This window comes from Mya arenaria, chromosome 5, assembly GCF_026914265.1.
Source record: "Mya arenaria isolate MELC-2E11 chromosome 5, ASM2691426v1".
NCBI classification, from domain to species: Eukaryota; Metazoa; Mollusca; class Bivalvia; order Myida; family Myidae; genus Mya; species Mya arenaria.
The window spans coordinates 10161247-10305425 of record NC_069126.1 but is presented as its reverse complement, the minus strand read 5'-3'; the positions used below and the strand labels follow the sequence as shown (position 1 = coordinate 10305425).

Sequence of the window (144179 nt, the reverse complement as noted above, 5' to 3'; positions counted from 1 at the left end):
CCTGTAGTTCGTTTTACCATCTCGATCGTCTTTTTAACTTGAATATCTCAACATGCTCATTGTCGCTGTTGACATTAAGTTCATGACTTTACAAAGCCTTGCATTTATTGTATTAAAGAGCATATCTCTGCAATTTGAATATAAATGTGAATTACTGCATGTAAGGCATTTGTATTACTATGAACATTATCAGATTGGTCTACCAGGGAATAATAATTATTGCGACATTAATATTTCGGTAATAAGCATTAAGCTTGAAGAATCACCTTTGGGACTTCTATGATATATTTAAACTAAAGCCTTTAGACTAAAAGGAGAAAGTGAAGATATTATAACTTCAATATAAGTCATATAACACACACGAATACCTCTTCCACAGGAATGACAGTAAATGCTCTGCAAAATAACGATGTTTTATTGTGCTGCTGGGATCAGCCCTGTGCATTGAATTATTGGTTTAGTTTAAATTTTAATCCGTTTTTCCAACTAGACACTGAACCTTCAACTACCCTTTTTATTCAATTGATGTTTTAAATTACCAACAACTAATTGTTTGAAGTCATCAGTTACTTGGCCTTGGTGTTATAACTCTTAAAAAGTTGTTTTCCAGCGAGCCCGTTCCTGTAGGTTGACTTTCGAAACTTTTCAAATGTGTCTGCTCGTTCTAAGCTTCAGTAAATTTTCTGTAGAACATCAACATAAACTCTTACGTTAAGTTCAAACTTACATTCCATGCAATGAAATGTTTCTTGTCAGCCAAAAAACGCTTCATTTCACAATATTATCAGATTGAAGCAGAAACTATCAAATGACATAATGCGGATTAAGCAATTTATGTTTGGAGTTATTCACCATCGAACATTCTAAATCAACACTAATAAACGTTTCTAATACCAATAGATTAAAGAAAAAATCCCTCATAAAACACTCTTTTTTATAATGAAATGTTGTAAAAGCTTTCATTTTATCGTATAGTAATACAGATATATTAATACAATAATAACGATTGTGGAAGTATTTTCATGTTTAAACAAGTAAGTGCTTTGATATTATCATAAATCAATATATGAAATATTTTAATTTAAATAAGAAAGTGTCTGGACTGCAATGTTTTAGTTAATGTATTAATATTTACAAAAGAAATCGCCTCATTTATATGTTTCGGACTGCTATTTTGATACAACGGCGGGATTACTAAACAATTCAGCAATACCTTTAGTGCAGGATGTGTTGATAGGAAAATATATTAATAACGGGAACTATTACAAAACTCTTAACAGCTATAATACTGTAAACAAATAAATATTGCTAGATTGGTAGGCAAGCCTGATACGATATCTTCATGTGAATATGAAAGATAAAAAACAACATTCTGATGATCACATGTAAATTCAATACGATAAAAAATGTTGGCTTGATTCCAGGCAGCATTTTTCGTTATTAAAAACGCCAGAATTGTTTCGGTGAAGCGAGTGAAGCGACTAAATTAGAAAGGCTGCGTAAGTGAGTTGATGCCGTTAGCCTATTGCGGTGGACAATCTGATTGGTAAAAATGAAAATGGTTTATTGTCGACCTCTGCGCTATGACCATCGACAAACACATTGCTGGAACAGATAGCATCATCCTTGCTCGTTCCATTTGAGGTGTGTTTCTTTTGTGTTCGGGTAAAAGAATGATACGCTCAAGATATTTCTGGAGAAACAATGCGCTTTAAAGTTATTTTCGATAAATGTGGCTTTAATGGCTTACTTTTTTTATACTGAACGTTGACTTCACGTCATGATTGCAGATCACGTGATTATATGGACGCTCTATTAACCCGTAATTATCTAACCTGTATTTAATGAAAATGCTTTTCCAACCTCCATAAAAACATGTACTATTAAATAGACACAATCCTTATTGTGTTATTGCAATATTTATTTATCTTCTTGATTTTACTGAGATATGTTTTTGGCTTTTTTTTTCGTGGGGAAGGGGGGGGGGGGAGGTGATAGGTGGAAGGGCTGAAGGATAAGTTCTAATGGATTATAAAAACAAATTCTGCCATTTGTGCAAATCTTTATCCAGATGAAACAATTGCATAGTAAATATGTTGAGACCCACTTTACTTATTAAAAATTGTAAATAATATTTATCGATTCAGGAAGATTTTTAACCGTTACTTTCTTTATATTTGGAGGATATGTGTCGTATTATAATCCCGAAATAAAGATCGCTGTCCACGGTTATATAGAACTTTCCCTAAAATTTCTTTTTTTTCTGAAAATCTTCACCAATTGATTCCTCGGAGTTAATTTTTTGGCAAAGTTCAAATATATCACTAAATTTTGGTAATCCATAAATAATAGTTGCTAGTTGGGATTTCTTTATAAATGTTGGTAAATTAAGTCAATTTCAGTTTGAAAAAACAATGTCTGTAAAATCTGAGAACGAATCCTTTCAACAGCCTTTTGTGTAAAGCCAAATTCACCTTAATGGTCCAAGTCTAGACTTTAACATGTTGGGCAAGTGTAAGGGTAAGTTCTCAATTGTTATATAAACTCCCTGTTGAAGCGTGTTCCGCTGACATTCCAACATTTATTGATAAGCAAATTTTAAGCAACTGTGGACCTTTGGTATTGTTTGTGTCTATTGTACAGTGTATGAAAGGTTTAAACAGTTATTTTGTAAAATGTTTTGCTATTAGGCTTGACTCTGAAGTGCTTATTAAGGAACCAACTTATGGGCTTTTAGGATACATTTATGGAAAGTACTTTTATAATCAAAGGCCACTTCAAAGATCTTCTTAAGAATATATTATGGAAAGTACTTTTATTAGAGCCAATCCAAAGATCTTAAGTATATTTGATCCAATTTTATTTGCGCGAAATGCCAGATTAAAAAGAGAACATGAAGATCATATTCCTTCCAAATAAGTCATTTAACATTCACGAATATATCTTTCGGAGGGTATGATCAAATGCTTTGCAAAATAACGATGTTTTGTAGTGCTGCCGGGATAAGCTTTGCAGTTGGCATTGTAGTATTGGTTTCATTCAAATCATACTTTCTTCTCTAACTGGACTCTGAGCCTACTAGTACTCTTAATATTTACTTGATGATTTATTACAAACCACTAATTGCTTGTAGTAATTGGCTATTTGCTCTTGGTGTTATTACTCTAAAGAAGTTTTTCAAACGAGCCTGTTTGACTCTCGGGGATTTTTCAACTTTGTCTGCTCGTTCTGCGCTTCAGTTGATCTTTTGTAAAAAAAAAAAACTAAGACTCTTAAGGAAAGTTTAAACTTTAATTCCATGCAATGACATGTTTCTTAACAGCAAATAAAAGCTTTATTTGACAAAACATCAGAATGTACCAGAAACTAGCACTTGACATAACAAGGTGATTTTCATAAGGAATTGATTTTTGCAGTTACCCACCATCAAACGAAGTAAATTGTCATTATTTGACAATCATAAATCCAAACAATACGTTAAGGATAGAACTACGACGCACGCGAATTTGGAATCGACATTAACTGATTGAATTGTCTATATTCTTCGTTCATATGTTAATCTTCTTTCCCAATAAACACTCTGTACTGATCTGTTCGAAACGCATTCGAATTGTCTTATTATTCAGTTATATTAATACCGTTATACCGCATTTCATGGAAATGTCATATTCCAACTGGATATGAGTGCTCTGATTATCCTAAAACAATATCTGAAATATTCTTAATTTAATAAAAGGTGTCTGGCATGCTTAGTTTATGTTTTTTTAAGTACGAAAGAAATCACCATGTATTACCCACTTTATAGGTTATTTAAAAACAAAGACGTGACCACTTCAGCAGTGCACACATTATATCATGCAGGCTGTGTTGATAGAAAATATATAAACAACGGAGAGCATTACAATAACTCTTAACAGCAATACTGTTGTAAACAAATTAGTATTGATATAGTGGAAGCTAAACACCAAACGATATCTTGACGTGAATATTTTCTGATTATCGCATATAATTTACTTCGATAAAAACATTTGGCTTGATTCCTGACAGCAATCTTCTCTATTATAAATGTCAGACTAGTTTCGGTGAACAAACTAAGTTAGGATGCAAGGCTGCGTAAGTGATTTGATTCCGTTGGTCTGTTGTCTGATGTTAAAAGTAAAAATGGTGTATATTGTGGTTGGTATCGTTGTTGTCTGTGCGGGTTGAAAAAGCGGGGAGAAAGCAGAACTGCCAGATACTATATATATTGGAAATCTAGAGGGATGGCTTGCACTCACTAAACATATAATTATGTTTAAACTAATTGTTGGTTCTTGTCGGATAACTGCGAAAAATATATTTACGGTAACAAAAACATGGTTGATACCTCAGCATTTTTCAGTAATTGATATAGAACCCGTTCGTTATAAAAAAGCCGAATACTCCCTAATCATAAACTTTCACATAAACACACTAATCTCATATATTAATGGAAAAGTCCATAGATATGGCGACCAATGTTTTTAACGTACAGAAATCCTCGTCGTTAACATCAAAGCAACGGAACATAACGGTTGTTTTATAATGTGTGTGGGTTTTTCTTTGGTGTTTTCTTTTCAAATTGTAATAGCACATTCAAGCTATTCGATATTCATACTTCAATTTTGAAGATTAACATTAAAGCTTTCATAGATTTCAGGAGAAGTAAACTTTGTTTGAAATTTATTTATAACGAGAATCAAACTTACCATACAGACCTATTTCTATGCATACTCTTGGACTAGTGTATGAGCTTGAGATCTCGTTCCTAATGTGTATCTCCAGTAAACTCGCTTTGGCTCTAACCGTCCTTAGGTGGTAACCTCATTTGTTTGGTTAATGCCTACAAATAACTCAAATTACTTAACCAGCTTAGTGCTTAGGGTTATATTATGTCTTCTGACCCAGACCATGTTTAAGTCTACCGATTTACCTAATTATAGTTAATATCTGCTGACTGCTGACTTACCAATATTAGTGCATGGCAGATTTTTAAAGGGTACCGCTATTTCATTAGACAAATAAACGTTCAATTACTAAACAATATTATAAAATGTTTTGCACTGTGTTATTGATAAGGTAATTTCATTGATCTTCACTCCTGTTAAATTTCAAACCTTTGGAAATTCACCGGCCTTTCAAACACTTACAATTCATGGCATAAGATAAACGTGTTTGACTTTATGCAATCGGTCCACCCTCAAATGTACATCATGTACATTGGTTTGTTTGTGGAGCATAGCAGACATGATGCGTAATCATTCTGTCCGACTTCGTCGTCGTCCGCGGTTCTCAACTGTTACATAAGCATTTGTAACCCAATCCGTACCAAATTGCATGCCATACCTTTTTGGCAATGAATTTTGAACTCGACCATCAACCAGATCATGCTATTTAATTCAGAGTAAAGACCCTTGACTCTTTTTAATTGAACCGAATTTTCTTAGCCGTTCACTATCTTCAAGGTATGTTAACCACTTTTTCCAAAACTTGGTTACTCTTTGTATGGCAAACTTTCTCGGCGGGTTTCGTTAGCATTATTGTTTCGCCAGCGACGGCAGATGAGTATATTATCCGGCTTTGTCGGCGTTCAACTTTAACGTAAGCATTTGTTATCTATTCTTTACCAAACTAAGCTGCATTTGGGTATAATACCTCTATAAAAGTCGACTTACAACCAATACCACACTTCCTAATTTTATTCATTTTCAACAATGAAAATACAGCACACTGTATCGCTGAATGTGTAGGCTGTGTTGATATGAAATATATAAACAACGGGAAGCAATACCTTAACTCTTAACAGCAATACTATTGTACACACATTTGTATTGCTATATTGGTAGACAAACATGATACGATATCTTCATGTGAATTTGAAAGGAAAAAACAACATTCTGATGATCACATTTCAATTCAATGCGATAAAAAATGGTGGCTTGATTCCTGAGAGCAATTCTCTTTATTATAAACGCCAGACTTGTTTCGGTGAAACGACAAAGTTAGATTGCAAGGCTGCGTAGGTGATTTCATTCCGTTGGTCTATTGTCTGATTGTTAAATATGGAAATGATTCCTATTGTGATTGCTATCCTCGTTTTCTACGCAGGCTGAAACAGAGGGCAGATGAGCGGACGGAGAGTAATTGGGGTCTTTTAGGTACTCTTTATTGGTAATATATGGAAGTCGATGTAAAAGGATGGCTTGTGTTGACGGAACATATAATACGGTCCAAACTAACTGTTGGTTCGTTTCGGTAAACTATGTGAAAACATATATTGGCGGTGATATTCACTTTGTTAATACCTCAGTAATTTTCTGTTATTGATATATTACCCCATTTATGTAAACAATGAAATATTCCTTACCCTCAACTCGCAGATAAACAAATAAACTTATATTTATGAAAAAGTCCATACATATGGTGACCAATGCTTTTAATGTACATCTGAATATAGTTGTGCTCCTGGTGTTGGGCTGATTATTTTGATACTCTCAATGAAATTGGATATTTAGTGACTACTTTTCATAGAAATTTGATTTTTGGCAGAAAGTTTAATAAACACATCATTCAGAATTCATGGAATTATTGCATTTGTGATCTTGAAACAAGCAACATATAACAAAGGAATTTTTGGTGACTCCATCTCAGTGATCAGAATTGATTATCCAAATCACACGTTTACAGTTACAAAGTATAGTGTTGATCAGTTGGTGAGATTTCGGTCAGTGTCCAGACAATGGATCATACCTGATCAGGATGTATTGACTAGCCTAAAAAGTATTGGGATATTAAACTTTAGAAGAAAAAGATCAGGTCCCCTCAAAACCTAGAAAACGAAATGGAGTGAATCTAACTAAGCTCGTGTATCCAAAACGCTGCAACACCCTAGGCAGTATTAAAGAGAATGTTATCTGTTTGACTTTAAATTGCCAGTCCTTAGTAAGGAAAGATGTGCTTGTTGGACAATTGCTTCGTGAAGAAAATATTGACTTCGCAATATTAACGGAAACCTGGTTTTCGGACGTGAAACAACACCAATCTAAAAGTTCAGATCATAATCAAACTGGATACAAAATCAGCGTCTCAAATCGTAGAAACAGGGTGGGCGGTTGTGTTGCTCTGACATGCCGAAGTGGTTTTAACATACATTGAATGTCATATGTCAGCTTGTGTGACACATAGCTTTGAGTACGCAGTATGGCAACTTATTTTTTTTTAAAATATAACCATGCATTGTGTTGGCATTTATAGACAACCACCATTGGCAACATCTAACTAGATTGAGTTTTTTTTACTTTTTTTCAGTTTGTAGAGGATTTGGTTCCAAAGTATTCTTATCTCATGATAATGGGTGATTTTAACCTACATATTCATGATGACAGTAACGCAGTAGATTAGTAATAGCAGGATTCAACAATTCCCCACCCACGTCCACGGTCATAATCTTAACCTAGTGATCACCGAAGTCGTAAATGGTGTCGACATACTTTCATGCGAACCAGGTCCTTTCCTATTAGACCATTGTGCTGTTAAAACTATAACTAAAGTGAGAAAGGAAAATATTATCAACAAATACGTATTTTAAAAAGCATGGATGATTCTGATTCAGAAGACTATGAAATTTTCCAATCCACACTAAATTAATATCACTATGTTCTTAGATGTGAAAAATTCTAAGCCAGATGGTACTCGAGTCCAAGGGAGATTCTAAGAAACTCTACCAGTTTGTAAAAGACTTAATCGGAAGCAAGTCTGAGAATCCTATGCCAACTGTGGAGATGGATTATGGATGGAGATGAACTATTTACCAATATACGGATGTGCTGTTGTTTGATTGGTGAACACCCCTTATATATAAACATGTTGTACATCGTTTATACATTATGCATTGAACTATGTATATAATGTACTGTGTGCTAATATTTATGATTTTTTCATTGATAACTGGTTATTTAATGTTAAGAAAGTTTTAAAATAAAGATTCAATTCAATTGAATGTCTGTATTGCTGTATTTTTTATTATCTTCTAATTCATTATTGTACAACGCCATTGAATATGTATTTATATGTAGAAATAGGCGTTTAAGCAAATACACAAGTTTCAAGTATGTGTACATAAATCCTCGTCGATATCAATTATCTTCAAAGCAACGGCAACTGACAAGTTTGTTTTGTGCGGTTTATTATTATTTAAAATTCTTAAACTGTTATAGCACATTTAAGCTGACCGATTTCCAAACTTCAATTTTGAACATTCCCATAAAAGTTTTCATAGATTCCAGGAATAGTATACATTGTTTGTAAAATATTCGTAACGATCTTCATCAATACCATACACACCTGTTACTATGCTTCCTGGAGGACGAGTGAGTGAGGTTGAGATCTCGTTCCCTATTTTTAATCTCCAGTAAACTCGCTTTGGCTCTAACTGTTCTAAGGCGGTCACCTCAATTGTTTGGTAAATGCCTTTTTACAAGTCATTAACCAACTCGGTGTTTGGGATTATATTTTGTCTTCTGACCAAGACCATGTTAATCTACCAATTCAAATGATAAAAATCGACTGCTGACTTACCAAGCTAGTGTTTGGCAGATTTAAAAACAATACCCCTATCCCATTGAACAAATAAACGTTCAAACAATTAACACTATTACCAAAACATGCATTACTTTATTGTTAAGGTAATATCATTAATATTGACTGCTACAAAATTGCTCGCAAAACGCTGGTATTTTCACTGCCTTTTCCAACTCATACAATTTATAGAATAAGCAAAATGTATATGACTTTATGCAATCAGTCCACACATCATATACATTTGTTTTCGCCTGCGGAGCATGGCATTCATGATAGGTAATAGTTTAGTCCGGCTTCGTCGTCTTCGGAACTTGATAACATTCCTTTTTCATATGACATCTCTATTGCACAAACATATCGCATTATTTAATTCAGAGTTAAGACCCTTGACTTTTTTATTTTACCAAATTTACTTTGACCGTTTACTAACTTCAGGATCTATTATTTACGAACCTTGGTTACACTTTGTATGGCATACCATGTTCATCACATGCATGTTTATATCGCCAGCGTATCACAGCATCCATATAGAGAGATATGTAGTCCGGCTTTGTCGGCGTACAACTTGTTATTTCCTCTTTACTAAACTTGGCTGCGTATTTTTTAGTATACTATCTCGATTACATTCGACTAACAATCAAATGGCATTTCTAAATTATGTTAATTTATGGCTATTTTTATTCGACCAAATTTACTTTGATGAAAGTGATATTTATTAACTACCAATCTGTTGCATCTGCGACATTTAAATATTTTAAATGCCCCTTCACGTTACGTAATCTCAAATGTTTGACATGGAATATCACACCCGATCCGATGAACAACGCCTTTCACGATTTAAGCATTTCGCGATTTTACAAAGTTTTGTCTTTGCTGCATTAATGATTTGAAGAAGTCTTTGTCATATATATATATACACACATATCATATCGGTTCACAATAATTGGTATTGACGAGAATGATATTCGCTTTTATTATATCCCTATCAATATCGATTCAAATAAGAGCGCTATTGTTAACAGATATTAAAACATTCTACATAAAATGATCAAAAGCGACTCCAAAGCTTCATTATCAATTACGTTAGTAACGTTATTTAATGGAATGATTTAATGCTTCAAATCACAATATTATATTTAAGTAGCGCTCTTAATAAATGTTTGTTTATTAAGTCAGTTTTAACTAAGTTTGAAAAACGATTGTCTGTACAATCTGTAAACGAATCCTTTGAACAGCTTTCTGTGTAATGGCGAAAGTAACCTAGGCCAACCTTCATAAGTGGTGGGGCAAGTGTGAGGGTGAATTCTATTTTTCTGTCCCTGCAATGTTTCCACTCCCTCGATCGTGTTGTTGACATGAATATCTCAACATGGCTTATTGTCGCGGACGACGTCAATTTTGTGACTACAAAAACCTCCATGTATTATGATATAAAGCATATCTATGCCATATAAATGTTGAAATAAATGCTTGCATGTAAGGCATTTGTACGTCATATGAATGTTGAAGTAAATGACTGCATGTAAGGCATTTCTATGTCTATGAACATTATCAAACAAAATCTACCAGGAAATAATAATTGTGCCTTTAATAGTTAGGTATTAAGCATAAATCTTGAAGAATCACCTTTGGGGCTTCTATGATATATTTATGGAAAGTACTTAAAATATATTCAGTAATTTTGATACACCAATGCAATTGTATTTATGTGAAATGCCAGACTAAAAACAAAACATGAAGATAATATAACTTCCAAATAAGTCATATAAAACACACAAATATCTCTTCCTCAGGGATATGAGCATATGCTCCGCAAAATAATGTTTAATTGTGCTGGTGGGATCGGCCCTGTAGTCTGCATTGTATAATTGGTTCCGTTCAAATCATATTACCTTCTCCATATGAATTTTAATTCTTCCAATACCCTTTAATTGATGTTTTAAATTACAAACGACTAATTGCCCATTGCTTGTAGTAATTTGTCCTTGGTGTTATAATGCTAAAGCAGTGTTTTTTCAAGCGGGCCGGTTTGATTTTTGAAGACTTCTCCAAATTTGTATTCTCGATCTGCGCTTCAGTCGATTTTCTGTAGAACGCCAACATCAACTCCAACGTAAAGTTAGAACTTTAATTCCCAGGTAATGAGATGTTTCTTTTCAGTCACAAAACGCTTTATATCACATTATTATCAGAATGAAGCAGAAACTATCCCTTGACATAACAATCAGATTGAGCAATTGATGTCATTGATGCATTTATTTTGTCGTAAAGTGCAGACATATTATTACAATAATACCGACTTTTGTAGTATTTTATGTTTAAACAAGTAAGTGCTCTGAAATTATCATAAATCAATGTCTGAAATATTTTAATTTCCATACGAAGGTTTCTGGAGTGCAATGTTTTAATTTATGTATTATTATGTACGAAAGAAATCGTCTGATTTATATGTTTCAGACTGTTATTTGAATAAAACTACGTGATAATTGAACTATTTAATTCATTTAGTGCAGGCTGTGTTGTAGGAAAATATATTATCAACGGAGAGCATACCAATTTCTCTTAACGGGAATACTATAGTAAAAAAATCGTGTTGCTATATTGGTAGGCAAACATGATACGATATATTCAAGTGAATATGAAAGAAAGCTACATTCTGATTATCACATGTAAATTCACTTCGATAAGGGTGTTGGCTTAATTCCTGACAGCAATTTTCATTATTAACAACGCCAGACTTGTTTCGGTGAAGCGACTTAATCAGGATAGAGGCTGCGTAAGTGATTTGATGCCGCAAGCCCGTTGTGGTGGACAATCTGATTGTTAAAAATGAAAATGGTTCATTGTCGACTTCTGCGCGATGATTATCGACTAACTCTTTGCTGGAAGAGATAGCAGCCGTTCCTTGCTCGTTCCATTTGAGGTGTGTTTCTTTTGTGTTCAGGTAAAATAATGATACGCTCAAGATATTTTTGAAGAAAGGATTCGCTTTAAAGCTTTCGTCAATCATAATTGCCGCCCGGTACTTAAAGAGGGCGTAGAAAATAACTTTGAATATTGAACGTAGACTTCAGGTCATGTTGGCAGGTCACGTGATAATATTGACGCGAAGCTCTTATGAAATCGTAATAATCTAGTCTGAGTGCAAAGAAAATGCTCTTCCAGCCTCCATAAAAACTTGTTTTTTATATTAAATAGACACAATACTGTATTTTTCATTGTATTATCGAATTATCTTCTTTATTTCACTAAGATATTTTATTTTATTTTTTTTCCAAGGGGTGTGGGTGAAGGGCTTGAAGAAATGTATTACTTGTGAGAATGAATAAAAATTCTGATGAATTGGGAAAAAAATAAAGTTAATTAAAAAGGACACTTTCACGATTATTCGGTAGATATCGATTTTGCTTTTGTTTTTGATTGGTAAAATCTGTGAACGAGTCGTTTCAACCGTCTTCTGTGTAATGGTCAAATCAAATAACAGGTCCGAGTCTAGACTTAAAAGTGTTGGGCAAGTGTGAGGTTGAGGTCTCAAGAAATAATATAAACTCCCAGTGGACGCCTGCTCCGCTGACCGTTTCAACATTTATTAATAAAGATATATTAAAGTTTGCACGTTGTGTGTCTCTCATTCAGTTTTTGTTAGGTTAAAATAGGTATTTTTTTTAATGTTTTGCTATTGGGCTTGACCCTGTAATTTTTTCCAACACCTCGACCGTGTTGTTAAATGAATATCTCAACATGGCTCACTGTCGCGGACAACGTCGTATTTATGACTATACTTTATATTATCTTTTGAACATTTATGTGTGTATTTTGTCAGAATCACGTTTAATTACTTGTTCATTGGATTTATGTTCACTGTGTTTTGGGCCTGTGGCCTCTTATCACAAATAAAATTAGTTTGAGTTTGAACTTGCATGTTGAAGTGATTTGATATATGTAACGCAAAGACATGACGTTGTTTAAGAGTATTTACTCTCAGCTCAAATCATGTGTTAAGGTTACCGGGACCTCCTTAACGGGACTTACTGAATCCTTTGAATGCCAAATTGGGACTAAGCAGGGATGTGTGACTTCAACAATAATTTCAATCTTTATATTAACGACCTTGTCAAGTATTTAAATAGACAATGTCAAAATGGTATAATTGTATCGCAAGAATCGGGAGAATTATATTGTTTTTTGTTTGCGGACGACGTTTCGAGCTTTGCTGATACGGTAATTAAGCTACAGAGACAGATTAATGAAATCAGTAATTATTGCGCTGAAACTGGTATGAGGATTAACCTTGACAAATCTAAAATAATTGTATTCAGAAACGGTGGACCGTTAAGACATTATGAAAAGTGGACATACAATGGTAACGGCATCGAAGTGGTTAACTGTTATAAATACCTAGGAGCTTATTTTACTCCTAAACTATCATGGACAAAGACGAAAGACATATTATCATTACAAGCAACTAAAGCTGTTAATATGATTTACACGTACCAGAAGCAGCTTGGCTATTTTAGTCTTTCAGATGCATTCAAATTATTTGACGCCATGGTAAAACCCATTCTCGTGTATTCAGCTGAAATCTGGGGCTATGAAACATGTAATCAGATTGAAAAAGTGCACACGTTATTTTGTAAAAGGATATCGTGTTTAAATCGCAACGTAGCTGACTTTTTCGCCCTCAGTGAATGTGGACGTCTCCCTCTAAACGTCAGCTACATGACACGCTGTGTAAACTATTGGCTCAAACTAACAGTTATGTCGGAAGAACGTTTACCGAAGCAGTGTTACGCAATGCTTAGAAACTTGGATGAGCAGGGACGTACAACGTGGGCAACGCATGTAAAACGCCTGTTGTTTCGTTTTGGCTTTGGCTATGCATGGACCGCTAATGGTGTAGGCAACCCCGACGGTTTCCTAACATTGTTCAAAACTAGAGTTTTAGACTGTTCCAGACAGAAGATACTATCAGATATTAGCAGTTCATCGAAGGCATTGTGTTATAGCATTTATAAAACAACTGTGGCTCCCGAGTGTTACTTGTCATTAAATTTACCATATATGTGTAAACGTGCCCTTGCAAACTTTCGGTGCAGTAGTCACGATTTAAAAATAGAGACTGGAAGACATTCTAATATCGACCAAGAATTTAGATTCTGTACTTTTTGTCTCGAACGTAACGTATACGTGATTGAAAACGAAGTTCACTTTTTAATTGACTGTCCTAAGTATTGTGAACTAAGAGACAATTATTTGAATTTCGATGAAGTTAATACAGTTGTAAATAGCCGTGAAAGGTTTAGAACTATAATGGCGGACACAAGAAAAGAGAGCATCATTAATTTAGCAAAATTTATTAAACTGGGATTCCAATTAAGAAAAAATCTTAATTCTTAATTCATTGTTATGTGTATCTTGTTATAAATGCATAAGTTTTAATTTACTATCGCAATGTATACATGCATATACGTACGTGTCGAGCTAATGCTACCTAAATTGCGAGTGTAGTTTATATGTATTATGTTGCAACTGATGATCTGGATCTATATACGAATTATTGTTTGCACTTGTATTAATATTTTCATTATGTATTTTGTGAATAGCATTAAGTTATGTACCATGTTGTAACTGATCAACTATACAATAATTATTAATTTTGGATTTGTGTTATTATCCTTATTTTATGCATTATTCAACAATATATTTATCGTATAGCTTCACATTTATAGAAAAAGATTGTAGGTTATGTTACAACTGATCAACTATATAATAATAATTTTTATGTTTGCATTTGTATTAATATTCTCATTGTGTGTATATTATTGTTTAACATTTTGTATAGCATCACTCTTATAGAAAAAAATTGTTTGAATGTATTTTGGGCTGGAGGCCTTATATTACAAATAAATGAAAAAAAATAATATATATAGTTCTATAAAAGTTATCGAATGGGTCCACCAAGAAATAATCATTCTGACATAATTAGTTTGGTATTAAGGATTAATCTGAAAGGATCACCTTTGGGGCTTCTAGGATATATTTATGGAAAGTACTTTTATAATCAAAAGCCAATTTAAAGATCTTCTTAATTATTGTTGATCCATTTTTATTTACAGTAGATGTCAGACTAAAAAGAGAACATGAAGGTAATACTCCTTCCAAATAAGTCATATAACACACACGGATATATCTTTCAGGGGATTGTGATCAAATGCTCAGAAAAATAACAATGTTTTGTTGTGCTGCTTGGATCGTCCCTGTAGTCTGCATTGTTTTATCGATTTCTTACAAATCACCTTCTCCAACTGGACTCTGAGCCTTCCAGTACCCTTAATGTTTAATGGATGTTTTAAATTACAAAGAACTAATTGCTTGTAGTCATTGGCTACCTACCCTTCGTGTTTTTTACTCTTAATGAGTTTGTTTTTTTCCAGCAGAGTCTGTTCCTGTAGGTTTGACAAAGGAAGACAAATGGGTCTGCTCGCTCTGCGCTTTAGTCGATAGTCTATAGAAAACTAACATAAACTCTCGCGTAAAGTTAAAACTTTAATTCCATACAATGACATGTTTCTTAACAGCAAATAAACAAATATCAGAATGTTCCAGAAACTAACACTTGACATAACAAGCAGAGTTTCATAAGCAATGATGTTTGCATCAAATGATGTAAATAATAATTTATGAACATTTATAATATCAAACAATACCTTAAGGGTAGGACGACGACACACGCATATTTGGAGTCGACATTAGATGATTGTTTTGTCTATTTCGTTGATATTTTAATTTTCTTTCCCCGTCAAAAGTCTTTTTTTATTGTTTTCCTATTCTGTTCTGTTGGAATTGCATTCAAATTTGCTTATTATGCAGACATATAAATACAGCTGTACGGACTTTTATTGAGTTTTCTTGTTTGAACAGGAAATGTATGTACTGAAATTATCTTAAAACAATGTCTGAAATATTCTACTTTTATAAAAGGTGTCTACTTTTGTAAACAAATTAGTATTGTTTTCTATGTTTGTTCCCAGTTTTAGTACAATGATGCTTTTTATTACAAAACTCTATGATCACACAGTTTTGGCAGACTGTGTGGGATTTTTTTAGTTTCAAATAACTGCATCATATCTGAAAAAGTTTTGCATTTGGTAATCTAAATTGTATTCCTTCGTCTGCAGTTAGAATCGGGATCCCTCATCACAGAAGTGCTTGTGGCTTACCTATTAGTTTGTTATTATTTGTTTTATTATTAATTTTCCTCACGTTAATGCATACTTTAATAAGATTAACCATCTACGTCTTTACTTTATTCGGAATTGTTGGGTTAAGAGTAAGTTTGTGCACACAAACTAGTTTAAAACCCAAGTAAATTTATATTTTACTGACCGTTCCAAGGCGGTACCTAACAATCCTTGAAACACACCCTTAGTTTTGTATATATTATATATATATACTGTGTTGTTTGATGAGTTTTGTGGTGTTGTTCCATGTTTCTGGTTTGTGATTGTTGTTTTTGTTCTATATCTATGGCGATTACGCTAGGCCATTAAACGGGGGTTATGTTTAAACTTGCCACTTTTCTGCTTGTTTCAGTAGTTTTTCATATATATTGCTATATTGGTAGGCATACACAAAACGATAACTTCACGTGAATGTAATCTGATTATCGCATAACATTCATTTCGATAGCAAATGTTTGCTTGATTTCTGAAAGCAATTTTTATTATCATAACCGCCAGACTGGTTTTGGTGAATAGACGATAGTCTGATGGTTAAAAACTAAAATGGTTTCTTTTGCGCTTGCTATCGTTATTTTCTGCGCGGATTGAGAGAATAATTAGAACTGCATACATATGGCAGTCGATGTAGAAGGATGGCTTCCATTGACTAAAGATATCTTTAGGTTCAAACTAATTGTTGGTTTGTGTCGGTAAACTACGAAAGAATATATATGCGGTGCAATTAACATTGTTAATACCTCAGTTATTTTATGTAATTGATTTAACACTCGTTATATATAAACAATCCAATAATTCCTAACCCTGAACTTCCAGATAAACACACCTATTACATATTTTGATGAAAAAGTCCATAAATATGGTGAACAATGTTTTTAATTAACAGAATCATTCTTGTGCTTCCTGCCCTTGTGTTATAACTGTAATGGTGTTGTTGTTGTTTTCAAGCGGGCCTGTACCTGTACGTTTGCCTTTCAAAGACTTTTCAAATTTGCCTTGCGCGTTCTGCGCTTCAGTTGATTTTCTGTAGAACACCAACATCAGCTCTTACGTACAGACAAAACTGTAACTCCATGCAATGATATGTTTCTTTTCAGCAACAAAGCACTTTACTTGAAAACCAAAATCATCAGAATGAAGCAGAAACTAGAATAGACATATAACAAGCAGATTTTCATAAGTAATTAATGTTTGGAGGAATGTAACAACGATGCAAATCATAATTAATAAACATTTCTAGTACCGAACAATACATAAAAGGGTAGAACACAATCAAATTTGGAGTCGACATTAGATGATTAAATTGTCTAATTCGGTCATATGTTCAATTTATTTCCTCAAAAACATTATTTTTCTATACTGATATGTTAAACATGCATTCAAATTGTCGTTCAGTTAGGACATATAAATACAGTAATACCGACTTTTATGGCATTCTCATGTTTGAACAGGAGTAAGTGCTCTGAAATCATCATAAATTAATGACTGGAATAGTTTGATTTCCATAACAAGTTGTCTGGCTTGCAAAAAAACAAACATTCTGATTATCACTTGTAAATTCAATACGATAACAAATGTTGGTTTTGTATTTTGCATTTTGCAAATATTTTCGCATCAATATTGATTCCTGACAGAAATTTTCAGTATTAAAAACGACAGTCTTGTTCCGGAGAAGCGACTAAATTAAGATGGAAGGCTTCGTAAGTGAGTTGATGCCGTTAGCCTGTTACGGTGGACAATGATGAAAAATGAAAATAGTTTATGGTCGTCTTCTGCAATGATTATCGACAAACCCATTGCTTGAATAGATAGCAACCATTCATGCTCGTTCAATTTGAGGTGTTGATCTTCTGTGTTCGGATAAAACAATGATAAACTCAAAATATTTGTGAAGAAACGATACACTTTAAAGCCTTTATCAATCATAAATGCCGCCTGGTACTTAAAAGGGCGTAGAAATTACTTTGTGATATTGAACGTTGACTTCACGTTCTGATGGCAGGTAACGTAATGAACTTGAAGCCCTTATGCAACCGGAAAAATATCATCTGTATTCAATGAACATATCTGTTCTTTAAGAGGAAGGAAAAGTATATAATTCGAACATAACATTCTGAATCTTGCACTTTATACGGGTAAAGTAGAAAAAAACTGAAAGTATCATGATGACATAACAGTGACGTGCGTCAATCAAACAGGATAAAAATAAAACTGTTCCTATCAAAACGACCAGGACAGCGTTGTCACTTCGTTAGTTAAACGAAACCGCAAAAGAACACAAAGTTTCTCAATTTTTTTAACACAACGTTAGTACAACGTTAAAATAGCGTTGTCCCATCGCTAAAATTTCATTATTGTTTTAATAATTGCAAATTGTTTTCAGATACTTGCCTTCAAGTTTGTATTACATTGCATATAATTTTAATGATAATTAGTTGAAAATACTTACAGATAAATAGTCACAACGTTGTGACAACGTTTTATAAGGACCTTATCATAACACAACCTTCACTCAAAGTTTTAGTAACGTTATGTGTTTGCTTGAATATTACACACGTACAATAAGAGCAACTAAAACTACAGGGACAACCTAATAATGATCTTTAATTAAATTGTCTTCGGGAAGGGACGTTAAATTTGGGTCCCCTGTGACAGTGCTGTACGGGATGCACGTTTAAGAATCAGATAAGCTCTAACCTGGGATAAACTATGTCTGTCCACTATGCTCCAAAAACCTAAGCTGTGCCAAATAAATGACTGGTAATGGAATCATAGGCGAGCTGTGCCAGATGAATGACTGTGAATGGATTCATAAGCGAGCTGTGTCAGATGAACGAATGTGAATGAATTCAAAGGTGAGCTGTGTCAGTTGAATGACTGGTAATGGAATCATAGGCGAGCTGTGCTAGATGAATGGCTGGTAATTGAATCATAGGCGAACTGTGTCAGATGAATGACTTGTAATGGAATCATAGGCGAGCTGTGTCAGATGAATGACTGTGAATGAATTCATAGTCGAGCTGTGTCAGATGAATGACTGGTAGTGGAATCATAGGCGAGCTGTGTCAGATGAATAACAGGTAATGGAATCATAGGCGAGATGTGTCAGATGAATGACTGATAATGAAATCATAGGCGAGCTGTGTCAGATGAATGACTGATAATGGAATCATAGGCGAGCTGTGCCAGATGAATGACTGGTAATTGAATCATAGGCGAGCTGTGTCAGATGAATGACTGGAAATGGAATCATAATCGAGCTGTGTCAGATGAATGACTGGTAATGGAATCATAGGCGAGCTGTGCCAGATAAATGGCTGTGAAGGAATTAATAGGCGAGCTGTGTCAGATGAATGACTGTGAATGAATTCATAGGCGAGCTGTGTCAGATGAATGACTGTGAAAGAGTTTATAGGCGAGCTGTGTCAGATGAATGACTGTAAATAAAGCAATAGGCGAGCTGTGTCAGATGAATGACTGAGAAGGAGTTAATAGGCGAACTGTGTCAGATGAATGACTGTAAATAATCAATAGGCGAGCTGTGTCAGATGAATGACTGTGAATGAATTAAAAGGCGAGCTGTGCGAAATGAATGACTGTGGATACATTCATAAGCGACCCGTGTCAGATGAATGGCTGTGAAAGAGTTAATAGGCGAGCTGTGTCAGATGAATGACTGTGAATGAATTAATAGTAAGCTGTGTCAGATGAATGGCTGTGAATGAATTAATAGGCGAGCTGTGTCAGATGAATGGCTGTCAATGAATTAATAGGCGAGCTGTACTAAATGAATGGCTGTAAATGAATTAATAGGCGAGCTGTGTCAGATGAATGACTGTGAATCAATTGATAGGCGAGCTGTTTCAGATGAATCACTGTGAATGTATTAATAGGCCAGCTGTGTCAGATGAATGACTGGTAATGGAATCATAGGTGAGCTGTGTCAGATGAATGACTGTGAATTAATTAATAGGCGAGCTGTGTCAGATGAATGGCTGTAAATGAATTAATAGGCGAGCTAAGCGAAATGAATGACTGTGAATGAATCAATACTACTTTTGAACTTTTAAAATGTTATTTTCAGCCATGTAATGTTTGCTTTACTTAGAATTTCTCACAGTTCAAAGGCTCCATTTTTCTTCAACGAGCAAAAAGATAGGTCCACGGTGAAATGAGTCATCAACTACGCTATGGATTCTTTCCAATCCAAGAAACATATAAATACGTCGAAATTAACAAATACAACTGCATTTGATAACCCTGACATCAAAGAAGACCGAAGAAATGCGCTATTAAGAGTCATTGTCGTGTTATGGTTTTGTGATAAGGGCATATTTTTAATAGGCGGTTTAATCATAATTGCATTCTGTTTAAGTATTGATGTTATTCTGTTGTTGTGCTTTTTTTCACAGTTCAAAGTGATCGTTTAGTGTGTGTGTTTGAATGATTATTATGTGGCCAATTAAAATATTGAATGAATATTTGATCGCACTGAATAAATAGTTTTGTTTTACAATATTTTTTCACGGCATCGCATAAATAAATAAACAATGACAATATTTTTCAACAGTATAATATTGCATTGTTCGTCACGCCATACTGCTCTTGTAGCTGTTAATTATGATGAAACCTGTTACGCTATTTAGATCCATTGGGTATCTGTCGTACTAACAACTGGGTATATAACGGACGAACAATCGGGTATCTGTCGGACTTACAATTGGGTAACTCAAGTACTAACAACTGGGTATCTGTCGGACTTACAACTGGGTATCTGTTGTACTAACAACTGGGTACCTGTCGGACGAACAATCGGGTATCTGTCGGACTTACAATTGGGTAACTCTCGTACTAACAATCGGGAACCAGCCGGACTAACAATCTGTCGGAACAACACTAAAGTCACTAACGAATTTACAATTGGAATTGGGTAACTGTGATACTAACACTTGCGTAACTGTCTGACTTACAATTGGGTAACTGTGATACTAACACTTGCGTAACTGTCGGACTTACTATCCAGAAACTGACAGACTTACACTTGCGTAACTGTCGAAATGACAATTGCGTAAATGGGACACTGACACTTGCGTAACTGTCGGACTTACAATTGTATAACTGTCCGACTAACACTTGCGTAACTGTCGGACATACAATTGAGTAACTGTGACACTAACACTTGCGTAACTGTCTGACTTACAATTGGGTAACTGTGACACTAACACTTGCGTAACTGTCGGACTTACAATTGTGTAACTGTCAGACTAACACTTGCGTAACTGTCGGACTTACAATTGTGTAACCGTCAGACTAACACTTGCGGAACTGTCGGACTTACAATTGGGTAACTGTGAGATTAACACTTGCGGAACTGTCGGACTTACAATTGGGTAACCGTCAGACTAACACTTGCGGAACTGTCCGACTTACAATTGTGTAACCGTCAGACTAACACTTGGGTAACTGTCCGACTTACAATTGTGTAACCGTCAGACTAACACTTGCGGAACTGTCGGACTTACAATTGTGTAACCGTCAGGCTAACACTCGCAGAATTGTCCGACTTACAATTGTGTAACCGTCACACTAACACTCGCGTAACTGTCCGACTTACAATTGTGTAACCGTCACACTAACAGTTGCGTAACTGTCCGACTTACAATTGTGTAACCGTCACACTAACAGTTGCGTAACTGTCGGACTTACAATTGTGTAACTGTCACACTAACACTTGCGGAACTGTCGGACGTACAATTGTGTAACCGTCAGACTAACACTTGCGGAACTGTCCGACTTACAATTGTGTAACCGTCACACTAACAGTTGCGTAACTGTCGGACTTACAATTGGGTAACCGTCACACTAACACTTGCGTAACTGTCCGACTTACAATTGTGTAACCGTCACACTAACACTTGCGGAACTGTCCGACTTACAATTGTGTAACCGTCACACTAACAGTTGCGTAACTGTCGGACTTACAATTGTGTTACCGTCACACTAACACTTGCGGAACTGTCGGACGTACAATTGTGTAACCGTCAGACTAACACTTGCGGAACTGTCCGACTTACAATTGTGTAACCGTCACACTAACAGTTGCGTAACTGTCGGACTTACAATTGGGTAACCGTCACACTAACACTTGCGTAACTGTCGGACTTACAATTGGGTAACCGTCACACTAACACTTGCGTAACTGTCCGACTTACAATTGTGTAACTGTGACACTAACACTTGCGGAACTGTCCGACTTACAATTGTGTAACCGTCATACTAACAGTTGCGGAACTGTCGGACTTACAATTGTGTAACCGTCACACTAACACTTGCGGAACTGTCCGACTTACAATTGTGTAACCGTCACACTAACACTTGCGGAACTGTCCGACTTACAATTGTGTAACCGTCACACTAACACTTGCGTAACTGTCCGACTTACAATTGTGTAACTGTCAGACTAACACTTGCGGAACTGTCCGACTTACAATTGTGTAACCGTCAGACTAACACTTGCGTAACTGTCCGACTTACAATTGTGTAACCGTCAGACTAACACTTGCGGAACTGTCGGACTTACAATTGTGTAACCGTCACACTAACACTTGCGTAACTGTCGGACTTACAATTGTGTTACTGTCAGACTAACACTTGCGTAATTGTCCGACTTACAATTGTGTAACCGTCACACTAACAGTTGCGTAACTGTCGGACTTACAATTGGGTAACCGTCACACTAACAGTTGCGTAATTGTCGGACTTACAATTGTGTAACCGTCAGACTTACAGTTGCGGAACTGTCCGACTTACAATTGTGTAACCGTCACACTAACACTTGCGTAACTGTCCGACTTACAATTGTGTAACTGTCAGACTAACACTTGCGTAACTGTCCGACTTACAATTGTGTAACCGTCAGACTAACAGTTGCGGAACTGTCCGACTTACAATTGTGTAACCGTCACACTAACAGTTGCGGAACTGTCGGACTTACAATTGTGTAACCGTCACACTAACACTTGCGTAACTGTCGGACTTACAATTGTGTTACTGTCAGACTAACACTTGCGTAATTGTCCGACTTACAATTGTGTAACCGTCACACTAACACTTGCGTAACTGTCCGACTTACAATTGTGTAACCGTCACACTAACAGTTGCGTAACTGTCGGACTTACAATTGTGTAACCGTCAGACTTACAGTTGCGGAACTGTCGGACTGACAATTGTGTAACTGTGACACTAACACTTGCGGAACTGTCCAACTTACAATTGTGTAACCGTCACACTAACAGTTGCGGAACTGTCGGACTTACAATTGTGTAACCGTCACACTAACACTTGCGTAACTGTCGGACTTACAATTGTGTAACCGTCAGACTAACACTTGCGGAACTGTCCGACTTACAATTGTGTAACCGTCACACTAACAGTTGCGTAACTGTCGGACTTACAATTGTGTAACCGTCACACTAACACTTGCGTAACTGTCGGACTTACAATTGTGTTACTGTCAGACTAACACTTGCGGAACTGTCCGACTTATAATTGTGTTACCGTCACACTAACAGTTGCGCAACTGTCCGACTTACAATTGGGTAACCGTCACACTAACAGTTGCGTAACTGTCGGACTTACAATTGTGTAACCGTCAGACTAACAGCTGCGGAACTGTCGGACTTACAATTGTGTAACTGTGACACTAACACTTGCGGAACTGTCGGACTTACAATTGTGTAACCGTCACACTAACAGTTGCGGAACTGTCGGACTTACAATTGTGTAACCGTCACACTAACACTTGCGTAACTGTCGGACTTACAATTATGTTACCGTCAGACTAACACTTGCGGAACTGTCCGACTTACAATTGTGTAACCGTCACACTAACAGTTGCGTAACTGTCGGACTTACAATTGTGTAACCGTCACACTAACACTTGCGTAACTGTCGGACTTACAATTGTGTAACCGTCAGACTAACACTTGCGGAACTGTCCGACTTACAATTGTGTAACTGTGACACTAATACTTGCGGAACTGTCCGACTTACAATTGTGTAACTGTCACACTAACACTTGCGTAACTGTCCGACTTACAACTGTGTAACCGTCACACTAACCCTTGCGTAACTGTCGGACTTACAATTGTGTAACCGTCACATTAACAGTTGCGGAACTGTCGGACTTACAATTGTGTAACTGTCAGACTAACACTTGCGGAACTGTCGGACTTCCAATTGTGTAACCGTCATACTAACAGTTGCCGAACTGTCGGACTTACAACTGTGTAACCGTCACATTAACAGTTGCGGAACTGTCGGACTTCCAATTGTGTAACTGTCAGACTAACACTTGCGGAACTGTCGGACTTACAATTGTGTAACCGTCACACTAACAGTTGCGGAACTGTCGGACTTACAATTGTGTAACCGTCACATTAACAGTTGCGGAACTGTCGGACTTACAATTGTGTAACCGTCACATTAACAGTTGCGGAACTGTCGGACTTACAATTGTGTAACTGTCAGACTAACACTTGCGGAACTGTCGGACTTCCAATTGTGTAACCGTCAGACTAACACTTGCGGAACTGTCGGACTTCCAATTGTGTAACCGTCAGACTAACACTTGCGGAACTGTCCGACTTACAATTGGGTAACCGTCAGACTAACACTTGCGGAACTGTCCGACTTACAATTGTGTAACCGTCAGACTAACACTTGCGGAACTGTCCGACTTACAATTGTGTAACCGTCAGACTAACACTTGCGGAACTGTCCGACTTACAATTGTGTAACCGTCAGACTAACACTTGCGGAACTGTCCGACTTACAATCGGGTAACCGTCGCACTAACACTTGCGGAACTGTCCGACTTACAATTGTGTAACCGTCACACTAACAGTTGCGGAACTGTCGGACATACAATTGTGTAACCGTCAGACTAACACTTGTGGAACTGTCCGACTTACAATTGGGTAACCGTCACACTTACAGTTGCGTAACTGTCGGACTTACAATTGGGTTACTCTCAGACTTACACTTGCGTAACCGTCGGACTTACTATCGAGAACCTGCCAGCTAACACTTGCGTAACTGTCGAAATAACAATTGGATAAATCTGACACTGACACTTGCGTAACTGTCGGAATGACAATTGGGTACCGTAACAGTGACACTAACACTTGCGTAACTGTCGGACTTACAATTGTGTTACTGTAAAACTAACACTAGCGTACTTATCGGACTTACAATTGGGTAACTGTCAGACTAACACTTGCGTAACTGTCTGACTTACTTTTGGGTAACTGTGGCACTAACTCTTGCGTAACTGTCGGACTTACTATCGGGTAACTGTGGCACTAACACTTGCGTAACTGTCCGACTTACAATTGGGTAACTGTGAGATTAACATTTGCGTAACTGTCGGACTTCCTATTGTGTAACTGTGGCACTAACACTTGCGTAACTGTCGGACTTACTATCGGGTAACTGTGACACTAACACTTGCGTAACTGTCGGACTTACAATTGGGTAACTGTGACACTAACACTTGCGTAACTTTCCGACTTACAATTGGGTAACTGTGACACTAACACTTGCGTAACTGTCGGACTTACAATTGTGTAACCGTCACACTAACACTTGCGGAACTGTCGGACTTACAATTGGGTACCTGTGACACTAACACTTGCGTAACTGTCCTACTTACAATTGTGTAACCGTCACACTAACACTTGCGTAACTGTCGGACTTACAATTGGGTAACTGTGACACTAACACTTGCGTAACTGTCGGACTTACAATTGGGTAACTCTCAGACTTACACTTGCGTAACCGTCGGACTTACTATCGAGAACCTGTCAGACTAACACTTGCGTAACTGTCGATATAACAATTGGATAAATCTGACACTGACACTTGCGTAACTGTCGGAATGACAATTGCGTAAATGTGACACTAACACTTGCGTAACTGTCGGACTTACAATTGTGTAACTGTCAAACTAACACTTGCGTACTTGTCGGACTTACAATTGGGTTACTGTGAAACTAACACTTGCGTAACTGTCGGACTTACAATTGGGTAACTGTCAGACTAACACTTGCGTAACTGTCGGACTTACAATTGGGTAACTGTGAGATTAACAATGGGGTTTATGTCGGACTTACAATTGGATAAAATCGTTTTCTTATTTCAGCATGAAATAAGTCTTAAGGATTGTCAAGTTTAGATATTTAAAGTGGTAGGTGGAATCTTAGATGCGTCTTGATATGCGTTGTAACAAAATCTGCGAAAAATATAAATATAAATTCACTTCATGGTGTTTTGCACAACAATCCGCAGAAAATAAGAATTTGTAGATAAAAAGATAATAAAACAATGCTTGATATTACGCGTGTTGGCATCACTGACAAAAATATTAGGCCTTCGTTTTTTTATTCTATGTTTTACAAACACCGCCGCTCAAAAAAAAAACTCATTTTTGAAATAAAAATAAAATTGTGATTTCGGTTGTTTTTTTCCGCCGATGAAACTTTATCGCGGCAAATCATTGAAAGTAGAGGACATTGCAATAGCTGTAAAAATGTTGATGTAAACATCTCTGAAAAACGTTGAAGCCAATGAAAAACATTCATCGGATTTGCAGGCTGGTGCTAAAAACCCGGTATCTGGTACCTGGTATCCCCCGGTATCCGGTATCACTTTCCGATACCTGATTATGTTGATATCGGGGTTTTTATCAGATGATAAATTCAAGTATCCACGGTCCGTTATTAATTGCTTATTGATAACAAATGCATTCTTTAAATAACATGGTATCAACATAATCCGGTATCATATACTGTGATAACGGCTTTTCTCGATGTCGATACCTGGTACCGGGTTTTAGCTCCCCCGGATTTGCATCGTAATTTATAAAATGGCTGCCCCATTAGTTCCTGGTTCGCTAGTTCCTGGCGGATAGATATTCGCTGTAGAGAAGGGGACAAACAGATAAAAAGCTCTTTTGCTAACTGTAACAATGACATGATTGGTGAATTGGTATCGGACAATTTGCAGCCAAGACAACGCAGTGGAGTGATGGCCGATTCCTTAAATTCTTAATGGCAAATAAATTTACCGAAAATAATTGAATTTTTTATGTCACTTGTCTATTAACATGCATTTACAAAGTATAAAGAGTGATTAATGAAAATATGAAGTGAAATTGTCCGATAAAACAAAAACAAATGTGCACACACTTACATATTGACTTTACATTCAAATAGAAAATCATAAAGAACACATCATAGATTTTGCTTTTTTGTGTGTGTGTTTTTTTTCCCTACCAAAAAATAAAATTCCAGAAATGTAATTTTATTTTTATTTTTTTATTATTATTTCCTCCTCCTCTGACACTTTACAGCTCTGGCCGTTCGTAAAACATATCATTTAAAAAAAGGCCTAAGAGGTTTTAGATTTTTTTTTAAATGCCTTTTGTTTTGATAAAAAAGTGTAAAGGAAAAGTATGTTGAACTGAACATTTTGATATTTGAGCTCCTAGTTCTTACGCTTCAATTTTATACAAAAAATACTTAACATAAATAACGTGAACAAATACATAAATGTTTGTACATGATCGGGATATTCGCTTGTTTTCATGGTTGTCCCTGGAAACGTTGCGTTTTATTTGGATTTGTTTTATTTAAAAAGATGCCGATTTCCCATCGCATTGTTGATCTTGGATATCAGATATTAACAATAACCATGCAAAAGTGTTGACACTTAAAACATGAACATATTGTTAATCATGATATGTGCGGCTCAGCAGGGTTGAAAGGTTGGAAAGGATAAAATAAATAAGTCAAACTAACAACAACAACAGCATAATGTTTAAATGAAACACTGATTTAATATTATTAATAGAGATCAGTTAAAAATGAGAAGGATAAAATGAATAAGTCCAACCATTTACAACAACGGCAACAACAACAACAACAACAACAACATGTGTAAATGAAAATATAATATATTTTTTATTTGAAAGAGATCATTCGGATAAAATGTACACATATTATTGACTGATACAAGTGTTCTCACGGATAAGTTCACAGAACGTGTGCACATGTATTTTCATGTCAATCGATATAGAAAACAGCATAAGTTCCAAAGATCAAACATTTAGTCGAAACATAAACGTTTTGCTTTCTTCTTTTCTTCTCCTATTCTGCTCGCCTTTATAGAACCCTTTTCTGCTCCGCAATGGATATCTAACATGGCGAGTAATAACCTTCCCGGTGGGTCCTAAAAAACAAAACTAAAATATCTGTCTGTTTTCAGCTGTAGATTTTATTAATCTAAGATGATATTACAACAACAACAAAAACAAAAACAACATAAACAGCAGCAAAAACAACAATACAACAGCAGCAGCATCAATTATACTTAAAACAAGAACTACCACTACCACAACTGCCATTCCTGTTACTTCAACAAGTTTTATAATGACTGCTACAATTATTTCATCTGCTTCTGTTGATGCTGCTGCTGCTGATGATGATGATGATGATTATGATAGTGGTGGTGGCGTTGGTGGTGGTGGTTGCGGTGGGGGCGGCGTCGGCGTCGACGATGACGACGACGACGAGGATGATGACATGATGATGATGATGATGATGATGATGCCACTGCTCCCGCTGCTGATACATTAATTTGTTTTTTGAAATTTACCTTGGCAGCGTGTTCCCTGATATCCTTGACTGATACAGCAGCCATCCTATCAAAACCACTTGTGGAAGTTATAACTAGATATATAAACACAAAGCACAGGCAAATTTTATTCATTTTACAGGTGTATCTTTCTTGAACTGAATAATATCAGTATTACCACCGACTTCAATGTTGTTTATACAATAATCGCACACACCAGTATAAGTGCAATAACATGTTTGATTTTCAAGTACGTGATTGATGTTGGTGGGATATTCGTCGAAAACATAAAATTAAGTGCTTTGTGGTTAACCGAATTCATTGTTTATTTGCAAATGAATAAAACTGAAGGCAATTTACAATTACAACGAATAATTTGAAATAACAATTCTGACAAAGATAAAAATAACAAATGAATCATTCATTAAAATCAAAGTGCCAAAGGCACAGGTGGCTGGCACAATCAGAACCGTTCAGTTAGAGAATAGCTCCTTTTTCCGATCTTTCTGAACAATTCAATGAAGAGCGCTAGCTATCTTTTTTAATGTTTAATTTATATTTTAGCCAGATTGTAGTCAATCCAAGTTTTAAGTGTTGAAGGAAAAAGTAAAAACAAAAATTATATTCGGTGTTTTACGATAGTGAAAGTGGATGACAAGATGGAGACATTCCTGCTTATTCGCCTTCCTCCGTGCGACTGGCTCAGCTCTCAGTATTGCTACATTTATGGTGACCACATTAGCATCCAAAAGAAACTTGCCTACAACCGATGTTGCTACGATTATGACACATGGTCTGTGCGTATAAACCAATTAAATGTGAAATATCTCTTTCAATTTCAAAAATTAAAACAAACACTCCCTCGCAAAAGCAGCATATAGTAAAACAAAAATCCACGAATTTCTCTTCCATGTTCAAGTCAAGCCGAGAAACGACATGTCCTGTCTACAGGAGAATACGGCTGATATCTGACAACGAGAGCAATTGAACTATTTAGTTGAAAAACTGTCGTTACCAATTGTTAAATCCCCATGATTAAATTACACAGTGCCGAACTTTTTTGAACACATATATATATATATGTTCACGAGTACTCGTACTTCGCTACTCGTAAAAAGATATGTGTTAATATGACACTCGTTAAACAAAATACGATCTTACACTGAAATCAATAAATATCCTCTATATTTTTTGGAGTTTAGATATTTCAGATGATTTTCTTTCCAAAGTTTATTCTTTTGTTACCAATCTCTAGGTTTCTTAAGGCTGATTTCCTGGAAATGAATTCCAAAACAAGTTGTATGTACAAGCAGGTATGGTCTCGCTTAATTTTTCACTTTATTTTAAGAAAATGAGCATTGGTTTGTATTAGGTTAGGAAATGAGCATACACTAGATGATCAGTGTTTGATTAAAATGTTTTGATTTCAAAATGTCAATTTTGTTACATTCAATAAAGAAAGTCAGCATTACCTGTACCGCATTCCGTGATGAAGACAATTAAAGAAAATTGATTGATCAAAATGTTCATGTACATGAGTTATTTTAATACTAATTTATTCTATTCATTATAAAAATTGGAAACATAAATTTTGGCTTTATTTGATAACTGAATATTTAACCTTACACGAGCAGAGAGCTGTTGGGATTGATCTTTGTCTGATATATTGGTAACCATGAAGTCTCCGATATTCGAAACATGACTGTTTGCTTTCATCACAGCCAGGAATTATTTTTATTTAGCAATAAAGTAATGGCATTGTATTTATGTTTATGCATTTGTACCATGTTCAAGTACAAAAATATATTGTTTTACCAGATCGCTTGTCACTCGCTCCAATTAAGTAGGAAAATGGAAAAAAAGGTTTCGCCTTTTCAAAACAAAATACGATTACCTAGAAACCAATTTGTTGTGACCTTAATAGCAGTATCAAATAAACTGATAACTTTCTATATTCAAATCATTTTGTTTTTGGTGTGAATTTTTGTTCGCGACATATTCTACTAGTAGACATAGTGTTAGTTGTATTTGATGTGTGTTTTGCCAAATACACATGTGACCGGATATCTTTCATCATTTTCTGCAGTGCATATGATTTTCATATGTTATTTTAAAGCACGTATGCTCAATCAAGCAAAAAGATACAATTACAATACTGTACAAGGCATAGTGTATACGAATAAAAAACTTACATTGAAAGATATGCATACATATAGGTGAAATATTCACTCTTACGTATACCAAAATCTGCGATGTTTTTGTTTAATTTGTCATTATTTTATTGTTCTTATATTTTGCTTCTTTCTGCATGGAGTATTTTTATTCGTACAGTAACAAATGAATGCCAATATGTTTACTGTTAAACTTGGAAATAGACATACATAGTTTATAATCTTTTAAAATTCGCAAGGTTTCTTGACAACATTTTGGTTAATCATACTGCAAAAAATGAAATATGATATAGAGCACAAGTGTTAGTTTCAATATGTATGAACGTGTAAGAACGTATTTTATTACACAAGTGTCATATAAAAACATATTTTCACGAGTGGTGAAGCCACGAGTAAAAATGTAGTATTTTTATGATCACGAGTGAAATTAAATACGATCTTACACTGAAATAAACAAATTTTCTGTTTCTTTTATGCTTATAATCGGAGTTTTATTTGTTTTTTTTTTATTTATTTCTGAATTACCCCCTTTTTTGAAAAGGGTGGGCTTTACGCCGCTACCCGTGGGGCGCCCCTCATGCATAATTATAGCTGTCAACTTTTCTACTTTCGGTTTGCTGAGAAATAGTTCTCTGCTATTCATTCTTATAGCTTTATATTCGCTCGTTTTTTATTGCAAAGCTTTATGAACAGTAAACAATGAAGTATTATTAGTGCACATATTTTCCAAAAAATAATGAAAACACTTTTTATTTTAAGATGGGCATGAATACATATCCAAATTACTACGCCGCTATTTAAAGAATGAAAATTTGGAAGGTCAAATGTGTTAGCAATACAAACGTGGATACTCATTGGATTTTAACCATTCTTCTTAGTTAAAGCCTGCATGTACGCGTGTTTTTATAGTAAGTTAATATTCAGTCATCTTACTGTCAGAGACCAGTCTGTTTTGCTTTAAAATGTTTGTTTTTCAGATAAAGAGTAAATGCCACGCTAGTTTGTTGACACATTTTGAGTTGCGGGTGGGGTAAAAAATACCGGTTCTATCTGTAAATTGGTGTGTGAATTCTCCGGGAAGCTCATTTTACGTACTACAACGGCAAACTGTTCAAAATACATTTGAACGATGATATAAAATTTTATTTATGTTTGAACATTTGTTTTTGTCTGTAATTTGTTTGGTATGAAAGCAAATGTTCGAACATTCAGCTTCAAAGATCAGTAAAATGTTTGATAAACGGGATAACCGGTAATAAACGGTAAGTTGTTAATTTCCAATTTTATATTTATTTAAATTTATAAAATATTTCTTTATTTTTGTTTTTTAACATTTTTTTATATGATTTACTGAAGTCCAGTGTTCTGTTTTGATCAAGGCAAGTACATGTAACAACAAAGGAATTTAAAAGTAGTTCTGAAAGTTGATATTTTCACTCCTTATTTTGCAGTGAAAATATCAAATTGATATTTTCACTGTTGTTATTTCACTGTTAAAACCCCATATTTCATCGTTAAGCATGAAAGAAAGTTTTATATTTCACCGAATGAGCACCAAAAGCTATATATCATAAGCATATTTTCTTTTTATTTCATGCCTAAAAAGATATACAATGAAAGCTTTTTTTTTCCGAAAAGCGCACCAAATTGTATGCCGACATAGCGTCATTTCGGAAATGACGTCTTTTAAATTGCGTGAGAACGGTCTAAAACTACAAACTATCAAATTGTTTGAAACAGTGATTATCATTTTTTTTACTGAGAAATCTGTATAAGCCACCGGAAAGCACATAATAAAAGCAAATAATTATAAAAAAAAATGGCTAACTGTTTAAAAGTCTACAAGTACTCGGACAGGTAGTTTGACCAAAAAGAGACAAATTATTACAATATATAGCACACGCTTCCAACAAAATCTTCATAACAGTGTTGAACATTTTCATACAAACCATTGCCTCGTAACGGTAATAAAAAAGACATAACGACGCAAAAACGTCAATGGCAAAATAACAAACGTAATCTTTATGACAAATGACATAAAATGTGTGTCTTGTATAGCTATAATTATGCATTAAAGACCAGTGAAAAACAAAAAAATATGCAAAGATTCTCAATGGCGATCCGGTCATTGCCTGTGAAGAAGATTTTGTCATCAACTTGTAGTTCAAACTTGTTTGGCTTCTTACAATTAAAATTCTACTGATAAAAGACGTAGCAGATTCAGATTCAGATTCTTTTTTATTAAGTAACTCGAACACAAAGTGTTCCTCATTACATGATATATATAATACATTCAATTAAACATATATACAACGATAACATGATAGGTTTGAAATCTCAGACATGAAAAAAAATGAATATTAATATATTAACATAAATCTTTGCATTAGATACTTTTACGTTACACTAACATTTCACTTACACTCACAGGGAGGGTGGACAAACAACTTACTAGTAAATATTTATCATATTTGTCATGATGAAAGCTATATTTTTTTTAAATATATTATCGATATTATGGTATGCAAAAAAACTAAAATGTAACCTTTAATAAAGATCATGAAAAAATATTTACAGTGTTATAACGACGTTCAAATGCTTTAGAAATAAATTTGCACAAAATAAGCTGAACGGTATATTTATTATCGTGCAGAAGATCAATAAATTTCTTCATACTAGGCCTAACGATATATATTTTCTTCCCAAATATATTCTACTTAAGTCATCTTAATTATACATCACAAACACAAACAAAATGAAACTCATCTTTAATGTCACCATTATAACATACGGTGCAATAACGTTCATGATGATCAATTCTGTTATTTCCATAACGCCCAGTTTCAATACGTAACTGGTGAGACGAGAGTCTCAATTAAGTAAGAGGAATTCGAAACTTTGAAGAAAATTTATCCAGATACATAGAGCGTTCGAAGAAGTTTTAAAATGTTTGTAAGTACACAAGACTGGGCTGTTATGTATAGAGTTATACGAAGATTGTTTAAATTGATCAATATGGCGTTCTTTAAAAACTAAATAGAACGCATTCACATCGACACAGCTAGGATTTATCCAAACACTTGGAAAACCAGTTGTGTTAAGCAACATTTTTACATTACTAGCCCAATTGGTTTTCCCTTACGCACAATCTGATAAAAGATTATTATACAAAGTACTAACGATTATATTATCGCTATTAAGCGTTTTACACCAAAATTCTATAATTCGTGTATGTCTTGTTATATACATCGGATATCCTCCTAGTTCACCATAAATTGACAGTGTAGATGTGGACTGTTTAACATGTAATAATAATTTACAAGACATCAGATGAACCCTTTCAAATTCCTTATTTTTTCCAAATCCCCATATTTCACAACCGTAATTCAGAACTGATGAGACAAATGCATCAAACTGTACTTGGTTTTAAAGGCTTATTTTAACATTAGAAAGAAGGACATTAAGAGCCTTTAAACCTTTACCAGCAAGTGTCGATTGAATTAATATAAAGCTTCCAGTATAATTAAACACCGTTCCAAGATAGTTGAAATTATCAACAACTTCTAAGGTACAGCCATTGTATGTCCATTTTTCAAAAATTCTGACAGGACCTCATTTCCTAAACACAACTATTTTACTTTTATCTGGATTACTTTCTAATCCCCAACATTTACAATATGAATTCAACAACTGTTTTGCAAATCTTCTGGGGACTGCCCCATTATAACCATAGCATCTGCAAAAAAACATAAGTATAAAAGATATTTATTCTAAAGTAATACCTGAGTCAATTCTATCAAATAAATATAACTCGTTTTTCCACGAACACCTACATTATATAACTTAACCCAAAAACCATTTCTATACATACTGTCAAAGGCTTTCTTAAAATCTATAAATGCGCAGGCTAGGTGTTTATTTTCATTCAAAAATTTACTTAAAGCAGCATTCAGCGCAAAAATTGCATCAACTGTTGAGCGACCTTTTCTAAAACCAAATTGGGCATCATATAATAATAATATACTTATTTCCAGCCCAATGTGTAATACGTTTATTAAGTATTCCCGTGAAAATTTGACAAGCGTAATACCTCTACAGTTATTTACATCAAGGGGGGGTCATTTTTCTTAAACAAAGGCACTATAATATCTTCCATCCATCGGTCGGGAAAACACTCGGTATGAAGAATACCGTTAAAAATGTCTACTATAAATGAGACGATAAAACGTCAATAGTTGCAATAAAGTACTCATTTAACAATTTGTCACCAGCGAAAGGTTTATTTTTCCTTAATTTTTTTGTAATATTTCCAATTTCCTGCACAGTGGCTTTCTGGTCTTTAGGATAAAGTAATAAGAAAATATAAAAGTGAGTATATATAAATATGATAGTCTCATATCATGTCTGATTAAAGTCCGGAGGTCCTCGCGATGCTTTATTTAAAAGAAATGTATGGGAAATAGCAACTAAATCCCTAAATGTCAATAAGTTTCACCGACTTACTATATGCTAATGAGGTAGATAAGTGGGCGGAGCATAGCGCTTTGCACACAGTGCCCGAGCATTTGCCGGATTAGACTAGAGCAATAACTAGAGAAATGCATGTTCATATGAAATTTCACATAAGAAAAGTAAGCTCCTGTTTCTAAAATAAATGTAATGCAAGCAGTTTCGAATGAAAAGTATCGATGTTGTTCATCGCTCATTATTTTGTAAAATGTATTTTGTGTGAATGACGAAATAAAGTGTGGCAAATCATTAGGAGTGTAAATCTAAGATAGCAAAAGTGTGGCAAATCATGAGGAGTGTAAATCTAAGATAGCAAAAGTGTGGCAAATCATGAGGAGTGTAAATCTAAGATAGCAAAAGTGTGGCAAATCATGAGGAGTGTAAATCTAAGATAGCAAAAGTGTGGCAAATTATGAGGAGTGTAAATCTAAGATAGCAAAAGTGTGACAAATCATGAGGAGTGTAAATCTAAGATAGCAAAAGTGTGGCAAATCATGAGGAGTGTAAATCTAAGATAGCAAAAGTGTGGCAAATTATGAGGAGTGTAAATCTAAGATAGCAAAAGTGTGGCAAATCATGAGGAGTGTAAATCTAAGATAGCAAAAGTGTGGCAAATCATGAGGAGTGTAAATCTAAGATAGCAAAAGTGTGGCAAATCATGAGGAGTGTAAATCTAAGATAGCAAAAGTGTGGCAAATCATGAGGAGTGTAAATCTAAGATAGCAAAAGTGTGGCAAATCATGAGGAGTGTAAATCTAAGATAGCAAAAGTGTGGCAAATCATGAGGAGTGTAAATCTAAGATAGCAAAAGTGTGGCAAATCATGAGGAGTGTAAATCTAAGATAGCAAAAGTGTGGCAAATCATGAGGAGTGTAAATCTAAGATAGCAAAAGTGTGGCAAATCATGAGGAGTGTAAATCTAAGATAGCAAAAGTGTGGCAAATCATGAGGAGTGTAAATCTAAGATAGCAAAAGTGTGGCAAATCATGAGGAGTGTAAATCTAAGATAGCAAAAGTGTGGCAAATCATGAGGAGTGTAAATCTAAGATAGCAAAAGTGTGGCAAATCATTAGGAGTGTAAATCTAAGATAGCAAAAGTGTGGCAAATCATGAGGAGTGTAAATCTAAGATAGCAAAAGTGTGGCAAATCATGAAGAGTGTAAATCTAAGATAGCAAAAGTGTGGCAAATCATTAGGAGTGTAAATCTAAGATAGCAAAAGTGTGGCAAATCATTAGGAGTGTAAATCTAAGATAGCAAAAGTGTGGCAAATCATTAGGAGTGTAAATCTAAGATAGCAAAAGTGTGGCAAATCATTAGGAGTGTAAATCTAAGATAGCAAAAGTGTGGCAAATCATTAGGAGTGTAAATCTAAGATAGCAAAAGTTGGAACCATTCAAACATTTGATGTTTGCTCAAATATCGTCTTTGAAGACCCCAATTTTCATATGAGCGAAAATGATGCTTTTACTGTACAAGTCGTTTCAGCCGAGCTACATATAGACCATGTTATCTCTATATAAATACAACGGAATTTAAGTTAATGAACATAGATGCGATAATGACCTTTATTTCGAAAGCTTTCGTTGACTAAATTGGAATAATTCAATAAGGTACGTCATGTGTTTAAATTTTAGTAATTATAATCTATAATGTCCGTCCGGCCGTCCGGCCGTCTGTCTGAACGTCTGTCTGTATGTCTGTACGTCTATACATCTGTCTGTCCGTCAGTCTGTCTGCACAACTTTCCTTCTGTTTGTCTTTACATATTTCCGTCTGTCTGTCCGTCTGTTTGTCGGTACATTTGTACGTCTGTCTGCACGTATGTCTGTACGTCAATCTGTACGTCTGTCTGTACGTATTCTGTACATCTGTGTGTCCGTTTGTCTGTACGTCTGTTTGCACGCCTGTCTGTTTGAATGCTTGTTTGCACGTCTGTCTGTCCATCTTTCTGAATATCTGTATGTCTGAACTTGATATTGATTCTGAGACGGATTAAGTAATTATAATCTTTTATGTCCGTCCGGCCGTCTGTCTTTACGTATGTCTGTCTGTCTGTCTGTCTGTCTGTACGTAAGTACGTCTTTCTGTATGTCTGTACGTCTGTACATTTGTCTGTCCGTCTGTCTGTCTGTCTGCACGTATGTCCGTCTGTTTTTCTGTACGTATGTCCGTCTGTTTGTCAGTACGTTTGTACGCCTGTCTGTCTGTAGGTCTATATATTTATGTGCACGTCTGCCTGTACGTCGGTCTGTACGTCTGTCTGTACGTCTGTACATCAGTCTGTACGTATGTGTGTACGTCTGTACATCTATCTGCACGTATGCCTGTACGTCTGTCTGCTCGTCTGTACATCTGTCTGCACGTATGTCTGTATGTACGTATGTCTGTACGTCTGTCTGTCCGTCTGTTAGTCCGTCTGTTTGCACGTCTGTCTGTCCGTCTGTTTGCATGTCGGTCTGAGCGTCTATCTGTACGTCTGTTTGTACGTCCTCTGTGCACTTGTCTGTATGTCTGTCTGGCCGTATGTTTGCACGCCTGTCTCTCCGTCTGATTGCACGTTTATCTGTCTGTCTGTCTGTCTGTCCGTCCGCCCGTCTGTTTGCACACCTGTCTGTCCGTCTGCTCGCACGTTTATCTGTCCGTCTGTCTGCCCGTCTGTTTGCACGTCTGTCTGTCCATCTGTCTGTACATCTGTACGTCTGTACGTGATATTGTTTCTAAGGCAGATTTTGTTATTATTTATACCACTAAAAGTATATTCCAATATATATAAAACTACAGGGACGGGCCCAATAACATAACAACAAAGTGAGGTTGAAAGGCACACACATCAAGTACATATGCATACGTATAAATGCCAAATAGAACTTCTATACAATAATAATAATAATGTTCGTGTCTTACAGATCTTTTGTATTTTTTCTTAGTTAAGACATGCTGGCAAATATTTACCACTATCTTGATCTTTTATACTTACATGTATCACGTTCGTTGGCACGATACTATGCAAACGTGTGGTGTTAAGTGTTGTGGGAATATCGACGTTACAAATAAATAAAGACTGCCCCGTCTAGATGACCACAGACTAAACATAAAGCAAGTGCACTAACAGGATCCTCATCATTCTGGTCAATGAACGAAGGTCAAACAACAGAAACATTCTCCATCTGACAAAGACAAATCCTACCATCAATTGCAGGTGTGAGCGTTACGGTCGGCAGGATTTTGAACGTCCACTTGATTAAACCAAATATGATGATCTGTTGTAGATAAGTCTGAACTAGAAATGCAACGCATAAGCGTTATTGTCCTTGTTGGGTTAGTAACTGTTGGTGTCACGTTACCAGGGATACACGCGGACAGTGAACATGTAGGGCCATCAGGAAAAACCGGAAGTGCTCCAAATGCCAATAACGCCAACAATCCCGCAACGAATCCAGAACAGATATTAAGACAACAGTGTAAACGAATTTGTGCCAAGTGAGCATAACATTATATATAAAATTGTGTTTTAGATAATGCTGAGGAATGAGTATGTTAAATGTTAGTTTATATTTAAGGATGATAGTCAGCGTCACGTTTCGCTACTGCCGTTACACACAAATATCTCCAAACATTAAAACTGTTGTTCCAAAAAGCTGAAACACTTTGACATGAAGCACATTGTAAAATGTAAAGGCCATTTTTACTCGAACAAACGTTCTGGCAATGTGTTTTATATTGCTTTTAAGTTTGGATATTTAAGTTTGGATATTATTTTGTTCAGTTCCGCCTTGCGGTACCCATTGGTCGCTCCTGGTGAAAATGCAATTCTAACATTGTAGTTTCAAGTTATTTATGAATTGCAATTAAGAACGTAAACACGCTTTTTACTGCCTTACAATTGAGGTTAAGACTTACAGAAGATGGTAGTGTACGGTTGTCATAGTCTGCATGCTGTGTATTCTATACAGATAAATATATAGGACATTGGTGGCGAGATCATGTATAAACATGTTTAGCAATGAGATAGCATAAAGATGCCCTAAATGACCTTATCTACGTCATGTTTTAATCTGGCAGACATTGAGTTATTTGGAATCGTGAGAGATGTGAACAAACTGTTTGTAACAATTATACAACTTCATCAGAAACTGAAGTAAATGTTTTGTTTAAATGAGTATCTGCCAGTTGCTGTTTTGTGAGTGTCATTAAAAAAACTCATTGAATTAAAACGGTATTTGAAGACAAATATGTCGCCAACATTATATCTTGAAAAGAGGTCCGTTTAAGAGTGATTAAATGTCTTTAAACGAAAGATGTTAAAACTTACTCCCTCGCGGAAGAACATGAGACATGTGTGAATGCAGTTCAAAGCATTTTTCTCGGTTAACAGTTTGGTTATAAGTAAATAATAATCCTACAAGAACTAGTGTACTTGTTTGACAGAATGTCCGTGACGCTACGAATGCGATGCCATGTATAAAACACAGATTACAGGGCATTCTAATGCCTATGTCAAGATTAAACATGTAGACATTCTCAGTAGTAGATATTCCTAAGCAGACTTTCTCAGTAGACATTCTTACTGGACACATTCAATATACTTGCTAAGTAGACATTCTCAGTAGACATTCTTACTGGACACATTAAATATACTTGCTAAGTAGACATTCTCAGTAGACATTCTTACTGGACACATTCAATATACTTGCAAAGCAGACATTCTCAAGTAGACATTCTCAGTAGACATTCTCATTAGACATTCTCAAGTGGACATTCTCAGTAGACATTCTCCGTAGACATTCTAAGTAGACATACTCGTTAGACATTCTCAAGTAGACGTTCTCAGTAGACATTCTAAGTAGACATTCTCATTAGACATTCTCAAGTAGACGTTCTCAGTAGACATTCTCAGAAGACATTCTCATTAGAAACTCTCAGTAGATATTCTCAGTAGATATTCTCAGTAGACATTCTCATTAGACATTCTCAGGGAGACGTTCTCAGTAGACATTCTCAGTAGACATTCTCAAGTGGACATTCTCAGTAGACATTCTCCGTAGACATTCTAAGTAGACATTATCATTAGACGTTCTCAAGTAGACGTTCTCAGTAGACATTATCAGTAGACAGTCATTCTCATTAGACATTCTCAGTAGACAATCTCAGTAGATATTCTCATTAGACATTCTCAAGGAGACGTTCTCAGTAGACATTCTTAGTAGATATTCTCAAGTAGACATTCTCAGAAGACATTCTCAGTAGTCATTCTCAGGAGACATTTTCATGTAACGCGCAATGCATTATCAATAATGCAATAAGAATTCACCAGACATTCCCCATAGACATTCTCAGTAGACATACTCAATAGACTTTCACAATTGACATTCTCAGTGGCCTTTCTCAGTAGCCATTCTCAGCCGTCGCCATACTCAGTAGACATTCTCCGTAGACATTCTCAGTAAACATTCTCAGAATACATACTACGTAGACATTTTTAGTAGCCATTCTCAGGAGTAGACATTCTCAGTAGTAGACATTCTCAGAAGCCCCCCTTCTCAGTAGCCATTCTCAGTAATAGACATTCTCAGTAGTAGACATTCTCAGTTTTAGACATTCTCAGTAGTAGACATTCTCAGTATTAGCCATTCGCAGTAGTAGATATTCTATGAGCCATACTCAGTAGTAGACATTCTCAGTAGCCATTCTCAGCAGTAGCTATGCTCAGTAGCCCTTCTTAGAAGTAAACATTCCCAGTAGCCATTCTCAGTAGTAGCCATTCTCAGTGGCCATTCGCATGCAGTAGCCATTCTAAGTAGAAGTCATTCTCAGCAGTAATCATTCTCAGTAGTATTTCTCAGTAGAGATTCTCAGTAGACATTCTCAGTAGCCATTCTCAGTAGAGATTCAAAGTAGCCATTCTCAGTAGTAAACATTCTCAGTAGTCAACATTCTCAGTAGCCATTCTCAGTAGCCATTCTTAATAGTAAACATTCTCAGTAGCCATTTTAGGAGCCATTCCAAGCAGTAGCCATTCTCAGTAGCCATTCCCAGTAGTAGCCATTCTCAGTAACCATTCTTGATAGCCATTCAAAGTAGCCATTTTCAGTAGCCATTTTCAGAGGCCTTTCTCAGTAGCCATTCTGAGTAGCCATTCTCCGTACACATTCTCAGCAGACATTTTTAGTAGCCATTTCTAACAGTAGCCATTCTCAGTAGCCATTCCCAGTAGTAGCCATCCTCAGTAGCCATTCTCAGTAACCATTCTCAGTAGCCATTCTCAGCAGTAGCCATTCTCAGTAGCCATTTTCAGTAGACATTCTCAGTAGCCATTTTCAGTAGCCATTCTCAGTAGCCGTTCGTATGCAGTAGCAATTACTAGTAGAAGACATTCTTAGCAGAAAACATTCTCAGTAGAGATTCTAAGTAGAGATTCTCAGTAGCCATTCTCAGTAGAGATTCTCAGTAGACATTCTCAGTAGCCATTCTCAGTAGAGATTCTCAGTAAACATTCTCAGTAGCCCCCCTACTCAGTAGACATTCTCAGTAGTAAACATTCTCAGTAGTAGACATTCTCATTAGACATTCTCAGTAGCCATTCTCAATAGTAAACATTCTCAGTAGCCCCCCTTCTCAGTAGCCATTCTCAGTAGCCATTCTCAGTAGCCATTCGCATGCAGTAGCCATTCTTAGTAGGATACATTCTCAGCAATAAATATTTTCAGTGGTCATTCTCTGTAGAGATTCTCAGTAGACACTCTCAGTAGCCATTCTCGGTAGATATTCTCAGTAGTAAACATTCTCAGTAGCAAACATTCTCAGTAGTAAACATTCTCAGTAACCATTCTCAGTAGGCATTCTCAGTAGCCATTCTCAATAGTAAACATTCTCAGTAGCCCCCTTTCTCAGTAGCCATTCTCATTAGTAAACATTCTCAGTAGCCATTCTCAGTAGCCATTCTCAATAGTAAACATTCTCAGTAGCCCCCCTTCTCAGTAGCCATTCCCATTAGTAAACATTCTCAGTAGCCATTCTCAGTAGCCATTCTCAATAGTAAACATTCTCAGTAGCCCCCCTTCTCAGTAATCATTCTCATTAGTAAACATTCTCAGTAGCCATTCTCAGTAGCCATTCTCAATAGTAAACATTCTCAGTAGCCCCCCTTCTCAGTAGCCATTCTCAATAGTAAACATTCTCAGTAGCCATTCTCAGTAGCCATTCTCAATAGTAAACATTCTCAGTAGCCCCCCTTCTCAGTAGCCATTCTCAATAGTAAACATTCTCAGTAGCCATTCTCAGTAGCCATTCTCAATAGTAAACATTCTCAGTAGCCCCCCTCCTCAGTAATCATTCTCATTAGTAGACATTCTCAGTAGTAGACATTCTCAGTAGCCATTTTCAGTAGTCGATATTCTATGAGCCATACTCAGTAGTAGACATTCTCAGTAGACATTTTCAGTAGACATTCTCAGTAGCCATTCTCAGTAGTAGCCATTCTCAGTAACCATTCTCACTAGCCATTCTAAGTAGCCATTTTCAGTAGCCATTTTTAGAGGCCATTCTCAGTAGCCATTCTCAGTAGCCATTCTCCGTACACATTCTCAGTAGACATTTTTAGTAGCCATTCCTAGCAGTAGTCATTCTCAGTAGCCATTCAAAGTAGTAGCAATCCTCAGTAGCCATTCTCAGTAACCATTCCCAGTAGCCATTCTCAGCAGTAGCCATTCTCAGTAGCCATTTTCAGTAGCCATTCTTAATAGCCATGCTCAGTAGCCATTCTCAGTAGCCATTTTTAATAGCCATGCTCAGTAGCCATTCTCAATAGTAGATATTTTCAAGTAGACATTCACTGGATAGTGGTTACACATTGACAATGGTAAAACAAGAATAACCGAGACGTATTTAGAAGGCAAAACTCATTTGTGCTTAGTAAGGGTAAAGCAGAGTTAATCAATCAATAAGGACTATATTTCAAGTTGTTAATAATGCATGTTTAACAGTTTTGGTGTATTGGTTTAGAGTACAGTTTATTAAGTGCTCTATCATAACTTTTATATACAATTAAAAAATAAGTTTGAATCCCATCGATATTTATTTATAGTTTTCAATTTTATAGTTTTACCATACAATATTGTTTCCAGCCAAGGCCCGTGTCCACCAGAATGTGCGGAGGCCTTGATGGACCCCTGGGCTCAGGATTCGGTTGGCAGATAACATTGCGTTTCGATTATACTTATGCTTGTTGTGTGGTGTAAAGCTTTTGTCGATTAAAGTGTACTTCCAAAGCATATGTTTTGCTCATGCGTGTTACTCCCATAATGCGGCATCCATGGTCAAATCGATAGTTTACATCCGGCACATGCATACGTTAAATATGGCGGCTATACATGGTCGTCCATAATGCAGTTGTATATTTCTGAATGTTTCGGATCATTGAATATGTCTAAATGATTCTGGAAAATTGAATGTCGCTTAACCCAGGGTAAGGGGCGTTGACAAGCTTGCATTTATCATTTCTGTCAGTGAAATGTTTCAATCAGACGTCTTTTGGATGTATTTTGCGCTTCCGAAATATCTATTCCAGAACTAAGTTTAATTTCCCCTTTGCTAGGACAAATAGTTTGAATCGAATTTTGATCTTTGAACTAATTATGTTTTGCCCTCACAGTTTTCAATAAAAGAAAACAATTATAAAATGTGAATAGGTTTGAAAACTCAAAATTATTATAGCCAAATTTTAGATGAGATAATACAATTCATGCTCAAGTCATGATTTAAGTTTAAGTCATAAATATCAACAAATTTATCGCATTTGTCCACGCAATTATTATATTTTTCTCTAACGCCTGACCAACTGAGCTAAATTTATCGTTGAGAAAGATAACAGCAGAAGAACAGTGAATGGGGAGGAACATGACGACATTATCAACAGTCCGAGGTAAGATTATACGTTGTTTACAATTGATCAACTGACGTTTTATTTTGTACTTAAAACGCCGCAATTCACACGTTGCTGCAAATTTTAGCAAAATCTCATCATTCTAGTTGTAATATGAGAGAAGACATTTTACAACCAAGTGTTTAAAGATATATGAAACATAGATAGAAAATGTAGAGCATTTGTTTGTGTCACAGTAGATTAATACAAAAAGAGTTGCTTTTTATTTTAATGTCCAGTGGTGGTATTCCATACTGGTCTTAATTGGATCAAATAACGATATAGCTAATCGGATCGCTCAATATAAATAAAAGCCCTCTAAGTTAATGGAGGCAATGATGTATGACCAGAAGATTGACTTAAGTTGCATACTGAATACCCCCCCCCCCCCATATCTACAGAGAGTCATTTTATACCAGTTAACACCCCCGGTGAATTCATATTTTAGTGTTTCATTAGCCGTTCTCGGGCGGTTATCCCAACATTAATTAATAAAGATTTTTGACACGTGTGTGGTCTGTTGGTGGTGTTTGGACGTTTGATTGTGTCTTGTTTGGGCCTTACCTTGTTCTTCTTAACAGGTCTATACGTGAGTGTTTGACAACTGCGCTTGTCCCTGTAGTGTCATTGTATAAGTAACCATTTTCACATTTTTTTAATCTTAACGAAAGTCTAACTATCAATGTCTACCCAAATATAACAGAAGTGTTTTCATCGCAACACTTTTTGATAGCCGTGGTATGTCCTTCTTCAGAAGGAGCATGGTCGTCACATGGTCAGCATGGTGTATCCACCCATGTATTGTCATAGTGTTTCTTTGTTTGATGCCAGTACACGGATTCGTCGTCGGAACAACACCATCACAGGCTGCGTTCGGTCTCGCGAATGCTGAGGTCAACATGGCCCTCTATCAGAAATGCAAAGGAATATGTGTAAAGTATGAACATTCTTTTGAAATTGCACCGAACAAGTATTGTAGTTTTAATGTATACGGGATTGGTGATGTTTCAGGGGTCGGCCACGGCTTGGGGATAAATAAGACACGTTTTAGTGATTGGCCATGGTTTTAGGGCCAGTCATAAGACTATTTCTTTTGCCAATTATATACTATCACATATGTATGTGTCCCTTTGTTATGCTGACATTTAGTGTTTGTGTCAAAACAGCCCGTATCAATTCGTTTTCAGTGGTCTGCCCTGTCCACCAGAATGCATGAACGTATTGAACGTGTGGAGTTTACGACCCGGCCCAGTCGATGAAACAGTTGCAGCCCCTAAACCTGACACTTACACGCAAACACATAAACCTACTGGCACCAATTCTATGAAAAACTACACTCATGGCCATTATTCTGCGTCATTGGATATCGAGAAGGCCAATGACAACAGTTCGACTCCTATAACTCTGAAACCTGCTCAGGTAGTATCACATGGCGCACTAGAGACTGCACTACACACATCAAGCAGCCACCAGATAGGGTCAGCAACCGGAAGCCAAAGTCAGATAGCCCACAACATGTCGGTTATCCACGGGGAAGGCTTCCATAAGGGACAAGTTATTGGGAGAAGGTATTGTTGTCCAAATCATACTATAGTTGCTAGAAATCTTGTTTTATGCTGCGTGATATTCGTCCGTCATATCGAATCATCACATTCATTGATTTTAGAATATTATATATCAATTGATTTAAATCTCGAAGACTTTTTTCTGTAATGGTTTCGGAACAGCTAAGTATTGATACCTACACTTCTAATGGTCAAACATTCCATAGTTACTCAGCATTTCAACTGCGTAAATAAATCTGATTAAAATGGCAATTCTCTCATGATCCTCCTAAACATCTCAAGTCTGGTTATATTTCCAGTGGCGTTTAAAGCTGCACTCTCACAGATTTACCATTTTGACAACTGTTTTTATTTTTTGTCTTGGAACGAGCAATTTTTTTCCGAAAATCCATGGAAACCAGTTATATAAGACTGCTGACAAAAAATAAGATCGCAGATTTTTATATTTAAGTTCAAATATTTATGTTTTGTTAGTAACGGTTTAAGCCATAAAACATTAATTTTCTAACAGAAATATGAAAATCGGCGATTTGATCTTTTGTCAGCAATCTTATATCATTGGTTTGAAGATGTTTACGCAAAAATTTGCTCTTTCCAAGACAACAAATAAACAAGTTGTAAAAATGGTTTATCTGTGAGAGTGCAGCTTTAAAATGACTTCGCCCATAATGTATGTTATAAATTTTGAGTTTCAATCAAAATGCGTGAACGCTTATGCTCGAAGTACTTACTATAAGTGTAATAATAACTTTAATATACATGTATCAACACCGGCGCGTACACCAAACACTTGTCTTTGTGCAATAAACGTTATTTTCTATTTACAGGTCAAATATGAGATTCAGGGATTGAACATAATGAACATTTTTAAAATGAAATTGTTGCAATAAAGTTACAAAGAACAAACTTCGCGTTTATTTGATACTTTTTTCTCTTGGATGTTTGCTTTGCTTTTTGTTTATGAAATTATTGCTATGTAGTACCTATGTATACCAGACTCGTACAAAAGCTATATGTATACATGTATAAACAATTGTTGGTTAATGGTACAAAAATATACATATCCATTGATCGGTTAATTGTACAAAAAACATATATACATGTATAAACAAATGTCGGTTAACGGTACACTAAAACAAATAAACAGTGTGTGTATACCACGTGATAAATTACGTCATAAATGCTTCTTCGGGAGCACTGGCACCGGATTTTCAAACTCAATCATTTTTTTAAAAATCCAAAAAAATCTCAATGTGAAAAAATATTGAAAAAATATTTTTTTTATAAATATGCACTTTGTACTGTATATTATAATAATAGTTTTCAATATTTTCTCACATTTTCGGTATTATAATTTTTAGTTTAGAATTATGAGGATTTTTTTGACTTTTAAAAAAAATGATTGAGTTTGAAAATCCGGTGCCAGTGTTCGGGAGAAAACATTTTGCTTCAAATGAAGATTTTAAACGAAGATAACTTTACTATATATTCACCAAATTGAATGAAACATGGCGCAGTCTACGCCGCTTAAAATGTCCCGCATTCGGCATTTTACAAGAGTTTGATAAAGAGTTTAGTTTCTTAAAACACTTTTCACGAAACTGCCGCATAATGGAGCACTGTCAAAACATTATTTTGGAAACAGGCTTGTCGAAGTGTTTGATAATGGCTGTCTTCAAGTGTGGAGGAGTGATGCAGCTGAGGTAGGTTCATTATGTACGGAACACACGTGTCAATTAGGTGAGGGTTTTGCACTTGACACATCGCCTTAATTTATTTTAAAATCCCTCTGTGCAGGACAAAGGTACAACCCGTACACGACTAACTACACTGTGTATGCATATAAGCACCGTTCCATAATTATAAACCGATAATTTTAAAATCTCTCTCTGCGTGACAAAGTAACAACCCGGACACGACCAACTATACTGTATGCATATATAAGCAGCGTTTCATAAGGATAAACCTGCTGTCAGTATGACATCGACCTTAAATTTAAGGACGCGGGTCTCGGATGAGACTTGTTGTCCTTATGTTTCGAATACACGTGCCGTGTATTTTTTAAATTCCTCTCTGTAAGACAAAATTACCGCCCGGACACGACCAACATTACTGTACATGCATATATGCAGCATTACATACTGATTAAATTTCTAGCGTGACCTTGATCTTTGAAGTCGGGTCGTGGGTATGGCACTCAACACATTGTCTTTATGTACAGAACACATGTGCCAAGTCATCTACATGGCAATTGTACAGCCCGGACACGATCACCTATACAGTGTGTGCATATAGTCAGCAATCATTAATGATAAACCTGTAAGTATGACCTTGACCTCTGAGGTATGAACGTGTGTATTGCACGCGACACTTCGTCTTTATTTACCGAAAACATGTGACAAGCATTTTTAAAATCCCACAGTGCATGACAAAGTTACAGCCCAGACACGACCAACTATGGTGCCTTTCTTATACCCCCATCACACTAGGCAACGTTACCACAACGTCCTCAAAAATCTAGCAGTCAAAACTTGGTCAATGTAGAAGGAACGCAACAGAAACCGACAAGGACGTGGTATGGTCTTTATGGACATGAAGGACGTGAGTGAACTTTGAACATGTTAAAAAAAACGTAGTGAGGCCGTGGTCGAATCAAGCGTAGTAAGAGCTTAATAAGAAAGTATTAACGACGGCATGGACGTAGCGACGGCGTTACTAAAACCTAGCAGAATCTTGATTGAAGAAGTGCAAACGTGGTACCGGACGGAAAATATTGAATGGCATTTTAATCGCGTTGTCTCTAGGTTTTCATTGCGTTCTTGCTACATCAATGGAGTTCTCAACTTCTCACCACAACCTCTCCATGCTTTTACTACGACCTTGGTACGTTCATGCCACGTTGTAAATGAGCTTGTTCAGTTGTTAATACGCTCTTTTGGTGCTTAACACGTCTTAGACACGTTTGTATCAGGTTCTTACCACGTCCCGTCAGGGTCTGAACAGTAATCATGTATGAATACGGGATTCAACTACCCTTTAACTTCATAGTATACCAACACTAGATATAAACGAAAAAAGGCCAGTTGCAGATAGAACACGGTAATTCCATCTCTATCACATTTACAAATACATCCGAGTCATAAGAACGTAATGAGGACGTGATAGCGTGGTGCAATCTTCCTGGTCGTAGTTAGAACGTACAAAGAACGTTGGACGTGGTGCGCGCGTATTAAGAGCGCATTTGACGTGGTGCGCGCGTGAAGATGTTTTTCCCCAACCTGCCAGTCGAGTTGTGCACAATCCGGACACATTGCAGAAATGCCCTTGACAACCGTAGAATACTCAATGAAAACATGGATTTGTTAGTAAACAATAGGTAGGTTACATGCATATAATAGGCTAGGGCTTTTAAATTACAAATCAAAACTAGTATAACATTTATATATCACGCATTTGTCCCAAAAGTCGAATCTGACCTAATTCCATTTTGAACTATGGCCAACCATTTGGTCACATGAATTCCCCTCATTTAAAATACATGTATACAAATAAAATAACTTGTTTACCAGGTCAAGTTTCAACGAGAAGCTAAACAAAATAATGATATTATTTTTTTAACAAACATTGAGCCGAGTATTCAGAAATGTGGTGAAGTAAACAGCGTTGTTAACGTTATCTTTATTTACTTTATATTATTTACTGCCCTGGAAGTTTTATGGATACACTTGTGATCTGCAGTATTCCAACAAGATTTAAAACAACTGTTCCAGCTTTCCTCATGTTATCTTCATTATTTGAAAACACCATAACATATTTTTACATTTTAAAGTTAACAACGATGCCGTTAACAACTTTAACAAAGTTCTGAACAATCGGCCCGTTGTTCAGGTGGTTTGGTTTCTGCAACTATTAAAGGCGACCTTAGCACACATTTCATATAAAAAAGAAGAATATTTTCCTTTTCATTTTTTTCCATTAATTTTAATGTCAGTGTAATAGAACTCCCGAGAAAGTAGTTCCTCTTGGTAGCGGGCTATCAGCACCCGTGCACTGCCCGACCTGGAAGCGGTCCCCGAGTTTCCCGTTTATGATCACCGAATTCGAGGCTGAAGGCGAATCACCGGGAAACACCCCCTTGCTGTACATCAGAACGAGGTCACGTCCGTTTTTCTGGATATAGCACTGCAATTATAGTTTAGAGCCTTTCAACAACATGTTTGTCATAAAGACCTAACAAGACCATTGCTGATTCAAGGCATCAAAGATGCGGCTGAACAGGTTGTGCTGAAAATTGATGTACATATTTATTGATGTTCATATGAGGGTACTCACGAGTTGAGTAACTATAGGTAAAGCTGTTGTAAAGTTATTACATACCAACCATGACCTTTATATGAATAATGACTAATACACACATTAACGATACATTATTAGTATGGACAATATTTTTCACAACTTAATTTAGCGTAGTTACCCGACCATCTCAGGCATGCGTAATCAAGGAAACGAATATCTAGACTGGTACCTTGCATTATCGGAGAAAGCATGTAAGTTCGTGGTATACGGATGAGTGCGAACAAGCTAGGCGTGATTTAAAGTATGCAAATAAACAATACCGTAGACTTAGGACAACTGAATGCATTAATTTGGTTATTGGTAAGCGTCGTTTGTTTCGACAGGCAAAGCGTCGCGCTAAATTTAAATATAACCGAAGTCAACGTGAAACGCTACATAATACAGCAACGAATAATCCCAAGCAGTTCTGGGATCTTATTCGCAAATATAAAAATAAATATAAGAATAACAACAGCGATCTTTCTTCACAGGAATTTTATGAACATTTCAAAACTATATTTTCTGATTCTGAATCTTTCACTGATAATGATGTCGAAAACGTTATAAATAATTACACGTTTGGTGATCAAATAATAGATCAGCTTGACTGTGATTTTAATGTCGATGATGTTATTAAGGCTATCAATAGTCTAAAGAGAGGAAAAAGTCCCGGTTGTGATCTGTTAACCCCCGATATATTTATTGAGTCAAAACATATTTTAGCACCGATAATGTGTACACTTTTTAATCATATATACAATACGGGTTCTTTTCCTGAATCATGGACGAAAGGCATTTTGATACCTGTTCCGAAAAAAGGTGATAGAAATATAGTTGATAATTACAGAGGAATAATGCTTACTAGTATGTTCTCTAAAATATTTTCACTTATGTTAGATACTCGGCTAAGAAAATGGGCGGAAGATAACGATATACTAACACGATATCAATTTGGGTTTAGGCAAAATAAAAGTACAGTTGATTGCATTTTTGTTTTACAATCAGTTATTAACAAAGTTATACAACATGAACGACGAAAGCTTTATTGCGCATTCGTAGACTTTAAAAAGGCGTTTGATCTAGTTTACAGAAACGGCATATGGTTTAAGCTCCTCAAAAATAATGTGTCCTCAAAATTTGTTAAAATGTTACAATCTATGTATAAGTCTGTCAAAATATGTGTTCGTTCAAGTGGCAATTGCTCGGACTATTTTGAAAGTTATATGGGTGTTAAACAGGGGGAAACCTTGTCGCCACTTCTGTTCATTATGTTTATAAATGATATGTCTACCCATATATATGATGATGATGCTGATACTGTGTCACTTAACGAATTACAGATATTCCTTCTGTTGTTTGCAGATGGCACTGTTTTGTTTTCATACTCTGCTTTTGGCCTACAAATACTCTTAAACAAGCTTCATGATTATTGCAAAAAAAATGGAATATCACTCTTAACACCAAGAAAACTGTAGCAATGGTTTGCAAATTGGGAACTCGAGTTGAAAACATTGATATATTTTACAATAATAATAGGCTTACTTGTGTATCAAATTTACATATCTAGGAGTCACCCTATCTTCAAATGGCAAATTTTATCAGTCGCAAAAGGCTTTAGCCGACCAAGCATTAAAGGCTATTTATTCACTGAATTCACTTTTTGACGTTGTGTCATTGGGGATAAATGAAAAACTTAAACTATTTGACAGCATGATCATGCCTATATTTAATTATGGAGCAGAAATATGGGGTTCTCATAAAGCCCCTGACATGGAAAGAATATATTTAAAATTTCTTAAACAGGTATTAAAGGTGAGAATTCAAACCACAAACGCTTCTGTTTATGGTGAGCTTGGGATGTTTCCCTTAGATATTGCACGTAAAGAGCGAATTCTAAAATATTGGTACAAAATTTTAACTAAGCATCATGGTTCTTTGGTACACGAAGTGTATTGGGATCAAGTGAATAATAATATTCGTGGGTCATGGGCATTAGAGGTAAAGCAATTGCTTAATAGTTTGGGTTTTAGCTATTTATGGAACAATAATGACATTTCCGTTCTTCAATTAAACAGTGTCATACAAAGATTACATGATCAGTATTGCCACAACTGGTTTTCTCTATTAGACAAGTCATCCAAATTAAAAACTTATTGTAGTATAAAACGTAGGTTTGGTTACGAGAATTATCTTATTTGTATTAAAAACGACAAGCATCGTATTTCGCTAACAATATTAAGATGCTCAGCTCACAAACTTGCAATCGAAGAAGGCCGTTTTAGAAATATAGAACAATCTGAACGTAAATGTATATTTTGTCAAATGAATGTTGTTGAAGATGAGTTTCACTTTGTGCTTGTATGTCCTTTTTACAGAGACATACGGATGGAATGCTTACCTAGATATTTTTGTCATTGGCCCACAATGCAAAAAATTAAATTGTTAATGTCAGCTGAGCAGAATAGTACACAAATTAAACTAATAAATGTTCATAAACTAATAAATGTTTATTTTATTTTATTTCTTTTTTTCTTATATTGCTATTATTGCTTGCTTTGAAACAATGGTTTTTGTTGTTTGTTTTTTTGCTGTTGTTTTCATTCTTTATTCTTCTTAAGTCTGATCAGTGAACTAAAACAAATAATAATTATGCTCTGAACAGTGGCCTTACAACGAACACTTTTCATCACTAACATACCCGTTACTGTCAAAACATGCCTGACCGCATTAGCGAGGGTGGTCAATTTATAGATATTGTTCTGTAAAGGATTAAGTACGCCAATGTTCAAGCAATTTCACGTTAATGATTACTTTTTACGTGAATTATCAATATCCTAATAGTGTTATTAATCTGTGTATTATAATATTATGCTCTTAGCATGCATGTAAATAAATGTTACCGCCAGAAGTAAAGGTGATGAACTTGAATGTTTGTGCGAATAAACTATTGAATTGAATTGAATTGAATTATCACCGATAAAATTCAGAGGTGTCGGGTTATTATTTCGGTCAGGATAGGTATTAAATATTTGTCTTAATTGGATCTAAAAACGATGTAGCTAATCGGATAACTTGTTATTAATAAATGACAAATAGAGTGAGGGAAGCCAATCATGTATGACCATAGGATAAAAATTATATTGAATACCACCCCTGGTCCTTTTAGGCCTATCATGTTTGTTTTAAATCAGGTGAATTCAGATTTTAAATCAATGAAATGTAAATACAGTCAATTAAGTTCGTGTTGGCACTTATATTTGTTTGTTTTAAATCTTGTGAATTAAGCTTCGAACGTTAATTTTAAATCACTAAAACTTAAATTAGTCAAATAAGTTCGTACTTTTTATATTTTTCTATTAAATACATTTATACTATTATCCACAATTTGCCAATGTTTTCTGACATGTTTGTTTACTAGCACAACGTGTTAATGTATCTTTTTCATAGAAAGTGAATAAATCTACCATAACAAACTCGTATGACCGGCGACAAGCCAAACTAAAACACAGCGAATAACTTCTTTTATTTCTCGTTTTAACCATTAGACCAAATCATTTCATACGCCGTTTGGAACTTTTTAAACGCATTCATGACCATTATTTTGAGTAAAGTTGAATGAGAGTTGTTATAATTAAGAAATCAGTTCTCTTATGTAGTTTACTAATAAATGAAATTTATACATAGACACCTTCAAGATTGAAAAATGCAAACATGTATCCCTACAGTCGCGGTATTCAGGTCGCGTCTAATATACAATGATGTTTATTGCTGTGTGGTCATGACATGGCCTTTATGCATTTGGAAAAAAAACTATGAAAACTAAATGAGAACCTGACTTCCGTTAGTTTAAGGCTATTCATTGCATGTACAAGAAGACGATCATTGATTATTTAAATTAGGTAGCGACTACCAATTCTTAGTTTGAATGAATTTTGGTAGTCGCTATCAACACGCAGCATTATATAGGTGAACGGTCATTGTTTTCGCGACTTAAGATTTAAATAATTGGACTCGTCCGGGAGTTGAACCCGGGACCTCTTGCCCGCAAAGAGAGAGCTCTTGCACCCTAGACCTATGGAATGCCGTTAGGGCCATCGCCTATGAATGTGTTGATCTAAAACGCGATACTCGATAGTACGATGATGAAAACGCGAAATCACGAAACTACGATGGTGAAAACGCGACAGTACGATTATGAAAACGCGACAGTACGATAACGAAAACGCGATAATACGACAGTACGATGATAATAATGCGATAAACTATCGTGTTTTCACCAGCGTACTTTCGCGTTTTCATCATCGTAATATCGTGATTTCGCGTTTTCATCATCGTACTATCGTACGGTCGCGTTTTCATCATCGTACTATCGCGTTTTCATCCTCGTACTATCGTGTTTTCATCATTGAACTATCGCGTTTTCACCATCGTAGTTTCGTGTTTTCATCATCGTACTATCGCGTTTTCACCATCGTACTATCGCGTTTTCATCATCGTACTGTCGTGTTTTCATCATCGTACTATGTCGTGTTTTCATCATCGTACTATCGCATTTTCACCATCGTACTATCGCGTTTTCATCATCGTACTGTCGTGTTTTTCATCATCGCACTATCGCTACTGTCGTGTTTTCATCATCGTAGTATCGCGTTTTCATCATCGTACTGTCGTGTTTTCATCCTCGTACTATCGCTACTGTCGTGTTTTCATCATCGTGCTATCGCCTCCCGGTGCGCATGCGCATAGACAAAATGTCGGTTTCAGGGGTGCTTGTATTAAGTCATTGAATCATGTCATCAACTGAAGCTTTCATCACGCATTTTGAATTAATCATTACAAGTTTAAACAACGATTGACACAATAAAGATTAAATTATGAATTGTCTTTATACAATAAAACCAACCAGTCAAAACAGTATCTTCGAACAGTTTTCCAAATGCAATACCTCTGAGGTCACATCATCATCATCATCATCATCATCATCATCATCATCAAAACCACCACCACCACCACCACCACCACCACCACCACCACCACCACCATCATCATCATCATCATCATCATCATCATCATCATGTAAATGCACGATCATAATAACGACCAACTTAATGACAATTACAAAGGCGTTTAAGAAACGTCTCGTAAACTCTCAAGTCGTTTAAAAAAAACAACGATAGTGCAGCGTTCAAGAGAATGACACATCCTGAAGTGAAATGACGCCACGTCATATAAACCTGATAAGAGCACCTGTCTTTTTATGAATGATAATTCTACTACGACTACTACTGCTTCTGCTACTGCTAACTATCACAACAGCCACGACTACCACTACCACTACTACCATTCAACAGTACTACTACTACTACTACTGCTACTGCTGCTGCTGCTTCTGCTACTGCTACTGCGACTGCCACTAACTATCACAACAGCCACGACTTCCACTACCACTACTACCATTCAACAGTACTACTACTACTACTACTGCTACTGCTGCTGCTGCTGCTTCTGCTACTGCGACTGCCACTAACTATCACAACAGCCACGACTACCACTACCACTACTACCATTCAACAGTACTACTACTACTACTACTACTGCTACTGCTGCTGCTGCTGCTTCTGCTACTGCGACTGCCACTAACTATCACAACAGCCACGACTACCACTACCACTACTACCATTCAACAGTACTACTACTACTACTACTGCTCCTGCTGCTGCTGCTGCTACTGCTTCTGCTACTGCGACTGCCACTAACTATCACAACAGCCACGACTACCACTACCACAACTACCATTCAACAGTACTACTACTACTACTGCTACTGCTGCTACTGCTTCTGCTACTGCGACTGCCACTAACTATCACAACAGCCACGACTACCACTACCACTACTACCATTCAACAGTACTACTACTACTACTACTGCTACTGCTGCTGCTGCTGCTTCTGCCACTAAATATCACAACAGCCACGACTACCACTACCACTACTACCATTCAACAGTACTACTACTACTACTACTACTGCTACTGCTGCTGCTGCTGCTTCTGCTACTGCGACTGCCACTAACTATCACAACAGCCACGACTACCACTACCACTACTACCATTCAACAGTACTACTACTACTACTACTGCTACTACTACTACTACTGCTCCTGCTGCTGCTGCTACTGCTTCTGCTACTGCGACTGCCACTAACTATCACAACAGCCACGACTACCACTACCACTACTACCATTCAACAGTACTACTACTACTACTACTACTGCTACTGCTGCTGCTGCTGCTTCTGCTACTGCGACTGCCACTAACTATCACAACAGCCACGACTACCACTACCACTACTACCATTCAACAGTACTACTACTACTACTACTGCTCCTGCTGCTGCTACTGCTTCTGCTACTGCGACTGCCACTAACTATCACAACAGCCACGACTACCACTACCACTACTACCATTCAACAGTACTACTACTACTGCTACTGCTGCTGCTTCTGCTACTGCGACTGCCACTAACTATCACAACAGCCACGACTACCACTACCACTACTACCATTCAACAGTACTACTACTACTGCTGCTACTGCTGCTGCTGCTGCTGCTACTGCTACTGCGACTGCCACTAACTATCACAACAGCCACGACTACCACTACCACTACTACCATTCAACAGTACTAAAACTACTACTGCTTCTGCTGCTACTGCTTCTGCTACTGCGACTGCCACTAACTATCACAACAGCCACGACTACCACTACCACTACTACCATTCAACAGTACTACTACTACTACTACTGCTACTGCTACTGCTACTGCAACTGCTACTGCTGCTGCTGCTGCTGCTGCTGCTGCTGCTGCTGCTGCTGCTGCTACTACTACTACTACTACTCCTGCTGCTGCTGCTGCTGCTGCTGCTGCTGCTGCTGCTGCTTCTGCTACTGCGACTGCCACTAACTATCACAACAGCCACGACTACCACTACCACTACTACCATTCAACAGTACTACTACTACTACTACTGCTACTGCTGCTGCTGCTGCTTCTGCTACTGCGACTGCCACTAACTATCACAACAGCCACGACTACCACTACCACTACTACCATTCAACAGTACTACTACTACTACTGCTACTGCTGCTGCTACTGCAGCTACTGCTACTGCGACTGCCACTAACTATCACAACAGCCACGACTACCACTACCACAACTACCATTCAACAGTACTACTACTACTACTGCTACTGCTGCTACTGCTTCTGCTACTGCGACTGCCACTAACTATCACAACAGCCACGACTACCACTACCACTACTACCATTCAACAGTACTACTACTACTACTACTGCTACTGCTGCTGCTGCTGCTTCTGCCACTAAATATCACAACAGCCACGACTACCACTACCACTACTACCATTCAACAGTACTACTACTACTACTACTACTGCTACTGCTGCTGCTGCTGCTTCTGCTACTGCGACTGCCACTAACTATCACAACAGCCACGACTACCACTACCACTACTACCATTCAACAGTACTACTACTACTACTACTGCTACTACTACTACTACTGCTCCTGCTGCTGCTGCTACTGCTTCTGCTACTGCGACTGCCACTAACTATCACAACAGCCACGACTACCACTACCACTACTACCATTCAACAGTACTACTACTACTACTACTACTGCTACTGCTGCTGCTGCTGCTTCTGCTACTGCGACTGCCACTAACTATCACAACAGCCACGACTACCACTACCACTACTACCATTCAACAGTACTACTACTACTACTACTGCTCCTGCTGCTGCTACTGCTTCTGCTACTGCGACTGCCACTAACTATCACAACAGCCACGACTACCACTACCACTACTACCATTCAACAGTACTACTACTACTGCTACTGCTGCTGCTTCTGCTACTGCGACTGCCACTAACTATCACAACAGCCACGACTACCACTACCACTACTACCATTCAACAGTACTACTACTACTGCTGCTACTGCTGCTGCTGCTGCTGCTACTGCTACTGCGACTGCCACTAACTATCACAACAGCCACGACTACCACTACCACTACTACCATTCAACAGTACTAAAACTACTACTGCTTCTGCTGCTACTGCTTCTGCTACTGCGACTGCCACTAACTATCACAACAGCCACGACTACCACTACCACTACTACCATTCAACAGTACTACTACTACTACTACTGCTACTGCTACTGCTACTGCAACTGCTACTGCTACTGCTGCTGCTGCTGCTGCTGCTGCTGCTGCTGCTGCTGCTACTACTACTACTACTACTCCTGCTGCTGCTGCTGCTGCTGCTGCTGCTGCTGCTGCTGCTGCTGCTGCTTCTGCTACTGCGACTGCCACTAACTATCACAACAGCCACGACTACCACTACCACTACTACCATTCAACAGTACTACTACTACTACTACTGCTACTGCTGCTGCTGCTGCTTCTGCTAATGCGACTGCCACTAACTATCACAACAGCCACGACTACCACTACCACTACTACCATTCAACAGTACTACTACTACTACTACTGCTCCTGCTGCTGCTGCTGCTACTGCTTCTGCTACTGCGACTGCCACTAACTATCACAACAGCCACGACTACCACTACCACAACTACCATTCAACAGTACTACTACTACTACTGCTACTGCTGCTACTGCTTCTGCTACTGCGACTGCCACTAACTATCACAACAGCCACGACTACCACTACCACTACTACCATTCAACAGTACTACTACTACTACTACTGCTACTGCTGCTGCTGCTGCTTCTGCCACTAAATATCACAACAGCCACGACTACCACTACCACTACTACCATTCAACAGTACTACTACTACTACTACTACTGCTACTGCTGCTGCTGCTGCTTCTGCTACTGCGACTGCCACTAACTATCACAACAGCCACGACTACCACTACCACTACTACCATTCAACAGTACTACTACTACTACTACTGCTACTACTACTACTACTGCTCCTGCTGCTGCTGCTACTGCTTCTGCTACTGCGACTGCCACTAACTATCACAACAGCCACGACTACCACTACCACTACTACCATTCAACAGTACTACTACTACTACTACTACTACTGCTACTGCTGCTGCTGCTGCTTCTGCTACTGCGACTGCCACTAACTATCACAACAGCCACGACTACCACTACCACTACTACCATTCAACAGTACTACTACTACTACTACTGCTCCTGCTGCTGCTGCTACTGCTTCTGCTACTGCGACTGCCACTAACTATCACAACAGCCACGACTACCACTACCACTACTACCATTCAACAGTACTACTACTACTACTACTACTGCTGCTGCTGCTGCTGCTACTGCTTCTGCTACTGCGACTGCCACTAACTATCACAACAGCCACGACTACCACTACCACTACTACCATTCAACAGTATTACTACTGCTACTGCTGCTGCTGCTACTGCTGCTGCTACTGCGACTGCCACTAACTATCACAACACCCACGACTACCACTACCACTACTACCATTCAACAGTACTACTACTACTACTACTACTACTGCTCCTACTGCTGCTGCTACTGCTTCTGCTACTGCGACTGCCACTAACTATCACAACAGCCACGACTACCACTACCACTACTACCATTCAACAGTACTACTACTGCTACTGCTGCTGCTGCTACTGCTGCTGCTACTGCGACTGCCACTAACTATCACAACAGCCACGACTACCACTACCACTACTACCATTCAACAGTACTACTACTACTACTACTGCTCCTGCTGCTGCTGCTGCTACTGCTTCTGCTACTGCGACTGCCACTAACTATCACAACAGCCACGACTACCACTACCACTACTACCATTCAACAGTACTACTACTACTACTGCTACTGCTGCTGCTACTGCAGCTACTGCTACTGCGACTGCCACTAACTATCACAACAGCCACGACTACCACTACCACTACTACCATTCAACAGTACTACTACTACTACTGCTGCTACTGCTGCTACTGCTGCTTCTGCTACTGCGATTGCCACTAACTATCACAACAGCCACGACTACCACTACCACTACTACCATTCAACAGTACTACTACTACTACTACTGCTCCTGCTGCTACTGCTTCTGCTACTGCGACTGCCACTAACTATCACAACAGCCACGACTACCACTACCACTACTACCATTCAACAGTACTACTACTACTACCACTACTGCTCCTGCTGCTGCTGCTACTGCTTCTGCTACTGCGACTGCCACTAACTATCACAACAGCCACGACTACCACTACCACTACTACCATTCAACAGTACTACTACTACTACTGCTACTGCTGCTGCTGCTGCTGCTACTGCTACTGCGACTGCCACTAACTATCACAACAGCCACGACTACCACTACCACTACTACCATTCAACAGTTCTACTACTACTACTGCTAATGCTGCTACTGCTTCTGCTACTGCGACTGCCACTAACTATCACAACAGCCACGACTACCACTACCACTACTACCATTCAACAGTACTACTACTACTACTACTGCTACTGCTGCTGCTGCTGCTTCTGCTAGTGCGACTGCAACTAACTCTCACAACAGCCACGACTACCACTACCACTACTACCATTCAACAGTACTACTACTACTACTACTGCTACTACTACTACTACTGCTCCTGCTGCTGCTGCTTCTGCTACTGCTACTGCGACTGCCACTAACTATCACAACAGCAACGACTACCACTACCACTACTACCATTCAACAGTACTACTACTACTACTACTACTACTACTGCTCCTGCTGCTGCTGCTACTGCTTCTGCTACTGCGACTGCCACTAACTATCACAACAGCCACGACTACCACTACCACTACTACCATTCAACAGTACTACTACTACTACTACTGCTACTGCTGCTGCTGCTGCTGCTAATGCTACTACTTGTACTTCCACTACTGCTACTACTACTACTGCTACTGCTACTGTTACTGCTACTGCTGCTGCTGCTGCTGCTACTACTACTACTACTACTGCTACTGCTACTGCTGCTGCTGCTGCTGCTGCTGCTGCTGCTGCTACTTCTACTATTACTACTACTACTACTGCTTCTACTACTACTACTACTACTACTACTACTACTACTACTACTACTACTACTACTACTACTACTACTAAACACGACAGTACGATGGTGAAAACGCGATAATACGATGATGAAAACACGTAAGTACGATGAAGAAAACGCGATAGTACGATGGTGAAAACGCGATAGTACGATGATGAAAACACGACAGTACGATGATGAAAACGCGATAGTACGATAATGAAAACACGATAGTACGATGGTGAAAACGCGATAGTACGATGGTGAAAACACGATAGTACGATGATGAAAACACGATAGTACGATGATGAAATCACGACAGTACGAAAATGATAACGCGATAGTACGATGGTGATAACGCGATAGTACGATGGTGAAAACACGACATAGTACGATGATGAAAACGCGATAGTACGATGGTGAAAACGCGATAGTACGATGGTGAAAACGCGATAGTACGATGGTGAAAACGCGATAATACGATGATGAAAACACGTGAGTACGATGAAGAAAACGCGATAGTACGATGGTGAAAACGCGATAGTACGATGATGAAAACACGACAGTACGATGATGAAAACGCGATAGTACGATAATGAAAACACGATAGTACGATGGTGAAAACGCGATAGTACGATGGTGAAAACACGATAGTACGATGGTGAAAACACGACATAGTACGATGATGAAAACGCGATAGTACGATGGTGAAAACGCGATAGTACGATGATGAAAACGCGATAGTACGATGATGAAAACACAAGAGTACGATGATGAAAACGCGATAGTACGATAATGAAAACACGATAGTACGATGATGAAAACGCGATAGCACGATGGTGAAAACGCGATAGCACGATGGTGAAAACGCGATAGTACGATGATGAAAACGCGATAGCACGATGGTGAAAACGCGATAGCACGATAGTGAAAACGCGATAGTACGATGATGAAAACGCGATAGCACGATGGTGAAAACGTGATAGAACGATAATGAAAACACGATAGTACGAGGATGAAAACGCGATGATTAAAACACGACAGTACGATAGTACGACGATGAAAACGCAAAATCACAATATTACGATGGTTAAAACGCGAGAGTACGATGGTGAAAACACGATAGTTTATCGCATAATCAGCATCGTACTGTCGTATTATCGCGTTTTCGTTATCGTACTGTCGCGTTTTCATAATCGTACTGTCGCGTTTTCACCATCGTAGTTTCGTGATTTCGCGTTTTATCATCGTACTATCGAGTATCGCGTTTCAGATCAACACATTCAAAGGCGATGGCCCTAACGGCATTCCGTATAGACCAAAAAGACACTACTGTTGTAAAGTTAGACAAAGCTATCTTTTAGAAGAAGTTTTAATTAGTATCAATTTATACAACATATATACATAGTAATTGAATTGGTTCAATATGACCCATGATTCAAACATTCCAATACATACATTGCAGGTAATATATTGCAATATGGCCGGAAGTATAATAAACAATATTATTATATACAGTTTTATTATTATCAATGGTACAAATCAATCTAAATCATTATATATTTTACATAGTACCGTAATGTTATAATTCTCATCTTAAATATTTCAGCTAATATATGTCTATGATAAAATGCTAGAATAGTTAGGATTCCGTTTAAATTCATTTTTAGCTCATCAGAGCACGAAGTACTCAAGGTGATCTATTGTGATCGGTCTTTGTCCGTCGTCCGTCCGTCAGTCAGTCCGTCCGACCGCCCGTCGTCCGTCTGTCTGTCCGTCCGTCAATTATTGCTTAAAAAACATCTCCTCTGAAACGACCACTCCAAATTCAATGAAACTCTACAGAAAGCTTCCTTAGGTGACCCTCTACAAAAATACAACAAGGGGTCACGATTGATCAACAACAAAAACAACAGTAACAACAACAAAATGGCTGACTTCCTGTTTTGCTTTAAAAAAAATCTCCTCTAAAACTACCAGTACTTATTCAATTAAAATTTACAGGAAGCTTCCTTGGGTGACCCTCAATAAAAATACAAGGGGTCACGATTGATCAACAAAAACAACAACAACAACAACAGCAAAATTGCCGACTTCCTGTTTTGCTTTATAAAACATCTCCTCTGAAACTACCAGTCCAAATTCAATGAAACTCTACAGAAAGCTTCCTTAGGTGACCCATTACAAAAATACTACAAGGGGTCACGATTGATCAACAACATCAACGAAATGGCCAGCTTCCTGTTTTGCTTTAAAAAACATATCCTCTAAAACTACCACTTCAAATTCAATTAAACTTTACAGGAAGCTTCCTTGGGTGACTCTCTACAAAAATACAACAATGGGTAACGTTTAATCAACAACAACAACAACAACAAAATGGCCAACTTCCTGTATTGCTTTTAAAAAAAGAGGAAACTACCTGTCCAAATTCAATGAAACTTTACAGGAAGCTTTCTTGGGTGACCCTCTACAAAAATACAACAAGGGGTCACGATTGATCAACAACAACAACAACAGTAACAACAACAAAATGGCTGACTTCCTGTTTTGCTTTAAAAAACATCTCCTCTGAAACTACCACTCCAAATTCAATGAAATTTTACAGGAAGCTTCCTTGGGTGACTCTCAACAATATTACAATAATGGGTAACGTTTAATCAACAACAACAACAAAATGGCTGACTTCCTGTATTGCTTCAAAAAAACATCTCCTCTAAAAGTACCAGTCCAAATTAAAAAAAAAACTTTACAGGAAGCTTCCTTTGGTAGCCTTCTACAAAAATACAACAAGGGGTCGCGATTGATCAACAACAACAACAATCTGGCCAGCTTCCTGTTTTGCTTTAAAAAAAACATCTCCTCTAAAACTACCAGTTCAAATTCAATTAAACTTTACAGAAAGCATATATGAAGCGCTAGCTTGGGACTGATTTTGAGGGGGGTGTTCAAGGTCAAGGATACTGTTACTAAAATAGAAAAATGGCGGAAATATTTGTTTCTGTCCAATAACTTAAGCTAGAATTGATGGATAGTAATGAAAGTATTTGAGGGGTAGGGATCAAGGTTTAGGTCACTGTAACTAAAAATAGACAACTGTTTTTCGCCCAATTACTTTAGGCTGCTGTTTTCCCTCATACTATAAATTAATTTGCCATATATCAAAAACCTGGTTCCGTCGGATTGTGGCGTTCCTAGTGTTATCTTTCATATGTCACCAGATGTTACTCATAAAATGATCAACGTAACGGCTTATTTGGATATAATATAAAACGGCTCGTTGGTCTAGGGGTATGATTCTCGCTTCGGGAGCGAGAGGTCCCGGGTTCAAATCCCGGACGAGCCCATTATTTTAACACAAAGTGACATCTATTGAGAACTTAAATCATTCACAATTGATCACAAATAAAAGATGGTACTGGTCGGATTGTCATATAAATTGTAGTGTGAAGGAGAGTATTTTTTAAATAAAAAAAAACAAATCGGAAGAGTAAAATTAACACTAAATAAACACTTAATAAAACCTAGTACTTGTACGATGAACTGCCCATACAATATTAAACGCGGATTTAAGAATTGAAGTAAGAGGGGGCGTAGTTGAGGGCCAAACCTTTTGACATGCTCCCCTCTCTCAGAACCGAAATTTGAAAACTTGTAGTCCGACATGGTGGATTTTTAGCGTACTTTTATAATATTGCCTTTTATTCTCCGATATTGTCACAATAGTAAACGCTTGTGAAAATCAATTGTAAAAATCAACTGAATGTAGCGTTTGGCAAATTGACGGCAACATCTGACACCTTTACACACGTATCTATGTGTATTAAACAACCATACCGTTTGACTTTATCGTGAATGGTGTTTAATGAATAATATTCTGACCTAAACTTAATCAAAAAATAAAGTGTTACCCTGATGAAATCATTGCCCGTGTCTGTCTTCTGCACAGAGGCAGTAAACAAGTACTCGCCTTCCACTGGAACCGTAAACACGCCGGATACAGTGTCGTATCCGTTACCTGCAAATTGAAAAAGGTACATATAATTATGCATCTGTATACATATATTAAATGCAATACAGTGTACATTTGAAGAGAATGTATGGACAAATTTAAAACAGCCTTTTTTAGTTGTCTGCTTGGTAGGTAGGGTATGTAGAAAAAATATTCGTTGATTGCCTTCATCATTTAATATAAAATATAGACATATACACATGTTACCAAAATAAGATTTCTAAGCTGACACATTGCAAATGTAGTTCATACGTGATACAAAAAGAATGTGTATTTACCCGTGTTGACATGAAGATTGCTGAATACCATAAACCTCAAACCCTGACCGGACGATAATTGTCCACCGGAAGCAGAAAACACTACACTCTTAGAATCTGCAATGATGTATCCGGTCGGGGTATCAATTCAACGGTCCCAATAAGACGTTGTGCATCTAGTAGTTATTTAGTCCATTATGGGCCGACTGCTCAGAATTGTGTTACGCTGATTTATTGTTCATGCAGTGTATGATCTATGTTATGATACTGAATAAATACTGTTTAAACTAAAGTTAACAACATGATTAACGACATCTTTGTTACTTTTTAAACGTGAAATATTTGATGGTGTGCTCTCATATTTCAATGTTAACAATCTTCAAGAGCAGTAACAATTCTAAAGTTAACAACTATTAAGTTAACAACGTTGTTAACTTTCACAAAGTTCTGAACAATCGGCCAACGATTATATAATAAATAAAAATGGTCCCATTTTCGACCAAGACCTAATTGCATGTTACCAGCTAGAAATTGCGCTGAATATGAAATCAAGTAGTGTGGTTTCTAGAGATTTATCAAATGCGTAAAATTATTACCATTAAGGCCATTTCTATTGGACGTATGAAATTTTAAAGGTTATCAAAGAATGAACGAAAAAGAAAACAAGAAATACCTGACTGGGAGGATGAAGAGAGGTTTTGCAGGCGCTCAGATATTAGTTTGTTGGCGTCTGACAATGAATTGTTCACCATGGACGTCAAGTATTGTGTCGTCGAGGCAACAGATGACTCCAATACGTCTATCCTAGGTTGAAATTAGTAAACGAGGCAGCAAAAATAATGTACTGATGTTTTAAAATCATACTAAATGTACAAGAATGCATATTATGCGAAGTTTTGCGTTTGCAAGCTAATGAAATTCCATTGTATCTCTTTTTACCATATACCTACAATTGCACGTAGAACTAACAAAGCAGACACATAGTCTACATTGAAACATTTAGTTTGTGTTTTATGTGTACATATTGTTACCTATTATTTGTCGTCGTATTAACCCCGTATGCCATATTCATAGCATTGCTTGTTTGAATTTTACAATAGTCCATCGTTGTCCGTTTTGTTTGTTCAACAAAGGCAAATATAGAACTGTTGAGTTGAACGGCGTTTGACAGGATTGTGACCAATGTGTTGTTGATCAAGCCGACGTCTTTGTAGAACAGATCAGTCAAAGAACGTAAGTCAGAACGTGTCTTCGACGTTGAGGCTAAAAAAAACAAGTCGTAATTTAAATCTAGTTATGTGCTCGGCAGCAAAATGGGATATTTTGTCGGCGTTGTATAGAAAATGTGTTTAGAAATTTTGGTAGCCTAGTCCCTATCATACAAGAATCCGGTTGATGACCTTGTGCCACCTTTGGTCTTTTTAGTTTTATTTAGTTAACCAAATCGACAATTTACTTTAAGTTGTGTTTTTATGCTTTGAAACATGTACACAAATACACTTCTGTGATTTCTTAATGAAAACAAATAAATTCGAATGAAATCCTAATTAAATTCATACCATATTTTAGCAACTCTGGAGTCCAAAATGGCCGCCAAAACGAACAAAAAATGACAAATTAGTTAGGTTTTATTGCAAATACCGTATTATTTTTAATCGATAGTTAGATCTTTTTAACCTAACCTTTATCAGGTACAAAAACTATTACCTTAACATAATACCGATAATGTTTAAACCAACGTGGCGTCCAAGAAGGCCGCTAAAGTATACTAAAATCATCTTAAAGTAAATAAAACGTGCACTATCAATCTTGATTTTAAGTTACGGTCTATTATGTGGTATGTTTTGGGAGCTTTATAGCAAATTCTTCAGACATTTTAGCATGGTTAAAATTGCTATTTGGCTGTATGGCTAATGTCCATTGAATACAAAATGTTTAAAAAAATAACATATCCATTGGTGTTGATGACTGACAGAAAATAGCTAAATGATATTACATCGAATAAGAAAATTGCGTGTAAAAACTGAAACAGAATTTTGAACAAAATCACGTTCAAAATGGCGTCCAAGATGATGTCCAAGACCAAAATATCCCATGATGGTAGATTTCTTTAAAATTTGTATAATTATATCCTCTGCTATTTTGTCGGTAATCAATTTATTACCATTTTGTTTGTTTTTAACAAATATTATTTTATAAAGCTTAAGAGTATTTCGGACAACACGAAGATCAACATTGCGTCAAAGGTAAAGGTGTTTGATGCGAAGCTATATTTACCAACCCGGTTTTTCATATGTAATTATTCATACTGTATTGTGACAAATAATCAGGAACAATTTACTACTGTATAACAGTTATAGTAGCTTGTTTCCCTTGTTTTTCTCTTTAGTTGAACCATTCGGAGCTCCTCGGCCATTTTTATCGAAAACAACCTCGGATGTATGCCGGTACATAAGTAGATGTAGTTCGTATAAAAATGAATAATATCATTAATTAAAATTAAATGTAGTATCTTAGCTTGTATTTATTGATCTAACTTTAAATTGATTACCAGTGAAGTGTATTATTGTAAACATATCTAAGATTCTCAAATGTTAAGTCATTAAGTTCAACTGCTTAATTAAATTACTACGCGATCTACTTGCAGCGGACTTAAAGTGAACCGATTTCTGACTTTGTAAACCGTCCATATACATCCGATGATGTTTTCGATAAAAATGGCCGAGGAGTTCCGAATGCATTTGAACAAAAGGAATCGTGTTACACTTACAACTAATGAGTTTAGGCGCAATCTTAATTAAACTCAAATCACCAAATGTGTTCACTCATTTTGTTTTGACATTTTTTTTTATTGTATACATAATGTGTTTATTATTTAAAAATATGCAAAAAAAACATTCTCTGGAATGAGGGATGATGAAATTTAACACTAATGAGCCTCGGGCGACAATAAACTTAATGATTACTCCAGGGTGGACGTGTTCTAATGGTATAGGAGTGCTCCTCTCACACAAAAGGTCGTAGGTTCGATCCCTGCCAGTGGAACGTTCTCTCAAAACGACATAGTACTGGTTTCGGCATAGAAAACGAGATTGGTCCATATCAGCGTTCAGCTGATTTTACAATCGAACAAGAATAAGTTATATAAATCAAAGCAGAATTTTAAAAAAATATATAAAAAATAAGGACTAAATATGAATTGGAATAAGTGGTTAATGCCTTTATTGTGCTGTTAGAACCCATCCAAAGAAGTGAAGCATAAGTTTCGATATAAAAAATCATCGGATTAGAAATGATCATCGGGAGAAATATCCCGATCGCCACCCCCGGGAAGATCTATACGTAAACCTTACCCCTGTCCTCCGCATACGTCGACTGCAGTGCTCGAAGGTCTTGGGAAGTTTTCGTTGTGACGGCACTGACGTTGTTCAACGTCTGTTTTGTCGACTGCATGCTACTGTTCAACGCCTTCACGTCGTTGATTAGGAACTGTGTCAGATCGTTCTTTGATTGAAGCTCCAGATCCAAAGACTCACGTTTTTTAATTTCGACATTCAGCTTATTTTCCAAATCTATTACCCTCGCGGTGAGGCTTTGAACTTGTGCCTCCAATGACGTGCCAGGCGAAGGGGTTGTTGCAGACGACAGAATAAACGAGGTTAAGAGTATAACTATCTGCAGCAAGAACATAATTCCAACTCTAGTATTTTATCAAATTACATGAAAATTATGATTTCCGAATTAAATTATTTCAGGACTTGCAATGTAATAGTAATTTTATCATGCGTAAGTGTACTTACTTTTATTTCGTGCAACATTCCTTCTCTACCCAGTTTCCAAATTACTGACCTTTCGTTGTGCATGAGCAAGGAGATAGGGCAATGAGAATACAGTTGAATAATTTTGTGGCTCTGCTATTGTTAGTTTGTGCTATTTTTAAGTTTACTTGAATTATTTCGTTGCTAAATTACCACCCTCGCGAGAGAAAATTGCAGTGTGTAAGATATTGCTGATTAATCGATTACAAATTTAAGTCTTGGAAGCCGGTTTATCATTATCAATAACTGTAATCAAATTCTTCAAAATCTAACTTCCGGCATTTTTTATGTGTTTGTAAACAAGTTATATTTTTCAGGATTTTCATCATGTCTCGCGGAACTAGTCCGGCCAGAGACAAACGAATCATCCACTTAGCGGCAGAAGTTGCTGAGACCAAGGACAGACGAGTGCCATCACTCTTACTACGGTTAAAGCGTATGTTGACATGTCTGGTCTTGAAGTAGTTTAAAATAATACTAATAGACGTTCAAAACGGGATTGTTCTAATCCCTTAACGTTTTAACGCATTATTGCATAAAATGTGTGTCTTCGGTTCGTTACCGTGGTGTGTTAAAATCCAAAAACCCAGGCATTATCGGTAGAAAATGTGCATTATTCAGTAAATTCATGTGCCGTTAATAACCGCCTGTTTGTTTTATATTAGCGCATCATAGCAATGGCCACTGAGTGACCTGGTTTCTGACTGAAAGTGGGTCACTGATGCAAACCTTTGCACTCACACAAATTTCAGCATATATAGCTGTTTACAAATATTGAAAAAAAATTGAAATATCGTAAATGAGTGGTTATAAGACGATAGTGGTTATAAGACGCAGGCAAACAAATTTGTTAAAACTCCAGCAAAAAAACTTTTCATCTATGTTATAGGTTACAGGATGCATTGAAATAATTTTAAAATTGTCTGCCACCATTGGCCACCATATTTTGTTGACTGTAGGCCATCATGAGACCGACTCACCGAAATTAGCCCCGACCCAATCTTTTTTATCGCTATCGCTGCCGTCATTTTTTTTTTTTTTTTGTCCCATTTTCTTTCTTTGGGCCAATTTCGCATTTGGTCCTTTAATGCTCTACAGACCAACCGTGTTGTACTGCCAATCTGCAAACCCTGCAAGGACTGGGAGACCCATTATTAAAAGACTTTCTAGAAAGAATTAAAGTGTATCCATGTATCTGAAAAATAATAAAATGGTTCTGTGGTTGAATTCTCAGTGCTGTTATCTAAAATATGCATGCCCCTTACATTAGACTGAGGGTCATATAGATTTGCCTTTGTCGTCTGTAAAAAATAAAAAATAAAAATCCCTACCTACCTACCCACCCCAAAAATTGTGGGTAGGAGCACCGCAAACCAACATTTTTTTAATGATGGCCCAGTGACAATTTTTTTTTTCGTGAAAATGGCAATAGTAATTTTAAACCATGCAATACTAATACAAAGCAAAATAATCTTTCTGACAGTGTATAGTGCAATAACCTGTCGAGAATGAAAAATTTTGTAAAGCAAAATCCTTATATTGTATGTGTTATTGTGTTTGTTCTCAAAATGTCAACACCTACAGGAAAGTTTAAAGAACGTGGCAAAGTGCAAATTTATCGGCCATGATTTTAAGGTTTTCAGATGACGATTATTGATTATTATTTTTCCGATCTCTTATGGTATGTTCTCACCAGCCTTCACGCAATCTTGGGAATAAAATGCGATTATACTGGGGAGGGGGGGGACTTGCTCATTCGGCGAGTGCTACATTTAAGCTTGTTTATACTTGCACTCGGGCCTTGCCCATTCGGGGAGTGCTCCATTTAAGCTTATTTATACTCCCACTCTGGCCTTGCCCATTCAGCGAGTGCTCCATTTAGATTGTAAGTCATTTTAGGTTTTTTGGAGCATAGTGCACAGACAGAATGTAACCTTGGTTAGAGCTACCCTGGTTCTCTAATGGGGACCCCCATTTAAATTCCTTCCCGGAAGACAATTAGTAATTTTTAGTCATGCGACGGGGAATCGAACTTCTGACCCCTGAATTGATAGTCAATTGTGTTACCACTAGACCACGGATCCGCGATCATACGGTAAAGACTGACCCATTTAACCATAGTAGAGTTGACTTTAATATAAACTATTTGACTAATTTTAAATTATTTCTTTTCATACAGCAATTCTAGACACATGTCCCCCTGCTTCTGGTGATGGTACACGAATACGGCGCGAAATTTGGGAGTTTCAGCTGCTTGATGTTCTCATCTTAATCCTGAAGCAAGACTACAGTGTCATTGAGGGACAATGGCACACTGCCTCAAGACTTACTGCCATTTTTAGGTAATGAGAAATTGTATAAAAAAATTCTAAAGTAACTTATATTTTAAATACTGTAAAGCTTTAGATTGAGCTGTATTTTGAGCAGTTCTAAATGATCGTGTATCTACTTTTTGTTGTAATTTTGTTGTCCCTTGTATCTGAAAAGGTCACCTATGTCTAAATACTACAATTTTTATAATTTATTAACTTCTTTTTTTCTTTATCTTCCCAGCCAAGTAGTGACTGGCCTTGACCTGAGTAAAGATGAAATGCGACAGGTTGAGAAGGAAAAACTGCCAGATGCTGTTGACAACATGTTTCTGGTGGCCAGGCGCATCCAGGCTCGATACCTTGTAGTGCCAAAAGTTCCAGTATGTGCAAACAGTTGCATGAAAATTATAAGATAGATTGATGTTTTCCTTAATTTGTTTGCTTCTTTGCAGTCTAAAACTAATAAAAAATATATGAAATATGTGAATTATCTTCAACTTAAATGCACATAAAATGGTTGAAATGAAAAAAATATTTTAGAATATTATTATAAAACATTCACTATAAGTTAATGTACATTGTATTGAAAATGTTCATCCTTTGTTACCAGGAATGTGAAAGCTCATTTTGTCAAATAAAAAAAATGGTCATTTTTTTCTGTTAGAGCAAAGAAAAAGAGAGGATGTTTCTGCTGGGATGTTTCAAGACTGTTATAGAAGCCCTGGTTGTGATAGCAGCTGCGTATCTCTCCATCACAGCAAAAGGTTGGTATCTTGCATCATAGATGGCATTATAATGGCGTTATCATTCAAGGGTGGACATTTTTTTTATCAACCATAAATTTTAATTGTGAGCATTCATGTCCGGGTGTAATTACTGTTGTCTGTGAATAAAAATATTGCTCTCCAGTTAAAAATAGCAAAAGTTAATCAATAGAAAAAAAGTTGGAAAGTTGAAGCCTTGCCAAAAGGTTTAAAAAAAATCTGAATCAGAACAGCTCTTTCAGCATGGCAGCGGAATTCTAGCCACAGGGACACTTGTGGTCAAGATGGCACTTTATTCTGACATACCGTTGTGTAGGATTGGTTGTAGGGCACTCAATAGTAAAACAGATAGAGCAACACATCCCTGTCATCACTCACTCATAAGCATTTATTGACAATACTTGCATGGTACATGTTAAGCGTAGTCTGCTCATCAATTATGCAACTTTAATTTTTACTGTTAAAATTCTCAGGCTCCATTCAAACTCTTTTATGTTACATTGTTTCAGTGATGTCATCGCCATGGTTACTCCAGCTGACGATCATGGACAATGGTGAATCTGTTATTATGGTGATGGATATGGTTGTAAAGGTCGTCAGAGCAAACTGGTACGTGTGGGAATGTTGAGGATATAATTATTTATCAATTAAACAACCACTTTCTACTAAGTTTTGGCAATATTTAGTTTAAACTAATTTATATAACTCCATTGCAAAAACAGCGGTCAGATTATATGCATCATACACTCTTAAGATGCATTTCTTGGTTAGAAACGAGTACTCATGTCTATTTAGAAAGGCCATGAAAACATGCTGCTAGTGAGGTTGAACCTACGTCCTCTTGATTGAAACACAGACCTCTACACTAAACCATTCTCATCTTCTCAGTATTTGTAAAATTGTAATTGGAAATTAGATATCTAAAAGTCCAGAAAGTGTGATGTATTTAACATATTGTTTGTGATATGGAAAGTTGAAATGGATAAGAAATGTAAAATATTCTAGTTGTTATTACATGTATGTATTGATCATCTGCTCTTGTTTAAAGTGAGAGTGTTCTAAAGTGTTCAACATAACTGTTCCCAGATAGCACAAATAATTTGACATCATCATTAACAAGCTCATTAAAATCCTCATGAATAATTTACTTATAATTACAATATTTGTAATATGACTGTAATTTGAATGCATAATATATTTCCCACTGTGGTTTGTTCGAAAGAAAAGCTCCCACAATTTCTATACAGCTCATTTACAATCTTGCCCATGTAGGGATTCTGAAATTTTTCATGAGTCAGTTGTCCCCCCTGTTACAGGCTAGCACTGAAAGAAGTCCCACACAAGACGCTATTCAGCATCATGGATGAGCTGGTTTACAAACTGTCCGCCGAGACTGACCCTGGACTTGGGGCGTAAGTCTTAAAGACATTTCTTTTACTGATTTTACATTGAAAGATGATCATGTTTTAGAAATCTCAATAAATGACACATTGCTTTCAAAGAACCACCATACATTTTGCAGTTGTGGTAAAAGTAATCTGTTAACCTCATGTTTTGAAATTTATAACTGGTAGTGCATTTCCTTGTATTACAGTGTGTTCGGGTATGTAGAGAGATTTCAATGTTCTTTTGAGTTATTACATGAAAGGTTACCATTGTTTTTCATTGAAAGTAGACTCTTGTATCAATAAGTCGACTATTCTCAAACTATTGCTTGGTAACTTGATCTGTAACAAGCCCTGATATTCTAAATTCATATTTTAAAGTTTAACCACTGTCATTCTATTTTTTTTTCATTCTTTACTTACAGACTGTTATGTTTATGTTTAACTGTTGGTGTTCGATAATAGGACAAATTTCTTAAATAAATAGAAATGGACAACCATAAAGGATGAAAGAAATAAATCATACGGTAAATGATTGAAAATATTGTATAATAAAGTGCATATCTTACAGGTTGAGACTGTGTTGATTCGAGAGAGTAATGTTTAAACAGCCTTATCATTTCACAACACAATAGATCATTAAAAAAGCAATTTTTCAAATCACAAATGTTTTGGGAAAATGCTTTCATAGGTACTTTCAACAATTCATTACCATATGTGTGCATTCCTTTGAACTTAACTGACAAATCATATGTACTGTACGTGACGTCATCATTGATGTCATACACTGCATCAAAGCAAGCCATTTTATAAAATTGTTTGGTATGTACCATATATGTTTGAATTTCACTTAAAAGTATACCATATAATAATTATAATTACTGAGAACAAAGTTAGAGGTCAATATTGCTTTTTGTTTTCAGCGAAACTATCTATACACCTTAACAACATTCAGATACTGAACAAATACCATAAATACACTAGCCTAGATGACAAACAGAATAAGTTTATTTGTACACAAATTAAAAAAAATACATAACATAAACAAAATAATCTTCATAACTTACTGTCTATGTGTCACTGCCAATAAATAAAAGGGGTTGTTGTGACAACTCTTCTTCTTTTTCTTTCTACCGCTTTGTTCCTTCTTCGTTATTTCAGAAATTTATAAGAGAATAACAATGTCCTGAATTTACTATTCAAAATTAATATCTAGTTAAGTCATATGCATTAAATGATGGAGTAAAGTATTTATGATTAATATGATGATAATAATAATAATAAAATAGCATTAAAGTACAGTTAATTTAATGTAAACGCTTTGGCACAATGCCTTGATCAGTACATATAATAAAGAATATAAACAGGTACTATAGTTACCTCAACGTCATTATTAACAATTTAATGATGGCATGTTTTTTGGCGACAAAACAAATGACATCGATGAAGATTAAGACATATGATATGGTATTGTTATAATTAATTTAATTCAATGCCACATTTCCCAATATGCAGTATTTTCCTAAATCTCTGCTATATTTCACAGAGGAGCAGCAAAGTGTGTGCTGTGTATCTGCGAGTACCACAAGCCCATGGTTGCTTCCCTTTGTGCCCGGTACCGCGGACTACGTCCCCTGCTTGCGCGATGGGAGGGTCAAGGGTTCAGTCGTGATCTCAAGCACCTTCACAAGATGCTGGAAGCTGGGAATGCACAGAGAGCAGAAATGGAGGTGGTGATATAACTCAGTTTTGATAATGCATGACATCTAGTATAGGTGATATTAAAATATCCATCGAAATAATGCACATGATTATTCTTATGTCAATAAAGCGGTTTACTTTATAGTGATATTTACTTGATTACTGGACACAAAAAAGGATTCTTGTGTTTGAACTGAAGTACATATTATAGTCCACTTTGATATGACCGGCTATTTTGATAATTATGCCCTACTGTAAAATATGGAAGGTATTAAGGGAAGTGTTCATGATAGTGGGGGTGTAAGAAATTGCTACAATCTATTGGTATAACATCTACAGCAAGTTTAATAATCATCTAGATGGTTAAAGATAATCCTGACACCACTGGTATTGACCCATTTCACTTTTTATTTTTTATATGCTTTTGAGGTGTTATTTAGCATTGTAGTTGGATTATTTTGCAAATGATGAGTAAAACAAACATATTTTTTTATTTGTGTATGAAAACATGTTGCTAGTGCCCGGAGAAGTCTGCAAGTGTTCCAGACTCTACAAATTATGCAACCGCCTAATGCTTTCATACTTGCATTAACAAACACCTATACAAATCATTCAAGTCTTGGTAATACCAAAAAGCTGATTTATTTCAAACATTTTCAGAGAAATTCCGACTCGGCAGTGTTGATCCAGGCCAACTGGAAGGGGTTCATCACCAGGAAGAAACTGGCCAAGGCAAACAAAGCCTTCGCTAAACTTCATAAAGCCTTCAGGTAGTACATTTAGAATTGAGTCAGACTATCTTTTAGATTTGGAAAGAAGACAGCGATCATACTTTTCATAGTAAATTTTTACATTTAGTCTATAGTACAGGGAAAACTTGACATTCCTATATTTTAAGCTGGAAGGGTTTATGAGGTCATTATTTATCTCAATATTGTGCTGTGATAGATTAGTGCGTCATTATTTAAGCATTGTGTATACAAAGTTACAAATATAACCAGGTATACAATATGTATATAGCAGCACTTAAACTGTCTCGTTATAAAGCTAACTTTTATAGCAACGCGGTAGAGTGTCCGCCTACAGAGCGAGAGGTTGTGGCTTCGAACCCAGACAGGTGCACATAGCAATTTGTGCAGTATGTTTCACAAGTACAGCCTGTTCGTTTATTACAACGTAATATATAGTTAAACTGAACAATAGGTACTCAGATGCTGAAGTGTATACTTACTGGTACTTTTAAGTGAGAACACTTATTATTTAAAATGTAAATAAAAGAAAAGATCAGTTGTTTGTGTGATAATGTTGTTTGAGGGCATTCAAGCAAATGCATGCTTGCAAATAATGAGAGAAGTGTTAACGAGTTTCATGGAGATTTTGCACTCTCCCTCCTGTGTTCACCCACAATGGACAAATGTGGAATGGGGCCAATCCTTAAATCATGCTTGTAGGTTGAACATGATGAGATTTTTTAACATCAAGGACACATATAGTTATTGACAAATCTTGCAAATATAAGTATTGAAAGAGGCAACAAACATTGTCAATAAAAATAGATTTCCTAATATTTAATCTCCACTGTACAGTGTGAGTTGTATTGGGTTGCTACTTAATTTGAGGGTACTGTACATATATGATATTTTGTCTTTGTAACTTTCAAGGAACCGCCAAAGGGTTCGGGAAGAGACCCTTGTCCGAACAAAACACCAGTCTGAGATGGAGTATCGGGGTTTGCTCAATCGGCAGAAAATTATGCGGGAATTCAGGGAAAAACAACTTCATTGCATAGAAATATTGCCTGCATGTAAGTGCATGAGTACAATGAGGAATGTTGTGTTGTTGATAGTTTTCTCTTAAAAGGGGAATTGTGTGTAGTGGATAGTTTTTAAAGAAAGGGGAATTGTGTGTAGTAGATAGTTTTTAAAGAAAGGGGAATTGTGTGTAGTAGATAGTTTTTAAAGAAAGGGGAATTGTGTGTAGTGGATAGTTTTTAAAGAAAGGGGAATTGTTTGTAGTAGATAGTTTTTAAAGAAAGGGGAATTGTGTGTAGTAGATAGTTTTTAAAGAAAGGGGAATTGTGTGTAGTGGATAGTTTTTAAAGAAAGGGGAATTGTGTGTAGTGGATAGTTTTTAAAGAAAGGGGAATTGTGTGTAGTGGATAGTTTTTAAAGAAAGGGGAATTGTGTGTAGTGGATAGTTTTTAAAGAAAGGGGAATTGTGTGTAGTGGATAGTTTTTAAAGAAAAGGGAATTGTTTGTAGTGGATAGTTTCCTTTTAAAAGGGGATGCTCATAGTGGATAGTTTCCTTTTAAGAGGAGAATTGTAAGTAGGGGATAGTTTCCTTTTAAAGGGGGAATTGTGTGTTGTGGATAGTTTCCTTTTAAGAGGAGAACTGTTTGTAGGCTATAGTTTCCTTTTAAAGGGGGAATTGTGTGTTGTGGATAGTTTCCTTTTAAGAGGAGAATTGTTCGTAGGCGATTGTTTCCTTTTAAAGGGGGAATTGTGTGTTGTGGATAGTTTCCTTTTAAGAGGAAAACTGTTCGTAGGCGATTGTTTCCTTTTAAAAGGGGAATTGTGTGTTGTGGATAGTTTTCTTTTAAGAGGAGAATTATTCATAGGCAATAGTTTCCTTTTAAAGGGGGAATTGTGTGTTGTGGATAGTTTCCTTTTAATAGGAGAATTTTAAGTAGGGGATAGTTTCCTTTTAAAGGAAAAATTGTGTTTTCGTGGATAGTTTCCTTTTAAGAGGAGAATTGTTCATAGAGGATAGTTTCCTTTTAAAGGGGAAATTGTGTGTTGTTGAGAGTTTCCTTTTTAAAGGGAAATTGTGTGTTGTGGATAGGTTCTTTTAATAAGAGGAATTGTTCGTAGGGGGTAGAACTATTATCTGATCAGTCAAAATCAGTGTTTCTTCTTTTCTTTTTGGATTCATTTCAAATGGCATGTTATTAATAAAATCATATCTACACTGCATCATGAAAGTTTTGATTATCTCAATAACAAATCTAAGTTCATTTAAGATAATAAACATTTAGACAGTCTATAATCAAGTATCAAAATATTGTTTTTCTTTTTTGTGCATGTGTATAACGAATGAACTTGATTGATGAAAACAAAATTAAAGGCCTAGTTTAAGCATTCTATAAATGACAGCCCCCACCCCCATTCCGTATATAGTACACAACTTCTGTGTATTGATCTTAATCTTTATTACCATCTGCTGTCTATCAGATCTCAGATTTGAGTGTCCTGCTGTGCAATACTGAAGGTGTTATTATAAAAATGAAGAAAACATCTTGTCTAATAGCTTTTTGTTTACTTTTTCAAATAATAATAACATTATTATTATTACAATGGTAAGAAAATCAGTAGAAATAATTTTACAAAACAATATTTGACAGGTCATTAACATGTGAAATACACAATATGTCACCTTTTTATTGTCGTGATTGACTGTTTCAGCTAAAGTTGACAAGTATCTCCAAAATGAAGAGTTTGATGCCGCCACCAAGATTCAGAAACTTTGGAGAGGATTCAGCGAGAGGGAAAAGCTTACTGGGCGACGGGATAACATAAAACGTATCCGTGCGGCCGTGAAAATTCAGCGCACATTCCGCACCTGGCTTGAGAGGATTGAGAGGAAGAAAGGAGACATTCCGATTCACCTTCGACCACCAGGGCTCACTGACAATAGGAGGGTGGAACTGCAGAAGTGTATCAGCAACCACAGAGAGGAGAATCCAGTATGTCAGAATGTCTAGGGTGTTGTTGTTGTTGTTGTTGTTGTTGTGTTTATAAAATAATTGTAGTATTATCCCCCCTGGCACAAAGAGATAAAATGGTGGGTGTTGGCTTGTGCTTTATTGTTCTCTTTATTGAATGATATGAAAACAACCATATCCCTTAGACCCAAATTTCTTTTTTTCTACGAGTACTTGAATGATAATTTTTAGGTTGTCTGCTTTTCAAAGAAAGAGAATCCTAGCCTTGGTGTTGTCTAAAGCATTGAGTCATGCCTTTTGATGAACCTAAAAATATGAACCAACATTGGTGCTATAACATTATATCATAACATGAGAAAGCCTTGTCTTTTTACGGGTAAATTTGAATGACATTCAAGCTTGACTTGATTATTATGGGATTATGTGTTCAGCAAATTAACCTTGCTGTAGTGTTGAAACTAGTTTTAAGGTTGTCTGGGGGGTTTTTTTTATAGAAGAAAACATCAAGATATTGACATAGCCTTACTGTTGTTGTTGTTGTCATGGTAGCAGGAACTAAATCAGCTGGGCCATAACTCATTGAAGTTTTTGACATGAAACTTTGTCTCCATGTTACCAGTTACAATATCCATGTGTAGGAAGTCCTACTCCCTCTGGCTAAAATGATTGTAAAGTTATGCTGGCTGGCCTTGTTTCATTGATCTCAATAACTGTATTCAATGTTTTAGACGCATGTTATGACACGTGAGGAGTTGGAAGTTCTTCAAAAGAAGGCAATGGGAATGCTTGGACAGTACTATGGCGGGATTCGACAGAGCCGGAAGGATGAACACAAGCGAGAAATGCTCATCACCCGTCTAGATATCGACTCTGAACTGTGCTCATGTAATGGGTTTTTTACTTCTACAATACAAATGTTATTACTGTACTGTGTTAAAAGTTATTGTTTTAAGAAGAACGTTTTTTTCCTCAGGTTTCGAAAGACATTAGGCCGATTGCTCAGAACTTCGTTATAAAGTTAACAGTGTTTTTTAAGGCTTTGTTATTAACTTAAAAAGGTTAAATATTTTATGATGTGTGCATATACTTGCATAAAAGAAGAACATCTGAGACCGTTGTCTCAAATCTTGTTGAATGATCATTTAAGATTCAAGTGCAGTAACAATGGCATTAACAACAGGATTAAATTTAACAGTTCTGAACAATTGGCACACAGTGTGACATTGAACAAGCACCTTTCAAATTTGTAAAATAATACATGGCATATAAAGACTTGTTGTTATTTTTCAACCTCCTATATTTAAGTTGACAATCATCAAAAATGTGTAACTAATATTTTCTCTTAATTCTTAATTTTCTCTGTACGCTCCAGTGGCGCCACCACTAGACAAAGTCACACAGAAGGATGTTGAGATGTACTCAACCCGCTCCGTTCCCGTGGCAACTAAGGCACGTGTGAACCACATGGAAACACTCCGGAACCTTCAGTTGCCATGGTGGAAAAAACTGGGAGATGAGTTCCAGGAAGCGGAAATACCAGAGGAGGAAGTGCTGCTGTTCTAAAAGCTGATTGGCTGGTTGAGTTTCTGATTGGTCAGGTTTTCTTACATCTGATTGGCTGGGTATTTTGAGTTGTGATTGGTGAAGTTTACTGTGATCTGATTGATCAGAGAAAAAACATGTATGTGTAGGCAGTTGGCTGATAACACTTCCATGTGTTTAAATGTAGTTAACCGTTTAAGAACATAGTTTTCTGCTGTGTTACTTTAAAAAGGGCATTTAGGTCTAAATTCCTCAATTTGATGTCTAACGTAAGAGACATTCAGTATATTCATGGAAGCAACAGCCAGGACCTAGAGCAGTAGTATATACATTCCTCACATGCATGTTCATTGTAGTTAGAACAAGCTGTAATTTCATTTCCTGTTCTTGAGATGGTAAAGTTAAAACTGTACTCTCTCATACGGTAGTCTCAGCCAGGCACCAGATTTACATGTGTACATGCAGCATCCGTCCGTAATGCTACAATGATCGTTAAGATATAGATCTGTGATATTTTTATATTATTTATTTGTCTTATTGAAGTACATGTAGACTTTATAGTTTTACATATTTGAACTTTTTTTAATAAATGATTTAAAACCTTGTTCAGATCATTTTAAAGGCCACAAGTATAAACAGTCAAACCCTGTTGGCTCAAAATCGCTTGGTTCGATTTCCTCGTAGTTCAAACTGTATGTATAGGACCGGTCTTAAATATATGATTTTTATTATAAGAACGTATAAAAGAAAAGTGTTCATAAAGGTTAATGTATAAAACATTCATGTTAGATTATTCAACATATTGCTGATTCTGTTGAACTACGGACGTTGGTTGTTTTAGAGACATGCTGCTGTGTTCATATTTATTGTGCGAATTAACTTGTACAGTAAATGATCACGTCAGATAGTTTATTTGTCATAGGTGATGTTACCAGAGTGTAAAAGTTAAATGCCCAACTGTCTTAGCATTGCATTGGTCTAATGGTCGGATCATGGCAGGCTGCTTTAGCAAACTCACATCTGAAATCAGACAGAAATATTCAAATTTATTCGTTTAATAACTTCAGTATGATCTTGGAGTATGTTTATTTTTGGTCCCAGGTATTGTTTTGTCTTCCGAGAGATATTAAAAATATAACGATTATTAATATAACGATTATTATATTCTTTCCAGTGATTTATATTGTGGTTCTCACACGAGTGTTTCAAATGTAACGTGCGGCGTTAACAAGGCCAACAGATCCCTTCAGAGAAAAGCATGCTCGACCCTGAAGGGGTCCGCTGGTCTTTATATACAGTAAATTCTCAATCTACACAGAACCCGTGCTTTGCTTATTTGCATATTTCCAACCAAGTTAGCAAACGTACTATGAACGTACTTCCGTCTATAACGGAATGTTATACTATGAACGCACATCCGCCGCCTACAGCGTTACACAAACAATTGGCACGCTTTTCTGAAACACTACAGTTAAATGCCATTTTATATCATTTTTAGACATACATTAATAATTGTTTGTGTCAGTGTAAGATTTCAAAATATTTCACCCCGCGAACACCAAAAGTAAATAGTTCGCTCTTGAAATAACTTTAGGTGCTCACTCGGTACACCGTGGCAGGGTGCGATGTTTGACACACCACGCCCCCGCCCCTTTTTGTCATTTATTTAGCATGTACGAGCTATTTGTAGGGGGGGGGGGGGGGGCGTGGTGTGTCAACTCTGTGCTGAAGCACGCAATTATCCTCTATAAATTTATGACAGGTATTTAGTTAGTATGAGCTCTTAGCTCACATACTTTATTTCCAAAGATGCTTTATATATCACTTGTTGACCTACATGTTCGTGAAATATTTCCCTCTGGTGGAGCAGATAAGAAAAGAAGTGAATCCACAGGAGGCTGCGTCACTTCCGGAACAGTTACGTGGGAGGGATGTTGCCGTTGTCTTGATAACGGATGCATGAATTGCTGCCGGGACTTGTGTGGGTGTAGTTGAAATGCCTGAAGAGAATGGACGATTTTTTAAATCATTGTCCTGTATGTTCTTCTGGACGGTACGTAATGTCACAAAATATGGACCGTTATGTTCCAAAATATGGTCTGTTATGTCTTGTCCGTAATGCCCATGGGCCGTAATGTCCTGCTACTTCGTTGTGTAGCGTGGAAGATTTTCCTATGAAATACTTAATGATGTAGTTTAGCAACAAACCTACTAGCAGATCTGGACCCTCCCCCCCCCCCCCCCCACACACACACACCTAATATCGTTCAAGTTTACTTTTTAGTTCATTAAAGGTGAAAACAATTATAAATACGCCCTCAATGGACCTATTCGGTACAGATATTGGTAAAAAAATCATCAACCACTCCCCCACCCCCTGATAAAACTTTAAACGAAATAAATTTCGGTTCTGTGGGAGCGGCGCATGTCAAAAGATGACGCCCCTAAGTAACGCCCCTTCTAACGTCAAATCCTGGATCCGCCCTTGGTACCAGATGCTTTCCCGTTTAAAAATATTCTGGCGAAAACCGGGTCCTTTTCAGAACTGTAAAATGTGTCAGCATTCAAGGCCACTCGCCCATTGAGGTCAACGAATCTTCATTGTTAATGAAGAGTATTTAATTGTAACATGCTAATTCATTTGAAGAATAGTTGTCTGCTCTTCATATTTATTAAAACGAGATTCTTGTTATAAGTCAATTGTCCCACGGTATTTATGAAGTATAACGTACCGTGGTTACCGACTATGCAATTTTGACAAATCAATAATTGATTCGGAGATAATAATAATAATAATTATAATAATAATAATAATAATAATAATAATAACAACTTTATTTAACGAAGGTTACGTACTAAGTGTACAATCATTACAGACATACTAATTATTTCCAGCATGGCCTTCACACAAAAAGTATAACAAAAACACATATACTAACTTACATTTTAAGCATCATACAAAACATACAATCACACTATCACTTTTATACTTTTCTCATGTAATTCAACATAATTTTACATATATTCAACATTTCTTCGACAAACACAACTCAGTTTAGTATGATGATTATAAATTACAATAATTTCATCCTGTAAATAATGTAGATATATTCAGTAAAACCACATTCAATCAATATATTTTCAACATTTACACATTTGTATCCATTACAAGTTGTTGCAAGACTGTCATATACGAACATTTACACAATTCATGTTAACAATGAACTATTTATTATAATGTGAATTAAATACAGTGTCAAGATCTTTTTCATATAAGTGATAATATTATTCTGCCAATAAGTATTCTATTAATGAACACTATAATTCAATTATTGAGGGCATTATTTCGACCAAATTGGAAACAATACAATATAATATAATGATTTCATGATATTTCAAATTGAATAAGACAGCTCATCAATTGATTTTGTTATACATTATACAGACGTAGAAAGCACGTTATTCATGCATCTGTTAGTAAAACAGTAAACTACCTGAACAAAGTTCTGTAACGATATCCCAAGGCATATTATGACACATGCCAGTGGGCCATGGGCTACAGCATTGCTGCACCAGGAGGTCGTATCCTTGCCAACAGCTGCCGGGGCATCCATCTGCGAAAGGTGCGTAATTATAAATCCAACAAAAACAGCTTGAGACTTAATAAAAACAAGAAATCTTGATTTCGTCTGTTACAAAAAACAACAGAAGTTAAAAAAAATTCAAATGTTTGCATTGTTGTGTAATAAGGCAGGGGCGTAGCTAGGGCCAATTTGGGATAACGCAGATCGATGCCTTGGTATATCTTCACCCCATCACCCCTACCCCCACACCCTCTGTTTTTATTTCAAATTCGGGGGTTTTGCTATGACACAAATTTCAACCTGTCAAAATTTCATTACGCAACTGCGTATTTGCTTACAGCCAGCTAAGCGACTGTAGAGAGTTATCAATCCTTAGGGATATATTGTATATTGTAGTGCATTTTACCTTATCTTAGATCAAACCCCGTATACAAAATAAATCATGTTAAAGCGCGCCAAACTACAATGTAATGGATATAATTAAACATTCCTTATTTGCATCACGTAACGGTGTCATAGTGCAACTTTTGTACATACAATATTCTGAATTTCATCAATTTAGAATATTTTCGGCAAAGCGCCACGGCCTGAGGCCATTATAGCCAACAATCTCAAGGCCGAGTCTAGAGTCAGGCCACGACCTGAGGCCATTATAGCCAACAATCTCAAGACCGAGTCTAGAGTCAGGCCACGACCTGAGGCCATTATAGCCAACAATCTCAAGACCGAGTCTAGAGTCAGGCCACGACCTGAGGCCATTATAGCCAACAATCTCAAGACCGAGTCTACACGACCTGAGGCCATTATAGCCAACAATCTCAAGACCGAGTCTACACGACCTGAGGCCATTATAGCCAACAATCTCAAGACCGAGTCTACACGACCTGAGGCCATTATAGCCAACAATCTCAAGACCGAGTCTACACGACTTGAGGCCATTATAGCCAACAATCTCAAGACCGAGTCTAGAGTCACACTCAGAAAAGCACTTTTATTAAATTACAAAAAAACTCCTTTATTTCATTCGTTTTACAATAATCCACGTTGATAGAGGGCTAGCTACGCCCCTGGTAGTTTAACACGTGTTCCATCCACTGATTAAAATATAATACACAGGAGTATTTAACCTGGTTCTGGTTTTTGACAGACAATAGATTGTAACAAAACTGAAACTATCCCTGTCAAATAAAACTCGGTTATGAGGGAGTGGCGCAAGATACGCCAACCCTAACTTTAACACCCGGATCCGCCCCTGTATTACAAGTAATACTCTTCGTATACTGCATTGGCATATTCCCTATTCATATTGTTAGACAAATATGGAGTAATGTATAACAGAACATGAATATCAAATACTGATAATATACTAAATGAGTACTCATTTGGAAAATATAAGAAACATATCTCACCTAATATAATACGATCATTGCGAACAGGCGTCGAAAGGGTTACGGCGATCTGTAATACTAAAACGTAATAGCTGTTTTGGTAAGGTGTATAAGGTGTAGGTCTTCCCAGCATAATAGGGACATACATGTTCTCAAAAAATTCGCCTGCTAAAAATGCCAAACCATCATTTACTTGATCGTATATGTTCCTTCGTTGCATCTCATTTACCCCAAAGTCATCAGAGTTTGCCAAATTATGTTTCTGGTTCGGGGACACTCCTTGGACATTTGTTTAAGAATCTCTCGCGACCAATCATATTAACTAACAAAGATCGCTATATATGCACGGTCTTTTCATAAAACGATACAAAGACATAATAAATATTAAAAAAAAACACTTACAGAGTTATCTGTACAAGTATTTAAAGATAGTGTATTGTATTATTTCCACTTGCAAATACATGCCGTATTAACTGTCTTTAATTTTAATGTTCTATAATTTTAACTTACGATATAAAAGAAGCATGTCTTTCTCCCTCTTGGTGGAATTGTTACTCTCAGTAGCGGCAAAGATATGACCTGATATGATTTCGTTTTGTTTTGAACATTTTTGGTCATTTCAATGAGTGCAATATATTAGCACATTTCATCACCAAGGATTTTTCCCACTAAGTTCGTACGTGAATTTTTTGTCTTTGACCCTTAGAAAAACATAAACACTGATAACGCCGCTATTTACATGTCATCCGCTTATCAATGCCGCCAAAATTTTGCGAATTAAACGTCGACAATTTTGACAATATTGCCTTTTTTACCATTTCGTGTTGAAAACTGTCAACTGTTTTGAAATCGACTTTATCAATGTTGCCACATCTCCGTATGCGAAATCGACTTTGTCAAGGTTGCGACATCAACGTATGCGAAATCGCCCTTGTCAATGTTGCGACATCAACGGATGCGAAATCGACTTCTAAATGTTGCGACATCAACGGATGCGAAATCGACTTTGTCAATGTTGCCAATTCTACTGTTGCGAAATCGACAGTGTCAATGTTGTGGAATCGATAGATGCGAAATCGACTGTGTCAATGTTGTGGAATCGCATTCGGAACTCCTCGGCCGTTTTTTTTTTTCGAAAACAACCTCGGATGTATGCCGGTATATCAGTAGAAGTAGTTCGTATATTTTTTAATTATATCATTTATTAAATGTAGTTGTATTTATTGATCTAAGTTTAAATTGACTGCCAGTAAAGTGTATTATTGCAAACATAATTAAGGTTCCCAAGAGTTAAGTCATAACATTTAAATGCTAAATGAAATTACTACGCGATCTGCTTTTTGAGTATGTAAACCGTCCAAATATATCCGAAGTTGTTTTCAATAAAAATGGCCGAGGAGGTCCGAATGGTGGAATCGATGGTTGCAAAATCGACCTTATCAATGTTGTGAAATCGATTCTGTCAATATTGTTGAATCGATGATTGCGAAATCGACCTGATTAATGTTGCGAAATCGTCATTTTCAATGATGCTACATCTACGTTGTCAATATTGCACAATCTTAATGACCCTGAATCTAGCTAGGTTATCTTTATTATTATTATGTGTCGAAATCTAGATTTTTAGAAATTAACGTCTTCACTTAATGAAGTGTAAGTGCAAAATCGACCAAGTCAATACTGATAAGATGTGATATCTCCGTGGAGATGTTTCATTTCAGAAATAAAAGTTAAAACATGAATTTACAAAATACAGCAACAATAACCAATACACAGACACATATTCCATCTGGTCGCCATCGGAAGCGGAACGCTTCGATCTTTATCTAATCATCCTGAGCAGGGTTTTTGTCTCAGAGTTTGATCATGACAGGCTGCTTTGGCAAGCATACATCTGAAACCAGAACATAACCTTCAAATTACATGTATGACAAAATCATTGATTTCCCCAGTATTGTTTCATGCGATTAGCAATTTAGTCAATCCGTCTAGAACATTCCGGGCTAGCTAGTATGTACGAAAGATCTGCTCTGAACTGTACCAAGTACTAAAATGCTTCTAAACTTATAAACCTACAAGTTTGCGAAAACCTTCCCGCTGGTGGTGCAGACGATATTGAAGGTGAACCCACACGAGACCCCGTCACTTACGGAGCAGTCACGTTGGGGCGGTGTCGTCTGTTGTGGCGTTGTCGTGGTAACGGTGGATGTCGACGTTAGTGAGGTTATAGTTTGTATTGCTGGCGTCGATGTTGATGGTAAAGGCGTTGATGAAGACAGTGCCAGTGACGACGACGGTAATACAGACGATGTTTGTGGTCTTAAGGAAGAAGAAGATGACGACGATGGCGGTGATGATAATGATGTATATGTTAATGGCGACAATGGCGCTGCATTAGATGAGACCGAAATCAACGATGCTGAGGTAGCTGTCATAACTGTCGAAGGATTTGCCGTCGATGCCGCCGACGACACGGGTGTGTCACGTGTTGAGGAAGGAGATGTGCGGGACAGTGAATATGTAGTGGCATTGGCTGGAAAATAATGATGGTTAATATACCCATTTGTAACATCCCCGTTAGGCTTAAAGTCGGTATGTCCAACTAACAAGTATGGTCATTGACGAGCACAGTGCCGCGAACTCATGATTATCTGGTTTGCCCTTTGTGTTGTATTTACGTAAAAAATATGTGAGCCATAATGTGAGGCGATTTAGTTTTGGTCCTAAAATCAGATATGGGTGCTATATTCAGAAAGCACATTTTCCCGGTACCTGTACAAGTAGTTAGCATCGGTTTAACGATGTTCCATGGAACGGTGAGACAGACGCGATTGTCGCCGGAGCTACAGCATTCGTCCACTATGACGTCATATCCGGTGTTGCAGGTTCTTGAGCACGCGGCTTCTTGTTCCCATGACACCCATTTCCCTGTGCCATCTGTTTATGACAGACGGTTTATATGTTGATAAGAATCTTTGTTTAATTAACGGAATATGTTATCCCAAAATTCAGGCGGATATTGCATTTATATAATTCTCGCCAGGATATTTTAATTCATTTATAAAAAAAGATAATGGTTATTTCCAATTTTGGGTCATTTGACGTATACATGACATGTGAATCACAAAATACATAACGCAGAAAATAAATATAATCACAGAAACATAGGTTTTTAATTCAATTTAATTAATTGAGCTCAATTATGATTGTTCAAACACAAATAGCATATGATAAGTGGCTGGTTGGTCATAAAACATGTTTCCCATTCTTATCTGAGTGAAACTGGAATGTAATTAAATATATATATTCATTTTATCCATCTGACTTAACATATTTTTATAATAAAAAGTTAATTTCTTTGTTCATAGCATTCTTAACTTCAAAAACGTTATACAAACCACATCTCACCTAATATAAAGCGATCCTGGCGAACAGGTGTCGATAGGGTCATGGCAACCTGTAATACTAAAATAACCTCCCCAATTCAATTCAATCAATTCCTATAAAAGATGAACAAATAGCCGGTTTAATTCCAAAACTGTCATACTGTCTCGTGCATCCCATTTATTGTGACAAAAATGTAAAGACATCTACTGTGTTTTCAAAATGATTACAGCGTCATGAACATACAAGTATGTTGTCAAAACCCGTAAGCTCGTTTTAGATGGTATGCAATATAAATGGTACAATATGTAGAATAGTGGCACTTACGATATAAAAGAAACATGTCTGTGTCTACCGCATGATGGTATACGAACGTAAAGATAAGTATGAGTACTGGTTTAATTACATGTATGTCCAGTGACAATTTAGGTCAGTGGGTCTTTTGGTTTTATAAATGGCGGGAACCAGTTCACGTGGGGACCAGCTTGATTGTTCAATTTAAGGATCAGCTGATCAATTTCGTATCAATGGCGCTGAATTTGTCCAAAGGGTTTGGACCAATTGAATTATTTGGGCTCAGTTAGCCAATTTCTGACCAGTGGAGATGGATTTACCAAAATAATAGGTACAACTAGCCAATTTGGGGATAAGTTGACCAGTTTCGGCCCAAATGTTTAAACCAACTGCTATGTTGGTGATCAGTTGACCAATTTCGTACCAATGGCGATGAATTAACCAAAAATGTTGAGACCAATTGGCCCATTATTAGGAATCAGTTGACCAATGTCGGACCAACGGCGCGAATGAATTAACCATAACGATTTTGAGCATCTGACCAATTTGGGGATCCGTTTGACTTTGGGGCAAATTAAATACTTCATATATTTATAACATGCTATTTCTTTCACCACAAAAGCCAAAAGTCGCCGTTTGACAAAAATAACGGATACATTAAATGCAATACTAACTTATTTATATACTTGGACTAATAATCCTACCCCTATAGTAGCTTTACATCACTCCATATGGCGCTCCAAAACTTTAAGTAGCCATATTCATGGTTAATAAAAAAGCCCTTTGTCTAATTTTGGAATTGATGACTATAAATAATATTTCAATGTTAATATTACAGAATTAATGTTTTTTGATAATTACCTTTTCCTAAGACTAGAATCCACATTTTCCCGTTTCCAAACAGTATTTGGACGTTTAGACTAGAAAGTCATTGACCCGGAAGTTAGATTCAATGACGTAAAAACCAAAATAAAAACATTTGTCAACATTGTACCAACATTGTTATTGTCATGATTATTGCGCGTTAAGACATTTATTTTCGAAGATTCTTGTTGTCGTTGGTAGGTTACAATCTGATGTTTAACTTTGCAACTCATTTAATATCCAGTTCTATATGAACATTGAATCTTATTAAAGTGTTGACCGTTTTTTGTGTCGCCATTTTCTGAAATTATTTATCAGTTGTTTTAATAGTTGCTATAAATAGTACCATTTCATCTTATTAAACCAGTTGTTAATTCATTTGCAAAGCACTTTTTGTACGAATGTTTTATCTTAATTCCAGTTGATAAGGTCGGTGATTAAAAAAACTAATGTAAAGAAAAACTTAAAATAAAAGTCATTTCAGATGTGGCATCTACATTTTGGCCTTATTGTCCAAGACCATGCAATAGTCATATTGGGTGTCCATGGCCGGCATGCTTATAAAAACTACTGTCAATTGTAATAAGTAGCGAGCCTGATCCTTAATTGAAAATGTAAATTTTCTGAACTTCATAATTAAAGTTGAATATAAGACCAAGATAGTTTTCGTTGCTCAATTATATATTAAAAGTTGATCAAACAGATCACCAATGATGACTATGAATCTTGATTTTGTCAAAATAATAATTGACAATTAAAGATATATCCTTAAGGGCCATTTAAGACCAAAATGATACCATCAGTTATTTGCAAGGTATTAATTATTGTCAAAAAAAGGAACTCCGCATGATTTTAAACAATTTTCAAATTGGACATCACCCAGAAATGTCTTACCTGTGGCATTCATAAACCTAGAAAAAGGTGTAAAAACCAATTAAAGATTTAAATTTGGCTTTCGTTTATATCTATGTTTGTATAGATGCTTAATAGTTTATATGCAGAATATTTCTCTTGTCTTTAGAATCATGAGTGAAGTAGCACAGACAAAAGATGATATAGTCATAGATGAGGTGATCACAATTGATGGAACAGAACTCAAGGTATATTGATACTTTATATTTATCATTGGTACACGCATATTTTTTTTTATTAAATATCAGAATCGATACATTTTTTTCCTACAGTCTTTCGTGAAGCTGTGACGAAATATTTGTTGGTTAAAAGTGTTACACATATTTTGCAAATTTGTGAATATAGTTTCATAAAATGTAGGTTTGAAGCATGTGTCCATATTTATAATAAGCCTATCTTTTAATTTTATTTTCCAGAATGAGAGGTCAGAATTTGCCACTGTTGTATTTCACAATATAGCAGAGACATACCCGGAGGATGCCCACGTAGAATGTAACTACACAGTGACCTCCGACCTTGTCCCGACCTCTCGTGACTGGGTTGCACTGTACAAGGTCGGCTGGATGTCACCCAAGGACTACATTTACTATGAGTGGGCTCCTCTTCCCAAAGACTACACGGTTGGGCAGGACGCTGATGCCAGTGTTCTCTTTCCAGGTTGGAAGTTTCTTCAGTTTCGAGTCTCTTTCTTACTTGAAAACTACCTTTCAAACAGTGAAATGGGCATTTTGAATGAATATGAATAGCTTTTTAATGCTGTATTTGCCAAAGGGCCGTTATACTATTATCCTGTTATACTATGTTATCTATGACAGCACAAGATACTGTCTCTTATCCCTGATGTTAGTTTTTCTTTACATTGATCTTTAGGGCAATTGTTTTTACTTTATAAAAGGTCAAATTGGTTGCCATGTTTACACAATTCTTTATTCACTTTACAGCACACAAACTGCCTAATGATGATGGAGAGTTTTACCAGTTCTGCTATGTGTCAAGCTCCAAGCAGATCCGGGGGGCCAGCACACCCTTCCAGTTCAGAAGACCAGGGGCAGATGACTATATCGAGGTGGGTTATAAAAATGTATTCATGTGGTTTTCAAGTAAATGTATGGTTGATTATTACTTAGGATAGATACTGATATGATTTTCAATTGCTACTTATAAAAAATATAGAAGCTTAAGAAAAGAAAACCTTTTCCATTCCAGCTATTAAAACACAGTCATCTGTAGAATGCTTTTGTGGTGCTACTAAAACCTTTAATGTCAACAGAAAATAAAATTCAGATCCAACATCTTTTAAGAAAGAAATAAAACAAGATTTTTCTCTAAATTTCGTGATACATCTTATAATAGGCAACTCTATTTCTCCCTGTTCTCAAATAATAGTCTACACATTTTGCTTCTGAAATACACGAAGATTGAGGATGAGGAGGCCAATATGTTGGTGATCCGCTCCAAGACCATCTTCCTGGAAGAGAATCTACAGAAGGCCGAGTTGCAGAAACAGCGACTGCAGGAGGTAAGTGCGAGCATTAAAATCAAATCCCTGACCTAAATTCAAATTTCTTTGAGTCTGTCTAAATTCTACTTAATAATGTTATCTCTCAATTAGTTTCCTTCCTGACTGTGGGGTTGGCTGATTTTACAGCATATCTGTGGAATGTTGCTACATTTTTCATAAAAAAAATTGCGAAACTAGCTTTGCCTGTTTGATTATTGATTCCACCTTACACATTTTCCATAAGAACATGGTACATACACATTATGAAATAATTTTGGCGCAATTTTAGTGACAATTTATTTGCTATCAGACACAAAATGGAAACTTTATTTATCATCGTGACAGTACAACCAGTAAGGTTACTGGGCCTAAGCATCTTAGTAGTTACTCTAAGAGTATAATATCTGTAGAAATATTACAAATAATATCATGTTAATTTTTTTTTTTATCTCAAGTTTTGTGTTTATTTTTTACCCTGGCTAAAGTTTAATTCACACACATACGTTGCATCATGTCAATTTATGATTCATATCGACTAAGATGTTTATTGTCAAGGGCCCTAGGATCGGAAATATTCTTGTGATCTGAGAGAAAGATTCTTTCTAGGCCCAGGAAGCTCTACAGAAGGAGAGAGACAACATCATCACCAAGTACCAGGAAGCGAAGAACCGGCTGGTCGCCATAGAGACCCATAATGCCTCCCTGGTAGCGGAGGTTGCTAGGCAACGGGAGGAAGTTGGTCAGCTGAAGGCAGAGATGAAGGATATGCTCTCCTTGAAAGAGGAACTAGAGCTCAAGATCAACAATGTGGAAATGGTGATGATTATGTTTGTAAAAAAGTTAAAGGTCAACATTAACCATTTCAATATTTGTGCATTTTTGTGTATTAAAAAGTATTACAGACAGATATTAGCACGTATGTTTGTGTTCTATGAATGCAGAAAAGGAGATTTTGATACTGGTGTTACGATTCTTAAATAGTAAAGCAGCAGCCATACACATATTTTTCTGTAAAATGTGGCACAGTCTTATGTCCTTAAAGACTTTTGCTGTAGGATATGGTCCATTTTATCATCATGTTGATTAAGCCTTCCGTAAGTAATAACTATCACCTTCAGTATCTTGCTTTACTATTAAAGGAGAGGACTCTGGCAGAACTGATGTCAGCTCAGGTAAAGATAAGGAGTGCTCTTGTCTCAATGATAAATATATTTTGTATTTACTTCTGATCTTACTGGTAGGCCAATGCAGCTGTGTTGAGGGAGAGATCTGAGCTGAAGGTGGACCTGGCAAAGGCCAAGAGTGAGATGCAAGCCCTACAGAGGGAGAAAGATGAGCTGGCGGGGAATAATGCTGTTCTTCAGGAGCAGGCTGACATGTACAAGGTGCTTGATTCTTGTCTATTCTTATATTTGCACTTTGTGGTTGTAAATGTTAAAAAAATTGTTTGTCTATTTTATTTTGCCCCTCTTCAAAGAAGAGGGGTATATTGCTTTGCACAGGCATGTCGGTCGGTCGGTCGGTCCGTCGGTAGACCAAAGCTTGTCCGAGTGATAACTCAACAATCCCTGGACGTATGGTCATCAAACTTCACATGAAGGTTGGGCCTGACCAGTAGATGACCCCTATTGATTTTGGGGGTCATCGGGTCAAAGGTCAAGGTCACAGTGACCTTTAATGGTAAAATAATTTTAAAGCTTGTCCGAGTGATAACTCAACAATGCCTGCACCCATGGCCCTCAAACTTGATTTTGAGATTGAGCCTGGCCAGAAGATTGTCCCTATTAATTTTAGGGGTCATCAGGCCAAAGGTCAAGGTCACAGTAACCTTGAATGGTAAAAGGTTGTCCGAGTTATAACGTGACAATGCCTGCACCCATGGCCCTCAAACTTGACTTGGAGGTTGGGCCTGACCAGTAGCTGACCCCTATTGTTTTTTGGGCTCAATGGGTCAAAGGTCAAGGTCACAGTGACCTTTAATGGTAAAAGGTTGTTCATGTGATAGCTCAACAATGCCTGCACCCATGGCCCTCAAACTTGACTTGGAGGTTGGGCCTGACCAGTAGATGACCCCTATTGTTTTTGGGGGTCATTGGGCCAAAGGTCAAGGTCACAGTGACCTTAAATGGTAAAAGGTTGTCCGATTGATAACTCAACAATGCCTGCACCCATGGCCCTCAAACTTGACTTGGAGAATTAGCCTGACCAGGAGATGACCCCTATGGTTTTTGGGGGTCATCTGGCCAAAGGTCAAGGTCACAGTGACCTGGAATGGTAAAAGGTTGTCCGAGTGATAACTCGACAATGCCTGCACCCATGGCCCTCAAACTTGATTTGGAGATTGAGCCTGGCCAGAAGATTGTCCCTATTAATTTTAGGGGTCATTGGGCCAAAGGTCAAGGTCACAGTGACCTTGAATGATAAAAGGTTGTCCAAGTGATAACTCAACAATGCCTGCACCCATGGCCCTCAAACTTTACATGGAGGTTGGGCCTGACCAGTAGATGACCCCTATTGATTTTAGGGGTCAAAGGTCAAGGTCACAGTGACCTTGAAAGCAAACTCGACAATTCCTGGACCTATGGTTATCAAACTTGACATGAAGGTTGGGCCTGCCCAGTAGATGACCCCTATCGACTTTGGGGGTCATCAGGCCAAGGTCAATGTCACAGTAACCTTTAACGCAAAAAAAGTTAACAAATCTTCCCCCACTGATTTCTCAACAATGCCTGAACCTATGATCATTAAACTTGACATGGATGTTAAGCCTGACCAGTAGATCACCCTTATTGATTTTAGGATTCATAGAGCCAAAGGTCAAGGTCACAGTGATTTTGAATGGTAAAAGGTTGTCCGAGTGATAACTCAACAATGCCTGAACCCATGGCCTTCAAACTTGACTTGGAGTTGCATCTGACTTGTAGATGACCCCTTATGATTTAAGGGGTCATCAGGTCAAAGGTCAAGGTCACAGTGACCTTGAACGAAAAAAACTTGTCTTGTGATAACTTGACAATGCCTGCACCCATGGCCATCAAACTTGACATTTAGGTTTCTGGTGACCAGCTGATGACTCTGGATTTTGAGTTCATAGAGTCAAAGGTCATGACGGTCATAACACACTTTATCCTCACACTTTAATGGTCATAATCTTAAAATAGCAACAAATCAGCTGTCATTTCGGTCCATGCATATTTCATTCAATTGTCCATATAATCCTGACAACATGGCGCTCAGGGGGGGGGGGGCATAATGTTTGACAAACATCTCTTGTTAAACATAGCATGTCAGAAGAATTTCACTGATGTTATCATTTTTATCAAATATTTTTTGAAATTAACAATTTAAGGATGATAAAAATAAGCTCACTGTTAGCTGTGAGTACAGGTAGGTATGTAAAGCATTTCCCACCTAAATACACTGTGACTTTATTTCATTGTCTTCAGAAGTTAAAAATATGTTACCTTAGATTATAGTGGGCTGTATTCATAAAAGCATTTAAGTATTAAATATTTTTCAACATAGTTTTGACAACAATTATTTTAGATACCCTGAACTTTTATTTATTCATATGCATATATTGTTTAGACTACTTTCATGCTTATTACTTGGTGTGGACTATATTATACCGGTAGTAATCACCTTGTCCCATCGGTCCGTCCATCCATGCTGGAACATTGGGACAAGTCTACTTTTCTTCATTACTCCATATGTGTTTGATGTACTGACTTCAAACTTCAGATACAAATATATCTCATGGAGTAGTGCTTTGCACAGGAACCATAATGCTTGCAGTTTATTATTAATTTTCATGGTTATTTTTTTAACCGGAGCATCACTTGAAGAGTCTATGAGGTATTTACTTCAAACTTCATAAACAGATAGATCTCTTACGTATTGTTTGTCCACAGCATAGCTTAAAAAGTCTTCAAGGTATTTACTTAACTTTATTTGCAGTGCACATGAATATATTTAAATATATTTTTGACTTATTGACTATCTGTACAGAAGAAACTTTATTTTGTGTTTGGTCAACTCCATTAAAAACTGTGCTATGCTGAGAAACTGAGAACAAAAAGTTAATTGTAAATAAACATTAATTTCCCAGATGTTGTCCTTGTTTTATACCATTTACACAATTGATGCCCTCTCACAGACATTAGGCATTTAATGAGCATAAATCACTCCCATTGATACTTCTTACAAGAAGCTGGTGTAGTGGGGATATTGTTCACATCTAGTCATAGCTGTAGTTTTCATATTCCCAGTGTACAAACATTGCTATTTCTTAAAATTCAACTTAGAACAATGGCATTTTTCAACTAAGTTTAGATTTATCACTTTAATAATGAATGTGGCCCCAGAAGCACTACGTGACTTTCTGTACAAACCTAGAGCTATACAGCAAGCAATCAGATGAACTGCAGTCACATCTAGTCTTTTTTGTATGCTGATTATTTAAGTTGTAATCTTTCTCTTACTGCAGGGCCACTCATTTTTACCTTTATTGTATTTATACAGAATCATTATACCACATCCTCAACCAACCTAGAGCAATACAGCAAGCAATCAGAAGAGCTTCAGATCCGTCTTGCCCAGCAGGAGTCACTGATTGACCATCTGAAACACACAACTGAGAAACTGAATGCTGAGCTCGAGGACAACAGGCAGAACCTGGACAAACAGACCGGCATCAACATTATGGACAAGGTGGGTTATACCGAATTTTGTTTTAAGTTTTATTTGATTCTCAGATGTTAAGGAAAATCAAAGACAGAATCAAGGCTAACATTTTTTAAAAGACGTCAGTAGTCCATACGGCATAATTTTGAAATGTTCACAAATGGGTGGTCACATTTTAAAGATGGTCCTTTGTGTGGTCTTGCTAATGCAGAACGTGTTTTTGTACCTGTTTTTTTTAAATATTTGTGATGGTTATATATATATGCACTTAATGCTAGAAATAAAAAGTGGAATACCTTTTAATATCTTTTTTATTTTTGTTGTTTATGGATGTATGTATGGGGATACAGCAATACAGAAATATTGGAGTTCAGCTTAAATTCTTGTAATATAATATGACAGAGAAATACTTCATGTAAAGTATGTCTGATCTATCTCAGAGTTTATAACAGTGAATCATTATCTTATCCCATTTCAGGATAGGATCAGTGAGTTACAAGAACAGCTGAAGAACGTTGAAGACAAGCTCTCTGCGGCAGAACAGAGGAAGCAGATCCTACAGGAGGAGATGTTGACATACAAGGAAACGCAGGACCAACTCTCACGACAGATTGAAGTACTGTGTACCATTTATTGTCAGTTTTAATTCATAATGTCATTTACCTGACTTTAAGCGATTATCAAAAGTCGAACACCTTTAAGGGAATTTTATGGGGGTTTTCCATAATGCTGTCTCAGCTGGAGTTGAAAGCGTGAAGCAGAAAATGGGCACGGTCTAATCCAAAGTAAAGCTCATATATCCATGTTTTATTGCCTACAGAAATCTAAGCTTGAGTGTGACAGTGTGAAACAAAAGCTTTGTAGCCTGGAGGAGGACTTCACACAGAAGACTCTCATACAGAAAGCCGAGATAGAACAACTTTCTGGGGACCTGGCTGACACAATCAAGGTGAATTACTATTTTATGGTTCATATGGGCTACTACATGTATCAGGGATGTAAATCTTCCACAGCTTTATGTAAAAATGCTATCTTAGGGACTTTAAATGCTTCAAACCCAGGAACCTTCAGTAGGCTTTTTACCTAATGAACCCCATCAAGTTGCTCGAATTCGGGACTTTTGCTAGTACCGGTAGTCATTCTCAATCTGGATATGTGTTTTTACTCTTTCCTTCTTTATGCCACCATACTACAGACTTTGCCACACATTTGCTGTATACCATTCTGTTAAGTGGCCGCCCTTCTCCCAAAGTGTACTGGTTGTTTCCCTTATTACTCTGTTGTTATATCTTGCTGGTAAATTTCAGTAACTTGTTCATGTTTGCACATTCTTACGTTCGGGAGAAAGACAAAACTTAGGGCTGAAAAAAGCACATGTCCGAGCATGAGATGAGTTCTGAGGTAAAGATGGGGTCAATTGATCATTCAACAGTCCTTTACCTTTTTTTTTCACCAAAGGGGCACCTACAAAGATTGCTTTATGCCATTGTTTGTCCATGCACAAAGGGAGTTCCAAGGTGTAGGTCAATGTTGATCATGCGGCGGACACATGCTTATATTTTGTTTTGTTTCACAGCATAAGGAGCAACTGCAGGGAGAAAATGTCATGTTACACCAGCGCTTGTCTGCTCATGAGGAGAACTGTGAGGTGAAGGTTGGTTCAATGTCCATCATGCAGCAGTCACTTTCCCAGATCAAATCCCGCCTGGAGAAGAAGGAGAAGACTTGCAGGGGACTGGAGCGGTCAATTAGGGGACGTGAGGTGAGAATCAATGAATATCGATCCATGACTTGGAGAGAAAAAAACCCATACTGCTTTTAAAAATGTGCATTCATCTAGATTGTAAACTTGTTATGTTAAAAGTACTTGACATTTGAAAGCTAAGTTGACACATTTGAAAGGTATGTTGACAAGATTTCTTTTGTATGCTCAAGTTTCCTCCAATAAAATAAAGCACACTGTACATGTACCTAGATAATTGCTGCTATATAATAATATTCAAGGTTTGAAACACAGGCAATATAAGTGAAATGGATGAAATCTTTGCATTTATTCACCCATCTGTAACCCAAAAATTTAGAATGTGGCATTCACATCATATCTACGTCAGACATGAGCATTTCAGATCAACAAGCCCAAAATAAAGTTGAAGGAACAAATAGCTAAATGTGAAAATGCACTGGCTTGTTTGTTAGAACTGCAAAGTGATTATTTAACATGTCTTTGAATTTCCAGCAAGAGTTTATTGAGTGTGAGCGCAGGATGCTATGTGATTATTAAACATGTCTTTGAATTTCCAGCAAGAGTTTATTGAGTGTGAGCGCAGGATGCGATGTGATTATTTAACATGTCTTTGAATTTCCAGCAAGAGTTTATTGAGTGTGAGCGCGAGATGCAACATGATTATTTAACATGTTTTTGAATTTCCAGCAAGAGTTTATTGAGTGTAAGCGCGAGATGCGACGTGATTTTTAACATGTCTTTGCATTTCCAGCAAGAGTTTATTGGGGGTAGGCGCGAGATGCAACGTGATTATTTAACATATCTTTGAATTTCCAGCAAGAGTTTATTGAGCGTGAGCGCGAGATGCGACGTGAGATTGAAGATCTGAAAGAGAAGATTTACATGTGCTCCGACGAATATAAGACCCTCTACATCGAGAAGAGCAAGCTGCAGAGGAAACTTGAGAAATTGGCTGCAAAACGTTAGTTTAAGATTTTTATTTGTTTGATATATTAAATGTACATGTGCCTTGAGAAATCTGTATGGTGCTCTAGATGAGAATAGCAGGCTTCAGAAAAAGAATTCCAGAAACATGAAGGAAGATGTGAGAAATTATATACATGTGTACCAGGGCTTTTAAAAATCAACAATTTGCTGGTCTGGACCAATTTTGACCACACAGGACCGATTTCAGTAACAGAAAATGATTTAAAAAATCTGTTTGAAATTTGTTAATTTTTTTATATTTTGGCCCAAAACAGCTGCGTTAGGAAAATCTCTGATACTCAAACCTGGCTCATACATCCCCAAAATACCCCAATAAAAGTGACATGATAACCATCAGTTAAACGCAATTATTTGTGTACATTAAAGTTGGGTCAACATTTACTGACGTATCAGTCAGAGATTGAGACTCAAACCTGCATATCGTGATTTCTATTTGAAGAGCATTAATAGTAAATATTGCTGCGTATGTTTAAATTTCTATTGAATAATTATTCACACACCTTTTGCCAAAAATAATTATACAAAAAATTTATGAATAGTTACATTTTCAAATATGCTTTTCCGAGTCTGAGACTCAGGCTCAGAAAGGCCAATTTTAAAATGATACTATCATTAAAGTGAAATACCGGTAAGTGTATATGGACAAGGAACTGAACCATTTTCCATGGGAAACTGGATGGTCTCCATCTGAACATTTTCAATATGAATGCTCTTCACAAAACCTAACATTGAATCAACATGTTACATTGACAAATAAAACAAATTCTTTTGATAAATAGTAATTAGAGGTTTTACATATACTGCCCAATTATGTTATGTTATTGTTGATAATCAATATATACTATGGTTGCCTAAACATGGACTCTGGATGTCACTCATTATGAACTAAGGTTGCTTTTCTTGTCTTTCCCAGGTAAATCTAAATCTGAGAGGGCTACCAGTACTCCAGACGTGATGGTTGAGTCGGAAATGTCCCTAAAGTCGGCTCCTGGTATGGAAACATTGTGTTCATAGCAAGATTGTTTGGTCAAGCTTTTCCTTTATTGATTCAGGATAGAGCAGCTTAAGTCAGTTATTTTGAAGAGGACCCAAGTAATGATTACAGGTGATATTTATCTTTATGTTTATCGAGATTAGGAAATTTGCTACCTGGGATATTATTTTGATAATTTTGTAACATTGATTCAATGGTGTGAATAGATCCATTCCATTGTTACCAGTTGCCACCATTGTTGAGCAATAGCCTGAACTATATGACTGAACACGCCAATAGCTACTCTTTGTTGCTTGGTTACAGGTGAGGGGTCCGAGGTGAGCTCTGCTGTTGCCCTTGAGAGACAGGTTGAGGAGCTGGAGGAGGAACTCAACAAGTAAGGGTCAACGGAAACTATTGAATATTGAGGAAGGGTTAATAGAAACTATTGACTATTTAGCAAGGGTCAATGGAAACTATTGAGCATTTAGTAAGGGTCAATGGAAACTATTGAGCATTTAGTAAGGGTCAATGGAAACTATTGAGCATTTAGTAAGGGTCAATGGAAACTATTGAGCATTTAGTAAGGGTCAATGGAAACTATTGAGCATTTAGTAAGGGTCAATGGAAACTATTGAGCATTAGTAAGGGTCAATGGAAACTATTGTACATTTATTAAGGGTCAATGGAAACTATTGAGCATTTATTAAGGGTCAATGGAAACTATTGTACATTTATTAAGGGTCAGTGGAAACTATTGAGCATTTAGTAAGGGTCAATGGAAACTATTTAGCATTTATTAAGGGTCAATGGAAACTATTGTACATTTATTAAGGGTCAATGGAAACTATTGAGCATTTAGTAAGGGTTAATAGAAACTATTGACTATTTAGCAAGGGTCAATGGAAACTATTGAGCATTTAGTAAGGGTCAATAGAAACTATTCAACATTTTGTAAGGGTTATTAAAAAAAATGAACATTAAGTGAGGGTCAATGGAAACTACTGAACATTTTGTAAACGTCATTGGAAACTATTGAACATTTAGTGAAGCTCTATGGAAACCTTTTTAAAAAAGGGTCAGTTGAAACATTTTGAAAACGAGGTAGTTGTAAAGCTACATTTTGTTTTGCTGTTTCCCAAGGTCTGTGAAACTAAGAATTGAGAAGTTTGGGTTTTGTTGTTGTGTTCAGTTATCTTTTGGTGTTATTCTGGACAAAAAATATCCATATATTTTTAAATGTTATGATACCAGTATAAGTAGTAAGAAATTTTACTTATTTTTTTCACAATTTTTTCTTTGTGTATCATCTATCCTGGTGTACTACAGTAAAATTTGGTATATAAAAATTAACCTGATATAATATAACTGTTCATGTATCTTAAAATTGCTCTGATAACATAATTGTCTCTGACCTGTACCAATGTTGACCAACAGGAAGTTGAACAAGAAGCAGGAGTACAAGCAGCTGTACAAGGAGGAGCGGTCCCGGGGCGAGAGGCTTCAAGGAGAGGTTAACCAGCGTGAGGGGGAGATTGAGGGACTCAAGAAACGTGCGGCAGAGTTACCCGCTGAAATTGAGCTGAAGATTTGGACACTAGAGGTAATATGATCCATTTCCTAACTAAAAATATTATATATTATATATTTGCGGTGATAGCTATTTAAAATGCACATTTGTATGTTGGTCAAGTTTATTGTTATATTCACAGACATTTGTTTCACATAAAATACTGCTAATGAAGGGCCAACATGTTTTCTCATCAGTGTTGGTGTGTGTTGTATTTTTATAAAAATGGAGTCAAAGTTCCACTTAAATTCGCAATTAAATTAACAATCTTAAAAAGCATTTTTTTTTTCCATAAAAATAGCCTCAAAATGCACAATCTTAGGGGGGAAAATAATACATTTTAATTTGTATTGCTTAGCAAGTAGTACAGATATGCTTAAATGAAATCCTAGGATCTTAAAATGCTTCAAACCCAGTGGCTTTTACAGGGCTTTGCTTGCTGTAACTCACCAAGGCGCTGGGTAAAATCACTATATTAGGCTTTTTTTGCTGTTTTTAGCTCTACTGGCCAAAGGCCAGAAGAGCTTATGTGATGGTAATGTGTACGTAGTATGTGCATCCTTGGTTCGTGCATCTGTAAACAATTGCTTGTGAACACGATACAGTCTTGATTGTATCTCGATGAAACTTGTACAGTATCTAGATATCCATTAGAGCTGGGTTCCTTTCGAAAACCAGCCAGATCCGCCCATGCATGCCTAGATTATGGCCCTTGATAGTATAAAAAAATGCTATTGTGTATACAATTGGTTGTGAACATGAGACAGTCTTCAGTTTTGATTGTATCTCGATGAAACTTGTACAGTATCTAGATATCCATTAGAGCTGGGTTCCTTTCGAAAACCAGCAAGATCCGCCCATGAATGCCTAGATTATGGGCCATGAAAGTTTTAAAGAAATGCTTTCTATTTTTAGCCAGCTCTGCATGAGCGAATTCTATTTTTAGCCAAGTTTACATGTACATGTAAATTCAAGTCTAGAGTTAAGGGAGACAATTTGCAAGTCTAGGATTTTGAGAGACAATTTGCTTTTTGCTTCTGCAGGTGATTTTTTTTAATTACTCTGCCTTGTTCTTGTTGAAAGCCCAAAAAGGCCATTTTTTAGCTTTAAGTTCTGAAGTTTGCGCATTCATCTTAACAAAATTGGTTGTGAATGTTTAAGTTATGCACCTGGTGTCATTACTGGCACACCCAGGGTTCACAGGTTTGGTAAACATAAATCGAACACAGGTTCATGCATCCATCTCAGCACAATTGATTGTGAATGTTTGTTCAAATTGATCAATGTTGTCCTAGAATGCCCTTGACTTTGACTTTTTGACCAACTTTTTTAACTTTTAAAACTACAGAAATTTTTACTATGAGTACAGTTTTGAAAGCATTTTTTTTTTTTGTCAGATGACTTTTACTTGGCACATATTAAAATAGTTCATGCAACTAATCTGCTTACAATACTTTCTGAGCTCAGATATTGAACGTGCTACGTTTTCAGGTAACCCAAACACGAAACATAAACTATATATCTGTTGCCTTTTACCCATACATACATGCTGTAGATTGATATGACCACAAAAGCCATGCCAGTAGAGCATAGGCCCTTTTGGGCCTCTTGTTATGATTCTATGGGCCTTTGACCTGTTTACAAAAAGTTTAAAAAACCTGCTCTCTTTTTGCAGAAATGTGTTAATGACAAAGAGGTGCTTATCAAGCAGCTGAATGAGAAAGTTCGCATGTTGACCCAGGCCAGAAACGTGAGTACTGCTAATGCATATATGTCCGGAAAATTGGATACAATGAATGTAAAGTAGTTTAATTTTTCAATAAAATTCAAGCTACAATAATAAAGGGCTATCTTGGCTCAAGTGGGTAACAATTACTCTTGCTGAGTACACAGTTCTGATGAGCAAGTGAACAACCTGAACAGATGTTAGACTTTTTATAAAGATCATTCAAATGAAAGGTTATATACTTTTCTTGATATTATTGTTTTTTCTGTAACAGGATGAGAGTGGGGCCAGTATGTCCCCACGTACCCCTGCAGGGCCTCCAAGTGGCGGGACCAGCTACATTCCCTGTGCAGGGCCTCAGCAATATCCCTACCCTTACCCCATGCAGTACCCCCAGGCCCAAGGACCCTACTGTGCGGCCCCTATGGTTTACCCTGAGGCCCCAACCTACCCTCAGATGGCCCCCGTTGTGTATCCTTCCCAGGGCCTCCCTGGACCAGCGACACAGGCCCCACCTATACCACCAAGGGACAGGAAACCTACAATGAGGTAACAGTTATGCCATCTTTTCTTACAAAAGTATGAAAACAACAATTTTAGAGAAATGCATGTTACAAATGAAACAAGCACAGTGATTGAAATTTATCAACAACATGCCATAGTGGAAACGTATATTAAAAAGATCAAGTAGTATGATTAAACATGCCCATTTAAGAAAAGTTACACACATTCTATCATTTCAGTGCATCGAGCAGTGAGGCCTCCTCGGACCAACCCTATGACCAGATAGAGGATGAGACTGACGATGCATCGGTTCTTGCACAGATCCTTACCCCCCTGCCCGCACCCCTGGAGCCAGAGAAACTACCGTCAGCTAAGATTGCTGCTGTAAAGTCAGCTGCTAGTTTTGATGGTAGGGAGAATTAAGAATCACATTCTTTAGCAGAAGGTTCAACAGATCGTTCTAAGTTTCTTTGTCTTTACCCCCAGCCACCTGGGCAGATGCCGAGAAGGCTATGAAAAAATTAACTCTCACACTAAAGTACATACATCTGGGTTAAAATATTGATTTGTATTCACTAAAAAGTAGGGATTATTTTTATTTATTGAAATCTTTTTGGTAGTTTTAAAATTGATCAGTGTAATATAACTTAACAATTGAACATATCAATATAAGACTGTTCTGTCATTTTGTGTCACTCTTAGTTTAGCTAATTTAACCAATTCTTACTTATCATCAATTTTCATTTCCCAAAAATAGGAATTGGCGTATTTTGCTACTTTTAATGTTACTTTCAGTCCTCACCCCTTGTATTAGTATTTACTCAGAAATAAATAATAGTCCCCCAGTTTATGCCTCAAAGGCCTAGTTTAAGGAATGTCTGGCCTTGAATCCCCTGTTGACCAGCACCTGTTTTATGGCTCTGATGCCACAGCAGGGTGAAAGATTTCCAGTGTATTGTTATTTTGATGATTTCCGAGATCTGATTGAAGATAACTGACACCCGAGAACAATAAAGATTTAGCCCAAAAAACTACTCTGTGTAATAGCCGTTTTTTTGTGATGGGTGAGGGTAGGGGTGACTTTAAGAAGTGTTAAACTAGGCCTTTAGGAATCAATGTTAAAGTAACAAAGTCAGAGTTTCACAATTAACATTTCATGTTCAATTCAGTTCTATTTGATGTAAGGGAGAAACAAGCAAATCTGCTTTGACCTAATTAACAGAGTTGACTTTCTTTGTCTTTTTAAAATATAATTGCTATGTGGTCATCTGTGACCATTACAACTCAATTGACATGTATTACATGTAATTGTCAACTATGATGTTAATATCACTTGTGTTTCAGAAGCCCATATGTCAGAGACAGTTCCAAAACATGACATCAATTACGAAGACAAGTAAGTGCATTGATATGTTCCAGATTGGCAATTAACGTGGTGCTAATTGGTGCTTTACTCCTCCTTGTCACTTGTCATTGGCCCAGGGCTTTTTCTGCCCATTTTGGGGAAAAGACCCGAGACATTTTGGGAAAACTTGTGTCGCGAAATTGGGGAAATTTTACAGTTAAAAGAACAAGTTTTCAGTCTCCTGTGAATGAGGAAATTATTAAATATTTGTTTTTTTTCCCTTTCAAAAGACCTGAAAAGACTGAAATATCAATTGCAATAAATCATGACAGATAATATTTCATACTGATCTCTGATTGTGATGTAAATCAATGGTTTCTTAATTCAATTTCCCCCAAAACTTTACATCATGTATCATGAAGTTGAACGAACCAGTACTGGTAAAAAGTAATTCATAAAACAAAACCAAAAAAAAAAAAATATATATATTACATAAAAAATAAATTCAATTTTTATTGGGAATTTTTCTGAAGACTTGGAAAAATATATTTTGCTTTGGGAATGGGTCAAATAGTCGGACTCGTGGGCACTACAGAAAAAGCCCTGTAGGTCTTCCAAATTACTAATTGGATTATGCTATCACATGCTATAATTGATGAAATGTAATACCTTTATAGATCAATTTCCCATTATTTATTTAGTTATTTTTGTTCTGTAGATTCTTCGATGCGGAGGGAAGTTCCATGAAGTTGTGTCCTGAGTGTGGCCAGTCATTCCCTGCAGATGTTAGCGAGGAGGTTTTCCTGGAACACACGGTATGAACAGCAGAAAGTCTTAATCAAATGCTATCAGCTGCATTGAATTCCACAGTTTTGCTCACAAAAGAAGCTTTAAGGTATTCTCATGACCTTTTTGCCGAACAAATTGTCTTTAGCATTGAACAAAAGATTCAGCCGTTCATTAATGCTCAGAAAATTTGGGGCTGAAATGGACTAGAGAATTTTTTTAAAACTAATACTAAAGATACAAGGATGAAGGCATTTTATTCCATTGAATTCTGTGGTAAAAAAATAGCGTCCTTTACACAGTATAATACTGTAAACCTGAAATATTTCCTGAATTTTTACCCCTTGACCAACTGAAAAATACACATTATTGGTGTTATCAGCTTGTAGGTGCATTTAAATTTGATTGTTGCATTTTATTTACTGGCTGCCAAATGGATCAATGACTGCTACTGTTCTGGAATTGCATTGTAATTTTACTCATGCTGATAAAATCATACAAGCACTGTTACGGTAACATTCAAACTGCACACTTAACTTTTTTCTTTTTCCTTCACAGTTCTCGCACTTCGCTACTTTGTGTCCACAGTGTAAGATGAGCAAGCCAGAGAACATGACGGACGTCGACTTCACTCGCCATGTCAACTCACACTTCGATAAGCAAGAGGAGGGGAAGGGGGCAGACTATGAGTTTGTGTAATAATTCATGGCAAACATTGTTTTCGGAATGGAAGTGTAGTTTCTTTGTTCTGTTTCTTTGTCAAGGAATTTCTTGACTTTACTTCAGATTTTATGAAAATAATAATGATTATCGTTTACTTTTGAAGTTGTGAAAATGGTGTCATAGACAAAATCTGTATATCCCGGTACATTTTGGACGAGAGATTGTTGGTTTTCATTTTTGTTAATTAATGTACTAGTGTCCAGAAATAGTGAAATGTCTTTGTTACTAATCCGTGGAATGGATTGTCATTGGCTGTTTAATTATTGATAATGACTTAATGATCATATATATATGTTGCTATTGTATGGTACCGTCATGTTTGTTTTCAGATTAGTATGTTAATTTTATATTCCACAATTGTTCTCTATGGTGAGGTGGCAGTATTAAACAGCAATAATGTTTTTTTTTTCTATTTATGAGTGATTTGCCTATATCATGTGTATGAAGATATATCAAAAGAATTCATCTCTGTCTGATACTGCTACTGATGGAGTACATGCTTTCTCATCGAAACATTTTGTGTCATTAAAAGATAATTTTGTATTTCTTAATGAGGCTGTAAATCCCTGACCCCATGCAACCCCCTTTGCACCCACCTTTGCACTCACCCCTTGCATACACCCTTACACACCTCTGACATATCATACACATTTTCTACCCAAATCATGTTTGGCAAATAATAATAAATGAGTGTGGGTGCATTCTAAATAACGCTTGAGTTTCTACTGGCGAGTACCATCCTCATGAGTCCCAAGTATGCCATTAAAAGAAATATCACGTACCAAACAGGGGTGGTACCCTCCTGAGTTGCATGTTTTGGGCACACACTTGTATTGATGTGAGCTAATACATTGACTTTCATTTCGAAAAAAATCATGAATCATATATACCTTGCTTTGAATTAAAGCCAATATTCAAGATGTAGTGTATCATCTGTTTTGTTTTTCTCCAGATATCTGGAAATTTTGTTGAGTTATGATATTTTGTTCCACTAATGCCAGAACGCGCTAACCAGCATTTTGATAAATAGTGGTTTATTACTTTCTGGTGTTTGACTCGTGATTTATGGTTTTATTGTTGTTGAACCGTTGTTGTTTTGTTTTGCTTTTTAAATCTCACTGAATTATTTTAACATTTTGCTAAATTTTATACATATGTGCTTTTTCAAAGTTGTATCAATTACATTGTTAGCTGTCATTTATCTGCCTTGCTTTGATTTGAGTTGAAGATTTGATTTTACCATATATTTTCTCATATTTTGTTGGATATTTCTCACTGCACCAGAATGGTAAATAATTACTGCACAGTGTTGTTTTGCACATGTATTAGAAATTAATATAACTGATTAACTGGACAGATTCTTGTGAACCTTGTAAATACGCTATATATACCATGGTAAAATACTTATATGATCTTGAAATGTTATACTTAACATTTGGATTACTTAAATTCAAATATTTTCTTCTATAGAAAAAAAAAGATATAAAAAAATACATATGTACATATTTATACTTGGCCTGAGATGAAAAGTTTGAAAGCTTACAAACGACAATTATAAGAAATTCTTAGTTTTAGAAGATGTTGGTTATTGAAATATTGAGCCTATTTTCTGAATGTTTTTTATAATTTGAAAATTCCTCATAAAGCCATACAGGTGGTGAAAATGAAGACTTTGTGTTTCTGTATACCTGCTTGGCTTTTACCCCTTGTTTGTGAATGATGAAATCATTTGTCTAGTAATTAAAACTCTTATATTTGATATACATTCAAACACCCTTTATCTGAAGTCGCCTGAACCCAGATAAGAAGTTCAGATAAACGATATTTCGGATTAACAATAGAATGACAGCTTTCGTGAATAATTGTTTTTATTTGAATTTGTTTTCAAATAATATTCAAATTGTGTAAACCAGCCATTATATACAAACTACACCACCCAAAATAGATTGTTTATTATCTGACATAAAAGTTTGATCATACACATGATCAATGTCATTCTTTAACTCATGCTAATTGTGCTTTATTAACAAATCAAGCTGATGCCCGCATGCTATTGCAGTTTCATGTGAAAACTATGAGATGACCAAGTTAGAAACAAGGATTGATATAAAGGTGTGAAATCCAAATCAGGACCGTAATTTTGACTTTGAAATAGCGACAATTTCGAAATAGCGATTTCGGTTTATTGAAAATTTTTTCAAATAAACAAAGAAAAAATAAAAACGGGACCAAAAAGTCAAATAGAAAATAAGGATAATTTCGGATTAAGGGTCTTCGGACTAATGGTGTTTAAATGGATATTTGTTTCAGTCATGGTCATATTTTGTACATTTTGATATAGCTTGACCAACATGCAGCTATGTTTAGTTGCTGAATATTAAGATAGTTGGTAGAGGAAGGAAACTTTGCAGAGTTCTTGGATAATACTTTGAACAAAAATAAAAGCCTGCAGGTTTGCTATTCATAGCTGTATTTTGGTTTGGCAAGTTAAAAAATGTGATTGATATTTTTGTAAATGTTAGTTTTTGTTGATTAATGATGATTGTTTTGTAAAAATGTTTTAACATTCATGATTTCACATTTTGGCTCATTTATGACTGAATAGAATGAGTGAATATTTCTTTGTTTTATTTGTTTGCTGATCTGGTTTTCAAAGGAAAGAATTGGGAGATATTGTCATAGCCTAGGTGTTGTTTTCATCACATTTGCCAAACAGGAGAAATTCAACCTTTGCCAAACAGCGTTCAAAATATTCAATTATTGCTTCACATGTTGCCAGTGACAATAGAGACATACTTTAGAATGCTGGCATTAATTATAGGCAATTAAGAATTTTATTGCATTGACGTTTGGCTGAAAAATTAATTTGAAGAATGTTTGCCTTTGCTCGGATGGGGGTGGGGGGCTCTTTTTCCATCTTAATCTGGATAAAATAGCTTGATATTGTTTACACCTCCCATTTATAATGGGTTAATTGGGGTTAAAACTCTAGGTCAATTTATACCTAAAGGCCATATTTCGATTCTCATTAAACTAAAACTTGGTCAAAGTCTTGGTCTTGATAAAGAAAAGGTCAATTTCAATCATTGGTCATATTGGTTAAAAATATAGGTTACTAGGTCAAATGTTCTCTGAACTAAGGTCACTTTCCTTTGCTGATGAAATGTGGTCGGAATGTTCAAAATAGGTCAAGGTTGAATATGTGTCCTGTCCTGTCACAAGGTCAAATAAAAGATAAAAAGAAATTGAACTCTTGGCCAACCATATTTTTTTTTGGTCATAATGTGTTTTGATGAAATCTAGGTCAACTATTTGTTAGATCTAATCATCTATAGCACTCACGTTGCCACATTTTATTCTTTCAGTTGATCAAACTAGACTCCTCATTTTTATCACCTCGCACAGAAGACACATTTTATACAGAGCTGAGCATACCATAATGTTCTAGTATATTCTTTCCGATTTAAAATGGCTGACATAGTCCATCTTGCAACAACTAAGAAAAAGAAGGGTCATGGAGCAAACACCAACCATCTGTTCTTGCTTTATTTCCAGTCAAAATGGGGGATAACTTGCTGAATTATTATAGCCAGAATGAAGGCCAAGCTTAAGTTTTTTGCGAGATGTTGGCTTCACCAAAGTCGTCACAATTCCGAGACCTTCTGATAAAAAAACAACAACAGGCGAGCTTAATATGTGATGTAAAGAAAGACACCAATCATTTAATTAGTAGTTTTATTTTCAACATTTTGATGACACAATACATTCAAAATTGATGAATTGAAAAATAAGTTTAAAGCATGTGTAGAAAACAAAAGAGGAATGTAAATCATTCTGCGCTAGAAATAATGGTGATATATTGACATTGTAGAGATTTCTGTGCTTGTATTTACGATTCAGATATATGTAAAACAATGTAATATAGAAAAAGAAAAAATACTGGGAATTTCCGGTTAAATAGTTTAAGGTAGGTATTGCTTAGAGCAACCACTGGAACCGGTAAACTTGTATAATCTAAAGGCATGCAACTAGAACCATTATACAAATTGGTTGAAAAGTTCTGCCTTTCATACATACAGTACGTGTTCATGATCATAGCAATGTTTTTGTGTTCTTAAATTATATTCAAGTAATGATTGTGTTGAGAAATATATGATACAATTCCTTAGTTTTACGACAGACGTTTTATTTTTGCTTTGCAGCATAACATAACAAGGCCCAAGGTTTGTATAGTTTTATATCCGGGAGTTATATCATGGATATCTAATGGTATCAACTGTTGAAAATGAACACATGCTTAAATAACATTTGGAACTCCTTGGCCATTTTCCATTGGAAACAACCTTAGATGTACATGGACAGTTTACAATGTCAGAAACCTTTACATTTACCTATGCTGCAATTAGATCGCATATCTATCAATTTAGCAGTTAACTTTATGACATTCCACTTGGGAATCTTAATTATTAATGCAATTATACAATTCACTGACAATCAATTTAAACTTAGTAGTACAAAATACATGTTAAAACACTACAATGAATTAATATAATCATTCAATTGTTTATGTCCTACTGATGTACCAGCATACATCCAAGGATGTTTTCAAAGGGAAATGGGCGAAAAGTTTGAAGGACTTTAATAATAAAATCTTTTTTTATAACATTGAAATAAATCACATGTATTGTTTTTTAACGAAATACACAAGCATACAACACAGTAGTTGATCTATACACAACAAACATAAATACATAAATAATATTTTTTATATTTTCTATACAAATATTCATTTCCCACTTGGTTTCAACATATTTAAGTTAAATGAATCACTCATGTTCCATCAAAACACACCAATACCAAATGCTACATCATTATAAGTATGATTGAACATTCAATAACACTGCAATTTTATTACAAATTCTGCTTACAGGAACAAATAAACAAGTATTTAAATCTTTGATTAGCCTAACATCAATTCATACAGATAATAGCAAACTCGTTAACAATCCCGTTTCATACAAATAACCACAAACTTGCCAGAACCACATTGGAATTCGTAAAATCACAAAACATTATTTAGCCTTTATTTAGCACAATCAGATTACCAGTCACACTAAACATAAAAGAAAGAGCAGAAATGTGAAACGGTTCAGCTGAAAAAAGCGATACTCAAAATAATTGCCTGCAATGTTAACACTTATCACAGTGGTGGTTCTGTGTACGTGCATCTGTCGGATTATTTGGACTACAATTACAGGATTTTCTTGTCATTTTCATCATAAACAATTGTTGACCAAGATGAATATTTACATCACAATGGCTCGATGTGTCAGACCTTATTTAAAGTTGACAACATTGAAAACAGTATCATTGTTAACGTTAAAAGGTGTAATATATGATTTTGCGAATATATTAAAATTAAACAAGTACAACTGAAAATGGTTCTTAAATCTCGTTCGAAATACTGCAGATCACATGTGTGTCCATTAAAATTCCAGAGAAAAGATTTAGAAATGTTGGCAAGCAACAACGATGTTTACAATGTTGTTAATTTTAACAACGTTCTGAACAAACAGACCATCATTTCTGCATGATGCTGGTAACACCAAGGCATTGCCTTAACTATTTCTCCAGAAAACAGACAAGCGAACAGTTATTAGACCAAAGGTACCATAAGATAAATCAAATATGAACACATTTAGAATAGCGCTCTCCCTGCCTGTAGTCAGTTGTGATTATAAGGGCTACAAGTGTCAATTCATTACTTGTTTATTTTTGTTCAATCACAATTGTACTTATACCCAGTATGCAACAATTGGCAAGACAAAACTCTGAACACTTCAATGCTTTTAAATGATAAACCATTTCAAACTTGTTTACTCTGGAGTTTGAACAAGGATAAAAATGAACTCGACTAGATACGCAGGTTGCACCAAATCCAAGGGACAAAATAAATGTGCGGCAATTATAAACAGGTAAGGCAAATCAATAAAAAATCTGACACATACGTTTTAATTAACCCAAATATTGGTATTTTTATAAGCTGTACATAAATAATATCCCAATGCCAAAACAATTTGTAGAAAAATGAAAAACAAAGAAAGTACATTTGATTTAATTTTATCAACTAGATTCATTAACATGCCTTTGTTGAACCATGATTATATAGAGATTAATTGTTTGTTTCAATGTAAGATCGCACTATATTTCACCGAGTGGGCATCAAATGTCTCAATTTACCGATGGCCCATGTTGAAATATATTGCAATCTTCCACAAAAACGTTTTTTTTCTTATTTCATGCTTACTTCTCAAATAATTATATAATTGATATTTAATTTAATTGGATTGCGCAATATTTTAATAGCCAAATATGATGTCAGTGATTTTTATTACAAGGACTTTGTGTGATAACATTTTAAACAGAGAAACAGGCTTGAACAAGTTAAACAGTGTTATAACATTCCGATTGACCACAGTTTCAAACGATGAGTTTATTAGGGCATGAGCCGCAGTTGTTTTTCAATAAACGACCAAAAAACATGAAATAAAATGGTTTTTAAATGAAGTTCAAATGACATGATTTTTATGAACAAAAAACATCACCAATATCAGAATAGTCAAATATATCTAGCATCAGTAACAACATGTTATAACATAACTAGTGATTTGCACTTTTGTGTACGTAATTAACAAACTAGCTGTCAATAGTTAACAAATTATACAAATTATTTCTTTGATTTAGGCTTCTTTCCCTTCACAATCTTGGGTTTATTCTTTATGGATCCTGCCTTTTTCTTGCCACTCTGAAATAGACAAAGAGCAATTGAAACAAACGAAATCCCTCAAATCATTGATTTCAATCCTTAATTGATAAAATCATATGTGTAATAGAAGATAAATACATACCAATCAATGTTTGAAATTTATTACATGGCATGTGTAATTCCAATATAATATATCATCAAAAATGAATTGAAAATTATTAATCAATGCGGATTTTGCTGTTCTTACCTTCTTTTTATTACTTTTTCGGGATTTCTTCACAGGTTTTACCGGTTCTTTGTTTAGCTGCCTATTTTCCAAGTCTAGAACTCTGTAAATTCTGACCAGCCAGTGCTCGGACGTGTACGCCTCCTCAAGGTGTGTCAGGTCGAAGTTTTTATTGCCGATTTCTACGCCACGAGTCCTGTCATAGCCAGCGGGTGACCGGAAATCCAACTAAATTAGAAAAAATATATGTAAATGGAACATTGTGATAATACCTGTTTTTATAGATTGAAGGTCAAAACTGATGGAGCCGTCATTAATTTTCTTCCACAAATGCCTTCATCTAAAAGAAATATCAACTTATCTTATAGTTTCAATATACTTAAACACTTTGCCACTTGGAAAGTAACTGAATATATGCTATAAAACTGACCTACCTGGAGTTCTCCGAATCTGTAGTACGAGAGTTTGTACATGAGGCAATTAAGAAGTGTCTTGGATCCTGATGAATCGACACGGAACTCTCCCTGTGGCGTGAAGTAGTCCGACTCCTAAAACATTGGTAAACTATGGATTGGTAATGTATCATAATGATTGTAAATGTTATGTGACTCCATACTTCACAGTAACATTAATCTACATTGCATATGTAGTCAGTGATATAAGTTATCAATCAAGATATGTAAAATGTGATACAGCTTGGACAAGGTTCAGTCCCGACAGAAGCGCATACACGGAAACACCACTGTGATAGCTATGTCTCGCTCAAAACAAGCTGGCTTGATAAAAACTGGAATAACTTTATTTCAGAGTGTTTGCTGATATGACCAAGTAGTGAATGGCATACTCAATGCACTGAATCACATTTCAGAATTCAGAACATGCTTAAATATAATCAACGCTAAAAGGAAACAATGGTATTGTAGAGCTCGATATATACCCTGATGTCTTTCGGATGTTCCCCCTCGGCAATCCTAACCATCCACAAAAACTTGTTGATATCGTCCCCAGAGTACCCAATCACACCGCCAAATATCACGAGTACATAGTTAACGTCCAGGGCTCGCATTATCTCATAGGCTGCACTCTCATTGGACGACATAGCCTTACCAACCTGAAATAATGCAAGTTGCCACAGTTAGAATATAAATTCACTCACTTGTATGTTACCGAACATCAATGTCATAGTCATCACTGTCTGTGGTTCTGCTTTGTAAAATGTACAAGAAACAGAAAAAAAATCTAAATTATCTAAAAATATAAGAGCGCCGTGGAGAGAATATTATCATTATTTGTTTATATATTCAAATAAGGGACGCAACTAACCAATTATTCAAGCCAGAGTTATGGGCCTTGATATACATGTGCCTGTTGTCTCTATCAAAATGTTGTCTTTATGTGAACCAAGTTAAATTTAAATATCTTGGAACATTTTTTGAGCGATGGCCATGGTTAAAAAATAAACGCAACAAATATGCCGATGACAATGGCCTCACACTTTAAAGGCAGACAAGTTAAAATGTATTTGTATCAAAACTCTTGATGCAAAAAAAGATGCAGTACACATACATTCTGCTTCATTAATTTCTTTTGCCGAATATCAAAAATGATGTTCTTAAAATGAAAACTGATTGCTTACAAGTGCAATATGACTATTATTCCAAGTATTGTTGTCCACGAGGGTTGTTTTATTTCCCATCCCCGCTATCTGGTACCCATAATCCCACCAGGACATGACTCGGGCCTTGTCGTCAGTGTTCTGTCGTAGCCAGTAGTAAGCCTCACGGAAATCATCCAGGATGCTACGACTCCTGTGAAAAGTAAACATTGTTAATGCTGGTATTAGTTAATACTTGATTGTGAAGATTGCTAATGCTGGTATTAGGCTATACTTGATTGTGAAGATTGCTAATGCTGTTATTAGGCTATACTTGATTGTGAAGATTGGTAATGCTGGTATTAGGCTATACTTGATTGTGAAGATTGCTAATGCTGGTATTAGGCTATACTTGATTGTGAAGATTGTTAATGCTGGTATTAGTTTATACTTCATTGCGAAGACAGTTTTAAGCTTAACAGAATAATTTCCTGGGTAGAAACATTCACATCAGTATTGGTGCTCTTTTCAAGAGACCTGGCAAAAATATCCCTGGCGGGGAAAAAACCCCACAACCTCATGGGTGAGAGGCAGACCCCAATACCACTAGATCACCCTGTTGGGGATGGAACTCAGAACCTCTTGGGTGAGATGGGAACATCTATACTGCTATATCACTTTAACACTCTCAGCCTGGCAGGTTTTGAACCAACAACCTCTTGTGTGAGAGGTGATCACCTTTAGCACTAGACCACTCTCAATATTTATTGGAAGTAAAATGTGAACATCTCTTCTCTCCTTTACAGTTAAACCTATTTTGTATTTGTCTTTCTAGCACACCGGATAGGCATTTCCGGTAAATTCAGCCGTGCTGGAAAACTCCATCTGGCATCCCCCCATGCCAGATGAGTCACGCGCTGTGACGTAATACTTTCAATTTCTTTTATTAAACACTTAATGTAACCATAGTTATGAGATTTCAATAGATGAGTTCCATTAACATTAACTTGACAAAAATATTCCTTAAAAACAAAACAAAATAACCCTTAAAAGAAGTGATAGCGAAGGAACTTATTGATGTATGCAATGAATACAAATTACTGCGCGTCATGACGTCAGTAAACATAATCGCACGCGCTTTTTGGTGAAATGTACAAAACGCGCTTTCTTATGTATTTCCTTCACATAAAAATGTAATTGAAGGTATGCTAGAAAAAATATCTATCATGTGTGTCCGTTCCGGATAGAAAAATCCGACCTGGAACACATGACAGATATTATTAACCTTGTACACACGCACTATCACCTATTACTTACCCGTCATGGTTGTAAGAGGCCAATACAATACTGGGGCTGGAGTAAGCACTAGAAGTGACCCATGTACAGTGAACGGCAAACAACATCAGTAACATGAGCAGGGCAATAACGATGATTGATTTAATGTTGATTCCTAGGGCGTCTTGTTCCTTGGGTTTGTCTTCTTTGCGATCTTTCTTTGTCTTTCCCACCTGTACGTAGATAGTGGTCAAGACTTTAGACTTTTAGTTTAAATTTTATTTATTTTACAACAAATGTAAAGGAAAGGAAGTTATATTAACTCTCTTTGGCACGATGTTGAGCAAGAGTGTGGTCATGTGTTGTGAAAAAACCTGGAGAAAACCCACCTCCCTAACTCACATGCGCCCAGGCTGGGAATCGAGTCCAGATCACCTTGGTGAGAAGCAAGTATTCTAACTACTGTGCTGACCCAACAAGACTTTTAAGACATTGTTTTCAATGGTATGACTCTCAATAAAGTACTTGCAGAAAGTATATATGCATGAACTCTTAAAATGAAAACTTTATCATTATTTGAATGCCAATTTTCCATAACATTAATCAACATACATGAATATGGTGCAACAAAATATTCAAAATGAAATCAACACTAAAATCCTGTCCAAGTGAAAGCAAACAGCCAGGGCAAGTTTCAATCAAAGATTTTAGCTGTTAGTTCAAACATCTTAAATCAGTACAAAAGTCGCAGTTGGCAATATGTTTACTGATTTTGTTTTCAACTTAAAAAAAGTTATTTACATTGCAATTGTTAAAAATAAACAAAAATATGGCAATAAGATCATTTTACTTTACCACTAAAATTGTTCTTGTAACCTGGCCCAAATTTGACGAGTTCTTAAACGTAACAAGCTATATATAATAAGCAATTTATCTTGGTTTAATGAAAATTAATTCATCATGAAGATCATTTCCTTTTCAAGTCCAAAAAGACTAAAAAATTAAAAACATAACACAAATTATACTTAAACAAAAATAGTGAGCTTAGCTTGATCCTGTAAAAAGGGATGTTTCAAGAAATTTGGGCCTGCATGAATAGAATATATATCCTATTAAAAAGAAAGAGTTATATATGTTCTGTTCTTAAATCTCTTCAAATTAACAGACAATCAGACATAGTAACTCACATATACTCCACTCAAAGCATTTTTCTGCGGAGGTATAGTTCACAAATTGCTGTTTAAAGTCGACAATATTCCAATTACCTTGTCGTAATATTTGCTGTCAGGTTTGTTTTCCTGTGTTTCCTGTGGTGTTTTCTTTTCTGTTTTCGGGGTGTCGTCTTTCAGATAGATCTCAAACATACGGGAGAACGCAATTGCCGCGGCAACACACACGATCGGTGTCAAGGTCAACATCAGTCGTACCATCACACCAGCGAAGTAGCTGGCAAATACTGCATACAGAACCACTGGAAACAGAATAGTGCATACCATTGAAACATCTGACATACACAATGTGTTGTACTAAGACTTTATAAGCAATTCTTATTCTTACCTTCCAAGTATACTAAAATAGGAATTTGAACACAAGCATGAATCAACTGAAAACCTACTAAATAAATTCTCATTTATACTCTCTTTTTTTTACCCAAATTTTGGGGAAAAATAATAGAATAATTTTTATTATTTTTGGCTTCAGATAGATAACACTGTGTCATTGAACTAGATTTCTAGCACATCGGATAGGCATTTCCGGAGAATTCAGCCGTGCTGGAAAACTCCATCTGGCATCCCCCCATGCCAGATGAGTCACGCGCTGTGACGTAATACTTTTCATTTCTTTTATTTTACATTTAATGTAACCATAATTATGAGATTTTAATAGATGAGTTCCATAACTATTAACTTTACAAAAACACACCTACAAAACAAAACAAAATAACCCTTAAAAGACGTGATACTGAAGGAACTTCTTGATGTATGCAGTGAATAAATATTAATGTGCGTCATGATGTCAGCTAACATCATCGCACATGCTTTTTGGTGAAATTTATAAAACTGCGCTTTTCTATGCATTTTTCACATAAAAACTAAATTCAAGGTATGCTAGAAAAAATATCTATCATGTGTGTCCATTCCGGATAGAAAAATCCGACCCTCGGGCACGCTGCGTAGCCGGTAACTCGGCAAGCCTCGTTACCTGGCAACGCAGGTGCCCTCGGGTCGGATTTTTGATCCGGAACAAAAACACATGACAGATATAAAATAATAGATGCAATGCAGCTGAACAGTTTGCCAATGTCAATCAAATGATGATAACAGGATTTTAAGCACAGCATAATTGTATTGATGACTACTTTATCAGAAAACACTTCTAAAATTTAAACAGAAAGAGTATATTCTAAGCATTAGGAACAAATTATCAATAATAAGATCCTTCCTTACAAAACACTCTCTCATCGTTAACGTCCTTGACACAGTACCACACACCGACCGGGAAGGCACACACAAGGATGTGAAGATCGAAGAAGAAGGAGACCCACGTGGTGGGCTGGTGCTCTGATACGGACGCGATAATCGGGATGTGGATCTTGGCGTAGCCTGTGTCCCACAGGGAGTAGAAGCGGCCACTCCATGGGTGAATAAAGCCTGGGAACAGAATGGAAATTATGATAATGATGGCAGTTGAACAAAATTCATGTTTGAAAATATATCTCTACATGAGCTGCGATGGAAAGCGCTACAGACAATATGCCCCTTTGTCTTATGAATGAATGCATTCATGAATCATGTTTTATGTGCCCTAAAAATTAAACCTGAGTCACCTAACTCACCTTAAAGTCAATCATGGGCCATTAAACTTTAACCAGACATTGACGCCGATGCAAACGCCTGGGCGAGTAGTATTAGCCCTCCTTTGAATAATTGAGTTAAAAATTGCATTTCTACACTAAAAATTATTGTAAAAATCATCAGATTACATGAACCATGTCACAGCCTACTTCCAACAAAATAATACAGAAAAAACAGCCAGTCTAAAAAAACACTGAAAAAAATGTAAAACATCTATGTTCATTTAAAGGCAATTTACTTATTTATAGTTTCAATCAATGATTTGAACTAACAAATAGCATGGTGGTTTAAAATAAGTGATAAACTGTCCAATTGACAGGTGTGTCATTTTGCCATCAACCCACCTGCCCAGGTAAGACCAACAACAGCAAGAAAGATGATGCCAGCAGCTGCACCAACAGCAGCAAGGAAAAACATCTTAAACTCCGCCTTTGTCATGAAAGACTGCAGGTACTTGAGGATGGCGTAGGCATTGAGGAGGGCAAACACACCTGGAAATACATGGAACATTATACACCTGGAAACATGTGGCAAAAAGAAATGAGAAAACAAACCAAGAGAAGTCTCTAGATAGAAATCATCTTGTTTCCGTGAATAACGAGGATACTGATGATACATTATCTAGAATTTTTAGAGTGCCTGCGCTGATGTTTATTTTAGGAATAGTGGCAGTATCAAGCACAACTTACCTGCTGAGGCCATGTGTTCGCTGGTAGAGATAGGGTTGAAGCCTACGAATGGAACTTGCATGGACAATATCAAGCCGATTATGAAGAATGAATTATATGCTGAAATAAACAAATAAAAACAATCAAAATATAAGCATAATAGCATTAGGCAAATAATACTTTCAGTCTGGTAAATTTCACAGCCTAAATTGTGTAATGTGTACTATGTACGGCCCTCTGTACAAAAGCATATTAATAATAAAGACCTAAATTTCAAGATCTAAATTTAAACCTCAAGGTATGCCTTTTGAAATTTAAAAGCATTAAAACTATGGCATTACTTGACCTGTTTGTGCATTATATATGATATACCGTTATATATAAATATCTGGCCCAAGACCAGTTATATTTCTTCAGATTTCCACAAAACCATTACATTAGCAAGTTTAACACTCGCCATAAACAAACAAGCAAAATACCAAATGACTTACCTACATAAATACGACGAGAATATCGCCCCATAATTATTAAAACTAATACATGAAGTGGGATTAAATTGATGATGAAAACATAGCCGCCCCAGGCCGACACCTGAAATGAAAAAAAGACAAAGTATATTGTACCATCCCCTTTCTTATAAATTGACATTTATACAGTTGAATGAAATACTCCTACCCCACTAACTTGAAATGAACAAGAGCTGTCACAGTATGTGACGAATGCCCCCGAATGTGACATTGACCTACGAACAAGGTCAGTACATGAAAAGTTGATCTGCCTTTACGTGTCAAATACATATGGCAAGTTATTTTAAATTGCCTCTGAACATAAAAAAATACCACCCATACTTGACAACCTACACTGTTATGTCCATATATTCAGAATTCCCTTGTGAATAAACACTTAGTGTATCTTTCACCTTAGAGGTAGGGACATGGGTCTTGCACACGACACGTCGTCTTCGTATGTGGAACACATGTAGCAAGTTATTTTAAAATCTGTCCATACAAGAGAAAGTTACAGCCCGGACACGACAACCTATACTCTATGTCCTTATATGAAGCACTCCATTGTGAATAAACACTAAGTGTGACCTTGACCTTTGAGGTAGGGACACAGGTCATGCACGCGACACGTCGTCTTGGTATGTGGAACACATGTGGCAAGTTATTTTAAAATCTGTCCATACAAGGGAATGTTACAGAGCCGGACGGACGGACGGTGCGATTTTAATATGCCCACCTTCGGGGGCATAAAAACAGTGGAAATGAACATTAAAAAGGTCTGCTTTTCCAGATGTCTTTTTCTCTTAAATGTGTATCTGGAAAATATTACGGAAAAATTTGGTGTACATGCTAAACAGACTCGTTTCAATTTTATTTGCTTACCCTTTATCAAACCAATGATATTAATGACTATGTTTGATTCGAAATTTCACATATCTGAGTCTCAATTTTAAACTCAACACATAAGTGACCACCATTTATTTCCTTCCGATTCACGAAACATGTTGGACTCAGCTGAATATTTACGCGAGTGTTCTGCGAAAATGGAGCTTAGGGACAGTCCAATTGTCATGGCAGTTATATAAATGTCAGGATACATGTAACTTCAGTTCCATTACGGTAATTGTGAAGAAGACTTTGTAGCTACTTACCATATAAAAGTATGATAAAGCTGTGAACACTGCCCAGAATAATGAACCTGTTTTAACAGATTTTATCTGAAAGTAGAAAATCCATATAATTATACATGTAGCTATGTTCAGTATATATACAAAAATTTTAACAAATATTGCAAGATATATTCTAAAGAACAAAAGTACATGGCAGGGTTAATGTTATGTAAACTACAATTCTTAAAGCTTACATCCTGCATATAATGCACTAATGAAACATTGCGTTTTTTCAAAATATCCTCTAGGTCAATGAATTTGAGTATCAACAAGAGCCCCCTTGAGCCAATGCCAGCGATCTACTGTTGGTCTTGAATTATGGCTCAGTTTTCGCACCAAGGCTATCACAATAAGTTTATTTCCGAAAACCAAACAGGCTTTAAAGCTGCACACTCACAGATTTACCATTTTTACAACTTTTTTATTTTTTGTCTTGGAATGAGCAAACTTTTGCGAAAATATCTGCAAACCAGTGATATAAGTCTGCTGACAAATGATAAGACCACAGATTTTCATATTTCCATTCCAAAATTAATGTTTTATGGCTAAACCTGTTACTAGCGGTTAAAAAAAAATGCACAAAACATCAATTTTTGAACTTAAAAATCAAAATCTGCGATCTTATTTTTTGTCAGCCGTCTTATATGACTGCTTAACATGTATGTTTGCATAAATTGGATCGTTTCAAGACAAAAAATAAAAAAGTTGTCAAAACATTCAATCTGTGAGAGTGCAGCTTTAAACCGTTACATGCAATAACAAAAACTAATTATAAAAAGATCGACTTACCCAAAGGTAATAGGTAAACATGAGTGCGAAGATAGCAATGCCTTCATTGTCGTAGCTGCCTGCGACCGACCGGGAGATGTAACCAGGAACTGTAAGAAACATACATCACACAAATAAAATTGAGTTATGTCCCTTTATGTAGCAATTATGGCTTATTTTGGTTAAGTGCAAAGGAAGTTTGATTCATGCTAGAATGTCAGAAATACTTCCTTAATCAACATCTTCCTTAATCAACATCTTACATTAATCAACATCTTACATTTGGATCCATTTTTCAAAATAAATTCTGGCCAATATAACAGCTATAAGACTTTAACCTACATTTCAATTTTGCTCTCAGTTTACTGAAATGTAACAGCTTTCACTCATTCGTTCCATAATTAAAGTGACACTCTTATTCAAAATCAATACATATTACACATGTATAACAATCATCAATTTTGACTGATAAACCTTTAACTACTTACTAAATAATGCATTTATGGAAAAAATTAATCACTGATAACAAGATTGTAACCGTGTATTTAATATCAGAAAGCGCAAAAATATTAAATGATTGGTGAATGCTGAAAGATTAACTGTGGTTTACTATAGCCTCATAAAGTAAAAATACCGTGTTTTATGCTCATTTATTTCAAATTAAACTTGTTATCCTTTTATGAACTATTGTTTTCAACATATGTTCATCCTTTTTGGAATATGAAAACAATGTTTATTAATTATGGTTAATCTTATTTGGGAGTAAAAGTGAATCTTTAAATTGCCGCTATATTCCCTAATAATGAATTTAAGATGAGAGACAATAAGGCATTAGGCAGCATTTTAAGAGACATAATTAGAAGCATATGACTCCGTAAGATTATACTATTATATTACAAGTTGGAAAATATAGTAGTAAGTAAGTAACTATATATCTTTTTTAAATATGTGGGTTCTTTCAATTTACTTCTACTTGAGCAACTTATTAACAGCCTCAGTCAGGATATGATGTAATGGTTTACCAATTGCTATGAAGCAGGCGGCGAACAGCCCAGCGCCGGCCGACCATATCTCTTTGGTGAACAGGTACACGGACACAGCTGTCATGCCACTGGAAAAGGAAAGCAGGTTGACATGGTTTACATAAATGTTGGGATAACTTTGCAACATGTTTTTTAAGGGTATTGCCACTGTTTAATTTACATAAAAACTTTACAATCAAGTTTGCCCTTTGCTGATAACAGGACAGGAATATGATAACCTACACTTCTCCAGTTTCCTTGATGGCAGAAATAGATTTCTGTTCAAATCACATGCCACTTGAACAATCAGGATTACAATTTCTATAAAGAAAGTTCATAAACATTGTTGATTTTAGCACACATCATAAAAACAATTGTTTTGAAGGTCAATATAATATTACAGAAAATCAAGTACAAGTATGCTTGCTTATAGCATTTTCAGTGAAAAGATATCCCCCGCCAACGATGGCTTGTTTGTGCTTGATGGCTTGTTTGTGCTTGAAGGTTAAAAAAAATCTCAGAAAGAATAGGATAAGCACATTGGTTTATCCCTTTCCGAGCCAAATTATAAAATATCGACCGGGACTACTTTATGATAAATAATTTTAACGAAATAAATCAGAGGGATGATGTCTTTTCCAAAACTGCTTACTCGGAAACATCAATCATTGAAAAATAGTACTCAATAGTTGAGATAAAAATGTAGCCGTAGAAATTCACCGAAGAAGTTCATTGCAGGATGTTGGTTCATATAACATTCAAGTTTCATTAAATTCTAGCAGCTAGTTACTGAGAAACGGCTGCAAACAATGATTTTTTAATAAATCAAGGGCAATAACTCTAAGGAAAATTGACCAATCCAAAAGAAAAACAGACAGGCATCATCACAGTATGTTGGTTCTTATTTATTCCAAGTGTCATGAAATTCTACCAGCTAGTTGCATAGAAAAGGCTGCAAACATGGATCTTTTAATAAATCAAGGGCAAATAACTCATATAGAAATTACAAAATCAAAAATATAAATAAACAGGCATCATCGCAGTATGTTGGTTCATATTTATTTCAAGTTTCAAGAATTTCTACCAACAAGTTACTGAGAAATGGCTGTAAATGAGAGTTTTTCAAAAAATCAAGGGCAATAACTCCAAGTACAATTGACCAATCCAAAAAAAATAAATGAACAGGCATCATCCCAGTATAGTAATTCATATTTATTTTAAGTTTCATGAAATTCTGCCAGCTAGTGACTGAGAAATGGCTGTGAATGTGCATTTTTCAAAAAATCAAGGGCAATAACTCCAAGGACAATTGACCAATAAATTTTTTTTTGGACGGGCATCATTCCAGTATAGTGGTTCATATTTATTTTAATTTTCATGAAATTCTACCGGCTAGTTACTGAGAAAACGCAGGTGTCGGACGGACGGACGGACAAAGCCATTTCAATATCCCCCTCCCTATTTCATAGGCGGGGGATAATAATGGACTGCAAATATACAAGAGAAATACTTTAAAAGTGACACTCTTAACAAACATAAATTTTGAGTGATACACCTTTTACTACTTACTAAATAATTCATTTATGGGAAATATTAATTGCTTATAACAAATTGCAACTGTGTGTTTAATAGCTGCAAACGCAAAAATATCAAATGATTGGCGATTGCTAAAAGATTAACTGTGATCAACTAAAGTCTCATAAGGTAGAAATAGCATGTTTTCTGTACCTTTCTTTCAAATTAAACTCAGCATCCTTCATGGGAACCATTGCTTTCGACATTTAATCATCCATTTTGGTATATCAAAACAATTGTATTAATTGTGGTATATCCTATTTGGGAGTAAGAGTGCATCTTTAAAGATTGTGCTTTAAATCATCATAGTCTTGATCTGACATCTTAGACTCACCTGAAGACTGGTGCCAGGAAGACACAGATGTCTCTAATGTGTACGGGTATGTTCAGTGCATGTAACATCCAGTGGATGGAGCCTGATGTCACCATTAACCCGGGGTACACCTGCAAGAAATATGCATGTAGATGATGAAACTGAGGTATATCTGCATGAATGTTAGACAGGGATCTGATAGGGATCAGACAAGGATCACACGGGAATCAGACGGGGGTTGGACAGGGATCGGACAGGGGTTGGACCTTGATCAGAGAGGGATCAGCCAGGGATCTGACAGGGGTCCCATATTGATCAGAAAAGCATCGGACAGGGATCTGACATCAACCAGATAGGGATCCAACAGGGAGTGGACAGGGATCTGACAGGGGTAAAACAAAAACTGAATCAAAAACTAGGTTCTCTGTTGAATCTAAGCAAGTGAAAGACTCTTTTAAAATTGTTATCAATAAAGCAACAAAATGAATTAATTATATAATCTGGAGTCCCTCGACATAATTACCTTTAAGAGCACAGTACCCACGGCTGAGGGGCTTATGCTTAGTATACTTCCCGGGGTTTCTATGGACTTAAATGGCAATATTTACCTGTTTTTAAAGGAATTTACATGACATGTGGTGTGAAAGGACTCTGAAATTATGCAGGCTAGTTTTTGTAGTGTCTAAATAAAAAAAATCCCATCACATACAAAGTCCTAATCAAATGGATAAAATACTTCGAGGATGAATCATGTATTATTTCAGATTCATGAGAGGTTTGAATCTTGTGTTTGCCGATCTGCTTTCTTCCAAAACACAAAGGATTAATTACAATGAAATCGGATGCAACTGAATTTCAACTACAAACAATTTAAAACAGTAAGTTGACAAGAAAAACAACCTGTTTTTAGAGGTCATTTCAAAACTTTGGAAAAACTGCCCCATTTGGAATAAACATTCCTAGGAGAAGACACTCTTGCTACATAATATAATAATAATAATAATAATAATAATAATAATAAACAATGCATCTTAATTGCAAAACATGCAAGTTCACTGACTCTATTTTGTACATAACAATTATTAAGATAATTTCATCTTTAAATAGACAGCCTATGAAATGTAGACAACCATAATTAAAATCATAATTAATAATTAAAACAGCCTAGAAGTGCAAGTGCTCCATAAGTAAATGACATGTATGATCATTTTTTAACAGCCTCACTTCTTCAAATCATGGGCAAATGGTGGTTTCTAATTTATCATAATTAATAATTGATCTATTGAAGTTTATTATCTGGAGGGTTTTATTGTACCAATTACGGTCAGTATGGTAAGTTGCCTCTAGGCTTGCATGATTTTTAACCGGATCTGTGTCAATCATATTTTACCGATGTGCACAGCACATACTGACATACAACAGGAAGTCATTTACTGTAATGTGAAGCTGGACAATTATGACTATTTTTATTCACACTGCTTAGAGAGATATAATGCCTAAGGGGAGATAAGTATCTGTCTTAACTGAACTTCTACTGAATTTAAGTGAATAACCATTGGATATTTAGCAATGGAAAATAACCTTATTCACTTTATCATTGTCCAGTTTCACACAATATGTGAAATGAATGCCACCTAATATCTCAATAACATAAATTATCATATGTAAGGCAGATTTAAAGATGTATAAAGTACATCAAATATACTTCAATAAAAATACTTCCCCCAAAAAATATTTGCCTGACATGCAGTGTCTTACTTTATTCTAGAAAATTGAAACCAGGGAGGAATGTATCAATATTGAAAACTAAAACTGATCAAGATTCTAAACAGAGACCTTGTAACTTTAATCTAAGTATTAGAGTTGCCTCCCTTTTTAACAGGTGTTAATGTATACAAAGAAATATATTGACATCAACTTTTAACAATTTTGAATTTAATCTTTATGTGCGATTTTCACACACATTTTACAAAACTATTGTTAAATGGCTATCTTATGCTTTTTCCACTCACAATCTTGATACTCAATGATTGTTTTTTTTGTCTTATTCTTCAGGGGTGTCATTTTTTTACATTTTTTTTAATTTCACTTAACAAATGAGACCTCTAAAATGCTTGTCAATTTTCCAAAGTCAATTAATGGGAATAGATAAATATAAATTAAAATATATATTATAGGACTTGCTATACATACATTTGAATAGTTTCATTGTGAAGGTTTGTTGCAAGCTTCAATTTTATATAGCTGATTTTGAAGTTAAGGCCAACAGTTAAGTTTTGCATGACAATACTAAACAACAAGGAAACGAAGGCTATGACTTCTTTTTTAATACCATTTTTTTTTTAAATGTCTAAATGTAACCTTACCGTTCCACCCACAATTCTCCCAAGTGGGTACCAGGCCCGTTCATCAAACCAGTTGAGGAAGTTGTAGAAGCCATGGTTGACCATGTAGTGGGTAGCCCTGTAGTTGAACCTGCAATCATATATTCATAAATGATAAAGATAGGGCCTTTATATTGATAAAAGTATAGTTGACATCAACATTTTTTTCATACACTTTTTATTGAATAATTCAAAATAATTTGGTAAAAGTTAACTTAAATTGCTTTGACCCATTTAGAAGCTTCGGAAAAGGTTGCTAAAATGGTGTCATATGCAAAGGAAATTAAGTTCTTTTTCAACAGTTCGTTTCACTGACAAAAATAAACCAAAAATTAAGAAAATGTCTTTGATTCTTAATAGTAATCCATTCTTCCATTTATTATGTCCTATATTATTCCTCGATCGACACTTGTTTAGAAGTTTCGAGAGTAAGTTCTTTTTAACATGTTTTTACAATTTCATTCACTGTTTATACAACTAATTGCACTTAGTTGCAAAAAACAGCATTGAATGTATGGCTAATAAGATTTCTTATTAGTTCAAGAATTTTTTTAATGTTCCTACCATTCTTACCCGACCAACCAATATTATAGTCATTGTGTAACCTGTGCAGGCTCAATTAGCGTATGTGCCATTTGAACCAGCATAGGGTACAAAATAACTGTATTGATAGGGAACAAAGTGACCAGCACAAGTTTACCAAGCGGATGATATCAAATGTAAAAAATGACTGACAATAGGAGGATAAAAAATGATTAATATAGTAATGCCGCCATTTTGCTAAGGCCTAAAAAAAAAAAAATTTTGGTTAGGGTTACATCCTTAAAAAAAATAGGTAGGGTAGGTAGGCTTTTTATTTTTTTTATTTATTTTTTTTATTAGGTTTTATATAAGAATATAATTTTCATCATTGGAGAATGGTGTTAAAGCTATCTTCTGTACAAGCATTTAAGGTTTAAACTTAATATTAAAAAGCAATTAAAAAAAAAACGAAATATTTTTTTTTTTTTTTTTTTTTTTTTTTTAGTTTTTCATTTTTTTTTCAAACTGACTATAAAAACGGTAGGGTCGGCGCCTATTCCGTAGGTAGGGTCGGGTAACCCGAACCAAATGTATTTTTTTTTAGGCCTAAGTGTCTAAACGATTTTGCCAATTTGTCTTACCAACAGCACAAATATCTCTTCCAATTCTAAGAAATGCAGTACATTGCAATCCTAAATACTGGCCAACACTGCCAAAAAGTCTATCACATTTCATTAAGTTCCAATTCAAAATAAGAAATTGACGCATAACACCAAATATATTTTAAAGGGGCCAGTTTGTCAATTGTGTTATATTTTTTCAAATTTTGGTTTATTACTGCACAAACAGCTCTTCAAAAACAGGAGTGCATTATATCAACACTACTGTTTTTTTTATAGCTTACTGATAACCCTTCAAATGATGCATGCATACGACACGCTAATTCATTTGTTTTCTAAAGTGTCTTTCCCCACCCACTTATTTCAACATGATCATCGAACAAATTTCGCTTACCATGGATCGAACTCGTGGATAATGCTTTCAAAGCGGATGACAGCAAACAAGCGGGAGCTGAAACCAACAAGCCATGCTAGGGCCAATGTTGAAAACGATATCAAACTCTTCCAACCTCCTGGATTGAACATTGTTGTGCTGATATCTGTTTTCATACCGGTGTCGGCCATGTTTGCGGCACGGAACACGTTTCGGTCGATCGTCCAATCAAAATTCGCCACAGTCACTTCATTCGGGAGCATTCGCGTTATGTGGACAACAGTGCACAAAGATTGTCTAAAAAATTTTTTTATTTAAAGTCAGTGAAAAATGCAGAGCCGTGAAACTTTTGCAGTTATATTACCATTCGGAAAATATCTTCGTGCAACTACTTACCGTTAAAGACACTGTGATCCTAAAATCACGGAACGCTCGCTTTTAAACTGCACGTGAAAAGGGCGGAAGTTCAGATGCAGAACACTAGAACAATTATCGACTGTATTTTGAAAAACCCTATTTCACTTCCTGTAAAGTTGTCCCATTTGTTTGTCTATATTCAAAATTATTGGAAAAATATATAAAGAATAAATATTACATCATAACTAAAAAAGCCAAACTTTTCTTTTTCTTTTCTTCTAATACTCCCCTAACGCTATTAATACATTTTAAGTATAGATCTATATGTATTGGTTCTGAGAAAGTTGGTGCCTATTCAAAGCTACACCAAATCCTCCAACCGGGAACTGCCCGTGGTATGGAATTACACCTAAAACATTCTTTTGACACTAAATTTATGAAGGCAATTTAATTTCAGTAGCTTTTGCTTCTCTATTCTTTGGCTAGAAATATATGATTTTCATAATAAGCTTGGTGGCAGAAATTAGAAAAAAATCCTGTGCACCACAAACATTGAAAATCGACCTGAAATATTCCTGTTGATGCAGTGCAGATGTAGGTAAATAACAGTTTTAAAAGAAAAATCGTGTTGATGTTGTATGCCTAAAAATATAGAACCGAGCCGTTACTGTATCAGTTACGGATATAAACATGAAACTGAGCCGTTACTGTATCAGTTACGGATATAAACATGAAACTAAGTACACATGTTTCCAATGACGCAAGTCATACATGTAGGAATACGCATAACTCTAGCTTTAGTAATTGTCAAATTATTTCCCTTTAACACCATTGAAAAATGGACAAGTCTTAGCTTCAGCGTGTGTAGCTTTTGCATAATTATGCTCTATATCACGGTAGGTTGTTAAATCAAGCTCAGCCCTTCACATCACAGGGACAAGTATAGGAATAAAAACAGGTTGTTTTGTTCGAAGAAACTATTGTCTTCTTCCCAAGTGTCAATGCTACTTTTTGTAACATTCATGAATAAGAGGGAAGCAGATGGTTCTATTGGCACATTATATAATATCTTGGAACCTTTGAGTGAGGCGAAGCATCTTGATAGAAAACATTAGCCAAAAAAATTTTGTAATTCTGTTATTACCTGAGTTTACAATATTTGTAAACACCATATTTTTAAGTTGAAATAAATTAATAACGGAACTTGGTACATGTATAGAGTAGAGGTCTAATACTTTTAAAAGAACTTCAACATGATATTTATTTCAATTTTAAAAAAATCATCAGAATCTATCCTCGCTCCAGGGTTACTTTGTTATGAACATTTTTGTTTGTTTCCATAGCAATGGGTGTTGGGAAAGACTACAAACATCTTTGAAGAAAGACAATTCCAATAAATTTTGGTTGAACTGTTAATCTACACGAGTCCAAAATTATATTTAGGAGCTCAATGCCTAAATTAATAATATTATTGTTGTTTAGGCGCTTTTTTAAATGGAGAATCTCTGGCAACATGGCTATTAATTAAAAAAAATAATGCTTTTTTATCATTAAAGTCAAATGAGTTAAACGTGATAATGCATTTGAATTAAAAAAAAATAATGCATCAACCTATTTTGTGCATCTTTATAGTCATTGGTTATGAAGACGAAAGTTGATGAACAGATGCTTACAAAAAATGGTCACCCAAGACAATAGGAGGTACCGGTATGTAAGCTACAAACAAAATGCTACTTTTGATAAATATAGACAGGTGTTGATATTGAAGATTACTGTTTATTATAATACCACTATATCATTAGCATGGATGGTACCTTAACATGTCCCACAGTCAACATAGACTACCACAACCTGATGCACCTTGTTGGGTGTGTCTGTAAGTTTATAAGGATGTAAAACTGAGTCATAACATGGATAGAGCTTTCCTGGTTCATGGAACTCTACCAAATACAGCTCTGGATATATTTTATTTTCATGTCATAAATATAGATAGTACCAAATATCATTTATGATGTTAACATCATGGCATATTAAAATGCTTTGTACTTGTCCACTGATAAGGAATTGCTGTGTTGGACCAACCCTGGGCAGGTTAGTATAAGTAGTGCATTAAATCATAAAAAGTGGAGCAGCAGGACTGATTCAGTCAAACCGTCTCCGTGGCCTTGTGGTTAAGGCGTCTGCCTACGGAGCGGGAGGTCGTGGGTTCAATCCCGGGCTGCATCATACCGAAAGACGTTAAAAGCTGGTACAAGTAGCTCCCTTGCCTGGCGCTTGCCATTTAAAGGGTAGTGCTTGGAAAAGTGGTGTACTCAGTACTGGTTCAACCCAGGAAAGTTGTATCCCGTGTATCGGTGCTTTACACCGAGCACGTTAAAGAACCAAGAGGTCTCTTCGCAAAGAGCTAGGGTATCGCACCCAGATCTCTTGTATCTCACTCTGTTTCTTCAAGTCTTCCAAATTCTGGAATTGACTTCTATCTCATGTCACTTAAGGCATTTAAACACAATTTAAGTCGTGATGGCATCACGGCGGGGTCAAGCCATAATGCAGCCAATGGGCGCGGGCAGACCTTGATAAACTCAAATAAACAAACTGATTCAGTCAATATCTCAGCTAGTTCCAACTGCAAACAGATGGTCTGACACCTGCCTACCCACACAGAGACCACTTCCATACCAAAAGCAAACACACAGAATCAAACTTGGTTTTGATAATAAAAAAACTACAGTGTATGTGTGTTGTTTCTTTTAATTTATCATAATTATGACATAAATATCTCTGTAACATTTGTTTTCATATACAAAACATTGACATAGAAATATAATTGAACAAATGTTTTCTTAATTTACAACATACATGTTGGTGTATTCAATACATCATCATAATAATTTGTCAATTTTCGGTTGTAAAATAAAACATTCATACGAGTATATCATTAAAGACCAAACAATGAGTCCAATTACTGTGAATGCAATACAACACAACCTCACGGTCTTTCCTCAAGAAAATTTTGCCGTGTATTTTTGTTTTGTTTTCTGAGTAAATCTTTAAATTGTAATGCATCTTTTCCATGAAGTTATTACATATTACAAACTCTAATTTCTTTTCATTACCACAACCAAAGCCTTACAAAGGTTAAAGTAAAATATACACATAATATGTATAGGAGGAGTTCATTGTGGTTAACCTCATATACTTTAAAACAAGTTGATTGATTCTTTTTTTCGTAACATAATGATCATGTAATTTCATACTAAAATATAACAATGCAGTTTGTCTTTTTATAGAAATTATTTCCATATCATTAACTTATAAATATTAACATGCATCTTGAACCCATATGTCCAGCATAATTTGTTGACTACTATTTACAATATGTACATTTTAAATATCAACAATCCAGTATCCAATAACTTCATATCATGTTTATTTCTTCCATGATATTCACTGGTTCATTATATAGTATTTGTTTCTCCCATGATATCCATATAGTGTTTATTCCTCCCATGATATTCACTGGTTAATCATATAGTGTTTATTTCTCCCACGATATTCACTGGTTCATCATATACCGGTAGTGTTTATTTCTTCCATGATATTCAATGGTTCATCATATAGTGTTTATTTCTCCCATGATAATCGCTTGTTCATCATATAGTGTTTATGTCTTCCATGATATTCACTGTTTCATCATATAGTGTTTATTTCTCCCATGATATTCACTGGTTCATCATATAGTGTTTATTTCTCCCATGATATTCACTGGTTCATCATATAGTGTTTATTTCTCCCATGATATTCACTGGTCTGCCCTTGTACTTCTTTGATATCTCACCCTCCATCTGAAAAGAAATAAAACAAACTCAAACTAGAGCTATCACAGGAGTGATGAATACCCCCGCATGTTGCCTGGACACAGGCATGGTGAACTAGTCATTTGAAAAGGGGCCATAACTCCGTCAGAAAAAAGTGAAGTGTAACAAAAGTCCAACTTAAATTGTATTTTATTCTGTTTAACATGTGTATGAAAATTATTTAAATCTGTCGACCCTTTCATGCAAAACCATCCGGACACAGTTTTATTTTGGCAACTTCTCAGTTGAAATTTGGCACATAACTCCGTCAAAATAAATACCCTTTTATATACCCTCCACCCCTTAATTTTTAATAATGATATTGGGAAAAAGAATGCATATTGCAGCAAATGCTTATTCCACGATGGTCAAGGGCTTAATTCAATAATTACTGAGTCAAAAGTTAAAGGCCCTGCTTTTCAAATATGTATTGTCACATGTAATCTGTAATACAAGTAAGCATTTGTATAAATATCTTTAGTTTTTTTTTTAAGTTATGACCAAACCAACAGCATTTGGATGACTTCATACTTCACACATTTGTTGACGGCCATCATACAATTAGGTTACATAACTCCATATTTTATATGTAATACAAATTATGGTCCTTGATTGGCTTAGAAAGTATGGTTCAAATTAAAGGCAACGTTAACTGAAGTCGCAAATACTGTCCATTCAATGCCCTTCATACATAACAGTAATTCACAGCCATTACAAAATTAGGTTACCTAACTCCATATTATCCTAATTACAAATTAAGGCTCTTGATCAACTTAGAAAGCTTGGTTAAAGTTTAAGGACAACTTTAGGTTTAATCCCAGATCTAAAATACCATTTGTTCAATAGACTTCATACTTCACAGAGTTACCACCATCACACAAATAAGTTGCACAACTCTAAATTTCTCTAAATACAAAACCATCCGTAATTTACTTTGTTGTTGACTTCTACATTTTGACTTTTTTAATATTATATTTTTAGGTTATTTTTGACATTCACATATAACATCATTAATGCTTTTTTTTCTAAGACAAAGGGGTGTATAGTCAAGGGCCCTGTCCTTTTTCAGCTCTTGTTTCTTTTTAACAGGATTTTTTCTATTTTAAGAAGCAGTCCCACCTGTTTCTGCAAGACTTTAGTTTTCTTAACAAGCTCCTGAACCCTGGGTTGTAGTTCTCGTTCTTCATTGATTGCCTCGTCCCGACGGGAAACCATCTCCTTCTCATAGAACACCATCTTGTCTGCTAGCGTTAATGTCTGACGCAGTGAATCCTTCACCCTCTCAACATATCTGAAATAAGAAGAAACATAAATACACAATCATCATCTTCATCATCATCATCATCATCAGACATGCTTCATTGCCAGTAAATTAAAAAAAACTAAATTTAGTTTACTGCTAGTAAATTTAGTTTAAAAAGTTGTCATTCCTTCCTTTTTCCTCGTTTATTTTTTCACATAATTATATTGAATACAAATCAAAACTTAGTCATTTCTATAATAGGCATAATAATTTTTATGACTTTTCTATAACATACATACATAGGTACACATGACAGCAATGTCCCCTAAGCTTAAAATTTTGAAATGATAATCTATGAAAAATATTCTTTTTCTAAATATTTCTTTTTTGTTATGGCTCTCGAGTTATATTTTATTTTGAGTATTTTCCATTCCTTGTCATGGGTTTCGGACTTTTCATTATTAATTGAATTATTAAGTTTAATTAATCTCCTGATGATTAATCAATGTTTATTATGATATGTTAAATATGTATGTCCAACAGAACAAATGGGTAAGAATTTTTTTAATTGAGACATAAAACTAGCTAAGATCAGAAGCACCCCTGTTACCTGGGTGAGTTCCTGATCAGCATGAGATGTTGAATCTGTACAGAGGTGAGACGAGAGATGATGTTCTTCACGTCCGTTGCCATGGTTTCCACGAGCTTGTCGTCCACCTGTATCGACGTTGGGGCAGACTGGAGGTTACTTGTGGCCAGGATGTTCCCTGCATTGTGCAGCTCAGCCAGACGCTGAACAAGGAATGCCTCCAACTGTTTTATGGAAAGTAAATATTGACATACTAAACAATGACCATGAACACACAAACAAAAACTGCTATTTTGTTCTCTCTCTTTTGTATATTCAACTTACCTATTTATTTAACTTTATTATCTTACTAACTTATAAAGTACCTTTAATGATGCTTATAGAAACTCTAGCATTAATTCAATTTTAAAGTGAGTTAATGAAATTTATAGAGATAAACAAAAATTTCACTCAACACATACAACCCTTTCAATTGATACAAAAAATAATTTTGTGTCACCATGCAACCAATATTGATAAAATGTCAGGTCAAAATTGTTTTATTCAAATGATACTGTTCATAACATGCATTAAAAACCTCGCATCTAACCTGTCTATTTAAGTAATAATACACTTAATGAATTGTAATTTCACTTATCAAAAGTGATTTCCTACCTCCATGAGATCGTCAAGGAAGAGGTTTCGTGTACGAGGGTTGTCCAGTATAGTCAAGGCCTCCTCTCCTACAGCCACGCCATCTGGAAAATATACACAATCAGCATAATACCAAGTGTGTATGGTTGAAATATAAGGCGTGTTCAGGGGCTGTATTCAATAAGCAACTTGGATTGAACTTAAAATTAATATTAGAAACTAAGTGTTTTGATTGGCCTGTAAATTTAGCTGACCAATAGGCTAAATGGAATCACTGAAGCACGTCTAAGGCTAAGGATAAGACCAATATTGAATACTGACCCTGGGGCCTATATAAACTTATGTCCTAAGAGACTGATTTGTAAAAAGTCATCAATTTCGTACCTTATTAAACTACGAAATACAAATGCTAAAAATATCTTCTTGTTAAATTGCTCCTACAAATCTTTGTGAAATACCCCCTGACTCGAGAATCAAAAGTGCTTATCTGTATCTTAATTTTATTGCATTGATGGTAAAAATTGCTGTTAATGTTAAAAATAACAGACTCAACTATTAAATCTTTACACGCCTGTCATCTAAAAGAATGATATAAAAAAGGTGGATTATAAACTTCACATTTCTGATTCAGAGTTTTAGTCTATGGTTTAAGATCTAAGTGAATATGTAGAATCCATGCCCCATGACATGTAATAATTTCAACAACTACAATATGTTTTTTCAATATATCAAATTCCTTCAAACCTTTAGCTGACTCCTCTGTAGGTTGTGCTGGATCATCCAGATCTCCCCAGTTAATTTCCTCTCCCATCTCCTCTACCTCTATGTCAATCTGGAAAGGTAGAAAAAAAGGCTTAACAATGTGTCAATCTGGAAGAGAGGAATAAGCTGTCAATCTGGAAGGGAAGAAAATAGGCCTAACAAATGTGTCAATCTGGAAGGGAAGAAAATAGGCTTAACAAATGTGTCAATCTGGAAGAGAGGAATAAGCTGTCAATCTGGAAGGAAAGAAAATAAGCCTAACAAATGTGTCAATCTGGAAGGAAAGAAAATAGGCTTAAGAAATGTGTCAATCTGAAAGGGTAGAAAGAAGACTTGACAAATGTGTCAATCTGGAAGGGTAGTAAACATGCTTAACAAATGTGTCACTCTGGAATGGTACAAAATAGGCTTAACAAATCCATGTGTATATGGGTCATTGAAACAATGCAAGCTTCTGTTGGTTTGCAATGGAATCTGCTACATAAGAAACAGTTTCATACATGTGTAAGGTTGATTTCTTCATTAATCTCTTCAACTTCTAAGTATACAGGGGACTTATCCATAAAATAATCTATCTTGACCTATTATATAACCTACCAAAATGTACAGGTCAAGGACAGGATACCTGCAAACTCATAATTCTCTTTTCTGTTATCCAGTCTTGAATGTATTTACCAAATTGAAAGAAACTTTGACCTTATTATGGTTATACAATGTTTTCTTTGTTCCATAACCTTGACTGTTGATAAAAACAAGATATGCCCCGGACAAAACTTTAAGCATGAAAATTAACAAAGGGCAATAACAAAATATGGAAGCAAGAGTAACAGTTCTTGTGCTCTGCACTTGCCCTCAATGAGATCTATCTACATATAAAATTTCAAGTTGATACCAGTTAAAGTTTACAAGATATGCCCCGGATAAGAGAAAACGGGATGCGACCACCACCGCTGACAAAAGTAACCCCTATATGTTGCCTAGTCAGGCTAAACAAAAACTACAGAGGAAGCCCTCTGGTCATGGCTACATCATTATATTCTCTACTGTTTTCTACATTTTGTTGACCTTGACCTTTGACATTCATGTGTTACCTTTCCCTCATCAGTGCCGCCACTCTCCAGAGTGATACCCGAGATGTCAAAGTCTATCTCCGCAACATCTCCACCCCCACCCCCTCCTCCGATGTCCCAGTCTATCTGTAATACATTCACAAAAATAATGTTACAATATTGAACAGACTTTGTGTTATTTATATAATTTTATTTTAAAACAATGCATAACCACAATTTGTAAAACACAACTGCTTTAATTTGAAATAAAAAAAAGATTTAACACCCCCACTCTCATCCTTCTCCCCAATCTGTCATCCCTATTCCAATACCACCACCCCCATTTTCACTCGAAACATCAGCCCTCTGACAAGTTTGCTCCTTTATACATCCCAACCCCCTTCCCCTCACACCAACCCAATCCCCTTTTCTCTTAGGTATAACAAAGTCAGCTACCTGCATGTTAACTGGTTTACTCATTTCTAATAGATCTCTACCTCCTCCCCCTCCCCCTCCCCCTATTATCAATGGTGGATAAACCATTCCACCTCCTCCTAATCTTTGTATATTTCATCAATCCTGCTTCATGTACATACACAGACTGGTCCCCCCCACCACTCACCACATCTGCTTCCGCCACCTCCTCCTCATCTCTTGTATCTATGATGAAGTCTGCTTCCTGTATACTGACTGGTTTACACCCATGGTTCCACTGGTATGTCACAACATTCCCGTGCTCCTGCACAAACCTCAATAAAGGCACACAGTCCAAGTTTTTTAGTTCACTGGAAACAGAGAAAGGCAAATGATAGAAATATGGTTCTATTGTTGGTTATATGACAGGTATTGAACATTCTGCATTTGTTTACTTGCAGTCAATTAAAACTATGATAAGTTGTCCACATGTGATCATAAAGCTAGTTAACTTATGTACGTAAATGATTTGATTGGTTAACAGTCATGATATCATAAACATCTGTTCATAAATATTGACCTGTTCATAAATATTGACCTGTTTATAAATATATTGACCTGTTCATAAATATTGACCTGTTCATAAATTGACCTGTTCATAAATATTGACCTGTTCATAAATATACTGACCTGTTCATAAATATTGACCTGTTCTTAAATATATTGACCTGTTCATAAATATTGACCTGTTCATAAATATTGACCTGTTTATAAATATATTGACCTGTTCATAAATATTGACCTGTTCATAAATATATTGACCTGTTCATAAATATTGACCTGTTCATAAATATATTGACCTGTTCATAAATATTGACCTGTTCATAAATATATTGACCTGTTCATAAATATTGACCTGTTCATAAATATTGACCTGTTCATAAATATTTTAGCTAGTTTTGACCAAACCAAAGAATTAAGTATTATACATTTGGCTGCTGAATGATAATATTATATTAGCTATCAATTTAATTTCAAACCATTTTATTAACCACAAAATGAAAGAAGGCATGTAAGTACAGTACTACTATGGTAACATTATTAAGCTTTTTGTCTAATGAACTTGTCTCTGGGGATTTTCAGGCAAACAATAGATATACTAGTAACTCAATTATATTTTAAGCCAGAGCTAATGTCCGTGTTACTTAAGTGGGTATTGTATGAGGCAACATGTTTATCAAGTTTCAATTTCTAATTCCTGAACAGTTTTTTATTTCTTTTTCATGAGGAAGCCACCACTGTTAACACCAAGACAATGACAATACCTTGTCTTATTCTCTCTTTTTTGAAAATTAGACAAGTTAAAAATAGAAAAAACACCAAGGCTTGGGTAAGGAATATGGATAGAAGGGGTGTCATCCACACTTAAATTAAGTTCACATTGTAATAGCTGATTTCACATTTATATGTAACAGCTGAATGCAGTGTCTTGGTAAAGAGAGCTATTTGGATTTTAAACTGTTAAAATCAGACCCTGACCCTTTCATGAGGAAGGCTGAGAAATCATGGTAGTAAGTGACAGCTGAGCAGAGTCTCTTCGCCTCTTTGGCAACCTCTTCATACACTTTTGGTAGGTCCTTCACAAGGGCAGATAACTCAGACTTGATCTTGTCACCCTGAATATGTGAAAAAACATAATGTTACATACTATAAAGATACTCTTGCATATTATGATTTACATGTATTTTATTCGGTTTTGACATGAACAAATAGCACACAAGATGATTAACAATAAGTGAGAAATGCCCATCTCATTTTGGAAATGACACAACGCAAGAAAGAGAACAATAACTATGAGACCACAATAGCTGGTTAATGTATTGAAACAAAATCAGACAGGTTTAAAATATAAAATTATTTAAAATGAATGATAGAAATGAGATTTTATCCATAATATTGGGGTATAACAGCTCTGTACTGGACTGTTTTTAGTTAGACCCAGTTAAATAAGTCCTGTAATCCTATTATCATATGCTTAGGGCCTTAGACTATTAAGGAATACCAAAGAAGGGCTTATCTGATGCTTTCAACCACAAAGGCAACATTTGTTTGTACCTTAATTCCCAGCTCCTTACAGCTGCTGGCATATTTCTTCCTCAGATCTGCGGCCTTGCTTATATAGTCTGCCTCCTTCTTATCACACTCCTGTTAGAGAAAAGTAAAAAAATAATCAGCAACAATGTAGTTTTAACTTATTTATATTAAAAAGATTACGAAAAAAAGGAATTACAATACTGTTTTATACTTTCGCTCTTTTGTATGATGTTACATCAGAATGTGGTGATAGGCGGCCGCTGTGGCGTGAAATGGAATGGTTTCATTGGTAACAAGCAAAAGTGCTTACTACCGGTTCTTCCAGTTCTACCTGGCCCCGATCTCTTGAAACATCTATATTTCTTAATAAATTAATTAAGCTATTTTTGCTCTGGTATAATTGCGTAATATTTACATTCTAAAACACTTCATGCAGTATAAGGGAAATTATCTTGATGATAACTTATTTCTTATTCCTAAAATCAAGATTAAGGAAGAAAGTTGGCTTAAAGAAATAAGCTTCTCCTTTAGAACTTTCAAGAAATTTCATGCTGGACAATCAGCCAGCCATGGAGTAATGTCCTTCAGAAAATGTCCGACCTCCATATTACAGAGCAGAAAATAGGAGGCATAGTAATTTCCATAACGAATTCTCACCTTTTGTATTTGTTGACATCTAGAGATTTGTTTCTTCAAGGCCGGAATCTCATAAGTCACATTTCTCATGATCAGTTGGGCAGTCTCAGCTGAAATGCATGTAATTGTTACATAGAATAGTCAGTTAGTCTCAGCTGAAATGCATGTTACTTAACCAATTGGGCAGTCTCAGCTGAATTGAAATCTTTATAATATTTGTTTCTATGTCAAGAGCTTTCATCACTTATTTCTAAAATTATAGATCATAGTATCATTAAGAACAAAAATCAGGCCAACATTCTGATTAAAAAGGTATACTGATTTCTCTCAGTTCAATCACGAAGACAGCTCTAAACAGATATGAATCTTTCAACTGAGCATAAACCAGTATTGATATCAATTTGAGCAGCCAAGAGAATGTGCCCTTGTAAAGACTAAAACCATGACTGAAACCTCATACCTAGAAAGATACCATCTTTTTCATAGATCCTGATTATATCATTCCAGGCCTTCATCTGCTGTGAAGAATACTGTCCAAATATATTCTTCTCTCCAGCAGAAGTTTTCTTTAAGAGTTCAACAAGCTCCAAGCAGGTAAAGTAAGTGACGTCTGTAACAGCAAAAATGAAATGAGTCCATGAAACCCATTGCCGGTAGCGTTTTGTTTTTAATTTCTATTTAACAATATTACATTGTTAATTGTTTATTTTTATAGACTTACATTTCATTTGTCATTTATGACTGAAGAATAATATTCTATGTATATAAACATCAAAGTATTTAACAGCTGTAACAGCTAAATAATGTATTTTAAAACAAATGATTCCATAAAGAAGAATGAGATACATACTCCCATTCCCAACCAGTGTCTTAATCTGCTCATTCTCCTGTAATGTGTGAAGTTCTGCTGTGATTTTCTCCTGAACGATCAACGAGGCCGGCTGCCATTGCTGCTTACAGTGACGCCGATTGATCAACCAGTCTGGGCAAACAAACAATGGCATAGGTTGATCAACCAGTCTGGACCAACAAACAATAGTATAGCTTAGTTTAACTTTTATTTCTTATTTCAAGGATTGTGAAAAAGATACATCAAGTAGTAAAACAGTTTTGTTGGCACGACATTGCTCGAGAGCACAGTCTTGAGTTGTGGGGAAATCCAGAGAACATGGAGAAATCCCACTTGTCTGGCTTGGTGACCTTAGACGAAACTCACATGTGCCCAGGCCAGGAATCGAACCCAGGTACCCTTGGTCAGAAGCTTGTGATATAACTACACAACCATTTGATATAGATTGAGAGGTATTATGTGGGGATTGACAGATACATACTCTATTATTGTGTGGACAAGATGAGTTTTATTCATAGTTGTTTTCAAATCAAATTTAACATCATTGACAGTTTTTTTTAAAGTTTCAAAGTAAAACTCAAGATTATTAGGAACTGCAAGTTCAGGAGGTATAAAGACTATACAGCCTACAAGATAACTTTCTGTTATATGGCACTGATTGAAAGACTTTAAGGCCATGTTTAGAAGATGAATTGCCCAGATTAAAAGACCAAACAACTAAGATCAGCAGATCTGAAAAGGTCTAGGTTGGTGGCCATGGTTCAGATTAGTTATCTAATCTTGGCTGTATGCTCTTTGATATATCGGCCACATGTCTTTCAATCTGGATTATACAGCGGACAATCTAGAGTGCACTTTCCACAAAACTGGGTAGTATTATCTTCCTATCTGGCCTATAAATCAGCCAAATTTTCAAGACCATAGTGTAAATGGGCAGTTTTGTTTACTATTCATTCAAAACAAGTCTAAGCTGTCTTTTTATTTTATCAAATATCTGTTGTGTCTGACTGTTGTGTCTGACTGTGACACTTTTGTTTACCAAGAAGTTTGTTGAAGTGGATGTCTATGGGAAGGTTCCCGATATCTTCCTGCATAACTGCCTGATGATGCAAGTGTCAACCATACAAAGCTGAAAGTGAAAGTGAAACATACTCTCAGTGAGAAATAGCTTTACTGTAGATAACAGCTCTAGCCTCTACTAGCTACAATAATGCGCATTTAGGAACCTTTTTTAACATTTGGATATTCATTTTGTTCCCTAAATGCCACAAGTTGACTGATCCATATCAATGTTATATATATTCTTCAACTGTAACTCCACAAAACTTAACACTTCACTGTTAAATAAAAACACAAAAGTTACACTTCATTTATACAAGCCAATACGTTTTACTTATAACACTGAAAT

At 36.1% G+C, this 144179-nt stretch overlaps 8 protein-coding genes, 2 long non-coding RNA genes and 1 other non-coding gene across 11 annotated transcripts in view; 5 read left to right on the top strand and 6 right to left on the bottom strand.

Annotated features, from left to right (window-relative positions):
- Nucleotides 1-27707: 27707 nt before the first annotated feature.
- Nucleotides 27708-28759, bottom strand: LOC128236188 (uncharacterized). The gene is made up of 2 exons (XR_008261283.1): nt 28551-28759; nt 27708-28124 (listed from the first exon to the last, which is right to left on the bottom strand). It is a non-coding gene; the product is annotated as an uncharacterized LOC128236188 (long non-coding RNA).
- Nucleotides 28760-36759: 8000 nt separating this feature from the next.
- LOC128233793 (uncharacterized) lies at nt 36760-43479 on the top strand. The gene is made up of 3 exons (XR_008260782.1): nt 36760-36821; nt 38481-38691; nt 43335-43479. It is a non-coding gene; the product is annotated as an uncharacterized LOC128233793 (long non-coding RNA).
- A 624-nt stretch (nt 43480-44103) lies between these two features.
- On the top strand, nt 44104-46599 carry LOC128233715 (uncharacterized). Its single transcript, XM_052947528.1, has 4 exons — nt 44104-44131; nt 44886-45068; nt 45319-45699; nt 46524-46599. Exons 2-4 carry the CDS (start codon nt 44893-44895, stop codon nt 46546-46548), a joined length of 582 nt encoding a protein of 193 aa, XP_052803488.1. The 5' UTR covers nt 44104-44131; nt 44886-44892; the 3' UTR covers nt 46549-46599.
- A 17845-nt stretch (nt 46600-64444) lies between these two features.
- Nucleotides 64445-64516, top strand: Trnap-cgg (transfer RNA proline (anticodon CGG)). Its single transcript has one exon. It is a non-coding gene; the product is annotated as a tRNA-Pro (tRNA).
- A 912-nt stretch (nt 64517-65428) lies between these two features.
- Nucleotides 65429-69138, bottom strand: LOC128234508 (uncharacterized). The gene is made up of 4 exons (XM_052948765.1): nt 68793-69138; nt 66471-66702; nt 66113-66243; nt 65429-65556 (listed from the first exon to the last, which is right to left on the bottom strand). Exons 1-4 carry the CDS (start codon nt 69127-69129, stop codon nt 65429-65431), a joined length of 828 nt encoding a protein of 275 aa, XP_052804725.1. The 5' UTR covers nt 69130-69138.
- A 386-nt stretch (nt 69139-69524) lies between these two features.
- On the top strand, nt 69525-81287 carry LOC128233785 (IQ calmodulin-binding motif-containing protein 1-like). The gene is made up of 12 exons (XM_052947639.1): nt 69525-69693; nt 71437-71599; nt 71811-71949; nt 72234-72333; nt 72843-72942; nt 73650-73745; nt 75265-75448; nt 76080-76189; nt 77081-77223; nt 78882-79162; nt 79870-80026; nt 80514-81287. Exons 1-12 carry the CDS (start codon nt 69585-69587, stop codon nt 80702-80704), a joined length of 1773 nt encoding a protein of 590 aa, XP_052803599.1. The 5' UTR covers nt 69525-69584; the 3' UTR covers nt 80705-81287.
- Nucleotides 81288-81532: 245 nt separating this feature from the next.
- LOC128233786 (uncharacterized) lies at nt 81533-86295 on the bottom strand. The gene is made up of 5 exons (XM_052947640.1): nt 86166-86295; nt 85677-85733; nt 84178-84297; nt 82521-82683; nt 81533-81703 (listed from the first exon to the last, which is right to left on the bottom strand). Exons 1-5 carry the CDS (start codon nt 86179-86181, stop codon nt 81646-81648), a joined length of 414 nt encoding a protein of 137 aa, XP_052803600.1. The 5' UTR covers nt 86182-86295; the 3' UTR covers nt 81533-81645.
- A 1142-nt stretch (nt 86296-87437) lies between these two features.
- On the bottom strand, nt 87438-89113 carry LOC128233719 (uncharacterized). The gene is made up of 4 exons (XM_052947536.1): nt 89064-89113; nt 88428-88592; nt 87732-88188; nt 87438-87549 (listed from the first exon to the last, which is right to left on the bottom strand). Exons 1-4 carry the CDS (start codon nt 89104-89106, stop codon nt 87486-87488), a joined length of 729 nt encoding a protein of 242 aa, XP_052803496.1. The 5' UTR covers nt 89107-89113; the 3' UTR covers nt 87438-87485.
- Nucleotides 89114-90256: 1143 nt separating this feature from the next.
- Nucleotides 90257-110270, top strand: LOC128233841 (tax1-binding protein 1 homolog). Its single transcript, XM_052947698.1, has 21 exons — nt 90257-90394; nt 91219-91297; nt 91526-91766; nt 92051-92175; nt 92527-92628; nt 93217-93426; nt 93852-93995; nt 97132-97320; nt 97772-97909; nt 98114-98242; nt 98870-99055; nt 99854-99998; nt 100938-101015; nt 101322-101394; nt 102435-102600; nt 104243-104317; nt 104568-104842; nt 105037-105206; nt 106142-106193; nt 106861-106957; nt 107487-110270. Exons 2-21 carry the CDS (start codon nt 91223-91225, stop codon nt 107625-107627), a joined length of 2811 nt encoding a protein of 936 aa, XP_052803658.1. The 5' UTR covers nt 90257-90394; nt 91219-91222; the 3' UTR covers nt 107628-110270.
- Nucleotides 110271-111369: 1099 nt separating this feature from the next.
- Nucleotides 111370-130503, bottom strand: LOC128233842 (dolichyl-diphosphooligosaccharide--protein glycosyltransferase subunit STT3B-like). The gene is made up of 17 exons (XM_052947699.1): nt 130309-130503; nt 128755-128863; nt 126410-126519; nt 124501-124589; nt 123500-123588; nt 122693-122758; nt 121527-121626; nt 121057-121155; nt 120712-120858; nt 119960-120163; nt 118778-118983; nt 117555-117745; nt 116280-116451; nt 115581-115754; nt 115078-115191; nt 114665-114871; nt 111370-114456 (listed from the first exon to the last, which is right to left on the bottom strand). The coding sequence occupies exons 1-17, from the start codon at nt 130476-130478 to the stop codon at nt 114379-114381; spliced, it is 2325 nt and encodes a 774-aa protein (XP_052803659.1). The 5' UTR covers nt 130479-130503; the 3' UTR covers nt 111370-114378.
- Nucleotides 130504-133386: 2883 nt separating this feature from the next.
- Nucleotides 133387-144179, bottom strand: part of LOC128233771 (CDK5 regulatory subunit-associated protein 3-like) — an 11367-nt gene continuing 574 nt past the window's right edge. Inside the window, exons 2-14 of the mRNA XM_052947620.1 lie at nt 143811-143900; nt 142772-142903; nt 142382-142531; nt 141943-142031; nt 141307-141396; nt 140731-140867; nt 139400-139562; nt 138820-138924; nt 137711-137798; nt 136988-137070; nt 136355-136557; nt 135621-135792; nt 133387-134489 (exon numbers count right to left, since the gene is read on the bottom strand). Coding sequence (XP_052803580.1) covers nt 134418-134489; nt 135621-135792; nt 136355-136557; nt 136988-137070; nt 137711-137798; nt 138820-138924; nt 139400-139562; nt 140731-140867; nt 141307-141396; nt 141943-142031; nt 142382-142531; nt 142772-142903; nt 143811-143865 — 1539 coding nt within the window. The 5' untranslated portion in view covers nt 143866-143900 and the 3' untranslated portion in view covers nt 133387-134417. The remainder of the gene's footprint in view (nt 134490-135620; nt 135793-136354; nt 136558-136987; nt 137071-137710; nt 137799-138819; nt 138925-139399; nt 139563-140730; nt 140868-141306; nt 141397-141942; nt 142032-142381; nt 142532-142771; nt 142904-143810; nt 143901-144179) is intronic.

Coding starts and splice junctions, on each gene's coding strand:
- LOC128233715 (XM_052947528.1), top strand. CDS start 44,893: ATGGTCGTCACATGGTCAGCATGGTGTATCCACCCATGTATTGTCATA. Junction 45,069..45,318: donor TGCAAAGGAATATGTGTAAA/GTATGAACATTC, acceptor ATTCGTTTTCAG/TGGTCTGCCCTGTCCACCAG. Junction 45,700..46,523: donor GGACAAGTTATTGGGAGAAG/GTATTGTTGTCC, acceptor TTCTATTTACAG/GTCAAATATGAGATTCAGGG.
- LOC128234508 (XM_052948765.1), bottom strand. CDS start 69,129: ATGTTCTTGCTGCAGATAGTTATACTCTTAACCTCGTTTATTCTGTCG. Junction 66,703..68,792: donor GACGTATGCGGAGGACAGGG/GTAAGGTTTACG, acceptor TGTTTTTTTTAG/CCTCAACGTCGAAGACACGT. Junction 66,244..66,470: donor AATACGACGACAAATAATAG/GTAACAATATGT, acceptor ATTTCAACCTAG/GATAGACGTATTGGAGTCAT.
- LOC128233785 (XM_052947639.1), top strand. CDS start 69,585: ATGTCTCGCGGAACTAGTCCGGCCAGAGACAAACGAATCATCCACTTA. Junction 72,943..73,649: donor AAGGTCGTCAGAGCAAACTG/GTACGTGTGGGA, acceptor CCCCTGTTACAG/GCTAGCACTGAAAGAAGTCC. Junction 73,746..75,264: donor ACTGACCCTGGACTTGGGGC/GTAAGTCTTAAA, acceptor TATATTTCACAG/AGGAGCAGCAAAGTGTGTGC.
- LOC128233786 (XM_052947640.1), bottom strand. Junction 82,684..84,177: donor CGTTACAGAACTTTGTTCAG/GTAGTTTACTGT, acceptor CATTCTCTTCAG/GCATTTCAACTACACCCACA. Junction 81,704..82,520: donor GGGAAATATTTCACGAACAT/GTAGGTCAACAA, acceptor GTCTGATTTCAG/ATGTGAGTTTGCTAAAGCAG.
- LOC128233719 (XM_052947536.1), bottom strand. CDS start 89,106: ATGACCCTATCGACACCTGTTCGCCAGGATCGCTTTATATTAG. Junction 88,189..88,427: donor GATGCTAACTACTTGTACAG/GTACCGGGAAAA, acceptor ATTATTTTCCAG/CCAATGCCACTACATATTCA. Junction 87,550..87,731: donor GGGAAGGTTTTCGCAAACTT/GTAGGTTTATAA, acceptor TTCTGGTTTCAG/ATGTATGCTTGCCAAAGCAG.
- LOC128233841 (XM_052947698.1), top strand. CDS start 91,223: ATGAGTGAAGTAGCACAGACAAAAGATGATATAGTCATAGATGAGGTG. Junction 93,996..97,131: donor AGCAGGCTGACATGTACAAG/GTGCTTGATTCT, acceptor GTATTTATACAG/AATCATTATACCACATCCTC. Junction 105,207..106,141: donor GTCAGCTGCTAGTTTTGATG/GTAGGGAGAATT, acceptor CTTGTGTTTCAG/AAGCCCATATGTCAGAGACA.
- LOC128233842 (XM_052947699.1), bottom strand. CDS start 130,478: ATGGCCGACACCGGTATGAAAACAGATATCAGCACAACAATGTTCAAT. Junction 120,859..121,056: donor CGAACACATGGCCTCAGCAG/GTAAGTTGTGCT, acceptor ATGTATTTCCAG/GTGTGTTTGCCCTCCTCAAT. Junction 115,192..115,580: donor AACATCCGAAAGACATCAGG/GTATATATCGAG, acceptor CCAATGTTTTAG/GAGTCGGACTACTTCACGCC.